We start from the raw sequence: 144179 nt of genomic DNA, 5'->3' as shown, positions 1-144179 counted from the left end.
TTACACATCCATCTGAACCACTTCTCCTATTACTCTAGACTTGAACTCCACAATGAAAGGTTATCAGCAGACCTTTACAGTGACCTCTACAGGAGTTATTTTTGCCCAAGCCCAAAATGTTGGGGTTACATAATACTTGAAGCAATCTGTCGCCCAGTCTTCTCTCCCCCTGCTTTACCTCCACAGCCTGTGTCCACCCTTCCATGTCAGAGAGAGAGAGAAAAAAAGCACACAACTAAATGGCAAAGGCTAAACAGAGGCTCAGGTGACATATTTCTCCGCACTCTGAACCATGAAGCCAATAGATGAGACTCGCAGATTTCTTTGACAGTATGGGGCGGGTGTTAGTGGGACCTTTCCCCGACCCTGATCGCAGAATGTCACTTGAGTATTTCTGCTAGTGTTCATAAGACAGTTTTGACCTGTTTGATTGCTAAATATGATTTTTTTTTCTCCTTTTCGAATTCACAATGCAGCGTGTGTACTACATCTCCCTCGAGTTCTACATGGGTCGCACTCTGCAGAACACCATGGTGAACCTCGGACTGGAGAATGCCTGTGACGAGGCCATGTACCAGGTGAGACAAACACGCTTATTTTAATCCTCTTTTAACTGTGAAATTGCTGCTTTCAAATACTGTAACAGAGAGGGAGCATCCCCGAGTCACTGGTTTGCTGTTGTATGCGTTTGTCTCCTTCAGTTGGGTCTGGAAATGGAGGAGCTGGAGGACATGGAGGAAGATGCAGGTTTGGGCAATGGTGGCCTGGGTCGCCTTGCAGGTGAGCATCTTTTCATGCTTTGTATTAAATAAATTCAAAAGGAATTTTTTTTTTTTTTTTATCCCTGTTGGATGACCAAAATACTGCATTTTTCTTTCTTTCTTTCTCTTTCTTTCTTTCCAAGAGCTGTGATATTATTGAACCTGTTATCATGTCCTGCCTTTGGTTTTCAGCCTGTTTCCTGGACTCCATGGCTTCACTGGGCCTGGCTGCCTATGGTTATGGTATCCGCTATGAATTTGGTATCTTCAATCAGAAAATTGTCAATGGCTGGCAGGTTAGAAGATTAAACTTCACATTCCTTTCAGTGAGAGAAAACAGCTGCTGTTGCTTTCCTTTTAAGTAACACCAGCTTTGTTTTTAAATCACCTGCTGGAGGAGTCTCCTTTTCATTATCATGACCTGACATCCCTTTATACCTGGCTCAGCTCAGAAGCCACCCGCTAATGAGCAGTTTTCTGCCTCAATACAAATGTGTGGCTTTACCCAGGTCGAGGAGGCCGATGACTGGCTGCGCTACGGCAACCCTTGGGAAAAAGCACGTCCTGAGTACATGCGCCCAGTTCACTTTTATGGCAGGACCGAGCATCACCCCGATGGCGTCAAATGGGTTGACACTCAGGTGAATGTGTGGAACAAAGCAAATTAAACTGAAAGATATTTCTTTGATGATCTACGGTTTTAAATAACTCGCTCTTCATGTTATGGTATTGACAGGTAGTGCTGGCTCTGCCTTATGACACCCCTATCCCAGGCTACAGAAACAACATTGTCAACACCATGAGGCTGTGGTCTGCAAAGGCACCGTGCGACTTTAACCTGAAAGACTGTATGTATCCTGGCAGAGAGCATGTATTTTCAAAAATACATCTGTCAAATAAGAATTAGCATCAACTTAAATAATTGCTTTTTCCTTATAGTTAATGTCGGTGGCTACATTCAGGCTGTTTTGGACAGAAACCTGGCTGAGAACATCTCCCGTGTTCTGTATCCCAATGATAATGTAAGAAAATGTGGCTCTATTACCATTTAATCCACCAGCACTGCACTCATAGCCCGAGCATACAGATATTAACTTGAATTAGAGGAACTAGAAGAATGTGAATATCAAAGGGATCTGTGTGTGACTGGTTAGACCTTATCTTAGGTCAGCTGGGAGATGGACTTCCATAATTTGGACCACACCTAATGTCCTTTGTGCTCAGCTAGAGCCGATGTGTATTCTCCCAGCTTCCTCTGAAGCTCGGTTTCAAATCTGACAAAAGATCTGACCAACATGTGCCGACTCCTCAAAGGCTCCAGCAGGAGGATTTAGGAGATAACCATCTAGCGTGAGTTATAGCTCACGCCAAGTGTGGTAATTTACGTCTTTGCATTTGAGAACAGAAAGTGTGGTGTAACTCATGATGTAGTGTTACACTGCTGTTCAATCAAGTTTGCTCTAGTAATATCGGGATATTATAATAGTAGGGTGATCATTTATTAAATTTAGTCAAAAATGAAAGCTGAGGTTGTTTCAAAACACTGAAAGCTAATGTTTCCAGTTTCTTCAGTATATGAAATTGCAAACTGAAGACTAAATTTTTGCTAGTTTTAATCCCTTTATATAATTCCTTAAGTTGCTTTAATCAGCCTTAAAATGTCTTTGCAAATCCTCTCTGTTTGGCAAATCAAAACAGCAAATACACAGTATTCTCTTAACTCTTCCAAAAACATATTCATAGCCTCCAACACATTGGCTTTTACCTCTACTTCTTATTTTTATTTTTATTTTTTTCTTGGCCTGTCCCGTTTGGCTCTTTTGACATCAGAATTGTTGTCTAAAGGCAAAGAAAGATGCCCAACGGATTTACTTTACCAAACTGACCATCCCAGCCTTGCCGTAATGGTCCATTTGATTCACCTTTTATTGTTTATTTTATTTTCACTTACTGAATACGGGACAGACTTGACTGGGGGAAAGAAGGGGAGAAAGAAAGAGGGAAAGAGAAACAGCTGAGAAGAGGGACGGGGGAGAAGGGCAAAAGACAAAAACCAACAGAACGGGCAGAGAAGAAAAAAATGCATATATCAATCACCTGGATCACCTGCTGAGAAAGAAAAAAGAAAGCAAGCAGAAGAGAACAAGAGTAATAGAATAAACAACATCACAATGATATATGGGAATATGACAGTAAATACTAAATGTTAAACATTATTGTGCAGCACATCAGATCAACAGAACACAGTGTGCTTTGAGGTAGGAGCCAAAAAGGGTGTAGTTTGTGGGTGTGATCACCCGTGTGTACACCTGTGAGCATGGACGCGCTTGTTTTTTGTTTTTTAAAAGGTTCCTTCATGTAATAATCTGCTAGAGGGTGTGGGGGGGCCACAGCCCCGTCCTCCAGGGCGTGAAGCAGGTGTGGAGGAGATCAAAACTCCAGACATCCAGAGGCCCCCAGAACACAAGAGACCAAGGAAGACCAACAGAGGGGCAGCTGCGCCACTGTCCCGGAAAGAGCTGAGGAGAGTCCCAGATGAGGGCTCACTCAGCAGCCGCGGAGCAGAAGCCAGGGGGAGTTGCAGTGACGCGCCCGTGAGCTCCGCCGGCAGCCAGCTGCGCCTGAGTGACCGAGCCCCAGGCCGAGAGGCCGGGGGCACCCCACCTCCGAAGTGGCCCGAGCGAGCCCCAGGCTCCAGGCCCCGATAAGCGGCCGCCAAGGAGTGAGCCGGTGTGTACCTGGACGCCTATCCCCGGACACAAAGAACCACCAACGCACCGATGTCTGAGGGGGTCCGCCACTGGCAGGGGAAGTGGTGGTAGGGGGAGATAGGCCTCCAAACCTTGAAGGGCCTGAGATGTCCCCAGAGAGGTGGCGCCTGACACCCAACCTGACATATAGACACAGAAATACAGGCACACACAGATACAAACATCCATTCCCACCCTCATGCTCTCATATGCACTTACTCCACACTCAACCAACGTGGAGACAGACATAAAGAGACGTTGTACACACGATCACACTCCCCAAGCGTACTCTACAAACCGGGTCTAGGTGCCCCCGCCCCTGGAGGGGGGAACTGCACCCAGACCCAGGTGGTGTTTCCCTTTTCCCTGCGGTGGGGGGAGGCAGACCGCCCCGACTCCGCAGCAGCAGGAAGGCTCCACACTCCAGACCGCAGTCGGACGGCCAACTCCTCCTCCTAGTCCTAGCCCCCCTGCTCCAGCAGGTCGCAGAGAACGGGGGTGAGAGAAGACTCCGAACCTCCCTCCACCCGCTCATTGTAATGTTGATGCATGTATGTTCTAAGGTGCATTTAAAACCCAGGAGGGCTTGGAGCTACCTGCCAGAGAGCAGCAGGTAAGCGCATGGTCCCTCCTGCTAGCCCTCAATGTCTACGTGTATTTAAAATTGAGAGGTGGGCAACGATGCCAGGGGTGGGGTGTACACCCTGATGGTACTTTGGACTCCGTGTATCGTGCCCACCCCCAAGATCCTATATGTATGTGTAATGAGAGTGTGAGTAATGTGAATGTCTAAGTTGTGGGATAAAATTGAGGCAGAGGCAGCCAGAAGGGGACAGAGGGGGGGGGGGGGGTAGCCTCCTCTGCACCCTGGTGACATACCCCTACTCCAAGGCCCTGCATGTGTGGGTGGTTGTGGTGGAGCGGGAAGAGGGAGGCAGCTGGAGATGGGGAGGGAAGGAAGGGAGGGGCAAGTGACCCCTCCCTGGGGCCAGCTCCCCCGCTGACCCCAGTAGGCACCCCCATACTCCGCGACCCGCCAGGGAAAGGGGGCCCAGGCCCATCCAGACCGGGCCCAGTGCAGCAGCGCCGCCCGGCCCCACAGAGCCCGGGACAGTCCACCCAACCCCACCACAGAGAAAACTGCACCCACCCCACCATCCACTCATCTTCCAGACTACATAAGACAATAAACACCCAGGCTGAGATCTTCCTCCACCTCTCCTGTATCTCCCCCTCCTGCAGAGGGCGCTCCTGAGGAGAGGAAAGCTCCTGCAAGATGTGACCATCCCCCCCACCAGTTGAAGAGCCCCCCAGGTGGCTCGACGCACCGGCGGCACCCTGCTCCAGGGCTGGGCCCCCATGCACCCACCCGCCCACAACCCCGGCAACACACCAACCAGGACCCAAGCCCCCGAGGCCCGGTCCGGGTCCCAGCCCAGAGACGGAGCGCCCCCAGAACCTCACGCCCATCCCGGACCCACCCAGGGGCAGCCAGGCTACCAGGTCAGTAACCCACGTCCGTCAGCACAGACCCTCCCCTAGCCCCGCTGAACGCAGCCGCGAGGAAACAGTCACCTGAGAGCCAACAGAGCCCCTAACCGGACATGACCGCTACCCCGGGTTGAGCCCCCCAAGGAAGATGCCTCCGGGGAACCCCCCGACGCCCTAAGCCTGTCCCTACCCCCACACCAATCACAACAGTGAAGGCGGGACCAAACTATGACCCCCCACCCCCACTAGGTGATGGAGCTGATCAAAGGAGCCCAGAGCAATTGATCTGATGTGGTGGCAGAGGCTGTATCAAGACTAATGTAATCTAATAGATAATTTCTATATTGGTTAGAATTAAGATTATTTTTATTTTTCCAGTTCATGAGGACTGTTTTCTTGGCAATGCATAGGGCAGTGAAAACCATATGGGCGATATTCTTTTCTGAAGTGACATTATCTAAGCTGCCCAACAAACACACTAAGGGGGAAGTTGGAATGTTACATTTCAGACACTTCGATAAGTCCTCACATATCTCGCGCCAAAACTTCTGAACTGGTGGACAGAACCAAAGAGCGTGGATATAATTGTCCGGTGAATTGGTTTGGCAGTGTGAGCAGTTGTTGGTAGACGTAAAGCCCATCTTGAACATCCGATGACCTGTATAGTGCACTCTATGTAATATTTTGTATTGAATTAATTGAAGACTGGGATTTCTAATTAGATGAAAGGTTTTTAAGCAAATCTGAGACCAGAAGTTTAGGTCTAAGTTAACTGATAAATCCGCTTCCCATTTTGCAATAGGAAGTGATATTGATTCATCTGTTTTAGAAAGCATTCTGTATATTTTGGATAGTAATTTGGGGGGTTTAAGAGTAAGAAATTGAACCACACTTGGTGGTGTTTGTAGTTCAACTTGACCCGGTTTAAATTTCTTTTTTACTATGGATTTAATTTGTTGATATTCTAAAAATCTTTTCTTGTTGATCCCATATTGTGTAACTAGTCCGTCAAATGAAATAAATTCTGTTCCTTCTAGTATATGTTCTAAATATTTGATTCCTTTATCACTCCAATCTGAAAAGTTTATCATATTATTGTTTTGTAATATGTCAGGGTTGTTCCAGATAGGTGTACGTTTGCATGGGATTAATGAAGACGCCGTCAATTTTAGAAACTCCCACCATGCTGTCAGAGAAGAGCTGATGTTGATGCTTTTAAAGCATTCATGTCGTTGGATGTTTGAGCTGATAAATGGTAGGTCTGAGATCTCTAGATTATTGCAGAGTGCTTGTTCTACATCTAGCCAAGGTTCATCTAAGAGGGTGTGTTTTAGCCATCCTGAGATAAACTGAAGCCTGTTGGCTAAGAAGTAGTGCTGAAAGTTAGGCAGTTCTAGTCCTCCTTTATCCTTGGTCTTCTGTAGTGTTTTTAAGCTTATACGTGGGGGTTTATTTTTCCAAAGGAATTTGGACATACATGAATCTAGAGATCTGAACCAATCTTGTGGCGGTTTAGTTGGGATCATTGAGAATAAATAATTTATTTTTGGTAAGACCATCATTTTTATAGCGGCATGAATTTGGTATCTTTGAGGGATGAAAAGTGTGAAATTTATGTCTTTTGCATATTCTGCACAGTGGACAAATGCAAATGCACGCTTATACACATGTAGTACACTTTGCCAGTATATTCTTAATGGGTGTTAGCATAATGTCTCTGCTTAAGAGATTAGACATAGATCTATTAAAGCTTCACTAAATCTTTTCTCACAAGTCTAATATGTAATTGTGATATTAAAATATTTTTGTGGTCCACGAAAAAAAGCAGCCGCTGATATACAAAAGGCTATGCTTAATGAATAATAAAAGAAAATTCATCTTTGACTGCAGAACAGAAAAAGACAAATGTGTGTCTTTACCCGCAGTTCTTTGAAGGAAAGGAGCTCCGTCTGAAGCAGGAATACTTTGTGGTGTCTGCCACCCTGCAAGACATCATCCGCCGTTTCAAGGTCTCTAAGTTTGGCTCCAGGGAGATTGCTCGCACAGACTTCAGCAAACTGCCTGACAAGGTGAAGTGAAAAACTCAACAAAATAGTTTCTGTCAAAAATGAAAAGATTTCCTCATGATGTTCTCCCTGGGTCTTCATTAAATTGCCTCTGTCAGTTTTTTGAACAGGTTGCAGGTGGGTTTTATTGTACCTTAGGAGAATAGTTGAAAAGAATAGTATCTACAAAGTGCTCTGTGACCCATTCAAACTCGGTTTTGACTTTCTTTAATGTTTTGCATATTCAGGTTGCCGTCCAGCTGAATGACACTCACCCAGCCATGGCTATTCCTGAGCTGATGAGGGTTCTTGTTGATGAAGAGAAGCTGAACTGGGAAACGGTGAGTAGCAGATTAATACGACCCCTAAAAGGGTCTTAAAAGGTTATGTGTGCTTTATGTTGATTTGCTGCTTTAAATGATCACAGTGAGGTCAGTTTGTTGCACAGTATAACAGTAACAGAATAATGACACATCTGGCTTTAAATTGGTGCGAACATTTCCCAGTAGGCCTCACTTTCTGTGTGCTACCAGGCTAAAGGTTTGAATGCACAACCAAAGCAAGCTGACCCGTTTGTTTTTGCCAGTAGTTTTCTCCAGGCAGTTGAAATGGTTGACACTAGTATAACTGGAGTAAATGTGGACACTCTACCAAGCAAAAGAAACAGAGTTCAGCTGCTGGAAGGGCGAACAAAACAAAAAGTGAACTACAGATGAGAGAGTTCAGAAGCAACTGCTGATCTATTAGGTCACAAAAAAGGAGAAGCGACCTGTTCTTTCAGCAAGAAGGTGGAGTTAAAAACTTACCTACTGTCACCGCAGTGTTTGACGCTTGATGTCTGTCATTACCTTGATGATGATGACAATGGAGGGATGCAGGGTGGATATCAGCTCAGAATTTATTTATTTTTCTGTTCACTAAACCTAATGTCCTGCTGCTGATGGTGAGGCCTGGGACATCTGTGTGAGAACCTGTGCCTACACCAATCACACGGTTCTCCCTGAAGCTCTGGAGCGCTGGCCAGTCGAACTGTTTGCTCATCTGCTGCCCCGTCATCTGGAAATAGTCTATGAGATCAACCGCCGCCACCTGGAGGTTAGTTCTGCACATTGCAGCATGTCATAATCTGGGGTGTGCTGGATGCATAGGCCCCTATGGCTCCTAATTACTATATATAGCACAGGAAGGACATATTGACGTTGTCCTGTGGCTCAATGTAAATATAGTTAATGTTATAATTAATGATTTTAAATAGGTAAGATAAGTTAAGAAAGATATTAACCTTCTAGCATAAATACAGCATGAAACTGAAAAACCTGAAAGGTAAAGAAGCAGAAAAAACAAAATACTTATTCTTACTTTTTTAATAATATTGTTCCATCGTGGATTTTAGATTGCTACTGTGGAACGAGACAACAGGAAACCTTATTAAAATGCAAGGACAGACTTCAAAGATTGGCAGGAGAACCAAAATGCTGTAATGTAAAAGTCAAAGGACAAAATGGTCCTGATGGGCTTTTAATTGCAACATCTGTCAGAATAGACTCCCACATTCTTCGTGAACAGAGAGAGACTTGTTTCTGACATAAAGTGGTGGGCAGGTTTTTATGAGCTGTTGCTCAACCAGATAACACACTGACTTTCATCTACTTAAATCCTGACTAAAACTGTCCTACTGGTGGTCTGGTATAATTTTAGAATAGCTGTATTGACCCTACAGTGACAAGTGTGACAAGTAAAATCATATTCAGCAAATGAAATAAAGAAATATAACCTCTGACTTAGTTTATTTTTGCTTCTCGTGCACCTTTGAATTTTGCAGAGAGTTGCTGCTAAGTACCCCGGCGATGTGGATCGCCTTCGCCGCATGTCCCTCATTGAAGAAGGCGGACAGAAGAGGATTAACATGGCCCATCTGTGCATTGTGGGCTCCCATGCCGTCAACGGCGTGGCTCAGATCCACTCGGACATCCTCAAAGCTACAGTGTACGTCTCTAAACAAAAACTGATCATCCTTTGTAGTGGTAAATCATAATCAACGTCGCACACAGATGCACGAGTGTGTGTAGTAAGTGTATTGCTATCTGTTTCATAAATCCCCATCCTCTGTCATTTCAAGGACTGCACATCATCTGTGTGTTCTGATATATGCTATGCTCTCCCGCAGCTTCAAGGACTTCTATGAAATGGAGCCACATAAGTTCCAAAACAAGACCAACGGCATTACTCCTCGCCGCTGGCTGGTTATGTGCAACCCCGGGCTTGCCGAGGTCATTGCCGAGGTTAGCAGTGTTTCAAATATACAAGGGACACAGTGCTTAAATTTAGGTTATACTTAACAAAGGACAATGATCAGTCAATTTATTTACTCATTTATTTTTTCACTTATCTTTTTCTCATTAGAGAATTGGGGAGGACTTCATTCGTGACCTTGACCAGCTTAGGAACCTCATCAAGTTTGTGAATGATGAGGCTTTCATTCGTGATATTGCCAAAGTGAAACAGGCAAGTAATGTGTTATTTTGTCTAATATGTATCCAGCATTATGCTCAAAAAGATACAAGAATGCTTGTGAATGTTTATAATTGTGTCTGAAGATGACAGGATGTCGAAGTCCTGCTGAGAAGCGGCACATATATTCAGGGGTGGAAGTAACGAATTACAAATACTCACGTTACTGTAATTAAGTACATTTTTTGGGTACTTGAAAAATTACTCGTAAAAGTGTGTAATTTTACTCATACTTGAGTACAACTTACACCATGTAATCTACTTCGCTACTTATAAAATCAAAAGTCACTACTGAGTACGCCCACAATTTGAATTAATATTCAAACCTTTCGTCTGCATTTTTGCAGCCAATAAGGCCGTGCAATCGCAACCGCGCCAATTTAAGACGTAAGCAAAGAATAAACTCCGCTGCAGCAGCAGGCACAGGTGTCTGGAGGTGCTAAATGGTGGAGTATAAACTACTTTATAGACGAAAGATTTGGAGACAAAGAAGCCAAAATGGAGACAGAGGACAACACTGTCAACCATGAAAACGACGTAGAAAAGACGGAGGACGCGTGCCCGTGGCTATACCTGGAGGAATTTTTCGTGTACAGAGGAAGAAAAGGAGACAGCGTCCAGATGCAGTGCAAACTTTGTTTGACCTCTACAGTCATTTCAGCTTACAAGACTTCAGCATCTAATCTAAAAAAACACATTGAGGTAAGAGGTTTTACAACTATACGTGTATGATATTGCTTTCTTATTTTTCATGTGTGTTAAGGTTACTAGTTTGGCTAAGATATTGTCACCGCCATTGGTTAGCCTGATATTAAAATAAGACGGAGCTAGCTAATGTGCGTGTGTGCATGCATAATTGAGCTACAATTCGTAGGAATGTTTTAGCTTATTATTTGGATAACCACCGTCATTACAATAAATTAAACTTGTAGTCATTTAAAACTCACAGGCCTACAATCAGCTGGCCTATTTAAAAAAACAAACAAACAAAAAAACAAACAAACTTGAACACAGTGCTGAGCTGCATCTCAAATTAATCTTCCAGCTCTCAGCTGACATGTACCAGAGCCCGATTGATGGATCAGTTGATCAGTATCATTGGCCTGATATAGGTCTATCATAGTGACGTGGCTCTTAATCAGTAGGGTTATATGTTTCCCAATATGATATCTTTTTTTAAAGAACATAATGTGGATTGGTTTTATTTGTTAGCTGTATGGGCAGCATTTTTGTGTATGTGATCCCTTTTCTTAAATTAGATTTGCTAGATACACATATTTTGCTCTCTTAGTATTTTTAGGACCTGACTAATACTGAAAACTTTAGGGTGATACTGATAAAAAGGAGTTAAAAATTTAGATACTGATACATTGGTCGATACTCTTTTTACAGATAGTATACATATTACAGAACTTAGAATGTATACAGAAATTCATGTTTTTTGCAATGATCGTTCAAAATTGGTTTACACTTGTGAATAAATACAGCAATATATCTGCAAAATTTGACCAATTCACCACTCTTTTATACTATGCTCAACAATCAAAGATTAGCTCAAGTCTAGTTGAATAATGTTTTAAAAATGTGTTTTCTTTTAGTGTTAATCACAGTGATGTTATGAAGTAATGTATGAACCTGACGTATGATAATATTTATCTCTACAGAGGAAACATCCATCGAAGACTGAGCAGTACAATATCACTGTGGCATCAACATCTCGACAGCGAAAGACCACAGCCACACCAAACAAGCTCTCAGCAAATACGCAAGCCAAGTTACCAGACCTGATGTTGAGAGCTGCAAACAAACATGTTCCACAAGCAACTGTTGACAAGCTTGTCATCAATTTCATATGTGAGGGTCTACAGCCATTTGCAGTGGTAGAACAGCCATCTTTCAAAGAATTGGTTACCACATTACAACCTCAAGCCAAAGTCATCTCCAGACCCACTGTCCGTGCCAGAATCTGTGAAGCTGCTGATCACATGAAGATGACTTTGGTTGCAGCATTGGATAAAGTCAAATTTGTTGCTACCACTACTGATTGTTGGTCAGCTCATCAGAAAAGTTACCTTGGAGTCACATGCCATTGGATAGAGGAAGCGTCCCTGGAAAGAAGATCTGCAGCACTAGCATGCAAAAGATTGAGAGGGTCTCACACATTTGACATGCTTGCTGGTGCGCTTGATGATATCCATTGCCAATACAAGATTAGAGGCAAAGTTGTAAGAACCACAACTGATAGTGGATCCAACTTTGTCAAGGCCTTCCACATGTTTTGGGCACAAAATGATGCAGATGAAGCTGAAGATGAAGCAGACCCAGAAATTATTGACCTGACTGACCATAGGGACTACCATGAGGCAAGTGCAATTCTTGATGAAGACTCTGGTTTGGAGTATCAACTTCCGCCTCATCAGCGATGTGCATGTCACCTGCTAAACCTTGTGGCAACAACTGATGCTGCCCTAGCAGAGAGCATGAATGAAACCTACAAGAGGCTCTCCCGTGCAACCTTTGCAAAATGCCAGGCCATTTGGAACAAAACTGGCCGATCTCATTTGGCTAATGAAGTGGTAGAGGACAAGTGTGAGCTACAGATCATTCGTCCCAATGCAACACGATGGAATTCAACCTACCTTGCCATTGAAAGGATAATACGCATCATTGATGAGAAGGGGGAAGATGCCATCAGGAGCATTTGTGAGGAGTTCAAGGTGAAAATGTGAGTAAAATTGGACACCTACCAATATGGTTTCAAATTTTGTGAATTTTCCTTAATGGATGGTTAAAAACGTGAGCAGACTCTTAATATTAAATCAGAAGATCCCTATTATAGTCATGGTGGGTTTTGTTGTTGTGTCTTACAGGTTGAGTCCTGCAGAAGTTGCATTCCTAAGGGAGTACTGTACCACCATGAAGCCACTGGTGAAAGCTTCAAACATCCTTCAGTCTGAGTCCACTTCCTTTATGGGATGGCTCCTGCCAGTAATCCAACAACTACTGTCCAAACTTAGCAGGCTGGAGACATCAAGCAAGACATGCGTGCCACTCATCAGAGCCCTGCAAAATGGCCTTCAAAAGCGTTTTGGAGCGATGATGGAGGATCCAGAGTTGGCTGCAGCTGCAGTCCTCTTACCCAAGTTCAAGACTTCCTGGACTGACAGAGCAGATGTAACAGAGGCTGGTAAGGATTCATGTGATCCCATTTTTGTGTATTTTTACATTTGAACACATGCTTAAGTGAGTATTTCACCTAATACATTGTAAGTTATTGATGGTCTGTCCTGAATACTAAACAATCCTTTTTGAGAATTTGCCGATTTTAAATTTGTGTTCAGGAATAATCACTGAAATTTAAATAACAAAATTGTGTTATCTACTTGCAATTACAGCCTTGACATACATCAAACAACATCTTGAAATGACAGAGCATGAGAGTGAGGATCAGCAAAGAGAGTCATCTGATGAAGATGAATTCTTCTCCAGACCAATCTCCAGAAGGCTGCAAAGTGCAGTTGAGCTTGATGGTTATCTTGCTTGTGCCACAGACACCATGGAGCTGCTGCACTCCTTCTCAGCCATCAAAAACCTCTCTCTTAAACTGAACACAGCTCTGCCTGCTTCTGCTGCGTGTGAACGACTTTTTAGCTGTGCTGGTCTACTCTTCACTGCCAAACGAAGTCGGATTGCCTCTGTTAATTTAGAAAACCAGCTCTTGCTGAAACTGAACAAAAGGTTCAGAAAGTAAAGTGTGAAAGAAATGCTAAGACTTTAAGACACTTACCTGCCTGTTGTTCAGTGTATGGGGAAAAGTTTAAATGGTTCTACGCATGTTCAGAAACATTTTTGTCATTGTTTTAACAAACAAAATTCCTCCTTTTATATCTACATTTATTTACAAAACAAGTTACCTTTCTATACCTTGTTCATCTGAAAAATGTGCTTTGAACATAAATATTTATACTGGTGAATCGAGTTGAATGCCTGCTATTGACAACAGAATAAAACATCAGTCTGTTAAAAAGTAATTAATACTCTGAGTAGTTTTTGAGAACAGTACTTTGTACTTTTACTCAAGTATTTTTTTAACACCAGTACTTTTACTTGTAATTGAGTACAATTTAACCAGTGTAACAGTACTTGTACTTGAGTACAAATTTTGAGTACTCTTTCCACCTCTGCATATATTTCACATTAAGCAACCTGTGCCTGTTTTCAGACTGCACACACAAACTGTTCTGTAAAATATCTGATGAAATATCGTTTTTTTTCCAGAGACCCAACCTGCTGACCTATTTGTTCCTCTAAGATCAGTGTCAAAGCCTGCATTAACAGTTAATAACTGCAGCATCTACACCGTAGCCAGCACATATTGTGGTTTACCACTTCAGTCTGGGAAAAATGCCATTTTATGAATACTTCGCAAGCCTAGATGGCTGTTGTCCTTGGGGCTTTCAGAGTACATTTCTGCACATGAACAGTAATAGCATCAGGATAGAGGTGGGCCCTGACTGTCAGTTGGGCATGAGTCAGTGGGCTTACCTCAAGGCCTTAGGCACATTGGTCCATGGCTTCTGACACATGCGATATTCAACATGTGACACTCGCCTTGTGTTTGAGCTCACAACACTGGACCACTGGACTGTGACCTTGGTTCATTTAGTTGCATAACAAAGACAATATTTTACAGCAAACAGTTACAGACAGAGGAAGGTGTTCTGGGAAGCAAGCACTGACTCGGTTAATGAAGAAATTCCAGAGATCCACCTCTCATCTCTGACACGTGACAGTCATGTAGCTCTTTTCTGTCTCTGCAACTGACAAGCAAATAAAATGAATACATTAGCCCTGAAACCTCCCCAAGGCAGACAGTAGTATACGCATATGGCCAAAAAGGCATTCCTGACAGTCACAATTGTGCTTTTCTTTTCTCATGTTCTTGGGTTACCATACTTTGACTATGACTTTTCTTTTTTTGGAGTAAAATAAATGTTTTGATCACGTAGGAAAACAAAATGAAATTCGCTGTGCACCTGGAAGAGCACTACAAGGTGAAGATCAACCCCAACTCCATGTTTGACATTCAAGTCAAGAGAATCCATGAATACAAGAGACAGCTGCTCAACTGCCTGCACATCATCACTTATTACAACCGTAAGGATGCATTTAAAAGCCTCTGCCATTTTCATTTGATTTGATATTTTCTCAAATCCAAATAACATGTTGCTCCAGATCTTTACCGACTGTGTGTCAGAGCCTACAAAAAGGATTTTGCTGCTCGCCTCAGTTTTGTCTCTTTATATCTCCACCAGGCATCAAGAAGGATCCCAACAAGCAGTGGACCCCAAGAACTATCATGATTGGAGGAAAGGTTTGTATTTTAATTTAACAGCTATTAGCTTTAAATTTATGTCACATTTCAGCACCATTCGATACGAAGTGTTAAGGCTATTTAATGTCGTGTCTCTAACTGTGGCTCTCTTGCAGGCTGCTCCTGGATACCACACTGCAAAAATGATTATCCGCCTGATCACGGCTATCGGTGAGGTGGTCAACAATGATCCTGTCGTTGGAGACCGTCTGAAAGTAATCTTTTTGGAGAACTACAGAGTAACACTGGCAGAAAAAGGTAATTACCAAATCACTGCAAATGTTTATTAATATTTATTCTAAAATTTCTCAAACCCCTACTTCTGCTCTTTCCCAGGCGTCCCTGCTGCTGACCTGTCAGAGCAGATCTCTACAGCTGGAACTGAGGCCTCTGGCACTGGCAACATGAAGTTCATGCTGAATGGCGCCCTGACCATTGGCACCATGGACGGGGCCAACGTGGAGATGGCAGAGGAGGCCGGTGAAGGAAACCTATTTATCTTCGGCATGAGGGTGGACGATGTCGAGGCCCTTGACAAGAGAGGGTAAGGAGAGAACATTTATTACTCCTAGCCTCATATTGTCTTTGTAATTTCGATAACTACTGTACGTAATATATTGCCATATCTGTCAGACAAACAAAAGATCAACTATCAAGATTTTCTGATATTAAAACGAGTGTACACATGCTCTGACAATCCAAACAGAGACTCAAATGTTATGTCCACACAAACTGAGATTTTCCACACGAAAAAGGTGTGGCCTTGGGCTCATATTTTTTATAGGCCCTATTTGCTTTTTCCTTGTGAATGATTCAGTTACTACGGCGACAACCTGGTCCTTCTGTGTTTCTGAATGTGTTTGTTATTTATTTTCTTTCCTGCTTAGATACCACGCCGAAGAGTACTACAACCGTCTGCCTGAGCTGAAACAGGCTATTGACCAGATTGCTGGAGGCTTCTTTAGCCCAAAGCAGCCTGACCTGTTTAAAGAAATTGTCAACATGCTGATGCATCATGACAGGTAGAGACACATCTGCCTGAGGCTCAGACCTGCATGCGCACATACAAATATTGTGTATGAACTTGCTGAACATCCTGGTGTTGCTGCATGCAAAGCAATATTCAGTGCACATGTTCATTCACACATATGCATTTATTCATATGCAACAGGTGAACTTTGTTATTAGCCTGTTATGTTATCATTTGGTTAATGGCATTATTCTCTGCATAGGTTTAAGGTCTTTGCTGACTATGAAGACTACATTAAATGCCAAGAGAAAGTCAATGCTCTTTATAAGGTAGGAATTAAATGCAAAAGCTGGGAAAAAATGCTTCTTATGTATTCATAGTATGATATAGATAGTTGTCTCATTCACAGTGTAAAAGTCAAGTTATTCTTGGCTTATCAATCATTTTTATTCTCCCCTAGAATCCCAAGGAATGGACCAAGAAGGTGATCTACAACATTGCTGGGTGTGGCAAGTTCTCCAGTGACCGCACCATTGCCCAGTATGCTCGTGAGATCTGGGGCGTGGAGCCCACGCTTGAGAAAATCCCCGCCCCCGATGACAAACACTAAAATGTCTACATGACAGCCAACATCGCAGTTTCCCTTGTTGGTTCAACTGTCTTCAGAACTCACACGGAAGATACTGTATGTCTTGCAAAAGTCCCCCACAAACCTTTGTCCACAGCCATTAATCAGTGTCACATATAAGCTCAAGTTTACATTTTTCATACCTGCATATTCGCAGCATCCAGGTTACAGGCTAGTGAAGTAAATCCATTGCAGCTGTCATCAGTGAAGCAGAAACTGCTGTTTAGCTGCTGGAAAAAGGACAAAAGAGATTTTTGTTGGGGCTTGTAGAATTAACCGTGGTATCTTTGTATTCCGAAATATAAAGTCTTGTATTTCCATTTCAGACCCATTCTGAATAAAAAACAAAAACTGTCTTAAAAGCCATAAATAAAATCTGACTTATTTATTTAGCTGTTTCAGGCATGATTCATAATTGTAAAATACAGAATAAACATGCACGTACATTTAGCCGCAAATTCAACTTAGAGTGAGTTGGTGGAAAAAAGGCATCTATGGACTTTACCTTGACCTGCACAAACAGTTATCGTCAGAATTGCGACTCGACAAAAATCCCAGAATCTGTGTTGATGGACAGTGAATGCACCAGCTGTACGCCGGAAAATAAAAACTTCAGCTCATCCGATCATAACAACAACATAAACAACAAAAAGGAAATGATGATATGCCTCCAGTCTATAGTCATGCCATCACTACAATTTTACAGCTTAAAGTGACAGCTGTGATTGTACACTTTGAGGTGCTAAAAGGAAAGGGAGTATAATTGTGTTTATGAGAGTGAATGGGGAGGAAAAAGTCTGATTAATAACAACGGCATCCACTGAAAAACACAAGGGACAGAAGTGTAATTAGATACTTGTGAATAATAGTGCACGCTCAATCTTCCACAAGGCCTACATGTCTAATATGTAATTTGAACACTGACGTGAGCGCAGATACGCACATCTATGTGTGTTGTTTGCTCTCTGGGTTTAGAGACTGCGCAAATTCAAGCCTCAAACAAACAACTCAGCACCATTTTCTTATGTAAAAGTAACGGAAGTTTTACTACTCATGTAAGTGTTGCACCAATTATTTGTAGTTTTTATTTTAGGCCGGGCGACCGTGGCTCAGGGGGTTGGGAAGCGTATCTGTAACCGGAAGGTCACCGGTTCGATCCCTGGGCTCTCTGTCCTGTTCGTTGTGTCCTTGGGGAAAGACACTTTACCCTACCGCCTACAGGTGTTGGCCAGAGGGGCAGCTGTGGCTACAACCGTAGCTTGCCTCCACCAGCGTGTGAATGCGAGAGTGAATGGTATTGTAAAGCGCTTTGGGTGCCTTGAAAAGCGCTATATAAATCCAATCCGTTTGAACTATTCAAATTCATGATGGGAGTGTGTTCGCAACGGCTCTGTTTACTGGATGGAGTCCAACAGGTTTCTTGTATGTAGGTTAAACCAACTAATGATAGCAATGTAGCACACAGATGCAATTAGACAAAAAAAAAAAGAGAGGGATCAGAGCGCCTGATAAGCCCAAGGTCCCGAGCCCCAGGCTAGACAATACCAGCACGAGACCCACAGGCACTATATCAGTGAGGACAGCACTCTGGTGATAGGATGCAGTTAGAGGCTGTAAATTATCAACGCAAGCTGTTATCATGCGCTTTTACTGACGATACTTGTTGTAGTGAATAAATCCATTCACAGCCTTTATTCCAAAACAATGAATCAAAGCATCATCATTAAAAATGGCAGCTCTTCAGCGACTGTTTCTGAGAAACCTTTGGCTGCTTTTTTAGATTATGTTAACAATTTCGCTGCACATAAACGCTGAGACTGCGTTAAAGTGTGAATGTCAGCTTGACATCCTGGCTGACAAACCTAGATCTATCAGCCAAGTGCATAAATAAAAGGGTAATACAGCATCTACCAAATGGCACAGGTGTTTAGGCACAGATGTCTTTCCAGGTGTGATGTTTTGGAATGAATTTTCCAAACCTGACAAGAAAAAAAGAAATTGGACCTTGAAAAACCCAAATCCTGCCTTCCTCAAATATGTCCAGTGAAACTGAGTGACTTCATTTTATTCTTATAGCACAAAGATACATGGACACGACAGAATGCAAAGATTCTGCAACTGTGCAGCATGTGTTTCTAATAAACTGACGCTGCTTTAAAATTATAGCTCTGACACAAAGACACCTCATTTTGTTAAATGCCGGTTGCCTCGCTTCTCAGGTCTCCTTACCTCTACTGCTTGCAGCTCAGGAAGCAAGATGTGAGTGGAGTATTCTGTTTGTGTGTGTGTGTGTTTTCAGGATGTGGCGTACACCTGCTGCCAATTCACTTGATTACATGAGACTAATCCACCAATCAAGCTCCTGCTCTTGACTCAGTTGTTCAGTTTGTCAATATGGTATCAACACTGCGTCCAAGTTGTAGTTCTATAATGTTGTCGCTTTGTTGTCTGACCTCCTAAGAGTCTTTGTTAGTTCCTGTGCATCAAATCCTTTGTCTGGTACCAGAGCTTCACATCATCAGCTACCACGCCTGCCTGTCCATCTCTCTTATTCACATCCACCAGCTGAATCCAAACACTGCCAGCTGCAACTCTGAGCAGTTAACTCCTACCCATTGTTATCACTGGAGTTCTACAATAAATCTGCTGTGACTGTTCATTCTGCCTGTTTTTGGGTTTGTTACATTCAGTCCCTCAGTTCTTAAAAATTTTACAGATACATCTCCAAATCTAATTTGTCTCATCACATACGGACATGCTACAGGGGTAGGCTTATCTTTCACTGAGCGATCAAGGTTACAAAAAGCAGAAATTAACATAAGACATTGTTATTGAACCAAGTGATATATAATACTCAAAAAAATTAAAAGAAAACTTTTTAATCAGAGTATAGCATCAGTCATTAAACTTCTAGGATGTTGGTCTGTTCAGGAAACAGGCAGAGGGAGTTGTTAATCAGTTTCAGCTGCTTTGTTATTATTTTTTTCAGTAGTTTTGCATTTGGCTAGGGTCAGTGCAACTGCTTGTAGCATGCGATGACACCTGGACCAGAGCATCAATATGTGCCATTGTCAGAAGGTTTACTGTATCTACCAGCACAAAATGAGGTGCATGGAGGAGATTCCAGGGAATAGACAGTTACTCTAGGAGAGCTGGACAGGGCCATAGAAGATCCTTAACCTATCAGCAGGACCGTATCTGATTGTTCGTGCAAGGAAGAACAGGATGAGCCAGAGCTGCGAAAGGACCTCCAGCAGGCCACTGATGTGAATGTCTCAGACCAAACAATCACAAACAGACTTTGTGAGGGTGGCCTGAGAGCACAAAATCCTCTATTGTGCCCTGTGCTCACTGCCCAACACCATGGAGCCCAACTGGCATTTGCCTTAATATACCACAATTGGCAGGTCCACCAATGACGACCTGTGCTTTTCACAGATGAGAGCAGGTTCATGTGGCGAGAATATGCACACATTGCCTGGGCAGCTGCATAGGCATGTTTTTCACTGGGTGAAATGCAGTTACCCCATAAAATTCAATCTGTTACAGTGAAGAATACAAACATAAATGGGCCTTGTGAACTCATTATAGTATTTATAAATGAAAAGAAAGAACAGCCCTCCCACCCCCAGTACTATCAGGGTTACTGTTGAGGTTGAGTTTTACTGTAATATGGTTTTATGGTGAGTATGGATGCTCTTTTCTTGGCGTACCTTGTAAAACTGATCTTATATGACATATACGTTAGCAGAACTATATCTACACTGATCAGCATGAAAAGAAATCTCTCTGCATTAAACAGCAAACATTGAATATTATCTCAACCAATCACTGGGTGGCCAGAAATGAACATGAAAAACTACAGCATAGGAGGCTAAAGCAACAAGAAGCTGGGTAAAACAAATTGTTGCAGAAAAAGTGTAGGAACCAGGCAAGAACAGCTTCTGATAGTAAAGACTAAAACTAAACTTCAGAAGTGGTCAGAGTGATTACTGCAGTTCATTAAAGATACACAGATTGTCAGTGGGAAAAGACAAAGACAGTTTGTGTAACTTATGTTCTATTTAATGTTGAAACGGTTGGTGGGGTCAGACTTCTGTTAAACTGTTTTTATAATCTTTGTACTGGTACTTAACTGAAAGTTAAAGTGTTACGTATCCACTTATGTTTAACAGGTTTTAACTGAGGAAGAGGTAAACATTGAGAAGATGCACATGTTTTGTCACATTTTACTGATGTAATAAATTTGATAAATCCCTAACCTTTAGAGCTTGTCTATCTTTTTAGCAAGTGCATATCATAAAATACACCATCTTCAGAAAACCACAAAAGAAACCTTTTCTTCACTGTTCAAATGGCAATTTCCTGTTTTTTCAGACTTTGTGGATTTAGTCCCCCGTGATCTGTAATTTGATGACACATCTGCAGTTTTTTTGCACGTTGTTAGCTTTCTACCTCTGATTACTTTTTGATTACTTTTACTACTTTATTTGATTGCATTTTTTAATCTGGCAATTAAAGAATTAAAACCTGCGATAGATGTTTCATTCAGGCTGTATCTGTCTCTCCAGGTGTGAGGTTTGAGCATTTCAATACTGAAAGTTTTTTCATTGCTTGTAAGTAAACCCTACAACTCGATTTTATCAGGATAAACTGAAATAAAGATGGTGTTGCTGTTGTATTTTTCTTTCTCTTGATTGCTGTATCCGTTGATGATGACTCCTTACTTTGTTTCTCCTCTGAACTGTCATGAAAATGTATGCATAGGTCTGTGTGCCACTTTAATTGCAATCATCAGGTTATCCCCTCATCTTCCATGAAGTGACCAGAGCAAATTTGTCATTTGTTCTCCGCTGCTGCAAATCGGGGTGTCATTTCTATTGGTCTAAAATTAGTTACTGCAGCTGTTATTTTTTATTATAATAATATATATATATATTTATTTATAGTTGTTATTTTTACAATTTATATTAAAAAGCTTACTATTATTATTACCTATAATGCACTTTGCCTATTTTCTGTCATAAATCCAGTGGATGAACTAAATGACTGCACCAAAACCCAGTGAAGGATAAATGGATCATTTATAAAGGATTATTTGGAGCTGTGAATCACGCAACGCTACTGTAGTAGAGTCCAAGAATAAAAATGCGGAGCTGGAAATGAGCATAATAGGTCCTCTTTAAGCTGGAATCCAGCTCCATTTGAAATTCCCAACGTTTTTGTGAACCTGAGCAGAGAAAGGTAAATATGGGTGACTGTATGCTGCAGAGGCTTTGAGGCTGACACGCACACCTCTCGAGTCTCAACATGTTATTGAGCTGACCTCTGTTTCAAAGTGTCCTTCCAGTTGGCAGGTCTGAAACCAAGATGAAAGTGAATTAATTAAACTGAGCCCTGCATTAAAGAACCAACTCAGCAAGTGACACTGATGTCACAGTGATCTCTGGGTCAGAGCCATAGTTGACAGTTTGGCATTCAGAGTGATATTTAGTTCATTTCCCTATGAATGCATATTAATATTGTTATCCATATTAATTTTTTCATTTGTTTTTCTAGGGTCGCATCTAGCTGACATTTGGCACACATGCATCCATGCTGCTTTAATGGATCCCCACATCTGTGTGTGGGCCATGAGACTGATATAGCTTGTGGGTTTGGAAGCGAATCCTTTGCAGAAGTGGCTTCAAATGATACATATATACATATATGTATTTGCAACCCCAATTGCAAAACATTTGGGACTCTATGTAAAATGTAAAACAAAAACAAGGATGTAGGGATTTGCAAATGTCGTAAATCTATACTGTATTCAGAGAGCATAGAAAAAAAGGACATAAAAATATTTAAATGTACACATTTTACTGTTTCATAAGAAATATTAGCTCATTTTGAATTTGATGGTGGTGACGTCTTAGAAAAGTTGTAACACGAGCAACAAAAGGCTGCAAAAATAAGTGAGGAAAAATAACAGATCAGTGACATTATTGGGTATAAAGTAGCATCTTAAAGAGACCAACTATTAGAGAAACAAAGATGGGCAGAGGTTCTGCAATCTGCATAAAATTGCATCTACAGTTGTGGAGCATGTTCCAAATAATGTTCCTATGTGTTTAATTATGTATGCTTTAAATATCTAAACATCTACAGTGAATAAAATAATCAAAAAAGTCAGGGAATTTGGAGAAATTTTGAAATCTGTGCGCAGTGGAGAAGTCTGAAAATGAATACTGGATCCTTGTGATCAGGCAGCACTGCACTAAAAGCAATAAAATCTAAGCATATGATAGGAATTCTTCTTCTTCTTCTGAAATGTTCCCGCTGCCTTTGTTTTGTCCATGACTGGCTGTTTAGTGAGCCATAAACTTAAGTAAAAGCATGCGATACCTAAGCCATCTCCCTAGACCTTCATTGATATTCTGAGTGTTTCCTTCAGTTTGGTTCCTTTCTGGTTACTCTGTTATCCGTCCACATGTCCAGAGCAGCTTTTGTTGATTGTTAATTTAAATCCAGACTGACAGAACAGCCTGTTTTTGTAAAACATTAAGCCTGGATGTAAAACAGCGCTTCACGTTCTCGAAATTTCACAGGTCATGCAGAGAGTGTTCAAGACGTCCTTTGAATCTTTTTCTCATTTTTATTTTCAGCTGCTGTGAAAAAACAAGACTTTTAAGGCTCAAACAGCAGATACATCAAATAAAAAGGAATCTAAGGACAAATCTTTTCCTGAACACACTCGCAGCTGAAAAAATGCAAAGTTTATTGTTTTGCTTTGGTGCACCTGCAGCTTCATTCGTCTTGACATCTCATGCTGATCCTTACACAAGAGCACACATTCCTCATAACTAATCACCAAGACACACACCAGGCAGTCTCAGATAGCAACATCTACTCCATAAGCGCAATACAAATATGAAAAACAAATAATTGGAAAAAGATTTTGTTTTTCTTTTGCCCTTTATGAATGGTTCTGTCTCATAGCCTTTCTTCTGCATTGCACGAATGGAAGGACACCTTACGATTGACTGATTGACTGCTAATTCTGTTGTGTAACAAAAGCTTGTTACAGATCTTTCAAATAGTTGAATATTTATCAGCATGATGCAACAAGTCAAACACATACTTGCTGTTTTTCAGTTGTTTAAAGGTGTCGTATACCTTTTTTGTACATATATTACCAGCAAACCGGCCCTTGCTTGATTTGCGAACAATTCAAGAAGAAAGAAAAGAATATTTCAAAAAACGAAAGAAAGAAAGAAAATGACAAAGAAAATCAAATTCAGCCGGCCTGACACGTATGAACACACACACACACACGTTTGTGCGCACACACTGCCCTTCGTGTTATGTAGTCACTAAAGGGCAGGGAGTGCATCTCAGAGCAGCGAGCTGAGCATAGTTATGTGCTCACTCTTGATGCTGAAGCTCACTTGCAGTGAAGGACTTGACGCTGCCACTATACAACAAAGAGTACTCTACCTCAGCTTTCGCAGAACAAGCTGGTAATACCTCAAGAATTCACAGTGTACTTCAGGTAATCCAAACTTCAGGAAAGCTTTTGGAATTTGTGAGCCGATTGCTCACTTTTCCATGGTGCAGCAACAAGACGACTTTAACTTTATTTAGCATTTATAGCTTTGTTTTTTAAGGACTGTCTGTGGACCACTTTGCTAGCATTCATTTGAGCTGCATTAATTGTTTTAATGGCGATGCTACAGTAACCAACATAGTCACTGTGCATTCTTTTTCCAGTTTATCTAATTAGAGAAGACTAACTTGGCAGGTAAGTCTGTTTAACTCTCTAATATTTAACACTATCACAACATTCAGTGGTTGTTTTTCACAACCAGTGTTTTTTTCAATGTTGTCACAGGTGCCGGAACCAAGTTCATTGGGAAACAACAGCATAATCTAGTGCCATTAACATTAAAGTCACCTTCTAGCGTTCTAGTTGTACAAAAGCATGGGGTTCAGCGAGCTCCTTGAGCAGGTGGGCAGCACAGGCCGCTTCCAAATCGTGCACGTAACCCTCCTCTCCACACCCATCCTTATGTTGGCCAGCCACAACCTGCTGCAAAACTTTGTGGCTGTGGTGCCTCCTCACTACTGTAGCGCTCACTCAAATCTCTCACAGTCCCAGCTGAGCCCAGAGGAAGCTTTGCGGATCACAGTACCACAGGACCACAGAGGAAAATTGCACAGGTGCCAGCGTTACGTTGTTCCACAGTGGCACCTCCTGGATAAAAATGGGACCTCCAATTTGAGAAATGAGGGAAACAGTGTGGATGATCTGGATGCTGACCTGCAAGGATGCATAGATGGCTGGACGTACAACATGGCTGACAGAAGCTCCACAATCATATCTGATGTAAAACTGCATTTTTATCACACTGTTTCAGTCAACTTGTCATCGCAGTGCAGATGTTCATATGTTGTAATGTGCATTTTTTGCTAGTGGCATTTAGTGTGTGACCAGCACTCTTTGAAGCAAATGGGACAAACCATCTACATGGGAGGCGTGCTTGTGGGAGCGTTTCTCTTCGGAAGCCTTGCAGACAAGTAACACCAATAATATACAATAAGCTGAATGTGTAATATTTTGACTCGTCTTTGAAAAGAAAAATCTTAATTGCCCAGTGGCATGAATAATAAACAGTTCAGCAAGTCAAATAATGTTTCACCGATGGCCCTCATGTCTTCTAGATATGGTCGACGTATCCTCCTGCTCATGTCTTACCTTCTGATGGCGGTCTCTGGAACATGTGCTGCATTTTCTCCTTCCTTCCCTCTGTTCTGCTTTTTCCGGTTTGGTTGTGGCATGGCTCTATCTGGCATAGCACTCAACAGCTTGTCCCTCAGTATGATTTTTAGTTCCTTTATTTTACTTGACTAAAGGGATGTTGATGACATGGGCTCCCAATCTTATGAAAATGTGTTTCATCTGTTTCAAGTTCTTGAGTGGATCCCCACTCGTGTGAGAACTGTGGTGGGCACGATGAGTGGCTACTGTTACACACTGGGCCAGCTGACCCTGGCATTGATGGCCTACTACATCCGGGACTGGAGGTGGTTAACCCTGGCTGTGTCTTTGCCTTTCTATGTGTTCTTCCTCTACGCATGGTGAGATGGCAATCATTGAACTGAAAAGTTTCAACTATAGTCACCAATGTAAGCTAAAACATTTTTAAAAAATGTAGCAAACCTAACCAATATTCCTTATAGGTGGTTTCATGAATCCGCAAGATGGTTGGCCTTAAAGAATAAGCCTGATCGGGCGATCAAGGGACTTAAAAGTGTGGCTAAGTTTAACGGACGGTGTGATGAGGGAGAAAAAATTGACATTAAGGTAAGGGAATATTTTTAAACTTTGGGATAAATCTGTGTTTCACATAAACAGACTGTATATTAACAATGTTTTCTCTTTGTGCACAGATGCTCCAGGAGTCCATGAAGAATGAGCTGTCCATGTCAAAGGGCTCCTACACTGCCTTGGATCTGTTCCGCACACCCTACTTGAGGATTAGCACAGTCTGTCTGGCAGCTGCCTGGTGTGTGTGTGCTGCTCTTGTAGAAACACTCAGTGACAGATTTACAGCACCTTCTGTGAAACTGCAATGACACCAAGTGTATTTTTATATTTAGGTTATCAACCAGCTTTGCCTACTACGGCCTTTCCATGGATCTGCAAAAGTTTGGAGTGGATATTTACCTGATACAAGTGATCTTTGGAGCTGTTGACATACCAGCTAAAATCATCATCGCTGTGACTATGAGTTATATAGGGCGCCGGCCGTCGCAGTCTGCTGTTCTCATCATCGCTGGGGTCACTATCTTGATCAACCTGCTGGTACCTTATGGTATGTCAGAACACAGACATGTGCACAAGATAAGGCTGAGGAGAAGCAAGTGAGTGACCTGATGGATGTTCCGCTTTTTTGCAGATCAACAAACTCTGCGGACCTCTCTGGCTGTTGTGGGTAAAGGTTGTCTTGCTGCATCTTTCTTCTGCTGTTACCTTTACACTGGAGAACTGTACCCAACCATTATTCGGTAAGTCTCATCTGGCAAAACCATAAAACTATCAGCAAGGAAACCTAGATGACTTTGGTTTAACAATGAAATCTAGGTTTCGCTGAAGAGCAACAACTAAGGATAATCGCTAATCCAGGGGTGGCTGCTTTTTTGTTTTTTATACAGTAGTAGATTTACAAATTCTGTGAACTGGAAAATCTATTGGTAACACTTTATAATATGAACTGCAAATTGCAGGCAAGTACGCTGTACTTATGTGCATTTTGTGGGCAACATGTCAGGTTTTTGCAAACAAGTGAAACAAGTACAGGGTACAAACAGTGTACTCGTTTGAACGTTTTTGCAAAAACCTAACTTGCCTGCAAATTATTCACAGGTCATGTTATAAAGTGCTACCAGACTTTTTATCTTTTCAAACTGAAGGACGGTCTAAGCCAGACCTTCCCAAAGTGTGGGGCCGGGGGGGGGGGGGGGGGGGGGGGGGGGCTTCAAATCACGGACAAACAGTATCCCACATTCTTGATTTTTAGTTCACACACACTTGTTGTAATGACTAACTACTCCTGACATTTTGGAGATGTTAGCTCTGTATACAGTAAAGTTACAGTGGGATACAAATAATATCAGGCTGATCCTGCCACGATTTGTTCCCCCTGTCTAAATCACGGACAAACAGTATCTCACACTTGTTTATGTTTTTCAACCCATTTTGCACAGCGAGGCATTTTTCGAAAATGAATTGATAGCAATGTTGAATATTATTACACGGGGGAATAACAACTACACGTAAAATAATCACACCGTGATGCCTCTGCCTTTCTAAATAGAGGGACAGTAACTGCGTGTGTATATGTAAGCCTGTAAAAACCGAAGATAGTCAGATTAACAGTATTTTGTCTCTATCTGCCATTCTGCAATTCATCTCCGGTAAACAATAACGTGGCGCAAAACGTTTTCAAAAATACTCGTGTAGGTGTGGACGTAGCATAAAAGAGTTAGTAGTTTATTTTCTTACTACCTGTAACTTATTGCAGTTTATTTGTATTTGCTTAATTGTTTACTAAATGTTTGAGGTGTGAAATAAACCGCAATGGAGCAAAATATGGGTGTGTGTGGTTGGAGGATGTGTTTGTGCACGCGCACACGCGAACATTTTTCTTGTAAAACAAAGGGGGGCCCAGCAAAAAAAGTTTGGGAACCACTGGTCTAAGCAATGAGTTCCAAATAATGTCTTTGTCACGTAGAAAACCTGAACTGTACCGTTGAAATTGTGCTGATTTTTCTTATATTAAGAAATCTAAGGTATTAAATGTGTAGACAAACTTCTTTACACTGATATAAAGAGGAGTTTGAGGAGTTTCACTGGTCTGGCCCACTTAAGTTCAACGTTGGCTGGATGTGGCCCATAATGACATCTCTGCTCTAATATATGGTTTGATGACATTTTAATAGTCTAAGACTGCACATGCACTTCTTTACTATCACTAAAATAATTTACATATTTACTGACCCTCTGTTGACACAATCTCTGACTTTACTAGTGTGTAGTTATGACTGTTTGCAGCTGTTTTATGGTTTTATGTCTTCTCTCTCAGTCAGAATGGCATGGGATTGGTGTCCAGTATGGCACGTGTAGGAGCTATGGTGGCCCCCATGGTGCGCCTCACGGGAGACTACATACCTTGGCTACCAGGTTTAATCTATGGAGGGGCGCCAATCCTCAGTGGGGTTGCTGTTATATTTCTTCCAGAAACGCTTGGCACACCCCTTCCCGACACAATACAAGATGTGGAGGAGAGGTAAGATTGAGTTCCAGGACGCAGCATGTGTTCCTTTTATTTTATCTCTGCATGTCCCAGAATCAAAACATTAATTTTAGAAACAGAACTCAGGAGGACTCGAGGGTAACGTATACAGCAAATAGCAAATCATCATGGTTTACTCAAGGCCAAAAAAAGCACATAAGACTAGAAGAGAGAAAGAGAAAGGGAGAGAAGGGAGAAAAAAAATAATGTATCCACATTTGCATTTTCTATTTTGCACACAGGGGATCTGGGAAACGCTCCAAAATGTCACCAAAAGAAACAATAATCTTGGAAGACACCGGGGCAAACCTCCTAAAGCCTGTTGCCTGAGTGTTTTTGTACTCCACATGTTAATGAAAGTAGAGTGAGTGCTACTTTTATCTCTTCTCTGTTTGATTTCCACAAATTTGGTTCACCTTATGATTGCTGGACGAATGTTTTTTCTTTCGTTTTGTGAACAAATGAGTTAAATCCGAAGCGAACGCCACCGTGAAAAGAACGCTGTGGACAATCAGACCTGTTTATCTGACAATCAGTAGATTTCAGGATCTTAATCTTACTTTGCACATGTCATTATTATTATTTTTTATTTGTATTTTGAATGTGTAGAGCGATTTCTTTATTTGAGCCTTTCACAGGTTAAAGACGGCATCCACTGGTATCTTTATTGTTCTATACACAAGCCCGTATTGGAAAACAATTGCCTTTTTGTCTTTTAAATCAAGACTTCTTATAATCCTTTTTAAATCTCAAAGTCTGTCTTTTTTATGGACGTCTGAACACAAATACTAGTAAAACCCCTTTCAGTCTACTTCATCTGGCATGAGTCACTTTGAGCTGAAGTAACTAAAACGAGACAGAACAAGAAATCAAGGATTTGGATTTAAATAAAAGCAGCAGATGAGCCACACAACAGAAGGCACAAAGTATAAAAACTAAATAAATAGATTCACAGCAGGAATCTGACATGCCGTTGCTTTTCACTGCCCCCCCACACACACAGTTTTGCTATAGCATTGTTGTTGTGAACACAAGAGTAAAGGCAGATTTCCCATGAATTATGTGAAATGAACCCCCACTCTTTAAAAATTGAACACCCTAGTTAATGTTTGAAGGGCAGATCAGTGTTTTGTTGCTGAAGCAGGTAGCTTGGATGGGTCAGAGGATTTTGTTTGTGTTTTTCATAAGACAGCCTCCGAGAAATGTAGTTTCTTAGATTTCAGTCCATTTAATTTATTCAACTACTTTTGTTCTCAGCACGCTGCACGCTCTGGATTTAACGCCGCTCTCTTGAGTTCTCACAGTTACCACCCGGAAAACGATCATCACGCAAGCAAAAATGTAATGCAGTAGTTATCAATGTAGTTATTAAACGGATGGTGGTCAGCGAAAAGAATGATAAGAGTGAATATTATGGAAACATTACTTGGTCTCGTCCCTTTCCTTGAATCGGTTCAGCGGATTTGCTGCTTTTCTCTCAGTTACTGCTGTTACACGGATGTGAGGGGGGGATGTTACTGGTAAAGGAGGAAACAGTGCTGATGCGGAGCACCACTCACGCCTACATAGGGTGAACTCTTGTGATTTGAAGACTTCCGCATCTTGCTGCTTGTGACACCATCTAGTGGTGCATATATGCCAATGCAGGAGCTGAACTTCCCATCACGGGAAGGTATCCATGTGAGGAAAAAAAAATTAAAGGTGGAAAACTAAATCTAAAATGAAATCTTGACCATATTGAGGTTTTGTCTTTCAGTGTTTAAATATTGGACTTGGATTTCACATATTGTAGCTACTCTCATTTATCAGAACAGTTGATATTTTGGCCATAGAGTCATCCATGATTAACAAAAAAGGCAGCGTCACAATACTAGTATGCTTTGGTTCGTGTTCCTTAAAAGATCCGTCTGGAGTGAAAAAACCCAAACAAACCAGGATTTACAATAAATAGATTCATACTTATAGCCTCATATCAACATGTATGTTTTCAATTTAAGGCTCGTACTTTCCTCTTTGAAATAGTTAAAGTTCGCCAGTGCTCTTGCTCTCACGCAACAAATGCATTGTTGTGTGTGTCTGGCACTAACTGTATGAAACTGCTATCTAAAACCTTTTGGTTGCAACATATAAACCCTCGATCACCGTATTAAATAGATTTTATTTCACTGTCAGGTTTTATGCGTGTTCTCCTGAGACACCTTGCGCACGCCAGACGAGTCCAACCCCAAGCCAAGAAAAAAAAAAGAAAGAGAGAGAGAGAGAGAGATGAATCAAAATACAGAGCAAGGCGGTCTACAGAAATGACTACAACGTAAAATGATATGAATAAAGATTTATTTTCTCATATGAACAGGTGGATTCATTTTTCATTGTATTTTACAATCTATGACAATCTCGCAAGTTTTTTCTTTTTTCTAGCATATTTCAGGAATGACATGGGGAAAGGTTCTTTTTTATTGCTGAATGTTAAATGAAATACACTTTCACTGACTGGAAAAGAATTGTCTGCTGCTTTTTTTTGTGTGATTTTTTTTTTAAATCTCTTTTTTTTAAACCATGCACCCATCTAACCTTGACCACAAGGACATGCAGAGGAGAGGTGTTCAAACATTTCAAGCGAGGGTGGGGTCGGGGGGGGTCATAAATTTCAACAGAAGAGGCTGATTGGACGTGCCCGGTAGCATCTCAAATGGGTGAGAGGACTGGCAGGGTGAAGGGGCTGTCACATTAAAACTGGAGGTGAAGTCTTCTTTTGCACTTTTCTGACATACAAAATTAGACCCAGAGGTGAGAAACTCAATGAAAACATCTGCATGTTGTGACCGATGTGTGACCATCCTCTATTGCCATGCCACTGTGCATTTACCATATACCAGTCAGAATTGCAGATCAGTGTTTAAAAGGCATTTCCCCCCCTAATTGCAGCATTCCATTATTTTTTAATAAGGAGGAGCAGAAATATACCGACAGAGACGAAACATCAGCTGTCCTTTCTGTGCGAGCCACACTGACGGCTGTGACTTTGAGATATCTTTCAAATATTTACTTCTCCCTCAGTGGAGGACAAAGGGCTTAAAATGAATTTATTCACTTTCAAAATCATCATTTACAGGCTAAATTTTAAATGACTCCATCAGTCAACAAGACAAAGCAGTACACATTACTATCAGAGGAGAAACTATTTGGATTCTATCGGCTATTACTGGGAAGTATGCACGTGAGGTGGAGGGATCTAAGCCGAGTGATAAAATAATTCACAGACACAGTCATTCAATGGACGTGACGTTAAGTGAACAAGAAAGGCTGAAAACATGATAGACGGCTGCATAATGGCTTTCAAAAAATAACTCGGGTAAATATGCATTTGTATCATGTTATTTCATTCTACACTATAGGCATCACATTTTTTTTCCACACAACACACTACAGTCACCTCTTAGAAAATGATGTAATCAAACAGCAAAATAGAAAGTTTGCATATTTTTGCATCATATGATCCTCCAAAGTTTCACAGCTATTTCGTTAATATTGTCTAGTATGCTCTGTACTGTGATCCACTGAGCTGCTTCCACCTGACTTTACTTTTCTCTGCATGGGAATGATCGGGGTACTAGTAACTGCGTGTTAACACGTAGGTCCTCAGCATCTGAGAACTTGAATCTTAGGTAGACCTAAACTTAAGGAAGAGGTTGAGCAGGGCTTGAGGTGGAGGCGGGGGGATGAATGTGGAAATCCTGAGACGCTGGTGGCCTTAAACGTAAGCCACGAAAACAGAATGGACACAGAAGGATGATTAGGCGTGGGATTCGAGTGAAAACAGACGCAATCTTTTTGTTTTTCCACTGCCTCTGACAGCAGGGGTCACCCTGTGGCAAGCGGCTCAGTGTTTGTTGGCCACATACCAGGCTGAAGCAAGGAAAACCTGTTGGGAAATAATCATTTTCAAAAAATTTTTTTTAAAAAAAGGACGTAAATGGGGCGGGCTGGGGAGGGGCAGAATAGCTGTAAACACATCAAGCAATGACCTGCATAACATACAACCCTACAGCAGCCTTGCCTGCTCACCTACACTGGGGTCACTGTTCTGATTAACCACTTTTCTGTGAACCTCCGAGACTCTTTACTCTCACTCTCCTGAGACACCAGTAGACCCACACATTTGATGTTACCACAACAAACAGTGAAGTTCATCTAACAGTCACAAACGCATGCAAGCAACACACACAGGTGCGCACGAGCGTGCACAAACACGCACACACACTCGCAGACATTTATGCACACGCAACACAATTTCTCACTCTCTGTGACTCTTTTTCTCTTGGTAGACATTAGTTAGCAGGCAAAAAAAAAAGAAAAAAAGAAAAGAATCTACATCGCATTTATGAGGCGTTCTAATAAATCCCAAATCATAAAAGAAAACCCTACAGGCGAATCATATTATCATATGTAAACATACACTTTATGCTGAAGTGGTTTATATCGCGTGATATGGAAGGGGTTAGACTTCTCGAAGAATGCAATTTGGAAAGAAAGTAAATAGGAAACCAGAGAGGAAAAACAAAAACATAAATGTGTATAAAAAAATGAGGCGTCCATATAAGAAAGGCTACAAAAACCTCCACTGGCCCTCTGGCATCGGCATACAGCAAAAGGCACCACAATATTACTCTATTTTTTAACATTGTGAAAAAACTGGCACATCTTTTTATGCTGTAAATCAAAATGTACATATAAATAGAGTTTTCCCTATAAAAAAGTCTTTGCTGTTAACTAGTAGACAACTTTTGCTAAAATGAAAATAAATATTTCATTTGTTTAGAATATCTGTCAGTTATATAAAATAAAAATATTTCTTATAGATGCAGGTCTATACTATATTGATTTTTGTCGGTTCATTATCACTCTTTAATGCGGTGTATTGTCCGGTTTGGAGCGTGACTGTGTGAGTCTCGTATGCGTGTTCCCATGCCCACTGTGTCGCCCTGACGAGTTAGAAGTCCGACTGTCCGCCGGCCTGTAGATGGTGGAAGGCTCGGCGTTCATGTTCTGCATACTGAGGAAGGGCGTGCTCTCGCCGTCCTCCTCTGACTCACTATCTGTTAGACAGCTTCGAGACCCATAGTCCCGAGATGCCTCGTATCCTCGTGGGGCCACGTGGCCATTCAGTCTGGATCTCCGCCAGCGCCGGCTTCCAGTTCCACTGGACCCACTTCTCTTTGGTTGCTCCCGAGAGGACAGATACTCCTGGGTGGTCTCATAGTCTTCATCCTCAGCCAGCCGGTAGGGGCTGGAGGGAAGGCTTCCCCTGCTGTCATTTAGATAGGTTCGACGCTGCTGCCGGTAAGGCTCCTGGCAATGAGCATCGTGTAGGGGCACCTGGTAGCGGCGCAGCAGAGGCTGGTCATCCTCCAGGGGGTACGGATTGTGAACAGCAGGAGGGAGCGACATGGCGTGGCTGGCATTGGGGGATGTGATCTGGAAGGTAGGCACCTGCGGGGGCAATGAGTAATGGAAATCCACTGGGGATAGGCGGGCTGGTGTTGTCAGGGCTGATACGTATCTGTGGTAAATACAGAGAGGAGGAGGAGGTCATAGTTAATTGGAGAAGAACAAAGAATTATGCTGACAAAGACAGCTGCACATACAGTAACCTAGCGTGAATGTTTTAAAGGTATTCTTTAAACTAATGAACATTATACCCTGAAGCTGCACGTACACTTAAATATTCAGTCAAAGTGATTGCTTTTCGATAGAGACGTTTAGCTTAGAGTTTCACCTGAGCAGCACCGCTCCCTGCTGTAGGTGGAGCACTGGGCGTTGGCTACAGGTTGCCCCAAAGTGTAGTTTACTTCCAGCAATCCTCTGCAGTCTAGATAACTATATTACTGTTATATTTGCTACTCGATTACTGCTCAGACTGCTTTTGCTTTTGTGTGCAGAGCTTAAACATCTCTAATGAGAAATATAATATATAATAATATCTCCACTTGTAACAGCACCATGGAGTCTCCTCTGTGATCTGCTCTGGATTGCATAACCCAACACAGGCACAATACTGCTTTATGTTCAAGACTGACAAAAGTAAAACCATCATTACTATGTTTATTAATGTTGGTACAGAAATCTTTCATAACAACATGGCTCAGGATTTAGTACACAGACATTCAATGTTTTTCCCCAGCAGAGCTTGAATAGCAAACATTTACATCAGTTTTCTGATGATCTACTATGAGCAGCCAGGTTTCAGTCCTGACGAGGAAGAAGGATGAGGACTTAACTCTCTTCTTTAATAACCGTGGATCAACCTGCCCAACAAGATCAACGAGTCAAATCTGTAGCTATACTTTACAAAACTCTTCAAAACAAACCCACGTTTAGCCATTCAATGAGTGTACTAACATCGTGCCTGATTGCTGAAGTTAATGTTGAGAATCTATATTTAGACATCGAAAGCGCATACGCTACAGATGCAGAGTTTTCCCATCATTTGTAATATTAAAATAAAAAAAATAAAAAAGCAACAACAATTCAAAACATTCCTGAAAGACAGGTTAGAATTTATGGATGGCTGACGGTGACTCACTTTGGACCTGTGTGTACAGAGCGTTTTATTTATTTACTTTTATTTCCTTTAGGAAACCTGCTATATTAGACACAAGCCTCAGATATCCCCGCAACACCACTCATTCAGCTGAGGCAGAAACTGCCACCATGATCAAAGACGTACGTGCAACCTGGAATGACTCTGAGGACATGTAATCTGTCGCTGCATCACAACCTAGCGGTCATGCACAGATGCTGCATGCGGGTATTGTCAGTTAAGTTAAGAACTCAAGCAGATAAAAGGCAGCACATGTCTTGTTCGGTTCGGTTTTCTTAGGTACTGATAGTTGGCTTGGATTCTGTATAGGAGCTCCAGCCTCCTTGATACATCCATTTCATACTTCCATTTTGGCTCAGTACTAAAGCCAAAGGTACAGAACAGAATGTTAGTACTGGTTAATATATTAATCAATTAAAATGTGATTATAATTTGGTCTGACTGTTATGCATTTTAAGTTTGGAAAGGTAAGAAAACCATGCTAAGGTAAATCTAATTGTGCCTTTCAATATAATGAATCCCACCGAGCAGACTGTTCTGCTGGATGCTTCTAGACTGTACCACTTTGTATGAAGCATTTCACTTAGGGGTTAAGTATATTCAACAAAGTGACTTTTGAGAAGTAGTCTTAAAAAAATAAACAGCTGCTTTTCCATTGGAATCTTATGTTTCCTTTAGGATCAGCTTGTCAGTTTGAGCTATCAATACACAGTACTGTTTTCCATCTGAAATGGATTAGGCGATGATAAGTGTTATCAAGCATGCATGAAGCAAGATACTAGAAGTGATGTAGATCCTGAAGACTAAATCTGCCTGATCAGTTCAGTTTCAGCTTGGCAGCACTCACAGTTGCTGTTGGTCACAGAAAATGCAATTCATACTGACAGGTCACAAATGATCTGCGGCAGCAAAACAATCTGTTGCTGTTTTAGTAAAACAGACAGACAATAATCGCCGCTGAAGAAATGATCTCTAAAACTCCTAATGGCTTACTGTAGAGCTGCTTTGTTGAACAACAATGTTTAGGAGCATTAAAGCTCACTGATACAATCTACACTATAGTAAAAGTCTGTTTTTACAGTAATGTGAAGCTGTAATGTAGCAGTAAGGGCTAGAACACATTCAGTTAGTACAGTATTTTTTTCCTGGGAATAATGCAGCTACCCTGTGCGTAACACTGTATAAATATTGCAATACCTTTACAGCAGACCATAGGCTCAAATCACCATTATGTTACAACACCGTTAATGACTTTCATTTGAATAAAAAAATGTTTGAGAGTGTGATGTTAAGCACCCTTTTATAGCAGGTCTTCATACTAAGAAATAATTTGTTTTAAAAAGAAGAAGAAGAAGAAGAAGAAGAAGAAGAAGAGAGAAACCTTAACCTTAGTGTCTTTAAAAATCTTTGTAGGAGTTGTGTTGAAGCAGTAGAAACAACCATGCCCCCAAATTCCCAAATTTCCTCTCTGCTCACTGCTAATCTAGGCTTGCTGAGCGATGGATTGTCAGCTGTGAACAGTGCTGGAATTCAAAATATCAGCAGAGACCGAGGAGGGCATTTGGGGATTTTAGGTACCACAATCAGGCAACAGAATAATGTAACGCTGACTACTATTGAATTGCAACACACATAAAGAGAAAGACCTAGATGCACACTATTTAGATCTAAGTTTAGGTCTGATCTGATTTGTCATGTGAGAACTTTAATTTCTCTGTGCCTCTGGTACAGACATATTTACATGAAGTACAGGAAATAAAAATGATACAGCTGTGGAGGTGATGAAAGTCGTATTTCTTCGTATCTGCCAGACTGTTTCTGAATCTCCTCTTTGTGCTAGCTTTCACTAAACCTGTCCTATTTCTGACTTAAGTGAGTTTAAATCTGACTGTGCAAAATGGCAGACAAGTGTATTTAACAAAATGTCACACCATCCCTTAAATAAAATAAAATAACATTAAAAGGGAACACTAGCCAATTAGAATTGCATACTGGCCAGGGAATACTCTTCCCATTGAAATGAGCACTGTTTCTCACTCTTGCCTACCTTAGCGTATTTCATCATCATGCCTGCTGTGTGTCAGTTTCCACTGAGTTTCTCAGAGTGCCCTGACTGGCCTCTCGAGGCTGAGAGAGAACCAGCAGAGAGAGGAAACTTCTCAAAATATTCATGACAAACCCAGTGCCATATCAGCCACACAGGTCTGGTCCCCACCTGTCGCTGTGCGGAGAGTCTCCCAGCGAGTCGAAGGAGTCCCCGTACTGCAGCCTCGGCCGATGGGGGTCAGAGTAACCACAGTGTGCAGCGCGCCGTGCTCGAGCCTCCATGCACGCAGGGCTGCTGCATTTACTGGTCCCCACGGATGATGACATCATTCCCGGCGAGTCAGAGAGGATACTGTCAGAATGTTCCAGGCTCCATGTCCGTTCCTCATGTCTGACAATAAAAAAAAGACAAAAAAAATAGGTGTTAACATGCACACACCCCACAATATGTCCAAGTTTCACTTTTTTGTCCTTTTTTTTTGAAAGAGTGCTTGATAACAAATCTGCGGCTGTCTCTGGAGGAAGAACATTTCCACAATTCAACTGCAATTCCATGATCCGTTAGCAAAAGTACCAAGATATTCAGCTCTTATCTCTTTTGATCCTGTTCCTCTCTAACCTGCATATGAAAACTTAGTCCCTCACAGCGACAGGTCAGTCATAAACCCTTTGATTAAGTTGCTTCTGAAGAGAAGTCCACAAGAGCTTTCCAATAGAAACAACAGAAGAAAACCAAATCTTCAGTAGTGCAGACTAATGCATTCAGCACTCGTTGGCCTCTGTGTCTTTGCAAATTCCCATGTGAGAAATCCTGGTAATACTTTCAGCTGTGACTCCTCTGCCAGCACTACTTTTTCCCATCTTAGATCACTTACAAATTTAAAATCGTGTCTGTTACAGATAACAAAGCTTGCCTTTTTCAGCAGAAATCAGACAGACTGTCTTACCTCACCAGCAATTGGCTCACTCTGCAGCAGCGAGACTCCTGGTGTGTGTTTTTTAACGATTCTATTCAGATACTCTGCACTGTTAACAATTTACTTACATCGGATTGTAATGATCAACTAAAACCGAGTGTGCCCTTTAAATATAGGAACTTGTCTCGATGAATCAAACTCTTCTATCACTTTGTGATTGATTCCCTATTTGCAAGAGGCAGTTATGATGACGCACGTGCTGGATGCTCACCTGTGAGTTGATGAATGAGCTCGTGTGGAAGAGTTGTGAGATCTGGAAGAGGCATGACTGGCAGGAAATGAGCCCTCTGTAGCAGGCCGTATAACACGTTCAGTCGCAGGGACATTCTTTGATATGTACTGCAGGTGGAGAGTGAAAAACAAAAACGATTGTAAAGAACAAAATCCATGTGGTGTAAATTAGTCTGTGTGTACTGCAATAATGTAAGGAATCCTCGGAAACATACATCTACCATAGGGATATCCTCCGGGCCGGGTCCTGGGTGATTGGGTCCATTAGCTAAGTTACGATTGGGATGTTCTGGACACATGTTTTGTCGCAGATGATTGTGCATCCTGTTTCTTTGTTTCCTGTTGAGAACATCTTGGTCATTCCCTTATTATTTAATCACCTTTTATTAAGTCTTTTTGATTTACTGTAACACCTACAGTAACTATTTAAACGTGCCTAATAAAGTAAGGGTGTATTTTAAGACATAATCTATCATTTCCACCTGCTGAATGTCACAAGGACTGGGAAGTACACGAATATTTACGGTTTTGTATATTTATTAAATTAAAGAGCAGGAGTACATCTTCAGAAATCATTCATCATCTGGACTTACTTGGTTTTACAGTAGGCAACCACACACACGATGCCCACGACCAAGAGAGCCACACAAATACCCGTGATTGTCAGGACTCTTTTCTGGTAGAGTTCCTCTGCCTCTGTCAACATCACACACACACACACACACACACACACGCACGCACACACACACACGCACGCACGCACACACACGCACACAGAAATGACAGAGGAAAAAAATTAGCTTCTTTTCTTTAAGGTGGTTATGGTGTCACATCTACACATCTATTTTTTTATTTTTTACTAAATCCTGAGCAGAATGAAGCATCATCCCCCCTTTCCCTTCACACTTAAACCTCTTCTTTTGCATAATCACAAATGCAGCAGATGCTGCTGCTGCTCCCTGCGCTGCAGTAAGGCGGCGTAGGTGGGGGAAGGGCATTGGACTGTTGGAGAGTTAGACTGTTCGATCAAACAACTCTAAAAACCAGCTATTTTAAATTGCACCATGCATGATAAAATGAAAAATATTCAATAACAAGTCTTAGTCTTGGTGTCTTTGGTGGTCTACTATCTCACTCACTCACTTACAGAAGCGATCATCTGCTCAGGCATTCAGTGAAACACAACGATGAGATCACAACAATTTTGCAAAAAAATTTGTCAAACAAGAGAAATTAGAAATGAAATGAAGATGAAATTTGATTGATGCTTTTGCTTTTCCAGAGAAGAGCTTGTAAAAGGTTGACGTAGATTCTTTGTTTCCCCTGGGGGGAAATAATGGAGGCAGTGTAGTCCCCAATTAATAATGTAATAAGAATGAATTGAATCTGTGCAACCATCTCAGGTTTCCTCCTTTCATTCACCAGTAGCCATTTTACATCAGCATACCAATTTGTGTCAACCTTCTGACGCCATAAATAAATCACTGAAGTCAGTTTATTTTTAGCTGCAAACTCAGTGATATTTCAACAATATTGCTTTTAGCCACTGATATTGAATTTGAAACAGAGGAAACGATACTTGTGTTAGTTTAATGACACTTATGGTCTACTACTAGAGTGCACTTGTGTAGTTGAAGCAGCGAGATCTACTATTAATTTTATACTCCCAACCACAAGAGGACTTTTCTGGAAAAGGTAGCAGGAAACAAAGGCTGACGATGAAAGAGGGCAGAAAGAGTGTCTGATAGAGGAGAAAGTGTAGGTTCTAAATATAGCATGGCATGCTCACATCACAGCATTTTACAGCATCCCTGAAGGATGATCCAAACCAGAAACGTGTCATGTTTTATACTCCGACATTACATTTCAGCTACACTAATGACGAAATGATGTAAGAGGCATGGTCAGGATCACACATAAAAAGAAAGACTGAGGTGGCATATCAAAGAAAAAAAAAAAGAGACGCTAGAAATGAGACCAAGAAGGTCGGAAAGATAGATCCTAATATTGAGCAAATCCTTGGGTATAGCTCCAAACATGACAGATCATGCTTGTTACAGATGGAATGAGGAACTAAAGTCCAAGGGGAAAATATGCTCTTGTAAGTGAGATGGAAACTGAGTTAATGGTATTTTTCCATTGCACGCGAATGAGAGGTGGAGGTGATTACATCCATGTTAATGATGTTTGATGAAGGATCAGTTGCATTGACTGAGGGTTCGTCGCCGTAATAAGTCATGGCATGATTGTTTGAGAGATCGACTTGTTAATCGGGGGACGATATGGTCACACCACAGACGGAACACGAGCAATGTCAAAATGAACGACATCTTAGTAGCTATGCTAGCACTGAGAATCAAAATGGATTGTTCCATACCCATAAATTCAATCCCAAGATGCTCTGCCATTGCAGAGAGTTGGAAGGTGGGTGGGAGAGGGGGGGGAGAGACACAAGAAACAAAAGACCAGATTAAGAGCGGCACCTTCTAATATAGAAGTGGAGCAAGTACAAATTGGCATTACACAACACTTGTTGGTCATTGTCAGCACGACACGGTCAGTACTATCTAAGACGAGACACAAGCATGCAACACACACTTCAAACCACACTACGTATCAGTATCACTACCACATATCACTACTACTAATTCTAATAAAGGGATTTTTGATTTCTTTTTACTACTTTTTAATACTCTTAATAAAACTACAATATTCTGCTCTTGCTTGAAAATTATATCCACTCTATATCTCAGCATACGGGGCCTCAACAAGATCATTTCCTTTTTTTGTAATTTTCTTTGAGTTAGCTGAAAAAGCTGACTAACAGTAAGTTTACAATAAGTAATAAGTTTTCGCTCTTTTTTTGATACATGTTACCAGTTGCTGTGTTGGTCCAATTCAGTAATAATGCAGTGCCAAGTAAAGGGAACGTTTCCAGATATGATCAAAGGAGAGATGACGTGGCCCTGTGTGAGTCGCTTAGTGTTTATTACTCCTATAAAAGGCTGATCCCTGACAGCAACCAGGTGCTAGTGGTGAGCACATCCTATAGATGCACCCACTGTGGTAGGTGTAGGGTTATTTAAGCCTGTTCTGCTTTCGTGGCGGATCTGTTACCAATAGTTGCGGCTCTCTAAAAACAAACAGGACGTACTCGTAATCTTAACAACCAAAGATTGCCTGGAGTCACTACCGCTGTCGGCTTTGTCATCCTCAGTCTCCATTTATAATCACACGTAGCGTCTCCGGCGGCACGTGAGGGGGCTGAATTAACCCCGCTTATTTTCTTTCCAAATGCAATGATGCAGAATTTTGCCCAAGCATGCAGCCACTTCTGAGGGACTGTATTTATCTTGCGCCACAGTTTTATGTTTTACAAGTAAGTCTTGAGGTTTATGTTTTATGGAGCGCCATATCATTGCATAACCAAACAAAATCCTAAAAGGGAATGGGATATTAGGTGCATAGCAACTGTTTGGGAAAATATGCGTCATCTACCGAGATTACCTGTGCTTTCAGTTTTCTGCTTTCTAAAAATGCAACACTGTCAATTCCAGGACACACCCATCACATGAACAGGCAAGTTAAAAGGAGTGTATGTGCACTGTGTTGGAATAATCATGAAGAATAAGAAGAATTATGGCTTGACTTTATATTGTATGGCAGATAGAGGCCACAGGGATGTCGTACCAGCTAGCAAGTCCATATTTCTGGCTCCTCACTTGCTTTACTTGGGCTAAAGCAATTCCCAGCTGTTCTTATGACAACATGCTCTTATTTAATCCAAGCACTTATGGCTGAGGAGAAAAAAAGCCATCCTCCTTCTCTTTTTTATCTCCTGGGGATGGGAGGTGCCCCTTTCGGGACGCAGGTTTTTAACTATGAAACGGATGTGCGTGAGCACAAGGGTCTGCCTTTTAAACTAAAATTTTAGCAGTTCTACTTGATTGTAAAGACTAAAAGCCAAGCTGTTCCCATGATAGTGTTGTAACGGAAAGAGGGTGCACGCTTTTTTTTCTCTCTCATTGTTTTACTATTTGTTTTTATCATCTTCTGTCTGTTTTTTGATTACTTGGTTGTATAACCATGCAAAGCAAATAATACAAGGCTGGTCTGTACTTGTGTAGCTGGATGAGAACAGGAAATAAACGCTGTCCTTGATGCACAGCTGCGCTGAAGTTAAACAGAATGTAGAAAAAGTGTGTGAGTGTACGGGGGAGGAAAAAAAAGCTCCCACACAACACTGTCTGCTCTGCCAGAAAAACAAGCAATTTCAGCACAGTGCATTACAACTTAATGTGAGATGAAATTACTTGTACTTAAGAAGGGGTTTTTTGGGGGTATTGTACTCTGTGCCAATATACAACAAACAGAATGTGTAAGCTTGAAAAGTCAGACTACAGGGATGAGCATTAGGAAACTCCAAACGCAGATGCAGTTTGTTATTTTCTGAATGCAATGTTACATTAAATCGCAACCATATGGGCTTGCAAAGGCATGATGCTGCCATTATCCAGCATAAATGACAGGCTTTGGATTTAATTATATATCATTTTTATACTTGAACCCTGTGCATGCAGTGCTTTCCCTAAAGAATCAAGTCCAGACTTTTTGAAATTTCAGTCGTTACGTTTCATTAATGTCACGTCTCTCACTGTACAAGTAATCACCAATCAAGTAATACTGACATTTAAACGCTCCACAAGAATCCCCACCATGTGGTTGGTTTTTAAAGCTAAAACCCTTAAGGGCAATATCAATCAGGCCATAGTTGTCCACAAAACGTCCTCTAATCTTAGTATAACAACGCAGTTGATAGATGTGTTTGCAGATGTTGCCGTGTGGGATGGTGCAGGGTTTAGTTCTCTAACCCCAGGCTACTAAAGCTGCTTGACATGGCACTCCAGTACAGTGTTTGGACTATCTGTCGTGCGAACACCATTTTGTTTCTTCTGGATCAGCGTGTTATAGCAGATGTAATTGGCTAAATGTTCTTGTGTGGACCTAACAAAGCTTAGTGTTTTCTACAGGCTGGCTGTGATTTAGGTCCTCCGCAAGTTATCCACTGGTCTCAAAGTTAAACAAATAGTGCTTCACATTTACCATCTTGGCTAATTTTGAACTAATGCGAGGCAGGTGCTGTAAAGTTTTGCGGTAAGTGGGCCTTTTCTTTTGGAATCCATGATTATCTCCGACATCAAATCAAATCAGTGTGATTTTGTTTTTTCATTTTCATATTTGATCTTTATATTGATGATAACGGTTACGCTTTCACACCTGTTTATCAATAGTTAATAAATCCTAGTAGAAAGAAATGCACCATCATTTCAGCTTCAGCTGGTTGCAGCCTCTCAAATAAGGGCTCTTTACAAGCTTGCTGTTATCAGTTAGTGCTCCACCTGATAGAGCCAGTCATTTGTCATGCTTGTTAGTTGCGACTAATTGTTTGGGCCTGGCTTTCCATACAAGCTCTACTTAGGGTCAAACGTGCTTGCATGTTTCAAGCTGATTGCGAGAACAGGCATCATTAGTAAGTGGGCTAAACAAAGTCCTTTTGTAATTATTTTGCCATTAGACTGTGTCGTTACATGCAACTTGCGATGTGCAAATCAACTTGCACAAAGCAAACTCACACCCTGACTCGCTGCTGTCGGCCTCGCTACGAACTCTTATTCTGCGAATGCGCATGCAACGCACTGCACTGAGTCAAAGGGCACACAATATTACATGCAGACCAAACACAGTAACAGACTCCACTAATCTATGCCAGCTTGTGAATGAGTCACCAGAGCAGACACAGACAAAACTATTAGGTAATAACAGGAAATTAATGCGGTCTCTACACCCAGCATGCACGCGTGACATGAGGACAGACTGACAGTGACAGAAGAGGAAATTGACATACGGTAGAAACTGGCCATAACGTAGGTTTGACAGCGATCACCAGTAAAGTCATTTGGACACCTGATGGAAAGAAACAAAGCCGAAGAAAGAGAGAAGGAGGAAGAGGGTGGTGAAAGAGTGAGAGAAAGGAAGAAAATAGAGGGGGAGAGAGTGGAGTGAAAAGGACAGTGTGAGTAAGAAAAAGTGAGAAAGAAGGGAAGGGGGGGAGAAGAGGGGGGAGAGAGGAAGAGAGACACAGAATTAGAACAACAGAACATCTACAGACAGCAGAAGCAGAGTGTTCCCTTTGGATGACACCATCGTGTGCATGGTGTAGTGCACAGCTCAATGCGTGTTGACCTGAGAAGGAGGAAGAGGAGGAGAAAGAGGAAGAGATCTGGTGGGGGGGGGGGGGGGGGGGGGGGGGGGAGTGGGGGGGATGAGGAGGGCAGCAAGAGTCCACAGAGGTAATCCAGTGACAACTGTGTCTCTGTTGTCAGCTGCTCATATCATTTGAACATACTTTTGAAAGGATTGGGCATGTACACCCGCAGTGGCTCAGTCTGTAAGCATCGAGGGCCGAAGTATCCATCCGGACATCTGGGAAGGAGCAGACAAGTGTTATGGAAAAGGAAAAAAAAACACACAGAGAGTGAGGTTGATTTCAGGGGCTTGAATCCCTTCACACACATTTCTGCAAAATGTCACAGCATGTTTAAACACACAACAAAACAAGTAACAGCAACAACAAAAAAACTGCTACCAAACTCACAGTAAAGTGCAAACAAAGCAAGGAGGGCATCCTCTGCTGATGAACGTGCCCAATTTCGCAGTTTTAAATTGATCTCAATCTGCACAAAAATGTAATGCTTAGCAGATGCTGCATCTCTCTGATAAGCTAGCAGCTCCCCCCCCCCTTACAGACACACTGACAAACAAAAAAGGGTAAAAATATACTTCAGCCTGGGCTCTCATCTTGGCAGAGGAATTAAAAAAGAAGAAGAAAAGAGAAAGAACCAAAAAAAAACATATATAATGACATATAATAATAATAATATGGGCTTTTATAAAAAGAGATAAATGTGATTCAGGATACTGACAGTCCCATGGCTTTCTGAACTCTGTCTATGGGATGAGAGAAGAGCAATTTTCACGAGTGTATGGAGAATAAGAATGTAGCTTGGGATAAACCAGGCAATGTTTTATAGGTAATCAATAAATCATTCCTTGGAAAGCAGTGAAACAGAGCTGAAAGTTGGGAAATGTTTCTCTTTCTCTTGGAGCCTGTTGGAATCCTTGTGGATGTATCCATAACCTGCAAACGTGACTGTTTTATAACTGATACCAGAGCACAGAGTGTTAAAGCAGTCAGATCAGGAAATAAGGAAATAAAATCCCAAATTTTAATTTCCAGCTTGGAAAGGAAAAAAAAATGAATATGTAAATGTTTCTTGGTAAACACGCGAGGATGTGTTCAGCTGTTCTTTGAAGTCAGCGTCAAGACCAAAGTTTCAAATGTGTGGCTGCGTTAGGTTTTTGTTACTGAGGACAGACTATCATCACCATCAGGAGCGTTGGGTTAAACCACATTTCCTCATTATAATCTCAATTTGGATGAGAAGTTGGTCTTTTCAGGGCCACCAACAATCTACCCAGAGCCACAACTAGACCACTGATCCAACAAATGTGATTTACTGGGTCCACACAGTGCCTCCTGGGAGCACCATAAATATTCGGCAATGAGTTACTCATCCTGAGTGATGGTGTTTAACTGGGTGGGGGTGGGGGCGGGGGGGGGAATTGCGCCACCTAGGTCGAGGAAACTTGGCTGAAAGATGAAGGAAATAAACTGTCACGGGGTGCAAATGACCACAGAGGTGCAGAAAATAAACATGTAACTTTCAGGAGGAAAACAAACACTTTGCAATGTTTATGAAAATGTTCTACAAACTGTAGATACACTGAACTTTCTCAACTCATTACCCTTCTAATAAGTTCCATAAAGAAGTGATAACTATCGTTCTCTTAGGAAGACACTTCTGTTCAACAACTTTCATTGTACTTGTATCATCATGTATAGAACTGAAACAGTCAATTTATTACATAATAGTAAAACTTCTAATCACTGTGTCTCTGATGGTTTGCTGCTTTTCCTTGTTTTGAATCATTATAAACGTAATTTTGTTGGATTTGGACCACTGGTCAGACAGTAGGAAGCAAACTGAAAGACAGAAAAAAAAAAATCAGGTATCTGTAACGAGCATTACCCAGGAGATCTGTGAGACCTGTGGAGTATACGCCCGATTTAAAACCATCTCAGTCAAATTTTGAGCACCTTTATTCGAGCCGTTTCAGCTGATTCAAAAATATAACAAGCACATAATTAGTTGAGGGAAGCCACAATGTCAAGATTGGCTTGCAATCCAAGCACATCAGAAGATCTCACTGCCAGCTTTTTTCACCTTATGCTTAAGCTGATATTCTTGCATGTTCAATCATCAAATTTCATATGAGGTACCTATTTAAGTTGCTTTCACCTTCCTTGTAAGCAACTAAAAGTGTAGAAAAGTCCCAGATTAGAGCCATACTAATAATCTTCTGCACGCCAGAGTCCTGCAGATGGAAATAATTATTTTCCCTTTTTGGCTGCAGTGGTCCTGACTGAATGTACACAACTAACAAATACAGTTCTTTTTTCTGCACATTATGCATGCTTTGCATGAAAATAACAGCAGGTTTCAACTTTCAACACTCTTCACATCATTTCACCTTATCACATCACCTTACCTCAACCTAAAAGTTTCTATCTGAAAGTGAAGGAGCTGGGAATAAAAGTAGGACTAGCTGTCTGCAGGACTTGTTTAGCCAGAGAGTAATACCCACTGAAGCCTGGCCTATATTGAATGAGATGGCTGTGGGGCAACAAATCCCTGCAGGCCTTCACCACTGCATTATCCAACTTTTCTGGACCCATGCCCCAGCCGTGAGTGAATTAGCTGCAGCAATTGAGTTATTGCTGCCTCCAATTTGTACACAGCGTATTGAACGGCTGTTGCAGCCATGTCCTGCTTGCTCGTCGAGCATTCTTCCTGCGGCCAACTGGGCACAGAAAGCCTTGCTAGTGTTTCAGCTCTATATCAAATCAGCCAAAAGGATTATGTTAGCATATGGTTGAAGAGAAAATACATCAGAATATCTGACAACAATGCAAGCAGATGTCATTTGTTTTGTAACTACACAATAAGGTTTAACTGATTTTTACAACTAAGGTAACCTATTTTTTTTCCTTTTGATTAACTAATACATACAGCTGTGCTCAAAGGTTTACATGCACTCACCAGTGGCAGTGGTAGATTACACAAAGTGAATGGAATAATATAGAAGTAGGACTGCTACCTTCACCTTAGATCAACAGCTAGACAGTTGAAACGTGTAGACAGTTGCATGTTCCAACAAGAAAATGATCCCACAGACACATCAAAAAGTGAAGTTAAAAGTTGGGCCTGTGCCAGGAAACCAACCACTTTAAACAAACTCTACCAATTCTGCCAAGAAGAGTGGTCAAATATCCAGACAGAATTAATCCAGGTTGTTAACTGCTACCAAAAGTGTCTGATTGAGGTGTAACTTTCTAATGTACATTTAACCAAATGTACGTAGGAAAGGTAGTGAAAATCTTACATAAATTTAAACTTGTGCACCAAATATTTGTTTTTAAAGTCATCAAAGATGTATGTTGTTCAACTAAATCATTAAAAGCCAAAATTACCATGACGTTCATGCCCATATTGAGTGTAAATAAAATTCTGAATACAACTGTATTTGGGTCCAATAAATGTAAGAAACTCTAAATAACAGTCACAGTTTCCAAAGGAACGGTTTTGAAATTGCTTGTTTTGTTTGATCTACAGCCCAAAATCAATGATTTTATTTTAAAATAGCAGCAGATAACCAGCCAACAGTCATTCCCAAATCTAAAACCAGTGAACATCTGGCTTTTATGACTAAAAATGAGTAATAGTTAATGCAAGTAGTTGCAGGGCGTTTTTCTGATTACTAAATGACTAATCAAGAAAGTGGTTGTTTCATCTCTTAAAATAAATTTTTAAAAAACAACAAAAACTGTTAGTCCTCTACAAAGAAAACCACTTGTTTAGCTTAACCTCTCGTGCACATGGTCCCAAATAATGTTGATTTCGAGGCTAACACAAACTCACATGTAAATGTCAAAGAAAAAAAAGGTTGTTTCCGTGATAATGTCAACCTGTTTTCCTCCTGAAAAGCTAAGATGCATGGTTCCTCCAACGCACTTTACACACAGGTCTTGATCCCCTTTGCCAAATGTAAGCAATGATTCTATTTACCTCATTGGGGGCCTCTAACAGGCATAAATATTTGCTCGCGACTAAACCAGTGACTCATGACATTTTGAAAAGCCTTTTAATGTGCGGCCCTCCTGTACACTAAACATGACTTAAAAGGATGAGTGTTAAAATACACAACAGGTGGGTAGTTAGACAAACTGGCAGCATATTCCTGTGATGCGTCGCTGCTGCTGCTGAAAGAAGGAAGGGGAATCGAGCTATACCACAAAAACAAAAAGCAAGGTAAAAACTTGTAGTTGATAATCATCTTCAGCTATCTAAAGTCAAGATGCCGTAAAAGAGCCTCTAATTTGGACTGTGGGACAAAACATCTGTCAAACAACAACGGCCAAGAAGAAAAATACTTGAAAAGAAAAGGATAGAAGAGATTACTCACTTGCAGGAAAGCTGATTTATACCATGGAAGAAGTAACAGTCGCCGCCATTCACACAGTAGGCTCTCTCTGTGTCGTTGCATTTTCTGGCATGGCCTGAGCCTGGAGATAGCGTTGTGGTCACTGAGAAAAAACACAGAGAAGAAAATGACAAATTACCTCCAGCTGACCCAGTGGATCCTTTATAACGTCAGCTTTATTTCCTTTATAGCCACAGCCAGATGAATAAACAATAATTTGCAGTCAAAACAAGGAAACGTCATGATAAATGAACATGAAGAGGATTTTCATTTAATAAAAATTTGTTAGTTTTTCTTGTATCTCTGCAAGACTAATATGACTTTTATGTGTGTATCTCTAGTTTTTCTTAAAGAGTTACTTAAATGCCACACTTGTAATTCCACAAGGACTCTTAGTCTTTCATGTACAAATGTAATTGTTTCTCAAAAGGAGTGTTGACATTATCTCAACAAGTTCTATGAGCAAAGATAAATATTTCCCTGAAGTAGCGTAGGAGGTGTTTATGCCTCGACTCAGGTCCTTGGAGTGGCCTGAAATGTCATGTATCTGCACTTAATCCCCCCCATTGAACAGATATCTGTTTGGGATGAAGTCTGCTCATCGGAATCAAAATAGGGATGTTTAGAGGAATGAGAGTGCTGAGAAAGGTTCACTGTGGCAGGATTGGGCTTGAGAAGGGTGGAGTGCACCTCACATGTCAGATACTGACATGTGATGGAAATTGTGTACCTGCTGTCAGACGATGTTAGTACCTTGGGAGAATGTGGCTGTTAGGCATAGAGAAGTCTTCGGCTGGTAAGAGTTTTACACTGACAATATATTGGCTTCAGCAGCCTGACACTCATTTTATCAAGCATAGCCACTGGGTTTACTGTAAGTAATGTCAGTCCTGTGAAAACTAAGCACACTCCCTGATTCAGAAGCTTGTAGAAACATCTTTAGCAGCAATACCTTGAATTAATTGCATCCTATACTTTTATACTTTTCATCCCAGCCTCTATCAGTCTCTCACGTCATTCTGCATCTCAATCGCGTGAAGGTCTGAACTTGGTCTGACTAGGTCACTGTAGCATCTTGATTCTTGTCCTTTTTTAGCCGTTCTGTTGCAGAATTGCTGCTGTGCTTGGGATTATTGTCTTATTGCAAAACCCACTTTCTGCCAAGCTTTAGCTGTCAGACAGATGGCTTCACATTTAGTCTAGAACACCGATACATAGAGGTGGTCATGGTCCACCAGTGACAGTGCGTATGAGGTGTGTGTGTGTGTGTGTGTGTGTGTGTGTGTGTGTGTGTGTATTGTACTGCCATGAACTTAACCAGTTAACATGCCAACTCAGGTTTGGAGTCTGAGATCTAGTTTTGGATTTTTTCCAATCTCTCTAAACATTGCACAGTCTGTTCTTCTGAAGTATTTGCTGGGACATTTGCTTCTAGGAAGATTATAGCTTACTGTTAACATTAGCAACTAGCAAACTTCCAAAACATCTGCTTTTATACAGGTGCTCACACATTAACTGAACATCAATTAATCATGTTCAATTGACTAGCAGCACCTGGCTGCTATATATCTTCTTAATGCTGAACAAAGCAATAGGGCGTACATAGTCTGATCAGGAGGGCTAGCTCTGTGGTCGGCATGAAGCTGGACACTCTGGTGACAGTGGCAGAGAAAAGGACATTAAAGAAACTGATGGACATTATGGACAATGCCAGGCATCCTCTGCACACGGCCATTAACAACCAGAAGAGTCTGTTCAGTGACAGGTTGCTTCTCCCCAAGACAAGAACTAACAGACTTAAAAACTCCTTTGTCCCACACGCCATCAGACTGTTTAACTCCTCTCTGGAGGGGAGAGGGAGGGGAAACAGGAGGACAAAGGAGGGGGGAACAACTAAGCTGTAGTGCCTCTTCACCTCACTGTGCAATACCTTTTGTGCAATACTTTTGTAAATAGTCAACAGTGCAATAGACCTCAATACTTGAAATGTGCAATTCACTTGTATTTTTATTTTTTATTTTTTTATTCCTATTTATTCTATTTATCCCCTTCGTATATTTTATTTATATTGTCTCTGTATTTATATATATGTGTGTGTGTGTGTGTGTGTGTGTGTGTGTGTGTGTGTGTGTGTGTGTGTGTGTGTGTGTGTGTATATATATATATATAATATTCTGTAACTCTGTAACTTCTGTCGGTGCTGTGCTTTTTTGGAAATCGAATTTCCCAGAGGAACCCACCCGAGGGATTAATAAAGTTCTATCTAATCTAATCTAATCTAATCTAATCTAGTACATAGAGTCCCGTGAAAACGTTCTTCTTCACATGCCAGATTGGCTGTTTTCCGTAAAGACATACTATACCCTCCGGCTGGAGAAGTGCGTTGCTTACTGCAGAAGCTCACCTCTGGTTTGGCTACTACATTAGAGGTTAATTCCCATGCTTATTAGGATAGAGAAGCAAACAAATGATATCAGTCTGTGCGTCATTGCCAGTATGAGTGAAGAGCACGAATAAATCAGAACACTATATAACCAAAAAATGTTTTGTTCTTTACACATGCAGTATACCAAAATATATCAAATAGCGTGTCATTGCTGGGCAAAAATTACTTTGTGAATAAAGTACAACATCCATCCATTCAATGAACAAACAAAGACATAAATCCACTTGGTTAAATCGCGATGAGATAAGTCGATAAAAGGTGTTATTTATACCTAGCATTTCATTTTAGAGGTAAAATTTTACTACGGTAAATTTACGATGTCACGCTGTTCTGCCAAAATTCCTTAAAAAAAAGTAATGCTCCCAAGACAACACCACACCTATTTATTATCATAGGTCCAAATATTCCTAAAATATTTCCAGGTTTACCCATTGATCAGAACCACTTCATCACCTGATGTCTCACTTGGAGGACTGGTTCGTAAAACACTTCATTAAAAAAAGAGGGGAAAAAAAATCAGAAAAAGCTGTCGGGCAAACCCTTTTTTAAAAAAACCAAAAAAACCTCCCACGCTCAAAATGGAAACTTCGTGCAGGATTCAAGTGCAAAACCTGTGCAGGAACATGTGGACAAACAAGCTGCACAAGGCTGCAACCTTTCCCAGAATGCACCAGTGGAAATCAGAGGAGCGTCGTAGACAGATCATCAGTCTCCACAGGACGGGTGGACGCCACGATACTCGTAGTCACAGATAATCTACGGTCCACCTGGCGTGCATGTGGGTGGACTGCGGGTGGAAAACAGATGACCCACACGGGGAGGTGGAGAACATGCAGACTTCACATAGGAAAGATCAAGGCCTATATCTGAACCGTGGACAAGTTCTGCTGTCAATGTTTATTTTGCTACTGGTCATACCAAATTAGTTCCACAGTAGTCACCTTTTTTCCCTCTTTGTCATCATTTTCAATGAAAAAGTGAAAAGCGAAAAAACAACTTCCTGCACTTAGTTGAGCTGTTTCACATAAAAAGAGTCAGATGCAAAATCTCAAAATTACACATATTTTTTGTCTAATAGGGCTGCTAGATACATTTTAACTAACTGAAACCTATATTTGTTAAGATCACATTATTTTTATACAGAAATAAATGACTTAAAAAAAACCCAAATAAACCAAAATAAGGTATACTGGTACGGGTAAAGGCGCTATTTTCTTAGCTGTACTCCTTGTTATAAAATGTTCAAAGTGAAGATCAGCCCTGTGTAAGCTAACTGGAATGAGGGCATTTAAACAATATATCCAAAATCCCTGTTTTGGATTAAACTTGATAAATAGCTACAGTTTGCGAAGAGGCTTTAAATCTGGACAGCTGTAGCATGGGGCTTATATTTTTATTGCCATACAGCTGAATGCTTGCAGGTGGAGACCACACATCTCCTCAGCCGACAAGGTTCATTTACCTAAACAACAAACACCACCTGCAATATTAAGGGGCTTCCTAGAGGAGCAGAAAAATTCCTGCAGACCACAATTTACACTCCATACAGTGAGAAGAACAGCAAATCCAACTGACTGAAGGAAATTACACGCTAATATCGCTGCAACGATTCATTAAATATATCAAAACAATGAAAGTGTTTAATGATGACTTAACAATTTGGCAAAAAAAATAATTCCTGGAGTTGATCCCACTTTCAGAAAACTATCTACTTCTATTTTACTGAATCTATTCTCTGCCAAATGTTTAAAATGAATTTAAATGAATCATATAAAAGTATTATTTGTATAACTTTAATAAATGATCTATATAAACATACTCCTACTGGCATGGAGGAATTGATGATTTCTTAAGAAAAAGGTCACTTTACATATTTTAGCAGGATTCAAGCACTGCTTTCAGTGGGCTTCAAAGATTGCAGTTATCCTAACATTAACATTACTATTGGTTTTCAGTCATCAACATCTATGATGTAGCACAGTGTCCCAGTTTTATCCTCCCCTACTCCTTTTCCCTGCTGTCCTCCCTTCTTTCCTTTGTGTCTTCCAGTTACTCCCACATAGCAGACCCTCTGCTTTAAGAAAAGTGAAGAAAAAGTTCCAGTTTTTGCACACTGTGTACAGAAAGCTTAGGAATTCTTACTAAAAAAGCATACACATATACACCGTCAGCAGAAGCGTATAATAAAACAGTTGTTGATGTTTACGGCATTCGAGATACAAAGTAAAATGATCATGTGTAAAATTACAAAAACCTCACTATCCGTATTATTTTCATAACAGTTATGGTTTAAGCTTGTGAGCAGGACGGCCTAAATAGGAAACATACAATTAATTTCAGAGGCAGACTAAAAACTTGAAAACACCAATAGGAGACTCAGTGTTTTAAATTGTGTCAGATTTAAAGGTTTACGGCAGTTAAAGGCCAACACACAGGACCTGAACTGATGCATCTATAAATCATAGGTTCGTGCACTTTAGGGTTTATGATAAACTTGTAAACTTGACAAAAGCATGTGTAAAAACCCTGCTGAGCTGCAGTAAAATATCTAAAAACCCTGAAATGCTGAAGGCTAGCTTTGCGCCCAGCAAGCTATAGTTTTTTTTTTTTTTTTTTGCAAAACCAAACTGTTTGGTTATTCCCATCATCATGCCTTCTGTCAATAAAATAGATATTTATATTTTAAGAGAAATTGAATGCACCTGGAGTAAAACATTTTATATAACATATGTCTGTGTAGGTTCTCAGTCATCCAGGCCATGGTAATCTAAGGAGCTTGGAAAAACAGCTACTGAACCTCTTTAAGTTTTTTGAAGATGCTTCACTTTCATCCGAGAAGCTTCTTCAGTTTTAAGACCAAATGGTCGAGAGTCACGGGTTTTAGTCCTTTAGGGTTGTTGACCCACTATTGATCATGTGTCTCATCACATGTGCCAAGGCATGACAACAACACCAATGAAGCCTTAAGATGAGACCCCCCAAGTAACTACAAAAAGAAAGTCATCAGTTGCCAAAACAACTTGAAAAAATGATAAAGCCATTGACCACTCTACCTAGGGCTGCACGATTTTGCATAAAATGAGAATCACGATTTTTTGGCTTAGAATTGAGATCACGATTCTCTCACGATTTTCTTTTCCAGTATAAATATTTATTGCACTTATTAACTGCACATCAACTTCGTAACAATTGAGACTGAACATAAAAACAATAAATAAACATAAAAACAACAAATGTCTCACGTTTTGTTGTTGCCGCAAAATGTTGTACTGCTTGAAATTCCGTCTCCACCGTTGCTCGACACTGCGTGTATAGAGCAGGTAGTGCAACAATAGAAAAATAGTTGCGGGACGGCACTGTGTAGCGTTTGTCTAGGGTGTTGATCATTTTCCTAAATCCCTCGTTTTGCACAGTGTTGATGGGAGCCATATCTTTGGTCAGGTGATAAGTGATAGCCTCCGTAATTTCTTTGTGCCTGCGGAAGTTCTTTTTTTTTTTTTAAATCGTTGTCATTTGGAAATGAGATTGCACATAAGTATGAATCGAGATCGCGATTTTCTAACGATTAATCGTGCAGCCCTACTACGTACCACTGTCTGTACCCAGGGATGCTATACCCTGTTATACCCTGGAGTCCCACCCAGCCACCTACAACATTTCCAAGCACCTCGTCACCATCCTCTTGTGGGGAACACACCCCATCACATCAAAAACTCCCCCTACTTTGCCAACAAGGTTCAGAAAAGTACACTGGATCCAGATGAAACCATTGTGTCCTTTGATGTGGTCTCTCTCTTCTCTTAAAAGATAGCGATCTCTGCCTTACCACCACATATTTTAAATACAAAGAGGGTTTCTACAGACAAAAACATGAGTGTTCCCCAGTGTCCCCAGCCTTTACATGGAGGAAGTGGGAAATAAAGCTCTTGGCTTTTTCAAAGGGACAGCACCTAGCCACTGGTACAGATACTTGGATGACACCTGGATCAAAATCGAAACCCAAAAAGTAGAATCCTTAATTCTTCACATCAAATCAGTGGATAAAAACATAAAGTTCAAAAGAGAAGATACAAAGGATAACAGCCATTTCTGGACTGTGCTGTGAGCATTGAGGAAAATGGAAACCTTAACACTGAGGTTTACCAGAAGCCCACACACATGGACCAGTACCTACTCTTTAACTCCAATCACCCTCTGGAACAAAAACTTGGAGTAATCAAGAAAAGGAACACACACATGTAAAGAAAACTCTTAAAACATGTAGTTATCCCAACTGGGCTTTCATCAAATTTGCAGAGATGCACAGTAAAGAAGGTCAGACACCAATTTGTCATCCTTTATGTAGCAGGTTTATCAGAGAAACAACCAGCCACAGCTCAGACAAAAACTGGTTCATCCCAAAGACATAACTCCCAAACACAAACTAAACAACATACTATATGCTGTGAAGTGCAGTGAGAAATGCTCAGACCTCTACGTTGGAGAAACCAAACAGCCACGTCATAAATGCATGGCACAACATAGAAGAGCCACCTCGACGGGACAAGACCCAGCTGTACACCTGCATCTAAAGGATAAAGGTCACTCTTTCGAGGATACTAATGTTTTGGACAGAGAAGACGGGCGGTTTGAAAGAGAAGTGAAAGAAGAACAGAGGTGGAGGTTTACAACACCATCTGCCGCTCACAATCCAGTTTTTAACACCCACTCACATCTTGTGTCAGTTGATCTCAGTAGGTAAGGCTCTCCATGGTTTCACCTCTGATGATAATGACCCACTCCCTTTTTCACACCTTGGCTCATGTGATGAGGAACATGAACAATAGTGGATAACGACCCTCTTAAGGGACAACTCCCACTAGGGCTTAAATACTTGGGACTCTCCAATATTTAGCTTTAGAACTGAAGAAGCCTTTTAGATGAGACGTGAAACGTCTTCAAGAAACTTAAAGAAGGCCAGGCACTTTTTCTTTCCAAGCTCCTTAGTTTATATAACATATATAAAATTGTATATATATTTATATTCCTGCAATATCTATATTCATATTCATAACATTTAAGGTATGGTACAGATGAAGGGTGAAGACTTAAATATGCTGTAGTTGAAATGTTTTTGACCTTCCTCCCAGAGTTGGAAACACATGATTTAAATGTTCCTATAACAAATAAAACTTTCGGCACTCTACTATGAAGAAACATTGCATTAATACAGTAAACGACCAGCCAGTCACACGCACGCGGGCGCACACACACGCCTTTGAAGCAGTCTCGTTGTCTGCTCCACCTCGATATGTTTACAAGAAAAGGCTCGGGTCACGTCACGCCAACGCCACAATTTCAGGAAGGACGTACATCAAGTGCAGCAGGGAAAATAAAATGAGGGGGGAAAAAAAATAAAAAGACTACCACAAAAATATTGCAGGTGATGGTTATCTGACTTAATGGGAAACCCATACAAGGAAATGGTACATGCAGACTCGGTTCCAGAGATGAAACAAGAGCAATGTTTTCTTTCTAAGATCTACTTCAGCCAATAGAGTGTTTACTCAGGCTGCACCACATGTTTACATGAGATTAAAACTCATGACAAGACCTAACAATTTATTGACTTGGTTAGAGATACACATTTAAACAACAGAGAACATCTCATTTAAGGGTGTGTGATGCAGATTAAAGAAAAAAAAGTGTTTGAAATCGCTGTACTACTGAAATATAGTTAGCATAAGTACAACGTTTTTGACTTTTTAGGAATACATTTCTGTAAATGAGAGGAGATAACTGGTCTGGTAACAGACTGAGTTATTCTTCAAAGAACTGCAATACAACTGCAAACGCTCCAAATGGTTTCCTTTGATATGAGAAGATAATCTTTTTCTTTTACTACTTAACAATATCACGCAGAAAAGCCTTTTTTTCCCCCCGAGTCAGTTGGGGCCAGCACAGTGGAGCAGTGGTCCTGGTTTGAATCCGAGTTTCCATGCTCTCCCTGTGCTCGCACGGTTTCTCTCCGCATACTCTGGCTTGCTCAAACAGTCCAAAGACATGCATGCAGTTAGGATGATTGGTGATTCCAATAGAGCATGCATCAAAACGTTAATTGGGGATTGCAGAATGGCTGCTGGTGTGAATCTGAATGTGAATTGCTGTCTGTCTCTATACGACAGCTCTGCAACAGACTGGCAACCCGTACAGGGTGTACCCCACCTCTCACCCTGCGACAGCTGGAATAGGCTCCAAACCCACTGTGACCCAGAATGGGATAAGCAGAAAAGATGAATGGACTGGATAACTGGTCAGACCACCAACTAGAAAGCAATAATTCAAAGCTTGATCTTTATGTTTATGGACTCATAACAGATTTAATTACTGTTGCATACTGTCATCCTGAGATAAGACGTATGGAGTACAGTCTTATCTCAGTCGCTGTATCTAAAAGGACTGAAATGCTTCATAATCCTCACTGGCTTTTGTTCTTCTCCTTTTTTTCTGAGGGTTTCATTGTTTAGTTGCAATAAATCACATCAGTTTTGCATCATTCATCTCTCTGACCTCTGAAGAGCGTTCTGTTTGTGTGGACTAAAAATGATCCTCACAATCTTGCACATATTCAGTGATAAAATAATTACATGGGTTCAGGTTACAGTTTTATGGTGTGCGAACAGCACCGAATGACAAAGGATGATCTGCGGTGGACTCACCTCTAATCATCGAGCGCGACTGCGGCGAACAAACCACTGCAATTTTTGTTGACATTTGGAATAATAACATGTGTCACGAAGGCTGTATGTGTTCATCACTGCCATGCAGCGCAGCTGTTCAGCTGGGTTAGAGTGCTAGTGCCTTTGCATGTGCTTATTAAAGAAAATTGACATCAGTAATATATTTTTGTATTTTTTTTTTTTATAGAAAGACACGGTGTTACTCAAGCAATCTGTTTCATTAACTACTAACAAAAATAATAAATAAATAAAAAGCCCCTCTGTTCCACAAGCTCCAGTTATTCCTGTCAACTGAAGGGTTGTTTTCTCCAGTGTCTGAAGTGATAATTAACAGAAGCACAACAGCGGGTAGCTCTATTAACAAAAATAGAGTCGTCTTATCCAGAAATGAACAGTTTTGTTATAACTCAGATTTTGTGATTTTATCTTATTTATTTTTTTTTGGCTTTTCTTGTTTCGAGCTGTCGTCCTTTTTTTCAGCTCGCCGCTTTCATCTGCATCTGTCAGGAGATAGTGATGAAGCTAAAAATGGTTTCTAAAAAGGCAAAAACTTTGTCTGATCACAGCAATCAGAAATCATTTTTAGCCTTCTTGTGCAGGATAAAGCACTGAATCGCTGAAATGCATTTGACTAAAAACAGAACAAAAGGGAACTCGGATAATTAATCTCTACAGAGAATCCATAAATACCAAAGTCCAAATGACTCAAAGTTCATGAGTTTGTTCTGCTGCATTTTCTTGCCTTTCGTGCCATATGGTGTTGTCTGTCTCCAGTCACGCTACGCAATCCCCCTCCCCGCCTCTCAAAGGGGACCAGAGTTCAGGTGTATTCATTAAGGCTGACTCCTTGCTGGACGCAATACAGATTCCTTTAACCTGAGGAGGACATCAGCTGCTCCGCTAAACAGAATTGGGGGCAGAGTTTGTTTATCTGCACTCGTGTAGCCAAGGTTTCGTTAAGCGTGCTTGGTTTTTAACCTTGGGTTTCAACTTTCCTCAGTACTGTAGCCCAGGGGCTGAATTTGACTTGAAGTAAGTTGAACAGAGGTTTCCTCTGGGTTAGTGAGAGCCACAGTGTTTAGCCATCAGCCCTTACCACTGACTTTGATTAATCCTTCATGGCTCAAGAACTGAAAAGAAAAGCTGGGGGTGCAAGGCGGACCATCTGGAAACCTTCATAAACATGCCTGTCTTTCCACGCTCTCCAAAGGATTCAAGGAAAATCGTAAAAATGAAAAGAGAGGTCCCTTTTGCACAGTTTTGTCCTCTCGAGGCACCCTGTGCATATGCAGCAAGCAGAAATGCGCTCATACTGAATCCTAGCCCTGCGCTGCACCTCACAGCCCGGCCCCAAAACACTGAATTGTGTAATGAAATACATTTTCAACAGGCCCGCGGTGAAGTTACACACACGTCCCTGCAATTTATGGCGAATGCTGATAATTTACTTCAGCTTAGCCTAATCTTTTTCACCTCAGCACTGTAGATGAACAGTAAGGCCTCTAAAAATGCGAGACAGAATCAGATTCAGTGCAGGGAAAAAGACAAGACCAGATCCATCTGGACTTGGTTATGAATTTCTTGTTTTCACTCTTAAAAAAAGTGTTTTCAAGATGAGCAGTATAAATTATCTAGCCTATTTGGAAATATGTCATTGAGCAAGAACAGGTGCGGAGATTCATCTCTGACATTTCTGCAGCAAAGCAACGCAAATAAAGGAGGTGAAGGTGCAAAAACCACTAATTTTCTGCAGCTTAACAACCATTACAATGGACGAGCGTGTTATCATTGCAAACGTAACAACCTAAATATAAATCCAAATAATGTAAATCTTCATCACAATCTAAAGAGGGAGGAAACCTTCGAGCCAGACCATAAAAATCAGAAGAGAGAGTGATAAATGCAAATGTACAGACCCTTCAGCAGAGACGTAAAGAGGGTGGTCTCTGCAATAGCTCTGCCACCCAGACAGGCTTTTCCACAACTCAGTTTTATGTACCAGAAAAAAAAAAGTACTGAGTGCCCCCTAACCTCCCAACTCTTGGTAGGGAATGCCTGACGTGTCTCCTGTTACAGCTAGAACCGAGATCTTTTATCTTAATACTCGAGACCTGTTCATTTTGTGAGCATTCTTGCTACACATGTGTACACTGCATTTTGTTCCTTTCTGCTCTTCTGCAAAGACGATCCCATCCAAAGAAAACGGATAAATAAGATAAACAGATAAGAAGAGGTACAAAGGAGCAAACTGGGAAGTGTGGCTTTGGTTAAATATAAAGCTGTTGACAGCCGTGTCTGATGTGGCAACAGAGAATGTCCAGTGAGGTTTAACAAAATGAATGAGGAGAAGAAGAAAAAATATTTGCAGAGTTTAGCTATTTATATTGTGGGCTGTACTGAATAGCAGCATTACACTTTTAAAGAAGGTGCGACCGGAGACAAATGAGCCTAGAAAGTAAGATAAATGTCTGGACCTCACAAATGCTACAATAAAGATCTGCTGCTTGAACAAAAATTTATAAAAGTTAGCAATTAAAAATAAAAAAAAGTGTCTATTTAAATAAAAAAAAAAAATGCATACAATACGTGTTTTCACGCTCAGCTTTGGAGCCACAACATATTTTGACAGGAGCTCAAGCCCAGACAAATGTAGGAGCAATGAAAGAAAACAAGAGACACATGAGAAGGACAAAGAGCGATGGATACAGAAGTAGTGCAGGGAAGATGAGAGCAGAGAACGAGAAAAGAGGGCTTGTTGACAGGATCATTAGGTGGAAAATATTTCAGCTTGCCAAAACCAACAAAAACCAAGCATGCTACTTCCACACATACAATATGGCCACACCCAGTCAGTGGCAATATCAAGCATCTGTGCCTTCCAGCATTTTGCACAAAGTATAAAATAAGCAAGAGATTTCATGTCAAAGGTCCAAAGAGGAATTAAATTACTATTTACTGTAGGTAAGACGCAAGAAAGAGCCCATTATGAATGGCGATGCACTTAAAGCTTTTTTTCAAAGGAAATTTATCCACAATTCAAACTCCTTCAGTACGAAACGGGAATGTTTAGAAATGAACAAAATGGAGCCTGCCAGGAACATTAATCTACCACCCACTCTCAGCAAGACTGCCACTGCCACAACCAGTGTGTCTTCTTTTATATTCTTGTCTCCTATTACCATTTTTCAGTCACATAGCTGATTTGCCTGGTCTTGCCTGCCTCAATCATCTCAGCGCTGAAGTCAAATCAAAGCGCGACATAGTATGTGATTGCACAACAGCTGCTCACGCACTGCGAGGGAGCGAAGAGCTCTTAGGAAAGACAGGGTATGGTGTGCGAATGGTGTACAAACGGGCGCTGTTATGGTCACTGGCGGGCACCAGTGTGTGTGCAGCTGGCAACAGGGCAGCACGAGGGGTTTTCCGCGCCGCGGTTAAGGACAAAGGTATTCTCTCATGGGCAGCTCAGATCAGAGTCAGGGTGGCGTTCGAGACACTTTCACAATCCAAGTGTGGGGATGCCAGTGGCTTTCACTTTTTCAACTCTGGGCTGAGAAGCTGTTGTTTACCACATCCTTGAGTTTTCCAGCCTGTAGCCATGGCTACAGTGGTCACAAATGAGCATCAAAAGGTGAGGAAGAGCAACGGGCTAACTCTTTAGAAAGCTTTCAGCGTCACTGTGAATTTACTGCAGCGAGGACTCGGTGGACAAAGATTCAAATCGGGGGGAAAAAACCTGTGGTAACAAAAAAACAAACAAACAAACAAACAAGAAAACACCACAGGGCTTTAGGGCACACTGCATCTCCACTTTAGAGTCACTGACATCTTTTATTTAAACCCGACAGGCAGCGACTCCGATAGCTAAGTTGGGGGAAAAAAGCAGATTTACAACTCGAAGCTAACATGTTAGAACAAAACAAATGAAATTATTTGTAATGAAGCGAGACTGATTTTGCTGTGAAGTGTTTATAAAGTTTTAAGTAGCGGATTGAAAGGCGCTCGATGAAAAATAATCACCGATCAAATCGATATACTTAAACGTGTTCCACAAACAGAAATTCCATCTAATATTTATTATGAGTCATAAATGCTGGAAGTGGCCACAATTTCAGATGATCAATCTGATGTCAACTATAAAAAATACATTATGTAAAGCTTTAAAAGGACAGAGTGTGAGATATCCATATGCTCCTTTGCCTTCACCTTCAACAGCTGGCCCTCTTTTCCAAGGTAGGCCTGCCTTTGCGACCTTGTACCAGATATAGAAGACATATACCACAGCTCCATATTTGGGTCTTGTACTCACAGCTACAGTAGTGGCCAGCTGTTAGGACTAAAGGTTTTCCCTCGGTTATTCCCCGAAAGCCTGAAAGCACACAGCAGCCCTCCTTCGGTCATAAACACACATGCACACACACCACCCACACCTGCTGTATGTCCTGAAAACAGGCAACGCAGCAAGTGTGTTTTGTTTTAGGCTGCCCTCTGTATACTAACGATGAGTTCACTGTGAGTGTGTCATTGACTAAAGAGAGGCATTTTCTGTTTACACCTACACACTTAGGAGGAAATGGCTTCAACGCTGATGACACTATTGCTGTACCCACTACTCATACAGAGTCCCCGGTAAAAGAACTTACTCACCCTGACACACACACGATGAATACAGTTGCCGAGTGTCCAACAAAAGGAAGCAGCACGATGGAGTAATGGGAGGTTTAAGATTAAAGACAGCTGTGGCAACTAAACTATAGTACTGTTACTCTGAGCTTTACGCAACGGAATGGTAAATATATGTTCCTCTTGTACTCAAAGAGAATTTTAAAGAGAACAGAAGACACCCCTGAATTAGTCTGACCCCATTCTGAAACATGCCAGGTAAGAGTAGGAGCAGGGACTTTGTTTTAATGCGAATGAACACATCTTAAGGCAACTTAATGTCATTACTCTGTCGGCACATCCAGGCCCTTATGATGAAATTCATCATTTTTAGACAATCGCTTCTCCTCCGAGGTGCTTCTTAGTGATTTGTCAAGAAAGAAGAAGACGGCGCCCAGTCACCCTGCACAGTTGGGGTCTCCATCAGGGGGAAAAAAGACCACCAGCACAGCTGAGGAGGGCTGAAAGAGATTCTTTTATTATGCTATCAAATTAAGGCTCAGATAGGTTTGGTCCCAGGGTACTGGAAGAGTTAACAAAGCCCTGCACACAGCGAAAACCTTGTGTCACCTGCTCACATCACTCAGCTTTTCAAGTGTAACAGCTGCTTCCTTCCTCACACATAGCAATATCCTCACTCATTCACACTAACGGCTTAACTGTCCCGCATAACACAGTGAGATTACCGGACATTCTCAGAAGTCTGATGTGTTTGGATTTTTTATAACTTAGTTGTTTTTTCAAAGATCTGAGTGAGGACGTCCACTTATCGTCCTGGATCGGAGGGGATTAAAGTGAAGTGACAGATCAAGCAAAATATAATAATCCATCGAGGGACTTTTAGAAAGTGTTTTCTTTAACATATTTGACTCATTTTTCACAGATTCTGATGTTAGGATCCAACAGCTGCCTCTTCTCCAGGACATTAGCACGTAGTACATATGAAAGCCAATAACTCACAGTCCCTGTCAAAAAGCAATGAATTACTGACAGATTAGGGAGCTGATTTATGTTTTAGGTGCGAAACGTAACTTGTCTTCTGTCAGATTAACTTCAGGAGAAGCCCCCAAACATTGGTTAAAATCGATATACTCTAAGATCTGAGGCAGTATTTACAGATGTGCCTCACAGTGGTTGCTGTGGTTGGGCTCAGGTATGCATGTTGTGCAGAAGGTGCCAAGAGATCAGCAAAAGAATGATGGCATCGTTTCCAAGAATTTTCTTGATAGTCATGATAAATTATTCTTTCCCTTTGATTTCTGCTTCATTTGGATGTTACTGGAAGCAGCGTTCGAGTCCTCCACTGCCGTACGTATGCACTCATCCATTCATAACACGAGCTGTGTTCTGATCACTAGATGATGCAGAGTGTGTTCATCCTCTCGCGACGTAAACGCTTCCGCTTAGTCTGGAACTTCTCACCACACCGGATGCTGTCCACTAATACAAAAAGTCTTTAACAATAAACAAAAACAAACCGCAGCGTAGATGAAATGATGATTCTGTGAGTGCAATAAGAAAACAAGTGACTCACTCGAGCTGTCATAAGTCAAGTCGTAATGTCAGACAGCAAAATAAACAATCTGGTTTCATTTGATAAAACAGGTTTCTTAACACGTGAAAGAGAGGAAATGCAGATCCCGATTCTTTTTATATGTCTGGATTAACGGCTTTTGTAAATTTGTAGACAATGGCAAGCACGACTTCAGAAAGTTTGTCGTTTTACTTCCAAATGGTCAAGATCAGGATCGTTTCCTTCCGTTTGTGTTCATCGAAGAAATCAAACATTCAGCAGCGTTTTAAAACCACAGCAGTCTTCTATAAGGCAATGTGTTTGCCGCTATATGTTAGATTACAACATGCTCTTTGCTGTACAGAGCCCTGGACCTGATCTTGATATTGTGGAGATTCTGGCACAATCAGATGGCCACCTCAGAGACACGCCTGTCCAGACCCCCGGACTCCTGGATAGTTTTAAAAAGTGGGTATGACTAATAGCCGAGCAGCTTGATCCACAGAACCTGACAAGCTGTTCTCCAGTGGCCTGTAAATACAGAGAGCTTGGCAGATGTGAAGGCCCGTTTCCTGCAGACATGGTTGTAGCTTTACCCGCAGCAATCAATACAATTGACCGACTTACAGATACTCCACATTCATCCGAGGCCACAACTAACATCCTTTAGCGTCACTAGAGATGAGTTTATCTTTTCGCTTGCGTAGTAGGATTGAGTAAGTTTTGCTTTTACTCAGTTGACCATCGAAAGACATGGAAGGAGTGAAGGAAGTTGTTGTTTATCCAGTGCAAAGAGGTACTTACTGTAATGATTCACTTACGTAGAACATATTAACTTACTGGAAGAAAACAGAAAAAGCTTTTTTTTCTCGGTTTCGTGTTTATTGCTTTGTGTTAATCATATCTTCTGTAACTTATAAAGTTGTTTTACAACTCAGGAAAATTTTGGCCTTCGGTTCCAAGGAATGGCTTTCTAAACGCATCGTAAACCTTTCTCTTTGATAGACTTTGATCAATGTTTTGTATCATCACCAAGCTTTAACACTGAATGTGAATAAGGGCTATCGGTTTATTTTCCATATTTGGTCTTGTTGTCCGTTTTAGCTAAGTTCAAATAACAACCAATCAGGAGCTTTTTCATATAATCACAACAAATCTATAATTTATATATTAGCATATTTTCTGCAGGTGAATTATGTGCAACAGCAAATGTGACGGAGTAAATGTAGCCTTCTGTACTGACTTGAGGTCAGATGCAGGATGACTGGGGTGTAATTGCTCGAGTTCTTGAGCCTTTAACAATGCAACAAATTGTAAATTAAGCTTAAGCTTAGTTCTCGTTTGCTTGCTCAATTGTTTAAGTTATTAAGAGTATTTGAGATTGCCAACAGCTTTTTTCCCCTCTTTTTGACAGCAGGAATGCAAGTATTTGATTTCAAAATGAGAAGCGAAAACACGCAAAACATTTACGCACATTTATATGTGTGTGGGGTTGAGGAAGGGGTAGGGGCTGAGGGGCATTGTGCATGCGTGCGTGCATGCGTGTGTGCGTGTGTGCGCAAAATTGTTGCTGGTGGGCCTCAGCAGGACTGTTGAGGTTGGAGGAATCGTACGTTCAGCTGTGATTTCCATCAACACATTCCTGGACGCTCACACACTCTCTCAGCGGAGCTGCGCACAGCACCCCCCAAGGATGTGACCTGCAGCCTGCAGACACAAATGGCTGTCTCACAAGCGCTTATCACAACACAGCAGCCTGTAGGATAATGGGACGCCTTAATCTGAAGCCACGTGGAGCTGAGCAAACTTTGACTAGTGTTGCTCCTTCATGCTGGCCCTATGGAAAACAGCGGATGATATACAACACTGTTCGGCAGTATGCCAGCAGGTTTCACCATGCCAAACTGATTACAGGGTAGAGGTCAGACCACATGGACAACAAATGGTCCCTGGCACTGGGGGTTGGGCATAAGGCGGAAAGCATCATGCTCAAAAAGACAGCAATTGTCACCGAGACTGTTTAAAGGATACATGATATTCCAAAGCACCAGGAAGTGCACAGTTGCTCATATGCTGCACACTGTTGTGCATTTTGTCAGAAAGCCAAAGTTGGCGCAAACACAAATAATAAAACATGTGGCCTCACAAAAGTATGCAAAAACTGGTCCGCAGATTAAACTAATGTTTCAAAATTCCCAGGAAGCTAAAACGGAGCCAAAGAGAAGGAGAAAGTATTAAATGGGACTTAAGACATTGATAACGAGCAACTTAAACACTCAACTCAGCAGAACCTCCGACCATCTGTGCTGAATAACTGTACAGTAACTGGCACTTAATCGGTGTGTGTTTCTCTTCTGCTGCCCTAACAAAAAGACATGACTAAAATCCCCACACAAGTCCAATCAATCAATGTTATTGGCAAACTGCAAGGCTGGCGTGAAGCCACAATGTGCTGCATGCCTCCAAATGCATAAAGGGGTTCAGTTTGAGGGAAGGTTCTGCTCACAGCAGTTTCTACGCCATGGTCCACATCTCGACTCGAGATTACACAGGTCTTATATTTGTCTTATATTGATATGGTTTGTGATGAGTCATGACCAGCTGTTCTGTGTAATATGGGAATATATACAGACTGCTTTTTCCTTCTATGGCAAGTGGAAGCGGTTCTCCTAAGAATAATTTGAACTGAACAGAACAATAGCTTTTAACTTTGGCGACACCTCAGGGGAATGCGTCATATCCTGGCACTCCTTCTGTACCTGCTACTTTGCATATCAAGTCAAACACTGTACCAATAAAGACGGGTTGAAAAAAATGTTTTGTTAAGTGTGGTACCGTAGCGTCTTCCGATTAAAACCTTTGTGGTGATCCACAAAAGCTTTTTGAAAACGTTTGAAAAGGTCCTTTCATTTACTTTAAAACATATTAATGTATAACACACAACTGGCAAAGAATAAGGTGCGGGAGTTACTGTGAGCCGCTGAGATAAAGATGGGTTGTGGTGGCCTGTGTTCACCATGTGGTGGAGCTGAGTGCTGGTTTCCCGAAGTGTCTGTTCACCAGAACAGACAAGCAGGCAGGCAAAGCCCGGCGCACACTGTATCCAAGTGCGAGCGCTCGAATGACGCTCTCGTGCTGAGCTGCTATTTGACTTTATTATCTATGCTCTACGGATTTCACTTTCTGTCTTCTCCTTAATAAGTTCAAGAAGTGTTGGCTTGTTTGCATGCCAGATACTGTTAGAGACACACCACAGGCAAGGAGGAAAGACACCCTGAATCTAGATGTCAGGTACAGTACGGAGGTGCTCAGGACAAAAGCTGGAGAGCAGTAACTGCATTCTAAAATGGGTGTGAAACCCTCCTCTGCAACAGAGCGGACTCATGTCTTCCTCTTCATACTTTTCTCTCCCTCACTGTCTGCCTCTCTTTTCCACTGGCTGTATCTCCCTCTTGCCCTCTACCCTAATGTCTTTGTCTGCTTTCTGTCATGCATTCCCTCATTTTGCTCCCCCTCCCCACAACCCGCCCTCCTTCCTTTATCCACGCTATCTTCTTCTTTAGCTCACTCTGTCCATCTACATCTGCACCCCCTCCCCTCGCTCTCCCTCCCTGGAAGGCACACATACACAGATAATACTGCGGCTACATGCTGCTTCTGCAACATACTGCAGCAGGCGAGCATACTCCACTGCAGCCCTTTAACACAATGGCCATTTCTCTTATGACCTCACAATGAAAACAGCTCTAGGTCTAAACAGATTGCATGTTCTCTGCATCTCAATCAAAATCACACAGTACATTTTTTGGGGAGGAGGGAAATACATTTCACAGAGACTCCCTGCAACATGCAATGCATCATTTTTTTTTATCTGCATCTGCTAATATCAGCCTTTCACAAGACCAGCATGTTAATCAAAGCAACATGCCCTGCTTGCTTCCAATTCCTTTTAATACCATATGTATTTTCAGTTAAGCACTCCCACTGCCTATGGACATATCACCCCTGATTCGCCCTGTCTTGCCTTCTCCCCCGAAGCATGACAGAACGAGACGTGCTGTTGTAACACAATGGGACTTTTTTTTTTTTTATTGAACCATGAACAAACACATTCACACAAACACACACTCCCAATCACACACAAAAACAAAACACACAGAGACAGACATCTAGTGATCGTGGCACATGAAAGGACATACAGTGATGCCATTGTTGGAATATCCAGGAGTGATTTAAGGAAATGACAAAGTGTCGACAGATAACAACACAAAGAGAACACAAAGATGCTTTTACACAAAGACAAAAGAGCGACAAAACTGTGAAAAGGATGACTTGAGATTCAATGAAGAAGTATGCTTTAACCTCAGCTTTGACACATGCAGATACTATCGTGCTTAGCTTTAAGTTGGAACTGTCGGGTGTTCGGTCATGTTTTATCCATTGTGGCTACTGTACATCTCAGCCCACATGTTCATTGCTTTGTGATATCATATTACCTTTGATATTGCTGCATTACCAGCTCTTTTCGTCTGCTAAGGTCATCATATACAGTTTCATGTGCCGCCAGTCACATGTTCGCAAGCTCGATCAAACAGGTGCTACCACCAGGGGTTCCTAGGGTCTCAAGCACGATCTGACCTTTCTTATTTACTTGCCATTAAACTGACTACTGTTTATCGAATTAATTTTTCATAAATGTTAGCGCAGTATGTATTGCATCACTGACCCTTTAAATATTAAATGCACATAAGTGCAAAGGAATATATCACTGCACTGGAGAAGAGCCAAATCTCATGACAAGCAATATAGTGAGAGTCACACAATCTGTCTGTGAATCTCAAATGAAGCCTTTTATATGCAATATTAAAGATACAATATTAAGCCCCATTTAAACACAATACGGAGGACTTCTTTTCGGCGCAATTGTTTGCTGGAAATCAAACTTGCATGCTGAAACCCCTGAGAATCTCCGTGTTTCCAAACACAATGGGTCCTTTCTTTATCTGAAAAGGCTCTAATAATGAAGCTCAGCTTAAGTCTGTTAACTGTAAACAATAGCTCTAAAAGGTGGCCTTGACAAATGCAAAACAAGAAGGTGGAGGTGATTATTGTGCCCTGAGTGCGCCCAAGGACAGGGTGTGATGGATAAACTCCAATCCCCCTCCTTTTCCCCACCATTTACACCTCCATCAGCGTGGGATGAGTACAGAAATCACCTAGTTGGAAGGTCAGCAATAACAAGAACATCTCCACTGGTGTGGCACGAGGAACCTTACTTTTTAAGTCACTCATTCTTCAAAAATAGTGAATATGTGGATGTTGTAAACTAGGAAATCTCTCACTCGGAATAGCGTGAATAAAAATATGCCGTCACGCACGAGAGGTTTGATTAAACAATCACTATCTGCGCTGACTCAAGCACATCCAACAGTTTCTGACTCTTGCATGCCAGACAACCATATAGATCTCTGACAGTCCAGCACCAGATAACATCAAGTCCTTTCTTGAAAGGATGCAGAGCAACATAAGGTCTTTAAAACTCTTTCTTTCTTTCTTTCTTTCTTTCTTTCTTTCTTTCTTATATTTTGATATATAAATGTATTCGATTCATCTACTCAAAAAACAAGCTCCCCACAGCAGCTAAAAATTCGCTACCCATACTGTGAGGAACAAACATAAGCTCACTAACCCACTGAATGGAAGCAGCTGTTATCAAAACTCTTTCATCTGATACAATACTTTGCAAAAACACACCACTACCACTACTAAACAAGCCTGTTAGATTCTATCACACACACTGAAGATACTTTTTACAACTCTCATATTCTGTCAAGCTATGTTTCAGATCTAAATCTGTAGTCTGCTGCTTTTGCTGCGTGTCGGTGACGGTCAAAGACACTGTGCAGAACAGTTTTGTGGGGTTTTGCATTGCAAGCGAAGAATGGTGAATGAAAGGAGATAACACACCATACATTGCATTTAAATTCCATTCACCCCAAAGTGCAATTCTGTTTCCACTGATTAATAGGCCAAAACCACATGTGTGGACAGTTGTTCTTCATGCGTGTTACTCTTCTTGCATGCCTGTTTGTAATGGCTCCTTTGGATCTCTCAATTGGCAGGAGAACAGTTATAACAACAACAACAATGCCAGTACATCTGTGCCGCTTTGCCTGTTGCTTAGGAGTCAGTACTCACTGCTTTGGACGTTAACAGTGCCAGTGGAGTTGTCCTTTCCCAGCAGGTTCTCCACCACACATGTGTAATTCCCAGAATCCTCCAGTTTTGCTCTGCTGATCTGGACTCTGGAGTTTTTCCTGTGGGTGACAACACTCACATAGCTGAGTCAGGGGAATCAGGGCAGGGAGGAAATAGCAAGTGAAGGCAACAAGTGGAAATACTGAGGGAGGGGTGCCGGTGCATGACAGGGCATGGCACCAGCTCTTCTGTAATAAGGATTCATGATTACTTGCTCTGGAGAGTGGGATGACTGTTTTTAATAAGAAACCGTGGAACAATATGTTAGAACTAGCTGCTGTGTTGTTTTGTAGCTTTGTTTCACGTCGATATTGTTATATCGTGGCCTCCTTAAGTTTTAACCTTTGCTCAACAGTAGCCACGGTGAGTAATTACTGGACAAGGACACAGAAAACTGTCATATTTCCTTTCTTTCCTTGGGTATTTCTTATTTTCTAATGATGTTTTAAATCAATTAAAAAGAAAACATAATTACAAAAGAACCCCAGACCATCAGGTATTTTTGATGTTAATTTACAACAAGGTAATAAAGCATCCTCCCCCACCCCCCACACTGCTGTTATGAAAGAGGCATTTGTAAAGCTTTCCACAGGGCGACCTGAACCCCAGAGCTAGTTTTAACTCTGAGTGTTCCACACCTTTGATCTGTTCAAAAGCTAATTTATGTGTGATCTCCAAAAATAGTCTAAAGGCTGGCAGTAACAAAACTGTGGCTACACAGCGTGCAAAAGAAAACCAGAAACAAAGAAAATTATAATTTGTAGGGTTTTCAAAAAAGATATATATATGAGGGGCACTATATCATACTCTTGTATTGCTAATAATAATAATATATTCTTTGAAGAGGGACGAAACAGAAAACAGCTACTGCAGACGTAGCTCACCCTCAGTTTTATCAGGTTTAGCTGGTTTAGCTGAGAATAAGTCAGCGACATCACCCTGTATGTTTCAGCTTTACATAAAACATTAGCCCCCGGTTGCACTCCTCCAAACCAACTTGACTAGTGCTAACTTGCACTTCTGCCACATTGAGTGCTTAGATATATGATCTATTGCTTTGAAATGCAACTTTTTATTTGAATGAGAAAGTTAAATAAAAGGAGGGATCAAACGCTAACTGAGTCATTACAGTGCACTTCAATGAAGGAATTATCCTTTATAATCCCAAATACTAGAAAAGAGGAGGAAAACTGCATCAGCCCTGCCTGCTGACAGTAACGTCACCCACGGAGAACCTTTTACCGTACCGCCTATGTTGGGTTTACAGTACTCGGTTTTTGATTTGTACTCACTTGCCGCTCCTTATTTTGACTTTTTTGCTTTTCTTCAGCTCGTTGCCATCTTTGAACCATCTGTAGGTAGGGGCAGGGTTTCCTGTGGCCTCGCACCTAACTGTGAGCTTGCTTCCCTCGTCCACTATCATTGGATTTTTCATCGGTTTTAACTTTGGAGCCGCAGCTAAAAATAGAGAAAGACAAAAAAAAACAAAAAACAACAAGTCAGTGATAATATATAGACATGGACTTGATTATGGTTTGGTTTGTGTGTAATTGTGTGTTTTAGGAGGAGACAAAGAGACTGCAACAGAGGCGGTGATTGTCTCTACGGACTGAGCCAACAGCTCTCTCATGTAACCTCCAGATGTTGTCACCAGAGACATGATCAGCTTTACCTCAGACTAATAAACAGGCTGATTTTCAATCTGGCATCGCTTTTATAAAAACACCTGAAGCAATATTTAGCAAACATCCATTGGCTGATCTAGAAAATCTGTAACCGCAAACTTTAAAGCCAATCTGTATGCAAGAAAAGCCAATAACATTATGACTGCATAACAACTAGTCTGTTGTGATGATGGGAACAACAAAAACAAAAAAAGGGATTTAATTATAGCTCTTCTGTTTGTTACAGTATTGTGCTTTGCAAGAGCACAAAACCCTTGTTTTGCCCAGAAATGTTAAACTTTGAGTGAATTTCTTGTGTGTTCATTTCTTTCTCTGTATGCTCATATCAATGATCAGTGCCTCGGCAGTATACTCTGTAAATTCTTGCAACTTTTCTTTCCCCTTTCTTTAGTCCCCAGAAGAGGAAAAGATTTTAATTGAAATATGAAAATGATCTGCATCCAAAGCACACACAAAACAGACAACACAGACACACTCACTCATTCACACAAACACTTGCCAGCTGACAGCTGCACACATGTTTAGGAGAAAACTCATCCAGGGCGGAGCAAGAGGAAAGAGGTGAACAAGGGTCAGCCAGGGCTGGCCGAGAGCCCCCTCCAAACCCTAATGCGCACACGCACGCACACACACACACACACACACACACACACACACACACACACACACACACACACACACACAATTTCCTGCTCCATGTGTAACATTTAAAATTTCATGCATTTGCTGAGTTGAGTGGTCCCACAAATTGCAGCTATTTGTGGTGCATCAAAGGATGACAGCTGAATGAAGACAAAGCATGACAAGCAAAATGAAGTACACACAGGTAATGACTTCAATTAAACACTGAAATAGCAGTGTACCGAAATTATCCCTTGTTGTCCTCTTTTTTTTAAAGAGACTGTCCCACTTCACTGACCTGGTTAAGCGACATGTCTGCACAGAGAGAAAAACTCTAATGATGCTGCAGTTTTTATGTTCTGTGTGTGTTTAAGTGGGCAGCGGGTGACAGTGGTGGGTTTTGATGCAGCTACAGGTATATCTGTAGATTGATTATATCTACATAACAGCATTTTCACATTTTAAAATGTGGCATTCCAAATGTATACCGTTGTTAAACAATAACCACAGGTTTGTGTGCTACTTTTGAAGGTATTGTTCCTTGTCAGTTCTGCAGAGGTCACTGTTGCTTATTACTGATCCTACCTCAATATACTCTATTATTCACAGGAACAGAAATGCAAGCACTTTCCGGTGCCATGTAAGCCAAGCAGATGTGACATTTAGGAACTCTGTTGCAGCCAAGCTTGTCAGTGTGTCCTACAACTGACAGTGTGTCCTCCACTCTACATCCTGACACAGACCTGTGCTCGATCTCCCGGGCCACTTGGCGCTAATTCTCCTGACAGGAGCCGGAGGTCAGTGCTCATGGTCCCAGTCATGGATCTCTCAGTAACGGACATGAAATGATTCCTCAGCTGAAGCAAAAGTATGATGTAGACAAATCATTCATTCTTGTAAATAGAATTTTGCTAAGAACACTAACGCATTATAATTATTATTTATAATTACACTATTTATATTATTACATAATTATTACTTACAATAATAATTATTATACAGTTATTACTTTATAATTAATTATTATACTTGCACTTCAAAAGGTTTTTCAGTTATCTGTTCACCTGGCAGTTAAAAAACCCCAACAACAACAACAACAACAACAAATACAAACGTCCCTTTTTCTTCCCCTGCACTCCTGATACAATCAGCTAAATTCAGTTTGCCTGCAGGAGGTGTACAACTTTTAAGGAGTAAAGATACGGACATTTTTTTATTTTTTTTGCACGAAAGGACAAGAATGCTGAAATACTGAAAACCGCCCCCAGGACAGAAATAGCTGCATTATACTTACATAACACAACTTGCAAGCATCTGCACAGATAGCATGCTAATGCAAAGCTAGCAAAGAGTGTATGCCGACTCCAGCCCAGCAGCCAGACCCTGAACTTGTTGCTCATATTTTGAGCATTGTAGCCTCCATTTCTACCTGTAAATGTTCCTACAGTAGAGTCACTGTGGCAACCGCATTAAGGTCTCTTTTGGCTAGCTATATCTTTACTTCATGTTCATATATAAATGCTAAAATGAAAGATCCTGTGTTGGTCCTCATTAGTATAGAGATGTGTGTTGGTCTGTGGGACTATATCCTCAGGTTTATAAGTTACCTGGTCATTATGAGACTATGCTTTTCAACTCATTTAACAGAGTAATGTGAAAGTAATCTAATAAGTAGTTTGACAAATTACTGAGTAATTGGTGAGTAATTAACTTACTGAATTTAACTGCGTTTGAGAAAAGTAACAAGCAGTGTATAATAAATTACTTTTTTGAGTAACCATTGTTACTCACGTTTTGCCAAAAACATTTCTGATATTTAGTGAAGTAATCTTAATTGCTGAAGGTTATTGTTAGATAGCTCGAGTTAGGCCTCAGAAACCAGTTTTAAACATAAAAGAATGTAAAAACCACGATTACTCTACAATAGTGAATACTATAATTAGAAAATTGTGCTTGTGTTGCACACACTGCTTTTTTCAGGGATCAAAGAGAGAAAAATGTCAGATTTAAAATAGATCCCAACCAACAGAGATCAATGGAAAAGCTGGTATTTTTAGTTCAATAGCTGGCATTTGATACTAAAATTACTGGAGAAAAACAAGGAACTTTTATCTGTGAACAACATCCTGCTGGAAAAGACTCCTACACAGTGGAGAGTCGCAGATGTGCCACTGTAAGGTGGCACGTACTAACTTTAATGAGCTTACGGTCTCAATATGGATTTGTGCGCTGCAACTGCTTGACACATTCGGTTCAGTTCAGTTCAATTTCATCCAGTTCAGTACAGTTATATTCACATAACTCCATCTCACAACCACAGTCATCTCAGGGCACTTAACACTGTAAAGTAAAGACCTTACGGTATTATAGAGAAAACCCAAAGATCCCCTTTGAGGAAGCACTTGGCGCGACAGTGGTTTGGGACAATAAAACCTTATTTATGCAGTAAGACATAAATGTGGCTTTGCAGAGAGTCATAACGTTATATAGGCTTCACATATTGTATATTACCATTCAAAATCAACTCTGCTAGTGGGGCTGGTTTATCGACAGCCTGCAGCAAGACCATATAGTGAGTGCAAGACTCCTGATGCTCCAGATGTACTTCATTAAGCATTTATTTATTAAATCTAATATATTACACAGGACTGGAAACTCAATGGAGATAAGACTTCACAATGTAGGCTCCTGGTACTCTTCACATTGCAGAGCTAATGGAAAATTACCAAAAATGAATCAGCTGTGCTGTAACTGCATTGTTGAATACAGTAAAATAGAGTACACATGTGTCATGTTTAATAAGCAGCTTACTCAGACACTCTCAAGGACTTTTATTTCAATTTAATTAGGATATTATTCTCTACTTTTCTATTTAGTGACATACAAAGCTTACAGAATTTACATGGGTCCCAATTCTACATAAATGAAAATACTGTGCATGATTTCCCTACACACTCAACTCTGCCAGACCCAGCACATTGCCTGGGGACAGCCTTGTCAGTCATAGCGCGGAGCGAGAATGAGGCTGAAACGTATAGAATGTTTAGTGCTTTGTCTGGACACAGGCCTGTCCTTGCCAAGCAAATTAAACAAGTTTCGTCCTTGACTGGAAAACTTCCAGGAAAACAGAGCTGCACTTTTCATCAAACAATAAGCCAGATGTGTGAGAGGGAGTACTCCAGTATACCGTGCTAATGAAGACGCAAGGAATCTTTGATATACATTTAATGGTAACTTTAAACCATGTATACATTAGCACAAAGAAGGATTTAAAATCCATGTACTTTGTGATGTAGTAGCTCAGTTCTGGAACGACACATGGAAAAAAAGCACTATTCAATCAACAGTTTAATGGACATTATTGTGCAGGCTGTGCAACAAAGTAAAGCCCAACATACATTTTTTTTAGAAAGCATGTTCATTTTACCAAGTGCAATTAATGTTTTCCAACAGGATAATAAAGATTCGTTATCCTTGAAAATAAAATAATTTCTTGGGGACAAGCAGTTGTCTCATTTTCCATTACAGCAGTGGAAAAAGTTTCAGGGAGTAATGATAAACCCTCGCCTCAACAACAGCCTGATTTTCTCAATTTGAAGCACAGGGGCAGCTGCAGATATGGACTATAAAAACCCAATTTGAGAATAGAAGCCTATCCGGTGTGTCAACGGCTCATGTCTTGGGTAACAGTTGGAAACCTCAGCCCAGAGAGTTGTTCAGAAACAAAGTTACTTGATGAATTAACAATACAGTGCTCTTATTGAGTGAACGATTCTGTTTTACTTCCAGGAGCTTAGACAAGGAATCTGAGGCATGCCTTTGTGTTTTCCTTTCTAGACAAAGTATCCCTGATTACTCTGGTGTTATGTCACTTCACTGCACGTTGTCAAAAGACAAATTACATGGTGAGACAGCCAGAGAAATGGGTTTTGCATGTGGGAATGGTCTTCAAGCACCTCACACTAGTCACTGTAACTCAACATCTGTTCAAAGAGATCATTTCAACAGCCTCCCAGCACATCTAGTGCACTTTCACCAAATAATTATCTGGGACATTGTTTATATGTGACCTCTCTCTTACCAACACTGCATGTCAGATTTTAATTGTGACTACTGTTCTGAATGATGAACGTTTGACAGAAGTGATAATGACTGCAATTCAAAACTCTTTTGAGTAAATGAATCCTGGGTTTAATCACTTCTCCTTTCTAGTAATTTTCCTATGAATTCAATGCTGACACTTGAGTTAAATATAGTAGTCAGTCAGTAGTCATCAAGACTCCAAAGCAGGGCACAAAAATAGACTAAACATTGAAGATGCAATTGTGAATTCAAAAGGTCTTATCTCACCCCATCTGTATTTTGGATTATCGCACTGGTTCACTTGGGACCAAAAGAGGTTCTTCCATTTAGATTTGCTTACAAGCAGCAGAACTGGCTTCTATTTACAGTTTGTTGAACACACAAAAGGTAAACTTTTACCAGTCCATGTTTCACAATGTTTCCTCCATGCTTGCCAGTGCAGTGCTTGCAAAACCATGTTTGTTTCAGAGTCCAAGTACTATAGAATTTTGTTTGCAACATTAAAATATATGTGTATATAAAAAAACTAAAATTTCTTCTATCATGTCTATAGCACGGTCCAGGATCATCGCTTCATTATGGTTCAGGTCTTGAATGGTTAAGAGTGCCACAGCCCACCTTAAAAACCAGGATATCCCATTGGGCATCCCTAATCTAATAAGAAAAAACTGATGTATGTTGTTAAAATTTATTCAAAAAACAAACCACAGAGGCTGTCAGCCAGAAATTGCTAATGCTACCTAGTCATGCGCAAAATGTTAAAGCCAATGTGTGACCCACCTGCCACTGGGACATTTTGCATTAATGTTTTATTGATTATTGCATTAATTGTTGTTTAGTTGTTTTGTACTGCTGAGGTTTTATACATTTCAGTTACCGCTAATTAAAGAGTAGTAAAGTAGTTTATTTATCATTCTTTTGTAAGCTAACGTCACAAAAGCTACAGTGGGTAGTGACGCAAGTGTGACTTGGCAAAGGTTTTACCCCAGGTGCCCTTCCTGACAGAGTCCCAAAGGCAATAGTGTTTCCTCCTGGGATCCTGGGAATCTTCCGCTTGTCATGTGTAAACCACTACACTATTAGCATATAAATTTGAAAAAAATAAATAAACAAAATTATAATTCCATGTTAGGGCCTTACCCTGTGCTTATTTAGCTGTAAGTGACATTTATGTTCAGGAAGTTTCCATTAATATAACCATAGTCGTTACTGTTATGTTCAATGCCCCAACTGTGCCACGATAAGCGCCATGCAAATGCTTTACACAAATCAGAATTCCTTGGTATTTGATTCCCAGAAGCTGCCGCCTTCTGTGTAATTTAAATATGACATGGCATAACAAATTTAAATAAGACATTTGTTTATTCTACCAAGAAGTATTTTTACATCGATATGGGAATGAATGCGAAAGGGATGCTCGCATCAACACCTCCCTACATGGCTCCACGAAGCTTTCGACTACTTCCGGCCCTCCATTCGACGGTTTAAACCAAGCTGGGTATTTTTGGTTCTTGAGTCTCTATCTATAGCGTTACCTGAAAGGGTGAGGAATTTTGTTTTGTTTTGTTTTTTTTAAAAAGGGGGAAAAACGGTCTGGGGGGTAACTGACGAAACCCAAACAGCAATAAAATGAAAGCAAGACAGAAGAAAGAAAAGCTTCTCGTGTGTTGGTAGATCAAACAAGGGCAGCAGCTGGAAAGAGATTCCAGCAGGATGCCCATGATACTCTGTTTCTGCTAGATGTGTAATACACTTTCAAATGGCTGTAGGGATTTGACTACAGCCATTACTACAGCTGCTGGTCTCCTAACCCCAGCCACTGAGATTGGTGAACAAACATTGTAAAGACAGAGAGGGACAGAAAGATGGGATGCAGAGGTCTACTTTTATGGGAAGACAGTTCTGATATCCCACAAACTTAAACTTTATCATAAGTTATTTTTAAGGTATTTTCTTTCAGACAACTTTTCCATAAGACGTTTGCAGAATGGCAGCGAACCTAACATAAACACAGGCACAGTTATTGAGGATTTATTGTATTCTATCATCTAGAATCAATGTCGTCTTACTTATTTTCTCAATCCTTTTCCTGTTTCCAGCAGGAGCTTGTAATAGCACATTAAAATAAATATATTGAGTAAGAGCTGTAAGAAGCAAGATCACACCTGAATCAGAAGTTGAGGCTGTCTGATCTTTCACCATTAACTCCTCTGACTATTGGTTGCCATAAATTAGATTACTTGATGTAAACTCTGGAATTCTTCAATTTAAAGGTGTGGTGGGTGTTAGCACATGGCAAAAAACACTTGGCACAAAAGGAAGGAATAAGCTCTTCACTTCCATAACTAATTATTACCACGCTCACTAGGTACGCAAGCCAAAAAAAAGAAAAAGAAAAAAAAGAGCATGCCTTGTTCTGTCTTGGTATTAGAAGTAGGAGGAAGTCTGTGAAAAATAAAATACTTTTCCAGTTTTCCCCTTGCTCTGGTGTCTTACTTGCCAGCGAGGACCAACGCTTTAGCAGAAATGTCTTTGTCGGGACCTGTAGAAGTTCTGCCTTTCCCACCCTAGACCTGCCTCATTAGAAAACTTGTGCAATTTTCTCCAAAGAGTGTCAACTTACAGACACAATAAACGTAGCCCTCAAAGGCAGAGATGTGAAAGGAAGTCATCATGTAACACTGTAGCAGGAGTATTCCCTAAAATCAACACTGAAATATTTTCTAGTCCAATTGCTGAAAAAAGTAATTATAGATGACAAGTACCTACTGTGAGATGATATGCTTAAAATAAAATGTAAAATTTCATTTTCAGGGAAGCTGAGGAACCCGGGAGAATTCTGTCTTATTTTTTTAACCCTGTAATGTCTGTGATTGATTGAGGACAGTCACACCAAGACCAGCCGTTATCCAGCAATACGTGACCATATTCCAGTGAGTGTATAGGCAGCAGATAGGTAATCTACAAGGCAGTCTTAGCGTTACATTACAAGTATGCTGCAAGTGCGCTGTAAGTTAGCAAGCTGGAATATCTGTATACTGTACTCTGTTTTGAACAAAACAAAGACAAATAAAGTAGAATAGATGACAACATACAGGTCTGATAATAAAATGGTTATTAAATGCTGGCAAAATTTCATAAGGAATCAGATCAGACTGAGGAAATTTATAGAAGCTGATTCTCTCCAAGTACAACAGAAAGGAGTGTGTTTTTCATTTTGGAGCCAAGGCTCATAAAACACGTCTGATGTTGTGCTAGTACCTTTAGTATGTATACAGTAATCGTCACCCACGTGAATGTATTCATTTGACCTACTTTGAAAGCTCAGTTTTAAAACAGGTGAACGCGTCACCTCACACAGATGAATCAAGTTTTTACCAAGAAAATGATGATTCAAAGATCAAATGATTGTGCTCTGGGGGACTCATACAAAACGGACATAAGACATGTATCAACACGTGACAGCTACAAAAAGACATTTACAGTAACATTAAATGCTTTGTGCAAAATACCACAACAGGCAAACACAGTTTGTTTCCATTCATTTTGTGACAAGCAGAAAAAATAAACTAGAAGATACACATTACATGCAGCTGTTTTCTGTGTGCACAGCAGCTGTGCGGCAAATTCTCTCACACACACACACACACAGATAATCTGCAAGTATTCCAAGTCCCCTTTCGTTTGGGGAGCTGTTTACCTGACATGTTTATAGATCATAATCACACTTGGAATGACGACTGGGAATTATTTATATGATCAGATCTGCATGTGTAATAGAACGATTATATAAAGTAAATAGGACAAAAAATAGCTACGATAGCATATTTAGGATGAAAGGAGTGCAATTTAAAGAATTAAGTGGTGTAAACACACTGTTTTGGGGTTGTTGGGGTTTTTTTGGAAATCATATGACTAGTCTTGATGGTTATCTGTTGGAAGCTGACAGAACTGAGATCAGTGGCATCAAAATGACTATAAAGATGAAGAGACCGAGCCTAAAATAGAGTATCTGATCAAACGGAAGACGACACATTGTGGCTATAGTAAAAAACAAAGTTTTGTTTTTGGATGCCACTAAAATAGGGATTGTGCTTCCCCATGACCTGAGGTCAACCTACAGTGACATGCTGCAGCTTGTAGGATCCTCTACTGAGCAAGCACGTCGCCACCTTAGTGACTCTGAAAGACAAACAGCTTCCATTTTATTCAAATTTCATAAGTGGCTTCGAGCAAAAATACGGAGACACTTTCACACTGAATGACTCACCACGGACTAAAATTCTGATGAGCACTGAAAACACGGCTAAACCCTTAAATTATTAACCCCGTTAAAGACTGTGTAATGAAACATGATTTACAGCTACACGCACTGCTTTTAAAAGTATAAAGCACTGTGATACAGCAACAGAACTGTGACCTAACACAAGCGTGTTGTAGCCAGTCACCAGTTTTCAGAGACCTTTTAATAAAACGACACTTTGGTCGTGTGAGGTGCAGGGATTAATTGAAAGCTTATTCTGTACACAAGTCCTTTCATTTGACTTCCATGCAATCCCGAAGTGCTGCCAAAACCAGATGTTTCTCTTTCAAGCTGACCACCTGAGAAGTCTTTTCCATGTGACAACCTAGCAGCAAGCTTTGACAAGCCGAGGGAATACTTACTTTCCCACACTTTTGTAATAAAGCTGCAGAACACAAACTTAATCTCACTTGTTCCCGTTCTCCAAATCTTTCTCTTTGTCACTCTCTCTCTCTGTCTCACACACACACAAAGCGGAACACACGTTACACAGAAATCATCTGCCATTTAATTTTACCTTTAGTGGGATCACCTTCTGTCTCCTTTTGTCCTTTCTTACCCACCCTCTTTCTCCCTTTTTTATCTTTCCTCTTTCCGTTCTCTGTCATGCTGTCAGATGTTAGTAAATCCTTAGGAAAAAAACCAGGTAGTCCTTTTTGGGAACGTGTGGTAAGTGGGCACCACCAGACTCTGAGCCTGTTAGAGCGTTTCTCCTCCTATATAAACTGGCTCCAATAAGAGGAGAGAGGAGGGAGAGAGAGGAGCAGGAAGGGGCAATACTGTAGAAGGAGGAGGGAAGAAAAAAGGTGGGGGAGGCAAAGAAAGCATTTCCCATTGCTTTAAGGCAATCAACTGTTGTCTTACTGGATCTATCAGATAAGTACAGCGTCTTCCAGGCCCAGAAGCCAAAGCTGAGGACAAAGTGAGAAATCGAGTGAGTACACGTGAAAATCTGAAGTCAGCCCATTCAAGCTCCATGGCTCTGTTTCTCCTGTCCCAGCAGCATCCTCTCATTTGTAATGAAGCGTGCAGAAAGTGAAGTGAGACAAGTTAAGCTGTCCACTTTGCACTGCTGACCTCAGCCACATAATTCAGGCGGAGACTTGCCCCTTACCAGGTTGATGTTTGGGGTCCCAAAACACTTCACATCTGTTAAACATTTGTTGAAAACAGATTCAGTGGATGCGTGTAAGAGAGCGGTGTGTGCGCGAGGTGCCAAAATGTCAGATCCCAATCGGCGACAGACTGCTTCTTGCAGAACTACACAGAAATCGGCTCTGCCGGTCTGCTCCCCTTCCTCTCCTCTCTCTGTCTGTTAGCACCTCTAAGTATTACAGGCAAGTTTGAGCTTGTCTCCGGATGTCTTTCTGCCTTTCACTGCCGCTGTTAGCCCGGTGTCATCAATGTCCACACAGCAATAAGTATTAGAATGCCAGCTTTTACAGTAAAAGTAAAATTTTATTCGCACAGCGCCTTTCAAGATAAAATATCACAAAGTGCGTCACCACAAAAATGCTAGAACGTCAAAATAAAATGTCTGATATTTCCTTATCTCTGAAAGTTGAATGTGCATTTCAGTTTTTCATGCCTCTGTTGCATTCTGTGTATTCAAAGAATTTAGGGATTCATAATTTAGAGGAATTTAGGAAAATGGAGAAAGTTGAAAGTCAGTAGAGGTACATGTGTGGCTCCAAAAGTGGCAGAAACTTAAATATTAAATAGGCAATCACCGTCCTGCCTGACTCTAATATAAAAAGGATATTTTTTCTCTTTATATTTGTGTGAAACAGCATTTAAAGCGAACATAACTACAACATCAGTTAATCTGTTATCTTTAGTTGACATAGCTCAAGATGTGACTATGTAAAAAAAAGAAAAAAAAAGAAAAATGTGCCTTCGAAACAAGAGCACAATGACTCAATGAAACTCATGTTTTAAAAAAGAAATCTGTAGATGAGTCACATGTGAGACCATCTCAGTCAAGCCCTCAGAGGATTCCTGACGCCGCTTGGGAGTAGGCGGCAGCAGCAGGGATTGAAAGGGGCAGCCGAAGGGTCATGTCTTAACAGGTCAGCTCACTCAGTGGCATAAGCTGTGGGCAAGGAACCTGGAGGGGTCGATTCAAGGCCAGTGTTTGACATGCCAGTAAGGTTCAAGGTGGAGATTTTTCTAGTTCAAAAACAACTGGCTCTTTCTGCTTTCCCTCTCTTGTTCTCAGTGACATAACAAATCAGCAGTTGAAGCTGTGTACTGTTAAGGGGATGCAGTATCACAGAAAACTGCCCCTTTACCACCTTTATCCCCCCCGCTGCCCCGCAGTCTCAAAACGCACTTCCTCCGCCTCTATCCTACAAGATGAGACTTGCTCAAAGTACTGCTTGAGTGTGGGTGGGATGGGATTGCGATTCATGCATCTGTCATGTACGCGAGGATTTGTGACGTCGGAACAAAAAAAAAAGAAAAGCGTGCCTTTTAGGATGACTTCATGCAGATTTGGGAGAAGATTAGTCTCTCAGGGCATCGCTCATCATGCTCTTCTAAGATCTCAAAATCTATTCAAACGGAGCCACGAGATGTAAATGACACAGGATGACATCACCTATGAGGGTGTACTGTATTTAGCTATAGGGGCATTTGTGTGATGTTGATCTTGAACAGCAACATGTACCTTTAGGTTCTGTAAACATTTCTTTTAACGCGTGCTAAAATCTGCAGCGTAGAGTGTGGATGCAAACGAATGAGCTTTACAATCGCCTGCTTGCCACAAGTGTCTCCCATTGGGACGGTTACATAAAATATGCAAGAACTGCATGAGCATGCACATGAAAGTGAGGGGAGGCGGACTTGTAGTAGACAACACACTGTGAGGAAATTAGGTTTTTAAGAACCTAAGCTCTGAACAAGGTCTAGCGTTTTGTATATGACCTTGTGGAGTACAATGGAAGTCTGAAATAAACTCACATTTTACACACCCAAACTCAAATATGGTCATGAACATGTAGATCATGAACATGTAGATCTCTTCTTTTTTCTTTTCTTTTTTTCTACACTACTCTGAAGCATCTGCTGTTTTTCAGCAGCCGTGGGCTGTCCTTGGATTAGGGTCTGTAGGTGGAGAGACACAATAGACCAGTGTGGGAGTGGCAAAACTTTAAGAAATCAAAGAAAAAAGGAGCCAACCTCTGTAACTTCATACATAGATCCTCCATAGATATATGCCCTACCCATAAATGCTTCATAGATCCCATCTCTGGTTGTCTCCTAACCCCTTCATTGCTTCTCCCAGAAAAGGGAAGATAGCTTCCCTGCATGATGGAGCTGAGCTCCAGCCTCCTAACAGCAACATACCTGCACATCATCATTCTGATACTCCTTAAAAAAGCCCTTTCATAAGCACAAGAGTTTATCTCTTTAGACATAATGGCTTTAAACAGCCATTAGGTTTTACTGTTTACATCTGTCAGCTATTTTTTTCCAGCAAAGTGTATACTCAGGACTTAAAGCAAGGTAAAGTGCCTGCTTTTAACAAACATCTATATTTTTGATTGACAGAGGTGAGGCAAAGGCAAGGGGGAGAAGAAAGAGGACCAAACCTTCTACGAGAAGCAGAAGTAAAAAAGAGCTAGAATAAATAGAAAGCATGGGAAAAAAACAGCAGTAATGGAGGAAGAGAAGGGAAGACAGGGTTAAAAAAAAAAAAGCATGAAAGAGGGAATTTGTGAGTGAAACTAATGTCCCTTTCAACAGATGACAGAAAACAGCCCCACCTGCTGCATTCACCTTTTTAACAAGGCATCTGTTCCTCAGCTGACCACACGCTGAGCTGTGCTGCTGGAATAAAAAACACATTGTGCCTGAAATAAAGACATGCTGTGTGGTAGTAACCAAAGAGTTTGCAGCAAACCCAGATTTGTCTGCATGAATTTGACAGCTGCTGTTTGCTCATGTGCATGTGCTACAAATGCCTGCACAAGCGGACAACGTGTGGCCAGCAACAGCCGAGGAGGGTCGAGACGCCATCGATTAATGTCACCTTGCGAGCTGCTGAGTGGAGTGGAGACGTGACACAAATCAATGTCGGTGACATCTGGAGTTCCCAGAAAGGGGCTGGTTTCTCAAGGTCAGCTGCGCCAAGGTCAACGGAGATTCCAAATCTGAGTGTTACTAATGAGTGTGCTCAGCAACAGCTGGGATCGGGATCACAGAAAAGAAGCCACAAGTTGCTTCTGCTGCCTCATTTACAGCATGGCAAAATGGTTGGATGCATTCAAATCAAGCGTGTCCGTCTGTTATTTAAGGGGAGCTGCCAGAAACCAGAGGGAAACGACAGCAAAGAACACAAGTGTTAAAACAAGGAAGTGATCCTGTGTGGATTCAGCTCTTTGACGTTTCTGCAGCACATAGCTGTCACCATGGCAACCGCAGTCTTAAAGGTAGCAACTAGAGTATGTGAGAGAGGGATGTGGAGGGGCGGAGAGAGGATGAGAGACCGGGAGAGCGAAAGCAGAGAGGATGCTAGTGAGAAAGTAGGAGATAATGTGCGAGAAATACAATGGGAGGAAGAGTGAGGGAGGCTGAACTGAAAGACAGGTAAGATAAGAGGGCGTGGGGGGACGGAGCAACACCGAGAAAAAAAAGAAACGCAGAGGGAAGCATCTTCCGAGCAGCTGCAGCCTGGCCACTGTATCGCTCTATAAGAGAGATGTCCATGAGTAAGCCTGTGCCAAGCCTGCTGGGAAGCACTGCAGTAGCATCTCAGAGAGGGAGAGATGACAAACATCAGCACTGAGCATGCTCCACTCTCAAGGCCACTGAGAAAATGAGATTTCAGCTCTTTAGCCTCCCAGTTTGTTCAGTTCTCCCGCTCTGTACCAGTCTCCATCCTTCACTAGCTCGCTCTGACAGACACGTGACATCACCAACACCTCTCACAGCTTTAGATGTGGCTCCACAGTGGACAAAATGTGACTGGTGTGTCTGATAACTGATTGATTTAATGGCAAGAGGCATCTTCCCCACTTACGGCCACGCTGACTCACACTGTGACAGGTTTGATTGCGGCTGAGAGGAACAAGAGACGAGCACAGCAACTCATCAGCCGGTGGGGCATGATACTGCAATAACAGTCCAACCCTGCCACCAGATTTGATCTCTGTGCCTCCCAACTCTAACCGACTGTCTTCCTAATCTGGACGGCTGCCAGAACGGAAGAGGAGAGAGAATGGCAGCCATACATTAGCGTCAGACCTACCATTAAGCAGATTTTGATTTATGTTACGTTTTGCTCTTAATGCCTGTACTGCAGGCAGACAAACACCTACTCACACAGATGTACTGTTGTGTGTGCTTTTCCTTTGTTTCACAACTGAAAGCTGATTCCTTTTTTTTTTTGGCCTTGCTCATGGTAATGTGATGAAGTGTGGGGTTATGTGTGCTTGAGAGCAAGAGAGAGACAAAAATTGTGCGTGCATTGAATGTGTTGCGTGTGTGTGCAGGAAACTGTACAGAAAGCTCTACAGGATGTCAATTGCCTCTCGACTTCCAGTGGGGCTAAACTGACAAACTCTGTAAAACAATTTTCTGCTCCCTGATGATGAAAATAAATATTAAATTCATTGAATTTCACGTTCGCTAGCCATATCCTTTCAGCTGGATAAGAATAGCTCATTGCTGAGATTAAAATAGAACAAACATTTTAAATGACAGATGCTGTCTGAGTAGCTGAGTATGACTTTGATCCTCTTAAACAAAAAAATCCGCTCTATCTTCTTAAGGTTGCCTGATTGAATCTCTCTCCTTCTCTCCTCCTCTTGTATTCATCCACCATTTAAACATATTTATTTTCTGAGTCTCTTTGTCTGTCTCGCGCTCTCTTTCTCTCTGCCCGTCTCCCTCCCTTCTGCCAAAGGAGACATAAAGAGGTTTGTGTGACGGAGCAGATTGACTTGAAGATAGAGGCTGGAAGCAGATCTGCTCTTCCACCTCCTCATTCTGCTCTATCTCTCCTGCTCTCACCCAGATGAATAGACAAACAGTCTCCCACATGCTCTCACAGTTTATCAAACACACACCCACATAGAACGAGGTCTTCACGCAAACACATATGTGCACTCTCGCCAGAGAGAACAACACACACTCAATCTAAGTGTCCTCAGGCTGACAAAGTATACACTGTCACACTCAAATACAAACAGACCCCCTCAAACACGCTCGTACGCATACGCATGCAAACACACAGGTGCATCCGCATGTAAATAAAAGATGCACGTGGGCCACTGATGCATTTCAAATTGACCTTTTTCCACTCGTAGTGTAGTAAATACAAACCACTTGCATGTAGTTTACTAAAACGGACCTTTAATTTGCCACATCTGAATCACAAGATAGTGGGGTTTTTCCATTGCGTACATTTTAGCTCTTAAACTGACAACAACAACAAAAATTCCCCATCTTACATAGAATTATGAAATACATATAGAGCTATTAATAGTATACCTGTTATATCTGTTTCTATAACCACACAATAATAACACCAATACCCCCAAATTTCCATGACTGACAAACATTTACATTGCGGATTTAAATAAATCATGTGTAAACATATCTGAACTTTTTTTTAAGTGAATCCACCAATGACGTTTTCATACATGGTTTAAAACCGAAACATAAATGTACACATGGGAAAACACGGGAAGGTTGTTTTCTTATCAGCACCCCCCCTTGAAAAACATACGCTCATCCGTTCTCTGCTTTGCATTCTTCACATCAAATCAAATTCCTTTTGTGCTCTGCACTTTTCTTTATCTCCAGAATGTGCTTTTAGAGAAGCACAAACATGTCACAATGAGGACACTGTGAAGTGTTTCACACACACTGAATGCAGCTCCTTGGTCAAGTCATTTGCGATTCTGTTTTTTGCCTCGTGGCTGAGCTTGGGCTTATCGAGACTCTGTCTTATCTCTTTGTTTGTTTTTCACCAATCTAGGCTTTTCCTGGAAAACAGGCCACTACGCATGTGTAAGCTTAGATCATGCTTTGGCGGCATGAGCCCAAACCAAGGTGGTCTCAAATTGAGTGAATTTGATAAGTGGGCAAGAGAGCTGGCCCAGCTGATGGTGCCTCACACTGAGCTCTGGCAAGCCAGATGTAGCTGACAGGAAGCCAAGGCTGTGGTTGGGTCATCTCGAAGCGACAAGATGACTGCAAAGGCACACACACACACACACACACACACAAACACACACACAGGAAAAAAAACCCTCTCTCTAACTCTCTACAAGCAGTTAAATCCAATGCCGAGCACAGCAGCGACTGACAACCCCGGCACTAAGAAGGAGGTCAAAGCTAGCTAAAGCTCAAGCTCAAGGCGAGCCACCACCAGCTTAGTGATGGAGGTGCGGTACCAAAGCTTTAGCTTAAATTCTAATAGTTGAATTTCAGCCAAGAGTATTTACTATTGCTCAAAAAGCCAAGTAATAATAATAATATCATGCTATACCAGGTTTAGATGGATAAAAATGAAATGCTAAGACACTGGAGACAGGGTCAGAGTTTCACTGACTGCAGTGCAAAACTAAGGTCAAATAATTACCCAGTATTTTAACCAGAATGACCTTTCACAGTTTTAACAGGGCAAACAGAGAAGTCATCTACTGGGATATTTTTCAAGGTACGTTTTATGTTGTTTTGTATTGCTGGCTTGCCTACAGTGGTTTCCTGGCCCATGGCCATTTGCAGTATGATAACTCCTCGCTTCTAAGCCTAATGTCATGAAGACAACAAGGGAAGGAAAAGAAACATGCCTAGACAATGTGTAGTAAAAGTACACATCCCAACAGATGTGATGGGGAAAAAGCAGAAACGAGGCTACGGGGCTCACACTGCAGGGACTTTCTGTAACACTGATCTTACTGGCTTTTACAAGTACAACAGACCACTGTGAGGAATGCTGCGTTCTCATTTAGGGTAAAACACCCTCAGAGTTAAGGGGTATCAGTATCACAAGGGAGATATTTCCTCTTTTGTCTACATTTGCTGCAGCGAGGTGATGGTAGTGTGCTGGTCTGTGGGCCAGCTGGGACACATCTCAGTTTCCTTCTGCACACACACACACACACTGAAGCTTGCTCTACGCTGCTCGCTATCTTTCAACAACAAGCTGAGCAACGACCAGACGGAAAGAGGTCCTATTTGTGCAGGAAGATAAATACACTTCTGCACCCAGTCCTGTCCCCTCCAGATTAGAGCAACACAATAATGAGCAGGAGCACTGGTGGAAGGTCAGAAGAAAGCAAGGCTAAAGGACAGAGGAACAGCCAACGACAAAAACACACGCCCTGGCATGCATCACACACGCAGGAGTAATCACAAACAGACATGCTTGCTTTTTACCTTTTTAGAATTTCAGAAATTTTTAATGATTGCCTAAATTTTCTGAAAAACCTTGGGGGTTGGGGCGGGGGGTGGGGTTACTATCCTACGTCATACTTCCCAAATCATTCCACTGGAAAATGTCCACAGTTTACAACTTGATGGCGTCACAGTTTGTAGACCAGTTCTCGGACGGCACACAAGGACTGCTTTGTGCATGGGCGTCAAGTATCTAGTCATCGTATGGTGTGATGAATGAAATATCCGTATATATATATTGTAAATACTGAGGAATACAATGGTTGAGTCGTCGACATGTTATTGCTGGTCGAGTCAGCAGCGTCATAATCTTCTATCAGCTCCTCCTCGGTATTACGTTCAGTCACAGAACACAGAATTAGGCAATTTATCTCCAATCTGCAAATGATGCATATTTTCGTTAGTTTTGTTGTAAAGTAAACATCTGTCCCAAGGTCGGAGACCCCTGTTGAGGGAGACAGGATTTTATCTTGGTCCACTTCCAAACACCGCTAACAAGCCATTCCATTCTGTGTAAAGTTATTTCATGTTAAGACACACATCAATCCACACCTACAACATACCTGAGGAAACAAACCTTCTCTCAGGATATGTACTGTGTGTGGGGGGTGAACATGGCCGGACACGTCCCTTAAACACACCGGGAGGCGCCCAGCAGGAGTGCCAGCAGCCCCTCTTTTCAACACTTCGGCACGCTGCACACAAACACCGTTGCCCTTCCCATGGTCCTTTTGTTCCCTATCATTTTGTTTGTTTATTTTTGGTTGAAGTTCCTGTCATGGACACCATCAGCTTTCTTTGCTAAAATGCATAATTGGCTGTCATATTACACAGTTTTCGGACAAATGTTTATTTCAGTCTATTAAATCTTACAGAGGCTGCATGTCAGTGTTCACGCTTGAATCACGGCGCAAATGCAGGCAAGGTTTGAAGCTAGCCATTCTACAACCAGCTGACGTAGGAAAGCATGCATATGCTTGCAGACTCAGAATTATAGCATATGTATTTAGAGAAATTCAGCCAATTATCCAAAAGGATAACACGCACAAGCACCGGCAAGCAACAACATCGAGCTGGGAATTTCTTTTTTCCTCGATCTGCATGCATTCCCCATAAAAACAAAACAAAAAAGTGTTCAGATTCAGATGAGGAAAGGATGAACTATTTCTGTATGTACCTTTTAAGAAGGTGGACTGAAATGTGAGATATCCAAATTAACAAAACAACTAAACTACTCTGAGAGTTATGTGCTCCACGTTCTAAGCAACACTCTGTTCCCAGTGACTGAACAAATTTTACTACCGTGACATGACCTAAAAAGAAGTACAAAACGCTGGTACGTCTGTCATCAAGTAGTGACTAAATAAAACCTGCCCGAATCTACTGATAAAACCAGCAGACTACAAGAAACTGATGCTTGATGAGAGTGAAGCAGTAGCCCGGGGCCTATAGTAATTGAAGGCCAAAGAGAGAGAGAGAGCCTCAGTGAAAGGTTATCATCCGTACTGTTCTTTATTGCCACGTTGTTTCCTGTGAAGCTACCGGACAATTTGTTGAGGTGATAGTGTAATGAAGAATCGCCCAGAGCTACAAATGGTTAACTGATGAGTAGGTTAAAAAAATGCTGCTGCAATAAGTCAAATTAAGGCTGTGAATACTAAATTACACAAATCACAAATGAAGTCATGTTTGCCACTCGTTAATGCAACCTGCTTCTTACTGTTGCCCAATAATAAGAAGCAATAATAAGCTGTACTATAATTCTTCCAAAGACTTGGCACTTTCTTGACATTTTACACTGTCAGTTGATACTGTTCCTCTCCTTTTCCAGCCAAAACAAGCTACACGGCTTTGGCTACATCGAGTCATAATTTCCAATGAAAGAGCGAGAGTTGCATTTGTGTTTTGATTATAGTGTTTGTGTTTTATTTTAGGGATTAAGTAAGACTGTGTTAACTCCCGTTCTCCACCACAGTGTCACTGACATTACAAACACAGTGCGCACGTATGTATACTTAAAAACTTGTGTGGTGCTCTACAGTAACCGAAGCTAGAGCCAAAGCTAAAGATGCCGCCGAAGACGTTAAGCTGTTTACACAAACCTTTTATACCTTGTGATTGAGGAGCTCTATTCTCACCTATAAACCAGTTTATGGAATGTTTATGGAATGTGTTTTCTTCCATGATACGCCTGCAGCTACGAAGATCGACAAGCGAAATGTGTGCCTGCCAGCTATGCCCTCCCTCTGTGGACTGAGCAATAGTAGACTACTTCTGCAACATGCCAAAACAGTGTTGATCTCAAGAGTAATTTGTGTGAGCACAATCATGACCACAGGCCTCCAGCTTTAAGCAATTATTCTGTTCATAAGAATTATCAACCAAAAGTGAATCTAGTGCTCTGTCGGGCTGCAGAAACAACAAGTATCAGACGCAGGGAAAAGAGTAACCAGTTTAGTATTGGGGCAAACCAAGAAGCTTCACGAGGCTTCCGATCAAAAAAAAAAAAAGGAGGTTACCTGAGTAGTTTGTGAGTTATGCCGTTCACATGTATTAATCCAAAGTGATATTAATTAATATGTGATGTGATTAACCTGTTGATCGATGTAAAGAATGCAAAATCTGTATATAACAAAGTTAATAGCCCAGAATTATTTCCCCCAATTTAGTTGGAATGATGGATAAACTGTATGCAGTGCAGATTTCCAACATTGATCTACACTCTATGCCATTAATACAGATGGGCCACATTGTTTTTTTTTTAGTGTCAATGAATAATTAACTTCTAATGTTCTGTTGTTCTTTGCTCCAAACAAAAAGACTAGTCTGCAGTCTAATCTTTTTCATACTGAAATACAGCGTAAGTTTAAAAAAAAAATCATGTTTGTTTTACATTTATGCATGTGCAAAAGTCTTTGCTCATTTGTCATTTCTCTATATTTAACTTCCAAGGAGCCAGACTTTCTTATTTGTCTTTAAAAGTGGTCTTGAGCAATAATTCTGAAGGTCTTTCAAAGTTTTTCTTTGTACATTGGCTGCTTTTTCACTCATTTTCAGTCCAGTCCTTGTACCTGACCATTTTCAGAGGAATGTTTATTGTTTGTTAAGCCACTTAACACGGACCTGTGACTCATTCAAGCATGCAAAAGGCACATAACTCAAGGGATGAACCAGTGTTGTGTTGACACGTAAGAGACAAGTTAGGCACTTTGTTACTAACAGCCTGTTTCAAAAACACATAATTTGTTCTCATTTCTTTACTTTAATCTATGAAACAATCCAAAAATAACGCAGTTTTAACAGGCATAAAACTGGATTTTTGCACTAACAAAGTGATTCCCAAAGAGCTATTAGCTGAAAACGTGCGTGTCCTTACAAGATTTGAGCAAAGTAGAGAACAAAAGAAGAAGTGGGAGGCCTAAAAAATGATACACAACAGATGACGAGTGTCTGAATGTAACGTGCTTAGGAAAGAAGGACACAGGACCTGAGAGACGCATCGGTCCCTTCAGCTGATCCATCTACTGTTCAATGATGTCTCATTAGAAATGGTCTCAGTGGAAGGGTAGCTGTCGAAGAAACAGTCTCAAGGAGAAATGGCTGATGTATGCCAAATTACACAACTGGACCAAAAATCTGGCAAGAGGTGTTAATCCATATTTGAAATTTGTGTTTCAAATCATCAATATGTACTGAGGAGGTCAGGAGGGAGCTAAAACAGTGAGTATCTACAGCCATCTATAAAACATGGTAGAGGCTCCATCATGGTTTGGAGCCAAAACACAGTGCCAGTTCAGTAAAAACTCATATCAGTCATGGATTGGCCCCCCAGATCCAGGATTTCAGCATTTTTGAAGCAGTGCAGGATCATCTTGACAGTGAACAGAAGAAAACTCCAAACCAGATAACATCCAATGAAGAGCTTTGCATGTCCTTCAAGAAGCCTGGAGAACTAGTCCTGAAGACTACATAAAGGAACTACAAGGAAACTTCCCTAAGGGGTGCAGGCTGTGTTGAAGAATAAATGTGGTCAAATACTCACATTCAGGCTTGTTAGAAATTCTGTTTTGCCTTATATGCTGCATTTCTGTGTGCGTTTGCATATGTTTCAATAAATTCTGCAACTATTTCACATTTTCTGAGAGAAACAAGGGGTGGTAACCCACAGAACTGTATATGTCTCATATTTAGACTTCACGTTTAAAAATAGGATCGTGTCTCTTTTTATTTACTGATTTCTTATTTAATGATAATACCAAAGGAGTTTAAGAGGTTATTTTTGGTGACAGCCTTTCATGGCGTGCACAATATAAAGAAAAAAAAACCAAGTTTTAAATATTTAAATACGTGCACTAGCTGCAGCCTGTGAAGGAAGCGTATTGCAGCCCAAGATAGCTGCAAATTACTGAATAATTCAAAAGGCTGAGTAAACTTGAACTGCCTTCACAAAGCAGGAGGATACAAGTCATAATGATCAGGCCAACGTAAACACACTAAATAGGGGTCTATGGTGTGGAAACATGCGCTGCAAACCAGGTATATGTGTGTTTTTCCATTTCATTGGCAATTTTGTGTTTTTTTCTTAGTCATTCATCTATAGTATTTTTCTTTTTCTTTTTAAATTTCAGTACATGCCTTATGTTATTCAGTGCTAGCTCTGAAGTATACCTGTAGTAATACTGTAGTATTTGAAAGAGTCGATTCTTTGTATTTTAGGAATGTCCACCCCAGGGCATTCAGGGGTGGACAGGAAAAACAGATTGCCTTTGTCATCAAAGTAAAATCCAAATGGCTGTGAGTTTCACAGTTGTTGTGCTGTTGATATCTTGCGGACTGTGCGGCGATTGTGGCCATTTGAGCGCTGCTGACACTGCTCCAGCTGTAGAGGCAAGGAGCCTAACAACTGCTGGGACATTCCCAACGGACTCATCCCTTTCAACTTTTTGGTGTTTCTCCCACTTCCTCGTCCTGATCCTGATCATATACTGCCTCATTGTGGTGAAGTCAACATTCTTCAGTGGGTTGAAAAACTCTAACTGCTAAAAAGTCCACTTGCAGGGTGTAAACTGTAGTTACAGAGGCCAAAGTCTAAGAACTACAATATTTCCAACATTTGTGTTAGACTAATGTTCTCTTTAGTGCCAGATGTTCTTTGATTTCTTCTTTTATTTATCTAAAATGTCCCTAGCAAGTGTTATATACACATTTTGTTACCAAACTTCTGGCCAGCAATTTTAGGTATTCAGCAAAAATAACTGAATTTATAAAACTGGTAAAATATGATAACACCTAAAGCCATTTACAGTTTCCCTATGCTTATAAAAGTTCCCCTCTTATACCATCTCTCAAGGTAGTCCAAAGAATAAGCCACTGGCCGTTTTATAAATATTGACCTACTTAATTTTTTCTAATGCATAGTCTTAATTTACACAAATCACAAACAAATACCAACCTACAAATTTTTAACTTGTCAGGTTTATTACTGACGATGTAGTCAGTAGATATATATTTTTTTAAATGCAGATCCTTTTATGTGGCTCTAAGAGCTTGAGGACATCTGTTTATGAATGAACTGACACATCCCAACAATATAAAAAAAAAAGGTTTCGAGCAGATTTTCATTGTGTTGTCGTCGTTTAAAGAAACTAAGCACATCTTCCCAGTTCCAAAACACACAGACAGAGAAAAGACACATACAGTGAAACAGGACACATGAGGAGAAACTGTAAATGAAAGTAAGGACTGAAAGTCACCGTCACACAAATATACAATAGAAATAACATATCAGTCCTGTGGTAGACTGTCCCGAAATGACCCTGAAAAGAATAAACAGTTAAGAGAATGGCTGGCTGTCTGGATGCTCAAGGAATGCTGTTCAAATCGTGCTATGTGCATTATTAGCAAAATTATTTTACAAGGTTGGATGATTAGTCTACACTGCATTATTTTCAGCTAAGAAACTGCTCAGCATCTGGTACTGAAGAGATCCATGGCTTTTATTCCATTTGTTTCTCTGGTGGGGTGGGATACGCATTCTCAATAAATGCCAAAGACAGTAATAATTAATCTGTTTATGACGCCATCACTTAAGGTGATTAAACATTAATGGGAAGCTTTAACAAAAGATTTAGTGAGAGAACAGTGAGGTTGAGATACACTGCTTAACCTTTGCTAAAAATTTTAGCTGTAGGCCCAGCTTTTAGTCTAATAAATAGTGCACTGAACACTGTGACTATTTAGTGGACATAGTCAAACATTGTGCTCTCCACTACCACTGCAGTACTACAGTACTTGTACAATAGGAAACAAGAAAGTAGTGACTGAAAATCACAGAAAAACACAGTAAAGACTACCATACAAAAATATAATAGGAATCATATATTAGCCCTGCGTTAGGGTGCCTTGAACTGACCCTGAATCGGATAAGCGGTTGTAAAGATGGATGGAGTGAGGATTGTTTGATTCCCTGTTTGGGTTGAAGGAGTCTCCAATAATGCCACAGACAATAATATTTAATCTGTTAATGACGCCATTGCTTAAGGTGATTAAATGGAAATGGGAAGCTTGAAGGAAAGATTTACAATAGTGTGGTCAAGATGACGTGCTTACTTTTTGAACCTGAATGAACAAAAAAAAAAAAGGGGGGGGGGGGCGCTTGGTGACTCACATTCTTCATTTAAAGGTGACCTTGGCCCTTTGCAAAAACAAAAACAAAACAAAACAAAACTGGAGGGGATCTTTGATGGCAGCGTCATTTAATAAAGAAATAAATTCTGTTGTTAAAACCAATTTCTTCCAGATGAGAGCCCTCGCGAAGATTAAGAACGTTCTCCCATCTGCTGACTTTGAGAAAGTAATTCATGCCTTCATTTCATCCGGGCTTGATTATTGCAATAGCCTTTATTTCGTAATCAGCCAGGCTCTGCTTTGTTGTCTACAACGAATGCAGCAGCTCGACTGCTGTCAGGCACACGTAAATGAGACCATATTTCCCCTGTTTTTGGCTTCTTTACACTGATGCCCGGTTACAGAATTGATTTTAAGATTTTATTGATTGTTTTTTTTAAATAAATGGTTTTAAACAGATTAGAATCCTTTTACATTTTTGAACTTTTAACTATGGATATTCCTGATATGTCTTTAAAGTCAGCTAATCAGATGCTTCTGGTAGAAGCAGATTAAAACACCTAAATGTGACTGAGTTATTGTTTGTCTTCCCAGCTCGGTTATACTGCTTTTAGTTGTACAGCACTTCGGTTATCCCTTGTCGTTTTTAAATGTGTTAAAGAATAAATAGGTTTGACTTCTATAAATGTTGGCAGTGGTTGGGGGGCTGTAAGCTAATCTAAAAGCCCAGCTCGGTCCACTACATAGTCACAGTCCAGCACTACACTGTAGTGTCTGAGACGTCAAGGCCCATGAGATTCTGCTGTACCGTAAAACAGGTAAAGAGAAGGAAATGGGGCATATTAGTGGAAGGTTCTTCGTATCAAAAAGCAATGCATCAGGTGCAGGAGGCTTCCATGCCATGTTACAATGCCTCACTGATACAGTGGGGCAAAAAAGTATTTAGTCAGCCACCGATTGTGCAAGTTCCCCCACTTAAAATGATGACAGAGGTCAGTAATTTGCACCAGAGGTACACTTCAACTGTGAGAGACAGAATGTGAAAAAAAAAATCCATGAATTCACATGGTAGGATTTGTAAAGAATTTATTCGTAAATCAGGGTGGAAAATAAGTATTTGGTCACCTCAAACAAGGAAAATCTCTGGCTCTCACAGACCTGTAACATCTTCTGTAAGAAGCTTTTCTGTCCCCCACTCGTTACCTGTATGAATGGCACCTGTTTGAACTCATCATCTGTATAAAAGACACCTGTCCACAGCCTCAAACAGTCAGACTCCAAACTCCGCCATGGCCAAGACCAAAGAGCTTTCGAAGGACACCAGGAAAAGTATTGTAGACCTGCACCAGACTGGGAAGAGTGAATCTACAATAGGCAAGCAGCTTGGTGTGAAAAAATCAACTGTGGGAGCAATCATCAGAAAATGGAAGGCATACAAGACCACTGATAATCTCCCTCGATCTGGGGCTCCACGCAAGATCTCATCCCGTGGGGTCAAAATGATCATGAGAATGGTGAGCAAAGATCCCAGAACCACACGGGGGGACCTGGTGAATGACCTGCAGAGAGCTGGGACCAAAGTAACAAAGGTCACCATCAGTAACACACTACAACGGCAGGGAATCAAATCCCGCAGTGCCAGACGTGTTCCGCTGCTGAAGCCAGTGCATGTCCAGGCCCGTCTGAAGTTTGCCAGAGAGCACATGGATGATACAGCAGAGGATTGGGAGAATGTCATGTGGTCAGATGAAACCAAAGTAGAACTTTTTGGTATAAACTCAACTTGTCGTGTTTGGAGGACGAAGAATACTGAGTTGCATCCCAAGAACACCATACCTACTGTGAAGCATGGGGGTGGAAACATCATGTTATGGGGCTGTTTTTCTGCCAAGGGGACAGGACGACTGATCCGTGTTAAGGACAGAATGAATGGGGCCATGTATCGTGAGATTTTGAGCCAAAACCTCCTTCCATCAGTGAGAACTTTGAAGATGAAACGAGGCTGGGTCTTCCAACATGACAATGATCCAAAACACACCGCCCGGGCAACAAAGGAGTGGCTCCGTAAGAAGCATTTGAAAGTCCTGGAGTGGCCTAGCCAGTCTCCAGACCTCAACCCCATAGAAAATCTGTGGCGGGAGTTGAAAGTCCGTGTTGCTCGGCGACAGCCCCAAAACATCACTGCTCTCGAGAAGATCTGCATGGAGGAATGGGCCAAAATACCAGCTACTGTGTGTGCAAACCTGGTAAAGACCTATAGTAAACGTTTGACCTCTGTTATTGCCAACAAAGGTTATGTTACAAAGTATTGAGTTGTATTTTTGTTATTGACCAAATACTTATTTTCCACCCTGATTTACGAATAAATTCTTTACAAATCCTACCATGTGGATTCATGGATTTTTTTTTCACATTCTGTCTCTCACAGTTGAAGTGTACCTCTGGTGCAAATTACTGACCTCTGTCATCATTTTAGGTGGGGGAACTTGCACAATCGGTGGCTGACTAAATACTTTTTTGCCCCACTGTAAAGTATAATTAAAGGTTCAACCATCCTTTAAAATGTCCTTTGGTGCTGACACTGTACATTAAATCCAGTGCTAGTGTTTTACAGGGAGGTTTATAAAAAATAATGGTGTCTTCCAGGGTGAATGAGCTGTTTAACTGAATAGCTGATAACATGGACGTGGATGTTTTCCTCTGAGGTATGCCATGAGATCTAATAAAGTTGAAGAATAAATTAAGTATTTAGACTGAACCTGGATCATTTTATCAGAACACACAAATCTGGGTTATGTGGAGGCAAGGTTGCCCTTTTTATTCTCCTTTTGATATTCTGATAGCGTTTTTATTATTATTTGTTTTTTAAATATTATTTTTATCTTTTTGTCTTCCTTCGGATCTTCCTGGCAGCAGCCAGCAGGCAAAATTGGGGCGATAGGGTTTGGGGTTATGCAAGATCCTTGTGTGATAGAGATGGGTTGAGTGAGAGCTGATTTAATGTGCTGGTCCACATTTTCCTGCAACTTCTAACCATATCCTCTTTTTTGTCCCTGTTGCTTTAGAAGGACCAGTAAACTTTTTTGTACCAATTCATTAGCACAGTTTTAAAATATAATAAAACTGTGACAGAACTGACACTGAATATTTCTGACTGTTAAGTATAAAAAACACAGGTGGAAACCCTTTCTGTGACAGGGTTTCCACCTGTCGCAGAAAGTATCAGACAGACTATCCTCGTGTTCTGCTCTAAATAGTTTTGCCATTTCAAACGCAGCCTTCATCCCAGTTTGTGAATTCAAGCAGGCTGGAGATTAATGGAGATTATTGTTTGCGAGATTAGGTTCCAACTGTAAGACTAATCTGCATTCACACCACTAACCAATCCAAATCTGCTTCTCTGTCTGATGGTAGATTTCAGCCAGCTGTTTGCAAGCTGCAGTGTTGCAGTATAACAGCCATGACACAAAGATCTGTGGCTTTACAGTTAAGGTAAATGCTCTGGATAAAACATGACTGTTTATCTAATTATACACAGAAAATATTGACCCGTTTGTCAGAGACTTGCGATGCAATGTTTGATAAAAGCTGGTGAAAAGGTGCAGTTTACCTGCAGCAGAAGGTGCATGCAGTATTGATCTATTAACAAAAAACCTTTTCCATAAAATTACAAATACATGAATACAAATAAAAGCAGACACAGCTATTAAATTACTGCAATTTTTTTTTAAATCCACATTTTTGCCAATGATATCACATGCATATTTTGCTTAATCATGTTTAAGCGAGAAACTGAACAAGCAGGCAGTCTATCATGTTTGTCTACTATCATATCTACCAATATGGCATCGTGCAGGCTGTTATTTCCCCAGTCTCGTGATCTTACGAAATACTTTTAAACTCTCACTTAAGCAGTTTGCACTTATGGAAGCAAATAATAAACCAGATATAAAATTGAAAGTTTTAAACTGCATGGCATTGCAGACTTGTTTTCATAGTTCTTATCCAGCTGAACTTAGAGTAAGCCCATTATTCTCCATGAGCCCAGACATAATTCTGTATTACATGGAAATTTATAATCGTCCAAAGCATTGCTTTAGTGTGTGTGTGAAATCTAAAGCTTATGTTAACAGACATTTAAACTATAGCAAGTATCTCTGATGCTGGATATGTTAAACTGCACATAAGTAAACTGTCAGCATTTTGTGGATCGGGAAGAATTAGGAAGTGATAACTCCATTTTGTGCTTTGTCCAGAGCTTTCCTTGCATCACAAATGGTGCTTAACCTTAATAACCGTAATACTGTATGAAATCCGTTAGGTACATGACATTCTCTAACATTTGTTGTCTAACCAGCAAGAACCATTAAGCAAGCTGAAAACCTGAATCTTATTTCTCAAATACCTGCTACCAATCGGTGCCCATCTTAAATTACTGATATGAATATAATTTGGAAATCAAATATTGTGTTTGCAGCTGATAGATAATTTTGGCCCGTTTTGTATCTTTCATATACCAAAATTGTCATATATTTATGTTTACTGTAGTCATATATATATATATATTGGCTGCTTTTTCACTCATTTTCAGTCCAGTCCTTGTACCTGACCATTTTCAGTGGAATGTTTATTGTTTGTTATGCCACTTAACACTGACCTGTAGACCTGCACATAACAGACGGCTTAGCAAAGAACCAACTTTAAATTGCACCTTTGCATTGCACTTTGTTACTACCATCCTGCTGCAAAAACACATTTTCATTTCTTTACGTAAATCTGTGAAAAATGCTCCAGTTGGTATACTTATACAAACGCAAGCTAGTATTTTTTCCACTAACAAGGTAATTTTCAAAGATCTATTAGTTGAAAACTTGGTATGGTATGCAGTGTGTCCTTAAACAAATTTGAGGAACCTGGACAAGTAGAGGACAATAAAAAGTGGCAGGTCTACAAACTAACCTTTCAGCATATTTCAATACTCTTTACTGGAGCCTCATCATTGGTCTCAGCGGAGGGGCGTTGTCAAGAAGCTATTCTTAAGGATGGGAAAACAAGGAGAAAAGACTAAGGTATGCCAAATTACACAAGAACTTGACCAAAAATCCATCAACGTGTACAGAGGAAGACTGGAGAGAGGTACAACAGTGAGTGTCTACAGCTGTAAAACACTGTGGTGGAGGCCCTGTTTGGTTTGGGACTGCGCTTCAGCCTGTGGTGTTGGAGAGCTTGCCAAAAAACAGAAAAGTATCATCAGATCCACCACGCAATATGGAAATATGCAATACGGAAAGCATCTAATTGGCAATAGCTTCAATTTTAGCATGTCAAACACCCCAAACACACTGTCAGTGCATTAAAAGCATACCTGCATAGAAAACCACACAGAAGAACACTATCAGTCATTGATTGGCCTCCTTCGAATCAGAAGCTCAACATTATTGAATAAGTGTGGGATCATCTTGAGAGAGCAGAACAAGAAGCAAACAGCATCCAAAGAAAAACTCTGAATATCCTTAAAGAAGCCTGGAGAACTAATCCTGAATAATCCTTAAAGAGAGTACAAGAAAGTTTGCCTAAGAGAGCTCATGCTGTGTTGAAGAATAAAGGTGGCCATACCAAATATTGACTTTCAAGCACCTTATAAATGTACATACTCTGTTTTTGCTTTATATACTGTATTTCCATGCGTGTTTGCACATATTTCAGAAAATCCCGGCACACATTTCCCATTTTCCCAGCAAAGTATAAAGCAATGATAGGTGGCTCAAGACTTCTGCACAGTATTGTACAGTAACCGTATTAATGTTCTAAATCATGGAAGGCAAGGAGTAACACAGTACATTTACATAATAACAGAAAGTTTTTAGGTGGTAGTAACTAAAGCTAATATGTTCCATCTTCATCCACTGTGATTTTGAGTATTTCAAATGACATTGCATATCTGGTGAATGCCACAACTAGAGCAGAAAGGAAATTGACATTCCTCATTGGTGAGATAATTGTGTAACTTTCACAAACATGCATCAGCGTTAAGAGCTTCACACTGTTTTAAACAATAAATGGATCAACTAACACTGTAGTTAAAGTACTGGCTTACTCAGTAACAGTAATAACCAAATATGTGCCTCACCTCCAAAAAAAGAATGAATTCTGCTCTAAATCATCATCTTTTTCTAACTCTTATTTCTGCTATGACTGTTCTTTCTTTTTTTCATATCATGGCTCTATAGAGCTCATTACGTAACGCAGAAGAGCAACAATTACAACACACGAGCTGGGAAGAATCTGATTTGAAATTTTAGGAGTGTAGAGGAAAGGCTCGAAGCACACCGCTTGCTCACTTGCAATAGCTCTGCTGTACAAACAGGTACAACCATGACCCAAATCAGAAAACCTCAACTGTGCCATGACAGCTGCTCTGTTACTGGGGCAGTGTGACTTATGGAGACGCAAAAGATAGATATCCTAAATGCTTACCCTGTCACAATAATAGCTTTTAAAAATCTGTCTCTAGAAACGTGGAGCACAAGTCTGAGTGATTGTGAGAAAGTACCTAATGGACAAGAAAATGGGCACCCAATTACTGAAAATGGTCATGCCTTTTTCCCCCACAGATCTTGTGACTATACATCAAGCAATCTTGTCACTGTAAAATAGCCAAGATGAGATTGAATGGGGCAGAAATTCTTCATAAATGACCACCATGTGAACATAGAAAACAATCCTCACACAATCGCATAATATAAAGTGTAATCTCAGTCACGTTCAGTTGGAAGGCCACAACACTGACCATCGAAAAACGCTTCAGTCATCACCTAAACAAGCACACATCCTTTGCATGGCAATAATTTTTGCTGGTGAAATACAGTAAATGAGCACCTTTGTCACAACTGTTTGCTAAATGGCCCCTGAGAGTGTCATTGGGGTGTAATGACCAACTTGTAGATGCATGCTGATTAATGCTGCCACAAGACTAAATTGTGGGGTAGAAGCAGAGCCCAGTAGCCATCAGCAGCTGTCATTCTTGTTCTATGTCTGGCTCTTCTAAGGACCTCTTCCAATTCACAGAAATTGCTTGCAGGCAAAATTCTGCCTGTCTACCACCTCAATGCAGCAGCTGTGACCTGCATACAGTTGGACTTTGCAGTGACAGATTAGTAACAGGGTGTGCATTCACTGCAACAGGTTTACATTGATCAAGCTCAAAAAAACTAAATGGCCAGAATGAGCACTTTAAAAATACACACAAGTGACAGTGATTTGCATGTTTGATGCATTTTGCAGTACAATGTACAGCTTTTAAAATGAGAGCTTTTTGTCATAGACATTGCACTGATTTGTACTTCATTTTACTCATACAGTGCTCCCACCAGCCTGAATACACCCACACACATGCACACGCAAAATACAGCTATGTAGGTCTCCTCAATGAGTCTGTGGATAGACAAAAAGCTGGGGGGGGGGGGGGGGGGGGGGGGGGCACCTACCACATTTGTTTCAGTCTGCACACTTTTGATTTAGGCTAAAATAAATAAATAAATACATAAAATAATGAAACAATCCTGAGATGTGATCTCTGAAAAAGGTTCTGAATAGACAAATGGATGACAATGTGTGTGTGTGTGTGTGTGTGTGTGTGTGTGTGTGTGTGTGTGTGTGTGTGTGTGTGTGTGTGTGTGTACAGAGCAGTCTGCCTCCTACTTCAGTACTTGTGCGCCAAGTCAACTGACATATGTTCAACAAGCTTAAAAAGAGATTTAAACACAAATTGTGTACTGAGGAGTAGGTCACTGGGCCTTATGGTGCACTAATACTGACTATGGTCCACTGTGTAGATTTCCTTATTCTGGAATACCAGTATATCTGACATGCTTGTGCCTGCTTTGTATAATAAGCGAACTTCCTTTTTAAAAGTGATAGCATCAACAGTGACCTGTTGCAGAGCAGCACTAAACTCCAAGGAAATACTGGCTGTCATGCAATGATACTGAAATGTATACTTGAGTGAGATGTTTATATGTCTGCTAGCTTACTGTATAACTTTTTTTATACACAGTAATGTCACAGATAATGCTACTGATTCAGCCAGACATGGACAACCAGTGTGAGGGCAGCATTTTCATAGCTAACATGAACCTGTGTTTGTGCATGCTTTCTGTAACCTGTAGCATAAGAAGTGTAATTGTTGCTGATTTCATCTCTGCTCTGACAGAAACCCAGAGCACCCAGCTGACTGAGTCCTGCAGCCAAAGTGCAGGTGTTAACAGGGAGTTACAGTGGGATTTTGCAGGTGAGGAAACGGGTGTAGCAGTGCAATGTGGGCATAAGAACCACTTTGAAATAAGCAATTATATTTTGCATTGTGAGATCCAGTAAAATTTTCCTTTGTGTATAGGCTGTGGTCTGGTGCTGCTGTGAGAGTCCCTGCTCTTTGTGGATTTTTGCCACTTAACTTTCAACAAGATAGACGCAGATGTTGTATGAGCTATCGTCCCTGATCTGAAACCACTAGATGATATAAAGTTCAGATAAAAGGTAAATTCCACTGAGTGAAGCTTATCGGCATCATCAGCTTACTTTTGCATTAAGATCTGCTACCCTTGATGTAAACTTACATTGACCATAAATACCACAATCTGCTCTGCACCTGTCCAACATAGCACATGACTGTACATTCACCACAGTACTGCCAGCTAACCAGCCTGTATGAAACTGTACTGAAGTACCTAGTATTTCATTGCAAACTTTGAATACAGCACCACAAAATTATGATGCTTTGATTTCCTTTGCAAGATGTTTCACAATATGAAAAAACACAACTACAGCATGTCATGCATGTCTGATTAAAATCTCCAAAGTTAAGGCATTACAAGTAAACTTTAAATTTCCAGTTTATCAAATATCTGCTCAGCAAATAACCGGTTAACTTTAACTAAAATTATGTTTCATCTTCCTCCTTTGCCTAACACATTTCTCTATTGTAAATAGGCAGCACATGTATATTTAGCCAGCATGACACACTGCAATATAAACTGCATATAAACAGCTTGTGTGTGATCATATTTGTTGAATTTATTAAGCTTGTTTCCACTTATTTTTAAGTGGGAAATCATTTCAAAACGTACAGAAGCTTGTTTTGCCACTGAAAAAAAATGACATCCATTAATCCAAAACTTCAAGTTAAATATCTCCGAATTTGGGGTTTCTTGAGATATAATAACTTTAAATTTTAAGATAATAACCTGAAGTTCTGATTTATCGATGGCAAAGAAATTTGCCTTTTTTGGTTTGGTTTTATTTTAGTGTTGTTATTTTTATTTGGTGGTACAGTGGTTAGCGTTGTTACCTCACAGCAAGACTTTCTGCATGGAGTTTCCATGTTCTCCTTATGTTTGCGTGGGTACTCTCCCATTCCTCTGGCTTCCTCCCACAATCCAAAGACATGTTAGTGGGGTTACGTTAATTGGCATTTCTAAATTGGCCTGAATGTGAGTGTGAATGGTTGTCTGTGTCAATGTGTTGGCCCTGTAATAGACTGGTGATCTGTCCAGCGTGTACCCTGCCTCTCGCCCTACAACAGCTGTCGCTGGCAACCCTAAAATTGGATAAGCAGAAGAGAATGGATGAATTGAAGGAAGCATTTTTTTCAGTGGCAGAAACAAGATTCTATACATTTAAAATTACTGCCCACCAAAAAATAATGTTTATGAGCAAAAGTATAAACAACATTTATGCTAACTCCTCTTTTGAAGAGGAGTGAGCTAGATGCTAAATTTCCACCACAGCAGCTTCATTTACATCTGCACCATTAACACTCAGTAGGGATGAGACGGACAAGGGGATGTGACACGAAATCCCACAATGAGGTTGTGGGATTTCATGCCATTATTTTCTTATTACTCCATCCTTTTGGCTATAAGCAAGTACAGGTAGAAAAAAAACATACTCAATAGTAATATGTATTATTCTGCCTATCAGATTTACTCTTTTACTAAAGGTGCTCAAGCTCACTTTAACACCTGTGTTAACTGCTGTAGGTAGCCTGAGTTTAAGGCAGCTCATAGGAAGTGGAAGTCACACAACCACATAATTTTGAGAGTTGCACAGTATATATGTTTAACACACTAGACAGCATCTGTACGGTGCCAAAAAGGGATTAAAGGCAAGTTTTGGGGAGGTCCTAAGAAGACCTGGAATCAGTCTCTGGGCCTAAACAAGATTTGTTAAGCCAAAAAAATATGAGCAAACATTAAGAGATAGTTAAATGCCTAAAACAGTCACCATAAAGTTGGTGATCTTTGGTTAGTGCTGAACAAAGAAAGGAACTGAAAGTATCACGAGGATATTGTTACTGTTTGCATGACAAGCCATAAATGGGGAGGAGAGGGGGGTCAGAAAAGAAACTCTGGGGAGATCTTAATATCCATGTATAACCACATACTTTGATGGGTTCTTTGAAGTAAATAAAAGGCCCAGGAACTGGGTGTGGTAACTCAAAGTGACACAATAGGTGGCTGTGCCAGTTTGATCACATCACTGACAAGCTTTGATAAGTGCCAGAAAAACTGACAAGGGCTGTTTGGGCTGTTCAGGGAATCCAAAAGGGAATAGGGTCCATTTTCTGTTACCTCTCTAACAAGATGATGAGTTTAAAAGCCACAGTGAGAGTGGCACAATCAAGAGGAGAGGGGAGAATTTGTGTCTCGTGAGTACAGACTAAGTGGATTTAAGACAGCAGCAGTACAGGACACGCATCACATTTTAGGCCGCAGTGCTTCAATGGAAGTGCAAATGTGTGTCCTAAACATTGTGGAAGAAGTGTGGAAGACAGGCAAGTAAGATTTTACAGCTGAGTAGCAAACACCATAGCCTAGACACAATGAAGGAACTATGTGGCCTTTAAGTTCACGTTACAGACACTTGCACTACTTTCTAATTAAAGTAGTAGGGGCTCATTTTAGCCTAGTAAAGGGCATTGAAAACAACATTGCTTATGCAAATCAAGTGAAAAAGCAAAAATCTGTGTCCATCTACATATGTACAATAATTCAGGATTTGAGTGCAGCCTGTTGCACCGCAGTTTCCTTTATTTTTTTGTACTCCGTAATTTCCACATCCTCAAGAAAATAATCTAACAAAAGAAGAAAAGAGCAAAGTTATTTTCCTTTGAAATATCTGCTGTCAATAAACCTGATTCTCTCAATGGCGATTAACAGGGTCATGATGCCTCACTGCAAACATAATGCCCTGGATATTGTTTTCACGTTACTCTCTAAGAACAACATCTACAGACCAAAGTTATTTCTTAAACTACTAACAAGAAAAGGAAAATGCTTGAGTGTGACGTGGGAAAGTTGTTAATTCGACATTTTCAATCACAGCATCACGTTTCAGGATTCAGCTACAGCACACTGCTAGCCCTTAGCATGTGAGCAGGTCTGTCTGCAAACAGACAGACCTGCTCTGCTGCTGCTACGACAAAGTGTGGCATTAAAGCATTAAAGCAGGGCGGTAGCCTAAATATAGCCTAGGAGCCAATTTGCCTAGGGCAGCGTGATTTTCAACACGTGATACCGGTGATACAGGCCGCTGTCCCTGGTCCTGAAATTGTGCTCGCTCCTTTAAATGTAAGCGTTTGACGTTTCATAAAAGAAGCCACGAGGATATTTGGAAAACTGCAATGATTGTATGACTAACGACAAGTAAAACGTGCACTGCAATGTGTCTGAAATGTCAAAGAATAAAGCAGCTTTCCTGGCTGCAGATAGTAAAGTACACATAAACTGCAATTCCTCACTAGCAACAGTGCGAGGCGCTTGTCTATTGCAGTTCAGGGAGAATGGGAGAGAGAAAGAGAGTTTGATTGATCATGTGGGCTATGGGAGCCTGCGAGAGTTGTCGAAAATTGCTGCATAGACGCCCCTTAGGCACCTATTTGGTACCCAGTGACTCCAAGCCATGCTGTGGCCACAATAACCACAATTCACCAGAGTGCCTGTTACCAAAAGCCCCAAGCCCGGGGCTGTTAACACAACGTTGATTCTTCCGGGTTGGACTTCACCGGTATTCCACATTAGGGCTACATTCACTTACCGCAGTCCTCACACAAGATCCTTCCAACATCCTTTTTTAGGTTCTTTCCACTGGTGTCAAGAGGCGCGAACGATGCCTTAAAAACCAAGGGCTCGTCAGTGGGGTCCATGAAAAAAATGTACTTGTGGTTTTTCTTCACTTTGGTGCACGGAGCCTCAGATCCAAATTCCCCCACGGTGACGAGCTGTTCTCGCTCCAGACCCCCGCTGTTTAGGGGCCAAACATCCAGCACTTTGACATTCACACGGTACGGCTCCGCAGAGACGTTCACAGGCGTAGACTGCACCTTGCCCTCGATCACCACGGCGGATTTGTAAGCCTGGTCCTGCAGGGAATTCAAACTCGGGGAGTAGCAGGCGAATGAGACCCCGATGACCAGCATGGATAAATGTACTGAATCAAGCCTCATGCCGCCTGCTTTGGCTCGGTGGTCGCTGGTCGCGTTGCGGCAGGGCTCTCTCGGCTGCGGGGCGATGGTGATGGAGCTGGGTTGAATGAAGAGACAGCAAGTAGGCTCCAGTAGCACGACAGCGCGGCAGACCTTGCATAAGTGTCCATGCCATCGGGATCCGCTGCTTTTTCGGGTGATTTTCAGTGGGTAAACAGTAGCTCTGGAACCGCGGGGTGACGCTGGGTTTCAAACCCAGTCACTGATTTCTACTAATAATAAGGCATCGTAGACATGCTAAGCAAGGAATCGGCGGTTTCACTCTCTCCAGAAGATGCTTCCTATGCTGCCATAGTAGCCTTAACTGCAAGACGACGCCACTCTTATCTTTGCCCAAAAATTGCAGTGGTGGGGTACCGCTATGATGGTTTTCTGTATCATCTGCAGCGGAGAGAAAAGACGCAAAATGCTGCAGTGAACCACAAGTTTGGTAGTCCGCTCGCAAAACAAAAGCCACGTTTCATTCCCCCCACCCCTTCAAAAAAGAAGAAAGAAAAGAAAAGAAAAGAAAAAAAATTAAATTAAAATAAAGCAATTATTTCTGCTCGGCAGCTATAGCGCTAATACGCCGCCTTCCACCGCGGCTCTCTCTCCGCCTCCCCTACGAGCCACAGACGGACAGAAAATAATGCCGATTGCCAAGAGGCTCCCTCAACAGAAAAAAAACGCAGAACTGGAGCTCTGACACGGGCAACCGACGCACCGAAGGGTCGTTCTCCTCACTCCCCAAACCCCGCTACTGTGTGCCGATCACTCCATGGTCTTTTATCGGTGTCGACCTCACGTTATAACGAAACAAACGAAATCCAAAATCCATGACTGTCCCTCCTCAAAATCGCATTTCACTGTAGCCAAGGCATCGCTCCAAAGACCGAAACAGGTTCACACGGAAACCCGCTGAGCCCAGAGAAATCATATGGCTGCGATGACTAAGGCTGCGAAAGCATTTCGGAGTCTTCAAGAGACTGTTTTGAATGAGTTTTGCGTCTCATCCCATTAAGTCATGCCCTGCATTCAGGTCACATTCACTGCTCTGCCTCTAAAAAAAAGAAGAAGAAGAAGAAAAAGAAAGAAAAAGAAGAAGAAGAAGAAAAAAAAAACGCTGTTGAAAGAAGACCGCATTAAATCTATAGAGCTGCAACACCGGGGTCCAAACCGCAGATGAACTATTTGTTAAAGTGTTGTTGTTTTTTAAATATATATTTAAACGTGTTCATTCAGGGTAGTTCTGACAGAGCACTTTGACAAACGTCACGTTACATAACTACACAAATTAACATAGGAATACTGATTATCGTCATACCAAATATAACTAAAGTTGAAATTTATAATGGTTTGGTTTTAGCCTGAATGCGGATACATGATGTTCAAGTAACTGCATCACAAAGAGCGACATCTGCTGACCAGAGAGTAGTTGAGAGACAGTAACATACCTCTAACTGCTGATGTTCATCAAACAAGCGACACAGCAGGGTGCTAGATTTGAATTTGGCTCAAATGAAAGGTGCACAAGATTAAGTGAAATAACCTTTAAAAGGTAAAAAGGTCAGGGTATAAATTCTATAATAAATCAATCTAAAACCAGGAAGCCAAAGACTCTCAAAACCATACTGTAACTTATAATAACACAATGGAGTTACTTGCGTGCACCACCTGCCAGCTTGAAACAGACCTGGCTGCTCTCCGTGGTGCTGAAATTTGAATTAGACCTATAGAGTGTTAATGTCAAACACGCTCACAATAGACAAGACATTACTGTGTGGACTAAAGTCCTCCTGTCAGCACCTATAATTGAGAATGCGATTTTTAAACAGCACTCTGCAGACCAGTGCGGGATAGATGCGATGATGTAGGAATTGGTGGAACAAGCATTTAAGGAGCAATCACATAATAGGTAATGGATTTCCCCTTTAAGATCAGAGCTACTTTATCAATTCTTGGCTGGGAATTACTATAAATAGTCACTTTAGTTTTTCAGTGGCTGCTCAAAGAGCCAGGACATAGGACTTTGTACAGGGGTCATATGTTTTTGAATATATTTTTGATAGGAAAACCAATAATTAGAGTGATTAAAAGTTTCTCCCACTGAAAACGCTGCGTCCAGATGAACAGAATCAACTTTTGGAGATCATTCATTCATTCATTTTGCCACTGGCAAAGTGGGACACACAAGTTCACAACATTAACGCAAAAACTACGCTCGGATTTCACTTCTTTAGACGCTACCCTGCATTACAGTTCCCAGAAATGTTGCCCTATACCTGTTACAGTCAAAAAGACAATACTGTAATTCCCCAGTGTCGCCGAGAAGTGGCGCCCTTGAACCGAGTTTCCAACATTTGCGTGTTGACATCATGCAACGTGCAGCGGCGTTGAATTGTGCGTGTGTCGCTCTTCGTGCCACGACTCTCGGTTTCTTGTCCATCTTGTGAAGCAAGCAGGAGCAGTCCGTGTCGCTGTCACGCAGGAGTCCGAGCGCATTCACATGTGTCTTTTGCCTCGTCTCGCCATCTGCGGCAGACCGTCGAGGTTTTAAGGCGCTGCGCCTGCAGACTGAGCGGGGTAAAGGTAGGTTATGGAGTCTCGCTCGGTGGAATGACGCTTTATTTACAAGTCATTCGCATTGTTGCTGTGCTGTAAGTGTCCTGACGTGCAGCCAAGCATATGACATTGCTTAGGAGAGTTTACAGAAGCATGAATACTTCACTGTACGACCGATCTGTCTACAAAAAACGAAAAATTAAAAAAAAAAAAAATGGAGCTGCATTTGGAGCGATGCCACCTATGCTGGGATGTAGGGAGAAACTTTGGGAGGTGATCACAGCGGCTGTCTTTTACCAACTGCGACAACACTTTCTGAGGCTGAAAACTGCGTTGGATGCGATCTCGGGATCCGAAAAAGACCTGCATGTATGATCCACGTCCATAATTTAAAATTGTCAGAAAGAAAATAGGCCAAGTACCGACTGGTGATGAATTTATTGCTTAACTGATAAGTTATTCATCTGTCTAGTGGGTCTTCATAAATCTGCGTATATAGAGGCGTATATAGTGTTTTAGGTGTAACTTTGTACAGACAAAGATGAGCTTGTCACAGTAAACGCTTTGATTAGAAAGTCTGATGAAATTCTAAATGAGTGGTTCCATTGCAATCTGAGGCCCAGAGAGGTAAGGCCATTTTAAATCCGACACATTATTCACAAACGAGGCCTGTAAGTTTGCAGTGCTGTTCCTTCATTCAGTGCAATAGGAATGACTTACCCATTTCGCGTGCATCCACAGCGGTGTTTATTGGACTCATCTATTTAGAAAAACTAACAATAAAAAGAAAGGGCACATCATTTAAAAAAAAAAAAAAAACAGCATAGAGTTGACTTCTCTTCAGCAGAAACACTTAATGAAAAGAATACAAGCTTGTACTCAGAGTTTCCTGGGGAGTGGCAATGAAATAATGAGAGAGGTTCACTGCGAGCAGGTGCGGACAAACTTAGTTGATTTTTTTTTGCATAGAAAACCAACAGGCCAACCTCACGCTGAACATCACAGTCATACACGTTACACGTTTAGACTCTAAAATTGTCATTGGTTTAATCCTCGCGCAGTTGTTAGGTTTTTAATCACAATTTATTCATTTATTTTTTAATCAAAGTGGGAATTACTGGGGAATGAATCACCCTTTGAGGCGCAGAATAGGTCATATTTGAATGTTTATGTGTATAAAAAATATAAAAGGTGGGTAAAGATTAAGAGAACGTTTAAAAGAAGGAGAAAATTAGTCAAGTGTATTGTTTCCTCTTAAGGCCCACATGCTTCTGTCTCCTCACCTGCAGCTCTGATTTACACTATTGATGGACAGAGTAGAAGAGCGACCTAAATTCTTCTTCAGGGAATTTTAGAGGGAATAATTTTCTTGAACGCGACTTCTCTCTTAGCATCGTCCGGATATTTCAGCGTCCTCCTGCTTCACATTTTATTATTCATTATTTGTTTAAATAAATTATAATTTTTAATATTTGTAACTTTTTAAATTACCCAATATTTTTTTCACAGCCCGGAATTTTCTTTTTTAAACAATAAGCATTTGAAATGATTACTATAAACATACAGAATGCATACAGCATTTTAAATGTAAAGCATTTCAAATTACTGCTTTAATATTTAACGCCTGAGAAATCAAGTAGTATCTATAAGTCAAGATGCATACATGTTTATTTTTATTTTATTTTACTTTATTTTTAAGTTTCTGCGTTGGGTTTGTTTGTATGACTGGCTTCAGTCAGGCCTAACAGTCTTGTGGAAAGGTAGAGAAGAAAGGTCAACTTTGAGAGGGAAATTAATCACGTATCTCAACGTTTTCATCAATGCAGTTGATATTTTCTATTCTAAATAAAAGTTTGAGGTTCAATTCTCGGTCTTGTTTGTGAAGTGAAGAACGAATAGTGCCTAAAGGATACCCACAGTTAAACATCTTACCATTTTCCCTTATTTGGACTCGGCAGCGACACATAAACGAGTCTGCAAGAATGAGCGGCGGGGGAAACAATTATGTTTTAAATTCTGGGCTTTCTGCAGTGTAATCATATAGACGAGGCCTAGGACAGCTGTCTCACAGTCACTGACTGAATACTAAATTTTATTTTCTTGTAATAATAGGCCTACTAACTCTTTGTAGTGCGCTTGAATAAAACTCTGGAATCACTATTTGAGCGATTTTTACATTTAAAACCTATTTGCGCTGTTTATCTTTGGTCGTAAAAATGATTTGGAGGCAATCTAAAGTAGTTTGAGGTAAATATGAAAAAGGAATTAGAAAAGGCGGAAGAAGGGCAGAAGATTTATGCTAAATAAAAAATACAGATACCCTATACAGGCTCATAGATGCCTCGAGTGAAAGGTCTTGGCACTCTTTTTTAAAAAACAAAATCGTTTTCCAGGTAAATCGGAAGTAAGACTAAAAAAAAGGTCCTTCGTGTAAAAAAAAAAAAAAAAAGTATCGCCAGCATTGATTATTGTATTTTATTTTTTGGGCAGAATTTAAGTTAAGATGGGTTTATTATTTATTTATTTGGGGCTTTATTACTACTTATTTTTATGCTCTAAGATCGTCATGGTCTAGTCAGTAATAATCTGTGTAGGCCCAGATGGGCATGCCTTGATCTTTTCCCATTATCAATCCATGCAGTGGCTTTACTTGAAATGCGCAAAATATTACCAGAGCAAATGAGCTGAACTATCATAGCCCAGGTCTGCCCATCAAATTTCACATTTGCGCAAGTAAAAAAAATAAAATGAAAGAAAGAGCTTTGACCCGGAGCAGACATTGCCGCCGCTGAATAGCTGAAGAGAAGGAGGCCCGAGTACTAATGAGGCAGGCCTGCGAGCTGCAGGGGGCTCCGCTGAGACAGCGTTCAGACCTTGCTCGGACACCTGGGTGACACAATTCTATCTTAAGGCGTGAATAAGTGGGTAAGATTACCTTAGAAATAGTCGCCACAAAGTCAGAGTTTAGAAACAGCACCTTTCTTTCATGAACGTAAGCTACAGGAGGGGTTGCTACACTTTCACGCCTTCTGTGTGTGTTAGCCTTGATGTTGGCAGCTGTTTTGCATGTCCCGTAGGCATACCGAGCACGCTCATTGGATGTTTTGCTACATAAAAAATGTAACCTTTGTAAAAAAAATTTGCACCTTTACAGATTTCAAACTGAGGAATGACTGGTGGTATTAAAGCTAGCCTAGTTGTTCCGTCTTTTATCTAAGCAGAGGTAAGTAGCCTCTAGGGTGGGGAAACTTAGCTGAGTTGCTGAAACAATGTTGTGTGAGACCCACCTCTGCTCATATTATTCCCACACAGTTAACATGGCAGCTCTCTCTCCCTTTCTGACATGATTTGGCGTTATAGAACAAAACTGCTCATTCATAAAATAAAACGGGAATCGGAAACTAAAAATTAATATATATAATTTTTTTTATTTGTATTATTAGCTATACATAGCATATATTTTAAACTAAACTTCCTTCCTTCCTTCCTTTCTAATTCTAATGCTGATATCAGTGTTTAGTATAGCCTAGAAATCCAATACAATGTATAAAAGGTAAGACGTATTATAAATTATGTAATAATTGACTGTCGCCTAGAGTGAAAACTAATTATTCGTTACAAGCTATTCGTTTTATTAGTCCTGCTATTATTTGTATTGCTGCTGATGTGGTCCTGTTAAATAATATGTATAGACCGATTTTCTTGTGACTTGTAAATCAAAAAAAAAAAAATTTAATTCTTCAACTCTTTGAGAGCAAACGGTGATCTGTAAACTCGTTAGCACATCCCACGTAAACAGATACACTTGTGATGTGAAGTCGGTGATGCATTAGAAGGCTATTTTCTTAGATAAAAACTTGAGGGCAAGCTTGGGTCTTTCCAGGTTGGAAAAGCACCTGGCTTTTCGGGAGTTGTACAGACGAAATGAAACTTAAGTGGGCTGGTAGACGCATTTCCTCCAACAACCGTAGGTTTCGCTTTCAATGTTAGTGACAGCTTATGACATTAGTCGTGCGGTGTGGCATAAAGGGCATTAAAACACATGGCAATCGCTCTGCGTTAAGCGCCCTTCTCGTTTTATTTTTTTATACTCTTGTGTAGATCTCGCGAGAGCTCCGGCTCGCTGTGGCTGTGCAGCAGACAGAGGGAGAAGGCAGGCAGGCAGCATCATGGCGGACAGAGACAGTGGAAGTGAGCAGGGAGGAGCAGCTACGGGCCCAGGCTTCGGTTCCATGCACCTAGCGACAGGAGGGGCGGGCTCGGCCTCCGGGCTCCAGCATGAGACCCAAGAGCTGGCATCGAAGAGGGTTGACATCCAAAACAAACGTTTCTATTTGGACGTTAAGCAGAACGCGAAAGGCCGCTTCTTAAAGATAGCAGAAGTCGGGGCCGGTGGAAACAAGAGCCGCCTCACTCTCTCCATGTCCGTGGCGGTTGAGTTCCGTGACTACTTGGGGGACTTCATCGAACATTATGCCCAGCTGGGTCCGAGCAACCCGGGGATGGTACAAGACGAGCCCAGGCGAGCCCTCAAAAGCGAGTTCTTGGTCCGAGAAAATCGGAAATACTATATGGATCTGAAAGAGAACCAGCGGGGACGGTTTCTGAGGATTCGACAGACCGTTAACCGGGGGCCCGGTTTGGGATTCACGCAAGGCCAGACGATTGCTCTGCCTGCCCAGGGACTTATTGAGTTTCGTGACGCTTTGGCTAAACTTATTGACGATTATGGTGTAGAGGACGAACCTGCAGAGTTGCCCGAAGGGTCATCGTTGACTGTGGACAACAAACGGTTTTTCTTCGACGTCGGATCCAATAAGTACGGTGTGTTTATGAGGGTAAGCGAGGTGAAGCCAACGTACCGCAACTCAATTACAGTGCCCTACAAAGTGTGGTCCAAATTTGGGAATACTTTCTGTAAATATGCCGAGGAGATGAAGAAGATCCAGGAGAAACAGCGGGAGAAAAGGGCATGTGAGCTGCAGCAACAAGAGGAGATGCAGCAGGACGATGGAGACGAGGATTGATATAGACAGCAAACAAAAAAAGAAAAAAAAGAGAGAGAGAGAGGAAAAACATGCCAGAGTAATGAAAATAACAAGAGAATTATAATTAAAAAGAAAACACTCTACTGTATAATGAAAGAAATCTAAAGATTTAACTGTATTGGTTTAACCAAGGGAGCATCACCCACAATATAAGAAACCTCCACGACCTGACAGTTATGACATGTTGTCACTCATCGCTGGATGTTACCCCACTTAACCACCATTAATACAGTAACAGGCTGCTAAACAAAGTAATAACATTATATTTGAACATTGTTTCCTACTTGACAAACGATATTGAACTGTTTATTTCCCTTATTAACAGAAAACTTTTGTACCAGTTAAAGCTATTGTAAAGAGGAGAGGAAAAAAAAGTGTTTGCAATGTTCAAATTGAATTATTGCCGAGTTCAAAGGAGAGACAAAAAAGTTTCCTTCTCATGTGAGTTAAATGACTTCAGCACAAATCAGATGTTTTAATTTTTTTGACCAAAATTCCAAAACTTTGTAAAAGGTTGTCACATGTACTTGCCATCCTATTTACCTTTACCTGTGAGTAGAGAGGTGTTTACACATAAATCATATGAGGGCTAGGCCTGCTTCGGAAACTGATAAGATTTCATGCAGTACATATATATATATATATATTAAAAACAAAACAAAACAAAGGAACGTGTAGGCATTTTCATGAAATGAAATAAGTGCTCTATTTATTGTGCAATATGCATTGCATATAAGGAACTGGTCATTGGATCTTGACATTTGCCAGAGGCATTCAAAGATATATTAATATTGTAACTTTTGTTTCAGTTGAAATTGTTGCCATGCAGATGGATATATAATAGACTACCTTTGTGTCTCGTTGTTAATGCAATGTGTTCAGTTTAAAGGTACTAAATGTGTATTTGATAGAGGAAATGCAGAGACAACATGTAGCAAATGGCCTGAACTGCAGATTATTTAACAAGGCAAAAGACCCTGAATATACTGTGTTGATTGGCATAGTAAAAACTGGAAGAGCGCAATCGGTTAGTACATATGAAACAAACTTTTTGTGATCTTGTTTAGTCATAAAAGTCTAAATGGTGCCAAGGAGTGCTGTTGCTGCATGTTTATCTGCACTACAATTTCGTTGGTCTCCCAAAATATTGGCTCAAAGACCCTTCCATACGTATCTTTATCTGCCTATGTTGTATGAATCTCAAGTTCGAGGACTGGGGGGGGGGGGATTACCATCCAAAAGGCTCGGTGTAGTTCTAGTGGAAGTTGTTTCAAAGCATGATTGTAAAAGCAGCGACCTTGTGAACAGTAATCGAAATGTCACCATCACACTATGAGGACGGCCACTGAGGCGCTTGCCTGGCTTAGCCGAGGTGAAGACGGCCTGGTTCACCTGTTGGTGAATGTCTGTTATGTCATTGGATGTGCACATTCCTTTCTTGCGTTTTAAGATCTGAGGGTGTGAAGTTCAGTGTGGGGCTACTTTGGATACATTCTCATAGCTCTGCTTTAGATTTGTAAGCCCAAATACCCACCTGGGGTGATGAGATTCTGTTCTGGTCTAATTGTAAATATTTGGGCTGCCACACGGAAAACAACTGGTTCTAATCCAGTTCAGTCGCATCTCATAGATGTGTGATAGCAGTTTTATAAACTCTGTCAGTAAACTCCAGAGAAACTGGCAACAATCAGATACTGTCAGATTTACCTCAGCATTGAATTAAATGATTGCTCCCATGTTTAGATTGACTGGAAACCAGCAAACTAGACTGTCCTTGACCACCTATTTTTGGAGCCTTTGGTATAGCCTAAATGATACCTGATTGGGAGCATCCTCTTCAGCATATAAACAACCTGGTGCCTTACACACTCCGCATGCTTACACGCTGGCCTGGTGCTTTGGATCGCAGTTATGGCTTCTTTTTGTTTTCTTCTTCTTCTTTTTTCAAAACTCCTTTTTCTTCTATTTCTTGTGTCTCAGCCCCCTTGTGTGCTAGCGCACGACTCGTGGTGCTAAAAGTGTCTGTTACAAACTCTTTAGAAAAATAGGAGCAGAATTCTTAACTTTTTTCTGCTACCTTTCAGCCCCCCCCCCCCCCCCCCCCCCCCCCCCCCGACTTTATTGCCATCCCCATTCCCTAGCCATCCAGGTATCGGCCTACATGTAAACATGGAAGGGGGTGGTCACCTAGATGCAAGACGATGCAGAAGAGATGGCTCTTCACCAGCCATATGCATTAGCAGGGAGAGCAGGGGCTGATTGGGAACATCAGTAGTGGCCTGAAATGGTATCCGTTGTTACGGGAAAGCCCCACCCCACCCCTTAAAATGCTTGTTTCATGGCTTGGGTTAGTTATGTGTAAGTTGTAAGTTGCTCAATTAATGGGGAGTAGCAAGCATGTCTTGTTTTGTTTTGTGGGGGTTTTTGTTTGTTTGTTTTTTGTTTGTTTTTATGTAGTTTTACCTTTTCAGCATTATTCCACATTATTTGTAATTTTGGAATGTTTTTGCCCACAAAAATATCGTTTTGTTTTTTTTTTCTTTCTGTGCAACATTTCATCACTGTGTGCAATATCATATGTGCCAATGGTGGCAATATATGTATATCAATTAAATATATGATTACTATTTGAAAGCATATGGCTGAATTCCATGTTTATTTCTCATGAAGGAATTGTATGCCTTTATTTGCACACAAAGCTCTATCCTGGAGGAAAATATAGTAAACCAAGGTCTTAGCAGCCTGTTGAGTCAAGCAGTTCACGTACTTACTTTAACTTGAAATCGAACATTGTCCCTGCAAGTATGCCCCTCTCAAGGAAAAGGGTAAACTTGGCTAATGGTTTGTTCAAGGTAGACTGTAAACATACAATGGAGGTTTTTTTTTTTTGTTTCTTTGTTTTGTTTTTTCTTTTGTTTTTTCTTTTGTTTTTTTGTGAAAAGGAAAATTTAAAAAGAAGAAAAAAAAATCCCTGGAATCTCCATTTTAGCTTTAAGCTAAGAAAAGGTGCTTCAGTCCAATCCTCATTAAGGTGTATGGTGAACTGTCTTCAGTGGTTGTTGTGTGTAGCACTTTGCTTTCCCAGGTTAATGAAATGCCTGACCAATACTTGTTTAAAAATGATCTCAACAAAGAATGTTGTTCTCTTTTCTGTTACCTCTTTTTATTTAAAAAAAAATGAGGTTATTTGATTTGCTCATTTGGTTTTTGATGCATTAAATATAATTTATGTACATTTGACAAATTATAAAAAAAAAAGAATAAATTTAATTTACCCATGAGGGTGAAAAAAATCTATATTCAAAATGTATGTGTTTTTCATGTTTCATTTCTTGTTGTGGGATGGGGGTGGGGGAAATCACTGAAAAGTCTGTTTAATTTTTATGTAGTGCTGTCTACAATGTCTGATTATACATTTGCAATGATACTAATTGCTAAAGCTTAATTTTACAGCCTATAAAATGCAAATTTTGCAATGGCGAGTACCTGATGACTCATGTCTTCTTAGAGATTTCTACAATAGTACTGTATGTGTAAAACCAGGCTGTAAAATAAAGCGTTACTTTGTTCTCTGACTATCCCGACTATGCAATTTCTGATCATCTGTATGCAACAATTGCTCTTCTGTGAGTTTTTCTGTTAATCTAAAACTAAAGAAATTAGACTTTATTGATCGTGACCCAACAGAACCTGCACATGTTTCAAGTTACATTTTTGTAATGATTGTTTTTCTTTCTTATTTTTTTTTCTTTTTTAATACGTTTGGTGTCAGAGTTAAGCTAAAAATCAAAGTTTAAAAAAGAGCTTAAAAAAGTTGCTTCCAGATGTTTTTAGGATGCGTCTCACTATCTTGAGTTTATAGCTATTTATAAGTAAAACTGATTCCCTGTAACAAGTTGAAGTCTTGGTTTAATTCTGTTAATAAAATGAAATGACATAGAAAATGTTAATTATCATTATGTAAATTCTGAAAATTGGCAAAGTGATAAAGCAGCACCATTTGGGTTGCTTCTAGGTTCTAAATCATGGAGCATAGAGGCAGATTTATTTCTGGGCCATCCACACGCGGTACCTTTGTATTGCTTCAACCATTCTCCTCCTATCAGAAGAACCCACATAAGAGTAAATACAGCATAACGAGCTGGGAGGTCCATTCTCTAGATATGCCCAAAGGTATTTCTCCAGGACATATATATGTTTGTGCTTTGTTGTTAGTTCATAGTCCCAGCCTGCCAGAGGGGGATGGAGGGTGAAAAAACTGAAGTGGATGTGCTATACCGAGATGGACTCCAGCCCAGATGCCAGCTTACACTCCGACTTTGCTCCTCATCCCAGAATCTACACAGAGAACTGGTCTCTGTCGTCACAGCATGATTAAAGCATCCAAAAAAAGGATAAACCCCATTTAATCAAACAAAAATTCTCTTATTAAACATAAAACACATTGTAATGTGTTCTGATGTGTTTAGTCTGATCCAAGGTGCCACACTTTGAATCTAGAGAACTTACATTTTATTAATTTTGAAGCATGACCATTATCACATGAGCACTTTGCCACCGCTGACTATAACAAATGGCTTGCTACAAAAGCATCCTGCCCCTCGTTACGTTTTAGGTGCAGGTGTCTGCATGCATTGTATATTTACGCTGTTTTGCAGTGGAAATTTATGGAGCCATGCGGTCAGTGTGCATAAGTGCTTATACACAGTTTTTATTCAGCTTTCGTTTAGTGCTGTAGTTTAAGGTAGTTGAGCACTGGCTTGGGTGGTGACGTAATCCATGGCAGGCTCCTTTTCTTTTTTTTAAATCACAGCAATTGCCTTAACCAGTAGAGGCCGCTCTTTACCTAAAAATGAGTGGCTCATAAGCAGAGGAGGACAGTTAGCTGAGAAAATTTCCTCTGGCTTGAATGTGCAAACTATCAGCAGACATGGTAAATTAAACAGCAAACAGTTACTTGCATAATGCTAGAAGGCACATCGGTTGTTTCACATAATGCTAGAGGCTGTGCTAAAGTTTTGGGTAATACTAAACGCGAACGTTAGCAAATAGCATTTCTTAATTAAAAGGCGTCATTAAAATGGAAGAAAATACAGGAGGAAGAGAGCTCATTTTTCTTTGCTGTATTTTTTTTTTTAATATTATTTGTGTAGAATTATATGTGTAAGCGAAAATGTGTGAAGATGTGGAAAATACGTGTGTTATGAACATGAACGCATGCCTTTCTTTCTAGCTTTTTAAAGTGTGAGTTCAACTTCCTGAGACCAACTCAGGAAGTTGAAATGTAGCCTTAAATGTAGCTTTAGTGTGTGTGTGTGTGTGTGTGTGTGAGAGAGAGAGAGAGAGAGAGAGGAAGGGAGAGGGAGGTAAAGAGATTATGGAATGCTGTGATGTCATCAGCTCAGTCATACACACAAAGACGAGGTGGACCCACAGGCGCTGTGACTCCCTCAGCTCAGTTAGCATACTCTGCTGTGGAGCGGCTGTCTACATCCCACTGTGAGTACTTCAGCAAATTCTAACCTTCTCCTACAACTCCCTTTTTGTTTTGTAGCACTCATTTTCTCCACTTCACCCCCTCCCCCCTGTTTTCTTTGGTTTCCTTCTCTGCACCCTGCGGTGTGTTTAGCAGACACCAATCTGTATTCCACCAGTGTGATAGTTTTCAGTCTGAGACGAGCTTTCTTTCCCTCCAAGTGCTGCCTATGTGGTAGCCATTGTTTAATTACCCACTGTGACTGGAGGAGTCCATTTCAATCCTCTTGTTAGACAACCTGGCTCTCGCTGTCCAGTGCTATGACCCAGATTTTTATCCCTCATTACAACCAGACACTGGCCATGTTTTTTTACAAAAGGAAAAAGAGGCGGGGGCCGCTATCTTGTGAGAGTTTTAGAGAGAAACGAACATGGTTTTGGGGAGAGGAAGGAGCAGGGTGGGACACTGATGTCAGATGCAGTCCCATTCCTTTGGAATCTCCTCCCATTCTGGGTAGCAGACTTTCTGTAAAGTGTTGAAATTGGCTTTGGGCTCTTCCGTATTCATGCACGGAAGGACAAGACAACTGCTTTAAACAGATATTTCTAGGAAATAAGAAAAAAAGTTTCTTAAGAAAATATTTAAGACACTGCAGCTTTGAAAATCATGCAAGATGATCTTCACTGTGTGTTTTGTTTTTCTCATAGATTGTGCCAAAGATGACCTCCAAAGAAATCTGACATCTTGATGGGGAAACTGAGCACATTATAGAAAGGAAGCAGGATTTGTGTGTGTGTGTGTGTGTGTGTGTGTGAGAAAGTGTGTGTATGAGAGAGAGAGAGAAAGACAGTCTGTATGAGTGAGATAGTACAGCTTGTACAAAAGCATGTGTAGAAAGAGCAAGAACCTTAATTCATGACTTCAAGAGTGACTTTAGAGACAAATAAGAAGCTACAAAAGTCCTCTGCTGACATGAGACCATAAATCATCCTTACACACTGTGCACTACGAGAAGCAAGCTTCAACTGCTTGCCAAGTGGTACCAGGTTAACGTACCAACCATTTGGCCGCCAACATGCTGCAGCAGATCTTAAAGGACATGTACATTGACCCTGAGGTGCTGGAAGCCCTCAACGAAGAGCAGAAAAAGACACTGTTCCTGAAAATGCGCCAAGAGCAGGTGCGGCGCTGGAAAGAGCGGGAGGAGAAACTGGAGAGAGAGGGGGGCGACGCAGAGTCCAAGAGAGCAAAGCCAAGAAAAGGTAACCACACTGAGTAAAGACTCTTCATCAACAACCACAGCCGCCACCTCACCTTTTTTAACCTTCTCTCTTCCTGTTTATCTCAAACCTGAAGCTGCAGGGTGCAGCTTCAGGTTTTTCAGGCACTCCGACTGTCACGTTTTCACAAAGGTTCCACAGAAAACCATCTGTTCTCTTCTGAGCAAGCGCTTTCAGAGTCCTTGGAGTTGAGATATTTGCGTAGTGTGCTGAGAATTACCCGATAGAGCGTTACAAAGCTTGATAAGGGAACCACTGAAGCATGTGTACGTTGGCTGTGACAGATATCCTAAGCTTCTGGAGTTTGCATGCTCCCAATTATCTGAACAGCTGTTTGTCAAAACATGAAGTGAGCATCAAAATAAGTTTTTTTGTTTTGTTTTGTTTTTTTGTTTTGTTTTTTTTTTTTGGGGGGGGGGGGGTTACAGCTTAGGTCCTAAACTATTGCAGATCTTTATTTAAAGATCTGTTATAATTGCACTTTTTATTAAATGCTTCACCCTCCACAAGGTGAAAATAGTTTGACCGTATGGTCTAATTTCCTTGTCTTCTGAGCCTCATTCACACAGACAGAAACTCTAAATTAGATCATTTTATTTCCAATTGAAACATTGCAATGTGAGGTCCCAGATGTTGCTCATATCTGGAATTCTGTGGTTGATGGCAAATAAATGTCAGAAGAAAACATCCACAGGACAGGAGGAGATGGCAAAATAACAGCCCTGTCGGGAAATTTACAAGTTAAACGAAGAGCACATGTGTTTATCAGAAGCTGACATAAGATATGATTACAAATACTGTCTTTTTCCTCATATTTGGTAAATTCTTTTGCTCAACCTAGGTGGTGAGAGTATGCATGGGAAAAACAAAACAAGCAGAAACTCAGGAAGCTGCAAGCCGGTCGTGAAACTGGTTTGGCAAAATCTTGCGTGTCTGCATTTTCTCTTGTACGTCTTTTGTATTAAGGACTTCTGGAAGAAGGGCGTTGCGTAACGACGCGAACATAACAAATTGTTCTATCACCTTAATCCAAACATCAGAGGCAAAGTTAATTTATTTGGATGAGTGCAGCAGTTACTTAAACTACAATGATATCACAGCATGACTTAAAGCCAGTTGATGATTGACACAGTGATGTGTTTTGTCTGGTCTTGGTTAATCAAAGCACTTTCTATCAACTGTGGTACAGAGCGAGAGAACAATGCACTGTGTCTTAATGACCAGTGCAGTCATCTCTAGGAGGCTGTAGGTTGAGAACACATGGTTACAACTCTTCTCCACAAACACGGCTTTTTTTTTCTTTTTCTGTCTTGCGTGTAGAGGAAATGGTGGATAATTGATGTAAAAATAGGACATGAGTCAAGACTCAGGCCTTTAAACAATTAGCAGAGTCTGAAATGGGAAGTTAGCAGGAAATGTATGTGTTTGAAAAAGAAATGGAGACTTTGATTTTTATCTGGATGGTCTTGTGGGAGAGCTGAAATGCCAAATGGGTTTTTAGCCACAAAATGAAGCTCATATCCCACTCAGCAGTTGCTCCTGCACTTTTGTGTTTTCCATTAGTTTTTGTTTTTCTTTAGTTTTCCGGTTTTGCCTGTCGATTCAGGTTAGTTTTGGTTAGTTTTCCAGTGCAGGATGTGCTTGTTTTGATTTTGTTGTTGTCGCAGGTCTAATTCGGTTTGGTGGCACTTTTGAAATGTCTTATTGTGACAAGGAGCGCACTTGTCAGACTGGAGGATTAAAGAAGCTCACAGAAGTACATTAACACAATACAACAATACAAACACATGACTCACAGTCACATATAAATCCTAGTCCAAAATAATACACACGCAGCAGTGCCTTATTGTGCTGTTTGTTCTGACGTCAGACTGAGAGAGACTAAAACTAAAGACATTGCTATTTTTTTTACTTTTCTAAGTACAATTTTGTTTCTGGAAGTACTTTTTTGGTTACCACAAGGTTGTCCTCGTGGTAATGAGTGTTTATGTGCTGACTTTGACTTTATGCTGCCCTGTTTCTGTGCCTTTGTTTATGTTGTTCTTAGACTGCTGACATTTACACGAGGCGGAAAAAACTGATTAGAATCAATGATCTTGTTCTTCAGCAACAGATTGTTATTTCAAATACAGATATATTCTGTTTATAAGAAAGTGCAACACATTCTTGGTGAGGACAGTGGAAATGCCTCTTGTACATTCTGTCCATAAAATGTAGCATCCTTGTACTCAGATGACAGGGTTCATGTCATGTGCGTCTGACAATTGTTTTGTGGCTTTTGCTGTCAGTTTTTTGTTGGAAATGTGTTTAGAGGTATGTTCTGACGGTTGCGTCATGCTGGTATGCCTCGCAGGAATGTGATCCACAGGGTTGGCTGGCAAAACCAGTTCACTATGAAAGTAACTTCTCAGTGCTCCAAACATAGTTACAAGGATGTGACATATGGACCGATGACAAATTAAAGGAAAAACCCAACTCTTGACGTGTACTTAAATCCAGTGTCTTTGTTTTCTTGGTTGGCTCACTGTGGGTCCATGTTTTCCCCTTACACAGATGGGTGACTGCAAATCAATACAAAGTTGTTTTGAGTGGTCACATTTAGCCTGTGACGAATATCATTTATATTCTGATAGCAGTCTCGACCCCAGGATAACAAGACAGCCCCAGGGCATAAAGGATCAGTGAGTGGGTTGATGAGTGTGAGAATAATGTGCGTTTCAGTTCAGCTTTAGTTATATAACACCAGTTCACAAACAAGTCTTGTATTGTCATTTAGACAATATTAGAGGGAAAGAGAGGGCCTAAAATGAGACTATCCACTATGAACTATGGTGGGGAAGAAGAACCATCTTAACAGGAAGAGACCTCCAGCAGAACCAGGCTCTATGAACTATGAGGTCTTTAAGAAGGCAACCTGAATTTTATAATGTTGCCTAAAGAGCTCATGTACAGGATGAAAAGCATCAGTTCTAAAACAAGTGTAAGTGTTTGCAGCTTAATAACCTTTTATCGTGTGAGAAAGACTTGTCATTTACACACACACACACACACACACACACACACACACACACACACACACAGACAAATATGTATCTCCATCTAAGTAAGCGCTACAAGTCTGTTAAATGTTGTGATCACTGCAATAACAGAGAGCTGCAGTAAAATCAGTGAAGACAAAGCGATAAGTCAGAAGCCGCGAGATAATCACAGGTAACTTTTACTAGTGATCTTTTAAGTGAGCCGCGTTACCATACAACACAATCACATATATTTAGACTTTTTTTTTTTTTTCAGGCGTATATTATATTTGGCTGGAAGCCGCGGACCCCATCTAGAAAGCAAAACAGCAGAGTGAATATAATAAATGAATAAATAAATGAATAAATCATCATTTATAAATCTATAAATTATTCTCCTTGTGGCCTTAGACCACAAGGAGAATCACCAAGACTGGACTGTGATTTAGAATGTCTTTAACCAGCACTACAAGTTGTTATGTGAGGGTCAAAGTATGCTTATGTTGATCACTAGTTATCAATGTTAATAAAACATTTCAGAGTAATCGTTTGAAAAATCAGGGGTGGGCCTTCTAAATAGTCTATTCAATATTTCATCATTTATTCTGTTGTGTTGTTTTGATATAGCCTTATAAGATTTGTAGGCATATCCCACATTTTCTTTTTTTTTCTTTTTTTTTTGACAGGTTCACTGAGGGAAATTCAAAAGCACTTTCAGTTTTGTTTCAGTAGCTAGTTGACTTGTAATGTTTAAGTGTGTTCGTGTTTTTAACAGCCAACAATAAGAGTGTCAGCTGGCAGCTCGGCCGGGATGGGGACGTGGCGGTTGTTGTGATTGGGGAGGTGGATGAGCTGAGCTCCAAATTCATCTGCTCAGGATTTGGAGAGAAGAAGACTCCAAGCCTGCAGAACAACACGAGGTAATACACATTTGTAATACAAAACAGACAGTGATGTTTTTTTTTTTTTTTTTTTTAAATAATTAAGATTAAAGGCAGAGAACAACGTGTAACAGAAGAATCAGTGTTTCAGTTTTTTGTTTTTCTTTTTTTGTGTGCATGTGTTGCTAACAGACTGTCATTTAAGGAGATTTGGTTGGGTTTTATACGTGACACATTCTGTTTATGTTTTCCAGCCATCAAACTATACTGAAGGACAGAAAAAACACGGAACCTGTCAAGACTGAGAGAGAGAACCTCCTTTCTAAAACGCAACCCGACGTCTCCCTGAATCTAAAGGTGTGTGTAGCTCTCTGTGATCCTTAAAAATCAAATCATTTTGGTTGGAGAAAAAAAAAGTCATAATTATTTTTTAATATTAAACACTGCTATCGCCTCTTGATTTAAATAAAAACATACACCTAATAAATATGTTAAAGTTGATCAAAACATCGTGTATAATAAAAATGACTGAGATGGAGTGGGCTTTCAGATCGACATAAAATAAAGTTTCACGGTGCTCTTTATCTTTTATCCATTCAACTCAATATTTCCATCTCAATCTCAACACTGTGGTGGAGTCATTTTCACTTCTCATACCCGCAGAGCAGTTTGTGGAAACTTTCCATTAGGTTCTTGAGCATAGCTGGTGAAAATCAATCGCTGCCCTGTTTCTGTGTCAAAATAATGTGCTGATGATTTCTGACCTGGTGATATTTTAGGTGTGTGTGTATGTGCACAGCAGTGTATTAGTTTGGTGTGTGTGTGTGTGTGTGTGTGTGTGTGTGTGTGTGTGTGTGTGTGTGTGTGTGTTGGGGGTGCTGGTGGGTGCCTCCTTTTTTTTTTTTTTTTTTTTCCTTTTTCCATGCTATCTCAAAAAGAGATTTGCTGTGTTGTCATGGCAACCATGCACACACTGAGCCACAGCGAGCCAGCGTACACAGTCTCATCTGGCCTGACCATGATGTTTCTCTAAAGCTAAAGCTGCTTGCTGCTCATTCAGTGGAAATAAGAGCCCATCATTGTTTTTCCTGCAGAAACAAAACCACCGCACAGATGTTTTTTTTCTTAAAAGCAACTTTTAATTTGAAATATATTCACACAATTAAGTATTTTATCTCATCTCTATTTCTTAAACTCCTTTAAGTATAGATTTAAGAGCTTATTCCAAGCACTGAGCTCTAAAAGTTGAGGAAGATGACGAGTCGCCATCAGCACTAACTGTGTCTCTTTCTCTCCCAGCAGGGGAAAAGTGAGGAGGCGAGCACTTTACTCCCTCTGCCGGTGAGTTGGAGTAACTGCCTGCACTAACAGAGCTGTGTGCTCTCACACTGCATCATGGCCTAGATCACTCATGTAATGTCTTTGTTAAACCCACAGGTGTCAGTGAGCGAGCATTCACCGCCTACAGCAACTGCAAAGGTATCTGTGAATTAAAGTCATTGCAGGTGTTTTGATCTCATTCTAGCTTTTTGAAATATTTTTAAGAAAGGAAATGTTTGCATACCTGTGCAGAAAAACACTTTAAAAGACATGTTTCAGCAAGGTGCTGTATACGATGTGCAGTAAAATCTCTAGCTCTTTGAAGCACAACCACCACAGAGTGCCTATATGACTTTTTGTGGCAGTCCTACCCTCTGAGTCACAGGAAATGGTGGTTGGGGCCAGCTGTCCCCTCGCTCCCAGCCTCTCTGCAGATCATCTTTCTCCCAGCATTCTCCTTCTCTGTGCTCCCGCTTGTCTAAGCTGCCGCACCCCTCACAGTTCTCTCTCCGGGGAACAGCTGAACTGTCCTGTACTCCCACTAGCTCCATCGCCGCTCCAGCCTTGTGTCGTCTGGGGAGTAGGCTTGCTATATCCCCTTGCTTTCTTCTGCGTTTATGTGCATACAAGTGTGTGTGTGTGTGTGTGTGTGTGTGTGTGTGTGTGTGCGCGTGTGCGTGTGTGTGCAGGTGACACGCTTTGCAAGAACAGCTGAATCACAGAGACAAGGCAGGATTTCTGGACTGCCCTAGAACAGATGGTTGATGAACTTGATCAGGGAATTAAAACGCCAGAGATAGAGAATGCGTCAGTCGCAGATGGATGGGATTGTGGGATAGTCTCCTGAGGTTTGGGCGCGTGAGCTCTCCTCTGTTCCATTTTTTTTCTTCTTCTTTTTTCCCCTCCTCTTTGCCACAGACAGAAATTTCTCTCCCTCACATCTTATATCCATACCAGCCTCTCTCCATTACAGGCCCCAGCACATCTTTGGCCCACCCCATGTGCACATGGCAAGAAAGCATTCACACCTTAGGAGGTTTGGCAAGTGTGACAGCCAAGAATTCACAGCATAAGCCTTTCTTTATAGGATTCATAATTTGGTTGAATGCCTTGTTTATAGATTGAATGATTTGTTCCTGGAGGAGAAAGGAAACGGGGGCGCTTTGGTGATGTGGCTGTTGCTAACGCCGCTGCAGCTTTTCTCCAGTTGATTTAGAGAGCGAAGGAGTCATCGTGAGGGAGGAGGAGAGAGTGAGATTGTTGATTAAGAAGGCGTAAGATCAGGAGGCAAGATTAGCAAGGCTGCTTGATTTTCAAGTCACCTTATAATTTTCTCTCCAAACATCCTTAAACTCTTAATCAGTGGTCATAGTTCTGCGTGTTTCATTCCAGCACCATGTCACTGGAGGATTCTAATTTAGTGAATCATTTATCCAATGATTTAATCAAACATGACAGTAATTCCACTGTATGTGAATTAGCTGTCAACACCGATCGCACTCCCCGCTTCTCTTTTGTCACTCCTCACTCTGCAGCTCGAGTTGAAGTCAGCCAATGCAACCGAGGAGAAGTCAGTTCCCCAGCCCTCCATCTGCTCCAGGCCTCCCACGAGAGCTAACGCTGTCAAGACGAGACCGGCTTCTGCAAATGCAGCACCAGACTATGTCAACATGAGACCTGGCCTCACAAATCTGAGGCTGGCTACCGCCGTGCCATACTCTTCTCCCGGCAGCGCTGTCAAAATAGACTCTGGCATGACGTCATCAACCAAAGGGAGCCTGCAGTCAAAAGAACCCCAGAAGCCACAGGAGTCACCGGGTGGTAAAGGTGAGTGAATTTAACTCAGAGTTAAAAGTACATGACACATCTAAGGTTGGAGTGAATTGATGACATGGTATTGTTTTAACCCCTGTGATGTACTGGGAAAACTGTATGGTGTGCCATCCATCTTTCACAGTATCAGGTGGGAGGGGCTTGTACCCCTTCTACCTTTTTATTTTCTCGGTTTTCCTGTAATCCAATAAGCAAAAGCAACCATACTGATTATGATCAGTGTCACCGTGGATAAACTAATCTAGATTCGTGGGAAGTCCATGATTCTTATTTCTGGCTAAGTTTCATTTGTTGCGGAAAGCCTGGACTCCAGTTTTAAACATATGGGTTTAAAATTGAGTTCACAACATGGTTACTGCCTTACGTGACAATCACCACCGCTCTCTGAGCCAGCCGCAGCTTTTTCTCTAAGAGTAATAATAGCTTTGGAGAGCTGAGCAGAACCAGTCTGAACAAAGTTCATACTAGATAAATTTCTCTGTGCTGCAGCAAGGAAGAAGGATTTATTTCCTGAAACCCAATGTGCTCGCCAAATAGTGCCTCAGCCCCCTGGAATCTTTATGGACTGGCAGAGTAAAAGAGGCCTGCCTAGAGGGGAAAAAAAGCAGGGGAAAACGTACGCGACTGGGATTTGTCCCCTTGTAACATGTTGCTCGTGCACACCTGCTCTTTTGATAGCTTCTCTATTGTGATCAGTTTCTGTCAACAATTAATTTGTCAACAGCCGTGGCAATGCAGTCGACATTTGGTGGGACCAAATCTGCTGGATTTGAGGGTCCAATTCCCCCTCCTCCTCTCCCCCCCCCCCCCCCAAAAAAAAAAAAAAAAAATCTAAATGTGAAAACCAATTTCCTGATGGAAATTGGTGGCCAGCAGGGGTGTTTGCTCTGCTCTTCTCTCCTCTCATTTTTTTGCCTCTCATTCCATCCTCTCCCCAGCCCTTTCTCTCCAGATCCTTTATTCTCCAGTCTTTTCTTCAGAGCGTCGTGCTAAGTTTGTGAGCAAATACAAAAAAGAAGAAAAAAATTTTTTTTTTGACCTTGATGAAAAATATCATGAAGTCAAGGAAAAATGTGAAGGAGAATTATCTGCCAGCAGTAAAACTAAAATATTAGTTCCCTAGAATGACTACTTAAAACTCAACTTGTTCTTCTGTGTTATTTCATGGAGGCAACATAAATGTGGATAAAAGTGTAAACATATGCCTTTGTTAAGTGGTAATTTAGTAATAACAAAGGATACCAGTCAAAAAATTAAAACAAAAGGTTTTGTAAATAATGCCCTATCTATCTTTCTGTGTCAATCTTGGCAAAGGTTGTTCTTCAAAGCTGCATTACTGTGCAAAAGTCTCGAGTCACTCGTCATTTCTTTATATTTTTCTAGGAAAAAGGGAAATGGGTTCAGCAAATTATTAAAATTCATCATTCAAATAAAAGCCTTGAAAGACCTCCAGAAAGCATGGAGAAGTCTGGCTTGTTGCAACCAAAATGGAGCAAAATAAGGTGTGAAACGAGACTTTTGTACAGTATTGTGTATATTATATTAATTTTGTTTCAATTTGGGCTGAGATGAGGTCTTCCTGTTAGGGTAATGTATCAGTGTTTTTGTTTCTCTTTTAGTCTTTTATGGGTCTGCTCCTCCTTTCCTTTTGTGCCAGTGTTAAATAAAATGGGGAGTTTTTTTATGTTGTAGAGATGAACCAACTTCTTGTTTGAATCTTTCTCGAGTTATCGTTGTAATATCCAGAGGTGTGGACTCGAGTCACATGACTTGGACTCGAGTCAGACTCGAGTCATTAATTTTATGACTTTAGACTTGACTTGAAAAAATGTTCTAAGACTTGTGACTTGACTTGGACTTTTACACCAATGACTTGGGACTTGAATTGGACTTGAACCGGTTTACTTGAAAAGACTTGATATTTTACCCCAAATATAAAATTTAACATGCATATTATATAGAGATTGAAAATGTGACGTCATTCACGGGTAGAACCGCAAAGGATTCTGGGAACTCGTGGCAATCGGTACTAGCGCACGCAGGCTTTCAATTAAAATCAGTTATACAGCGATAAAAAGAAACACAAAAATGTCAAGAAGCTGTTGTATTATTAACTGCAATAGCCGGTCGCATGACAGCCACGGGAAGCCGACGGGTAAAGAGATCGGTTGTTATCGGATTATGTCGTTGAAGAGAAATTGTTCGAGCCATGTTTCCGAAGTAACAAAGACGCGACGGATGGCCTGGATCGCAGCCATTCAAAGACCAAATATAACGTCCCAGAACACTCCAGCTCACAGGTTAGTCTGCTCCAAGCATTTACACGAAGGTCAGTGTTTTTTAGTAGTTAATACGTCATTTTCATAACATAATTAGTGATATAGGTTACAAGCAAGTCTGGCGCTGAACAGAAATGGTCGCGCTATGCTCCTTTGTTTATTGTGCATAAATAGTGAATTGTCCTGACACAATATTGCGTTTCGCTTCTGTTATTATGGTACATTGACAAAAACATATACTTTTATTCACAGGATAAAACAGGTTTTTTGTATCACTAATTGCCCAGTACGATTACAGCATACAATATTGTTGTTACTGCTACATTTCTGTGATGCTACCAGAAATTATTTCCACTACTAATTAATTACCGTTGAGCTCAAAGGTCCTATTAATAAACGGTTAAGGAATGTGTATTTATGAAGACGATTTGTGAGACTGGTAAACTTATGATACGTACGATGGTCTTTCGTTCTACACGGTGCATTTCAAGGTCCTGCACCCATCCGTCGGTAAACTGTACCTGGGCTTGTTGCAGTGACCGGAAGTTACTAAACTTCATGAGTGTATGCACTCACTCCAAGAACCGTATGATTATAAATATGCATATAAATATGCTAAGATGAGATAGCTGACTTCATCTAACTAGCAAATGTTGTCCAGGCTACGTTGGTGATACAGTTTTTTTTAATGTGTATGATATTTTTGTCATGCGATTTTAAAGCCGGTCCTACAACCGCATCCAAGAATAACATGCAGCTTATCTCAGAACTGTCGGTGAAAATTATTCTTGGAGCTAAGTTTAATTGAGCTGCATTTTATAGAGGTGCAATTTCACAATTTGTGTATATTTTCTAAGTTCACTATTTTGTCATGTGTTGAGAAAAACACAGATTTTAAAATTACATGGTCTAATATTTACATTTAGCATAACTGCAACATTATTTTTTCGTTTTGTTTTTTTTAAAGACTCGAAAGGACTTGAAATTCAAAGTTTCAGACTTGTGACTTGACTCGGACTTTTACACCAGTGACTTGAGACTCGACTCTGACTTGCCTGACATTACTTGAGACTTGACTTGAGACTTGAGGATAAAGACTTGAGACTTACTTGAGACTTGCAAAACAATGACTTGGTCCCACCTCTGGTAATATCTAATATACCTGTTGGAAGCTCATGTACCACACAGTGACCCAGTTAAGTATAAAAATGGTCATTGTAAGGGTGAAGTTAGCACCATCCAGTGGAAATCAGTGATACTGTAGGGAAAGAAAAGTCCAGTTGAGCAGAAAATCTCATCTCCATAAAGGTCCCTCTGCTGGAAATATGCTCTCCCTACACCACACGCTCACTGCAACATGAACTTGAAGGCTGGCTTCCTCCAGAACCATTTTTTTTTTAATTTGGAAGAAACAAAGAAACCTAAATAAAATCACATTTTTCCTTTCAACGGTGATTGCAGCAGTTTTATTGGGTCAACTTAAGTTTATACCAGGCAGATGTCGACAGAGTCAGTTTCCTTTAGAAAGCCATACAACAAAACCAAGTTCCTAGCACCTTAACAGGAACTTCCTCATAGCTGTGTGACTGTCTATTGGTTTAGCCACATGTTTTTAGCATTTTATATAAAATGGGTGGGGGGAACAATCCTGAAAATATTTCCTGCCCCCCGCCCCTTTTTTTTCTGATTATTGTAAACATTCAAGATCATTACAGATTTTTGGCGGTCAAACCCACACACTCGTGAGAATGTCGCAAAAAGACAAAGTGTGTTGTTGTTTTGTTTTTTGTTTTTCTTGTTTGTTTTTAGTTAAATGTGGATCTGGCTGCAAAGATGTATTGTAGAAGTTTGGTGGCATGTGTGTCTTCACCCACTTTGGTGGTTAGATTAGTGGCTACATCTATGCTCCCTGGGCGCTAGCACGACAGTGAATAAGAGCAAAATGTAGAGGGAAGAAAGGGAAAGGAAACCCAAAAGAACAGCTGGTGTGGTGGGAGTTGAGGTGGGTTGAACACAGTGCTGAATAAATGTGTTCGACTCCGGAGCAAAAATACTGACACAGTGTCTGTCCTTGACAATGGCAGGAAGCTTGTTCCAACAGGAGGAGGAGGCCAACAAAGATGAGGCTCATGCCTCAGCTGTTTTAATTTGAATGCGGGTAATGACAAGGGTTCATGCATCCTGAGCAGTTACCGTGGCTCACGCCTCGCTTTCCCAAAGAATAACTAACTTTGTATTAGTGACAGTATAAATTTGGATTTACAGCTACAACGAGGAACATAAAACTCTGAAATCTAACACTGGAGCATTCATGCTGTAAATGTTTTACACAGGTAGACTGGATGTCATGACAAGCCAGTATGGTTTAGGCTAACCCAGGAGGATAAGACGAAATCCAATTTAAAAGTCTCAGGTTCTGGATATTGACAGGATGCCGTTATCCCATCTTTGATAAATTTTAAATGGCTTAAAAAGATTAAAGGTTTTACATTCGTCAGGTAAGAGGTTGGGTAAGAACAAGAGTATCCAAGTCCGTGTATCTCGACAAAAGCAAAAGAAAGTCTTGCTATACATGGATCGAGTTCCTGAATCCAAGAGGATATGAACGCAGATCAGTTTGTGATATTTTCTTGAAAACAATAAGACATTAACCCCCCCCCCATATTTCAATTAAATACCTATCTGTGAAGATGTGGCATGAAATTTTGGGCCAAGTCCCACCTCTGCTAAAATGTTTGAGTAATCCTCCTAATAAACAGAGAAACAATGAAACCAAACCAACCACAAAACCTTCTTGGCAGAAATTGTGAGTGAACAAATAAAATGGCAATTAAACCCTGGTATTTTTCACAGTGTTGATGTATTTATAACAAATAATCTGGTAATTAATGTTGGTGAGAAAAATCCATATTTCTCACCAGTTTTCTCTTCAGTTTCTTTTGGCAGGAAACAGACTTTTTTGGAAACAAACAGGTGTAACATCTGCGTGGAGAAAAACAAAATCAGTTCATGCTTGAAAACGTAAACACTGAAAGCCTGTAAATCTGAAAATGAGTCTTACTGTTAACTGGGACTCTGCACAAAAAGTGAAACCTGTGTTGCCTCACAGAAAGAGGTTCCTGGGTTTGGACCTGTCCTTCTGTGTGGAGCTTCACCCTGTGATCGCGTGGGTTTTCTCCTCTTTTGGCAGCAAAAATAAATCCTGAATCTTGAGATTTTTATTTCTTAGTTAAAGTTATAGAAACTGTTAACATTCCAGATAATGAAGGTAGGATGGCAGAGCCGGTGCAAGAAATAAACCTATATATGTTGAGACAGTCCATATGATTTGAGGATGGTTTCAAGAACATCAAAGTCTTCTGCAGCTAATACATGCACGCGTGTTTTTGTGTTTATAACTCTTCCCTGTGTCTCCGTCCGCTCTCCTCTGGCTTCACCTTCAGAGGGAAGGACACACATTCCAGCGCTGCTTTCCGACTCTAGCCCTGGGCGACGCTCAGCCAGAGCTGATAAGTGACAGGGGCCCCAGCCCCCATGCAGGAGCTTGCCCCAACGCTTACACACACGTCACACACACACACACACACACACACACACACACACACACACACACACACACACACACACACAACAAGCGCACCTACACCTCTCCTCCTCCCCACGCTTCAGTCCACAGACGTGCTGCTGGGGAATTCTGCCCTCTGCCCCACTTCTGCCCCCCACCTCCCACCCAAGTCCTCCACCCTCGCACCCCTCCTCTTTCTCTGCGAGACATGTGGACGTCTTTAAAGAGATAGATTAGTCTTTAATTTTTGTGCTAGCCTGATCATTGACACTTCTTCCCGCCCCTCTTCTTTGTCCTCTTTGTACATTTACGAGCTGCCCCGGGACGTGATGGGTGGCATCTTGAATGCTCGATTGGGAGATTAATCAATCTCAACAAGCAATTCGTTGCAGAGGTTCTCTTTAATTTAAATAGGTGTTTTCGCAGGTAGCTTTAATGACTTGTTTCGGCGGACGGACAGAGCTCGGGGTGCAGCTGCTGAGGAGAGTTTCATTTAGTCCCTGCCCATACACCAATCCTCCCTCTCCTGCTCTTTCTATCTCTCTGTCTCTATTAAGCATTCCACTCCAGACCTGCAGGAAGGCTCTGAGCTCAAAAAACTCTCTGGCCATGAGTGTGTGTGCGTGCCCGCGTCTGTGTCTGTGTGCATCTGTGTGTGTTCGGTGCGTGCCTGAATGTGTGTCAGCCTCAATTGCTGGAGCCTATCCAAGGTTTCCGTGGTGACCACACAACACAACGAGACAATCAGAGGCAAGCCCACGAAACGCAGCGAGAGGACATTAACACAGGAACTATGGGTCAGGGGGCAGAGGAAGGCAGAGCAAAAGGAAGGTAGAGGGGAGGTGTTGGAGCCACGGGGAGAGGTGCACGAGAGAATGAGAAAGAGAAGCGAAAGCAGAGTAAACAGCAATAAACAATAACACAACCTTAAAGGCTACTTTAGGTCTCTCCCTTTCATGCCTGCAAGACATCAAGAGCTTTAAAGGTTTCCCGGCCTCAGGAGTGCCCATGTGGTTTTGGCTGTACCTCACCTCTTTGTGTGTGACTGTGCGTGTGTGCACACTATGCCGTGGCGTTAGTCAGCGTTGGCTGCATGCGTGACTGAATCCATGTGCAGTGGGTGGGGGGGTCTGAATCCGTGTTTATGTGTGCGAGAGCATGCACGGACCCGAACGTAACGTGAGAATGTGCATGTCTTTTGAAATTCAGCTGTTAGAAACTCTGTACACGCCTGTGTGTGTTTTCACTCTATTTTCTGCGTGTGCGCACGTTTGTGTGTGTGTGTGTCTGTAGTCACGCACACGGGTGCTCTCACATATCTCTGTCCCCCGGGGATGACGCTAAAAATATGTGGCTCCTCAAGCCTTCTGGTGTCTGAGCAGCGTCTGTCTGCTCTCCATTCCCGTCCCTGCGGCCCTCCCTCCCCTTCGTTCGTTACTCCTGTTCCCTCCATTCCTCCCTCAATTACACCCTCTTCCAAACACAGTACCTCGGCAACACACACGCACGCACACAAAAGCACAAACTACACCCAGCTGTGTCCCTACTACACTTCCACTGAGGATGACCTCTGCTCAGCCGTAGCGGGATAAAAGAAAGCGAATGAAAGGGAGAAAAAAAGGCAGAAAAGGGTGAAGAGCAAGCTAACATGGCATTGCGGGAAGGGTAGTGGTTAATTCCTGCTTGCCCAACAGCTACTGAACATAAAATCCTAAATAAGTGATTTGCAAAGCATTTAAGCTCCTATATCTAATTGAAAACTGAAGACGCACACAAACATCCCTATATATATATATATATATATATATATATATATATATATATATATATATATATATATATATATATATATATATATATATATATATAAATATAAATAAATAATTTTATTTTTTTCCATTCTAAACTTGATACCTGGAACATGTGACATGTTTACCACCATGTTGCATCATCTCTCCTTTAACAAAGCTTTGTAAGCATTAGGGAACTAAAGAGATCGTGTTGCTGTGGTTTTAAAGGCAAAACGTAAACTGTTGTGTGTTGTTTTCTTTTTCTTCCAGATATCCGCGAATCAGAAAAGCTTCAAAAGGCTAGCTCAGAGGAGCCTTGGACGTCAGGGAGTGCACCAGTCTGCGCAGGGCGTGGCCGCGTGGCTCAGCTGATGAAAACCTTCAGTGTCGATCGCGCTACAAACCCTGCACAGACCCCTTCCCGTGGGATTAAGCCACCCCTTCCCACAAAACCTAGCCACTTGCGTCAAACGAGCACACCTACTGTCAGGTAATCCGTACACTGGTGAACAGGCACCCACCCAAGCTTCATGCATCTCTGTGATTCAGATCACCTACTGTGATGCCTCATTCAGAGGCTTAATGGGATGGACTCCAAAGGTGGTTTAGAAGTGGTAACGTTTGCATTGTTGCTGTCACTCTGAATGCACAGTGATGGAAATGCTTGAATGTAATGGTTTTCTTTTATTGTTATTATTATTTTTGATGCTGCAGTACTGTAAACACTCTTTAAGTCAAAAGAATTCCAAAGAAGTGGATTGCATTTGAAAGTTTTTAAACATTTTTGCCAGGAAAATGATGGCGCACATATTTTCAAATGAATTTACTTGTTACTGATGCTTTTCACTTCATACAAGCATGAAAAAATGTGCTATTTTTCTAAAACACAGTTTTTACCCTAATTCACAAAGTCCGCGCACACGATATTTACTGACACGTTGCCTTTTCTTTTGATTGCTTATAAGACAGTTTACATTCGCTGGTGTGCACACATGCCTGGTTCTGTTTTTCCTCCTTATTTCTGTCTTCTTGAACAAAAGAATGGGCATGGGGGGGCATGAGGGTGTGAAAGAAGGCACAGTAGAGGCCTCCTTTATCTTGCTGTCTCCTCCCTGGGAATAGTGTAGAGTTGTTTATTTGTCATAATGCAATGTATGTCTCCCTCTGCCACCTGGCAGGAGGCTCACTGCGACCTGTTGTGGACCAATGACAGTGCCAAATGCACTCATCTGTCACTCCCAGTGGATCAAATCCTGGCAAGTTAGACAGTTGCTGCCAAATAATCCAGCGTTTCTTGTTTTTGAGCTGTGTGACTGTACTTTTTGCTTATTGTTTTTTTGGTTTGTTTTTTAAATTTTTCTATAATGAGGAGTGAGATTTTGTGATGGGATATTTAACATTACAGCAATGTTCACTTATAAAATGAGGGACATTTTTTTTTTCTCTTTTTTGATGTCAAGGTTTTGTGGTACAGTCAATGAAACAATAAAACTGCATAACTTGTATACCCGAGTCTTTTAAAGTTTGTGTGTGTGTGTGCTTACTCTCTTAAAAAAACCCTCTCACTCTGTCTCTATTTATTCTGTCTGGCAATCCTTCAGCTAATTTGCTGACTTAGCCTCTGAGAGCAACAGCCAATTTTTCGGGGTTCTGATGTAGCCACCAGATATTCAAGCCAAGAATGTTGTCCATTAGTCACTGTTTGCAAAGATTAAAAAAAAAAAAAACAACAACCACTTTTAATGAAAGTTTGTGTTCAGTCTCTTTTTGATGTAAGCTTTTCTTTTTAAATCTGCTCCAATGTGATTGGTCAGTTGAACTTGAACTAGAAACTAGCTACAACAGGTAACCAGTCAGCTCAAGAAGCAAATAATCTTGTCCCTTTCCTACCAATTCTGAAATACCGGATAATTCTGTTCATAGAATTTATAGTTTAGCTAACTTTCATCACTGTAATCCCAATAAAAAAGAAATTAAAAAAATTTTTATGTGGCGTTCAGAGGGCAAAACATTTGAAATAATTTGATTATTTACTGTAAAAAAAAAAAAATTAAAAAAAATTCTGTAACATGTAGGTTGCAGCTGGTGAACTGAGAATATCTGCCTCTTTTAGATGTCCAGCCTCAGCAAATATACTTGCATGCTTCACCAGGGTCAGTGTAAAATTTTAATTTCAGCAGCACAACAGATACACCCACACGCTTGGTATCGCTGTGCTCAGACATTTCTTGCTTAATTTCCAGTAATGCTCTCCAAGCCTGCAGATGAAATTCAAATCTTTGCAAAAATTGAGGCATATTTTCACATTTGTACCTGCGATTTCCATTGCAGATTGCAGTTGCCTTGGCTAATGTTTGGCACCTGGCTAATCTGTTTAAAGAACATCCCCTGTAACAAATCAGCCAACTGGGGGTGAGTAACAGCAACACTCCAGCACCTTTAAAGTTAATGCACCACTCACTTATTAATGGTGAGTTGCAAATGGCCCTCTGATGCCCTACAGTGCCATAATTAACAACATTTAGACAGGAAGTGGTCTTTGTCTGTGTTTTGTCCAGCAGAAAAAAGTCTGGTACTGGATTTTAAGGCAGGAGTCACAGGAGCACATGAGATGGAAGTAAAATGGCACGCAAGTTTGGGGTGACAGAATGGATGTTTTTGTAATGTCTGGATAGGCAGCAACATGCATGCACAGGTCTACAAAGCAGAGCCCATGACTCAGCGCTAGCTCTATACTCTACAAAAGACACAGTGTAAGAGTGTCATGACGCTGCTGATTGATCGAGACTCCTTTCAAACACAAGCACACACTGGCACCATTTTAACAAGTTTCATTACAAGCTATTGTATTAATTACACTGAATACGTCAGAGTTTTTCACCTGGAACCAGATGTGCCTCAGATCCATGAACACCTTGGAGAGACCAGCTTCTGCCTTAATGATTGTGATGACTTCAGATAGTAGGTGTGTGTGTATGCTGTGGGTTTTATTAACTTGAATTTAAAACCGTTACAAAAATGGATAATGTAGGAAGACTGCATTCACTCTGCCGTAAACACTGCTTGGTCTTTTAATCACTTAATCTAAGAACAGCAATACAGTAATCGACAGAAGATAAGAAAATGTTGGTGTAGAGAATGATTTCATTAGATAAGCATAGGTAATTAAGATAGTATGAAAAAGTGACAATATTAAAGTAAAAAAATATTCTTTATATGTATTTAAAGAATATTTGATTTACCTTGTCTTGGTCACCCATTGGCAAATGCATTTCATGTCATTGTGTTTGTAGAATGATTTTTGCATCCGTCTGGGATATTTTAGGAGATGAGCATGAATTCCTGAATGGAAATCTTTTGGAAAACTCTGCGACAGCAAAGATGGCCCACCCCTCAAAAAGCATGCAACAGCTGAACCAATAAACATGCAAGCCCCCTGTGTTGTTGCGCTGACACATGCACACAGCAGAGGTTAATGACAGTTTCAGCTAAGCAGTGGCAAGCATATCTGCTTGTTTCTGTAGTGAAGAAGTAGCTAAGTTTCCTTCTCATTTTTCTTTGCAGATACGTAGTAAGACAAAATCGCCTTTTAATCCTTATTATGGGGCAAAATAAGGAAACTTCTGAAACTCATTTTTCCTTCGGATGATCATTCTGTACATAGTCTTTATGCCTGATGACTACTGAAATTTAAGTTGTGGCTCTCATCTCATTTATTCAGATAAGGGCTAATATTTATTAGAACATGACTATTTTGTAAAACCAGATAAAATATAGCCTTAGGCCTTTGCTTATGCATCTGTTCTCACCTGATGTCTTTTGAACCAAACAATTTTTTTCTCCTGATTATGACTGTAAGATAATTTTCATATGATATGATGAGCTACTCTAATATTCCCATCTGGCACTGCAAAGTCATTGCAAACAAAACACTGCTGTCTAGACTGGTGTGGATCTTGTATCTGCGTAGGCCCACACAGAGGGCAACAGTGTTCTCTCCTGCAGGAAAGTGCTTTATAACTTGACAAACGACCTGCGAGTCCACATCCAAATGTACTCCTCAATCAGGTCTCATCACCGAGGTCGTCTTTTAGGATTTACAGCACAACACGTCATGTAGCATGCATAGTAGGTTCTATTGTTCACGCTCTAGGTACTTGTGCAACACAGTGAAAGTGCTGAAGCACGCAACTGTGCAATGCCGCCTATAGATCTCCGTCCCTCAATGAGCCTAACAATGGCTGTGGCTGTTCTCTGATGCGCAGAGACATCGTCAAGCAGTTTCCAGGAGATATCTGTGGCGAGTCCCTTGGTATGCCCCCCACCCCCCTTGGCCCCACAGACACACACACACACGCACACACACTTTTCTCTTCATCCACCGAGCGCGGCCACTGCTGTCGTCAGGGCCCTCCGATGGGAGATAAAAAAGAAGCTGTTGTTGTCTCCTTGCAGGAGAGATGGACGCCTGTTTCTCTCTCTCTTTTCTCTTTTTTTTTTCTCTGCCTCACTCGTTTTGCGCTCACACAAGGGGAAGTGAAGAGAGGAGAGGAAAGAGAGGGGAAAAAAACGAACAATGTGGAGGAAAAAAAGAAAGCTATACTGCGTGCTGTGGCGTTCCACCACACCACCAATAACTCCCCCTCTCCTCCAGCACCAGCCCCATCCACAGCAACCCTAGTAGTGAGAGAGAGAGAGAGAGTGAGAGAAGAGAGGGGGGCCAGGGCCATGTGATATGGAGAGCATGCGGGCACAGCTTCACCCCCAGGCAGAATGAACGGGGGCCTGCTGTGTCTCTCCTGCATGATTAATCTGGCTGAGGGGCAGGAGGACTGCCACAGCCCTGCCTGCATTAACTCCCTACTCTCCAGGTCTGCACGAACACACACACACACACAAACTCACACACCAGCTTTAGAACCATGGCAGGGATACAGGTTGCTAACCACACAATGCAGTGTATATGCATGCATGTGTGTGTGTGTGTGTGTGTGTGTGTGTGTGTGTGTGTGTGTGTGTGTGTGAAGAATAGTGAGTGGCAGTGAAGTTGATTCCCTTTGAGGTATCTGATTCTGAAAGTTGAACTGTATATTTGTCGGTGGCCAAGGGGCAGCGTCTCACATGTTATTCATGCACTGACACGACACTAAACCTTCTGCATGTTGCCAAACTGTAAAGACCACCATGATGCAAGGGTCATTGGTTTCTAGGTAGTTCTGGGTTTCGGTGAGTCATAGTCTCATGTGACCTCTGTCTCCCAGGCAACATTGTGGATGTTTCCTGGTCTTGTCTTTTTGTGTAATTCACATGAAGCAGATGGTCCAAGAAATGCGGCTTGCTCTTTAAAATTCTCCCTAAGAGTATCTGGCGTGTAAGTGGTCAAATTTTCAAATAGCCGTGACAGCTACTTCAATGCAGTACAGCAGGTCTGTGTTGTCTCTCAGTACCACGCTTTCGGCTAATGTAGACACCGTAACTGTCCTTCCCGAGGTACGCAGCACTTTCTTTCATAGGAATGTTCAAGCCCTGGGCTGCTGTAAAGCAGGAAGTGTTGGGGAGGACCGGGTATTGTGCAACAGTGGAGACCAAGTACCAAAAGGCAGGCAGAGGGTTAACATCCTGCAGTACGCTCCACATTAACTGGAAAGGAATGAAGTGTCAAGCATGTTTTCACCACAGCGAGACGGTCAAAACCCTACCCCCTCCTCCTCCCACCAACCAGTCACCCCTCAAACCTTCTCCTCCACATCACCCGCATCCCTCCCACTCCCAACAGCCTCCCACAGCCATGACCAAATTATTTTCCAGCCTCCCGAGATTCGCCTTGCCAGACAAAAATCTGCAGCGCAGTCCTGAATCGGTGCGGAGCACACTCAGCCTCCCTTGTCTCTTGTTGCCTCTCTGCCACCACGAAGAAAATAGGTCTTCCTTTTGCCAACTTGGTCTGTGCATGTGTTTACTTGCCAGATGTAAACAGCTACCAGCCAAATGAGTAGCCTGCCTGCGCTTTTACTTTGAACAATGACACGTTTAAAGTGCTGAAGTGTTTTGCAAAGGATTCATTGAATACAGGTATGAAAGTGCTGAATGAGCCGCAGAGACACAGAGAGGGAGGAAGCGCAAGACAGAGAGAAAGGACAGGCGCTCGGTGATTGAGAGAGTAAGTGAAAGGGGGGAGTAGAATGAGAGAGAAGAGAGACAGAACGAGGGAGGGAGAGAGAAAATAAGCCCCACCAGTGAGCAGGCCACACAGCCCTGCCAAACTGCTTGAAAAAAAAGCCCCCTCTGTTTTATTTATAGTGCACTGTATCCATGGCAACCAGAGAGGTCAGGCAAGCTGGGCCTGCGCTTCACCCTGCTCTGGGGATTAGGATTTCACAGAGGTTCTCAGATGTGAG

At 41.1% G+C, this 144179-nt stretch overlaps 6 protein-coding genes and 1 long non-coding RNA gene across 12 annotated transcripts in view; 6 read left to right on the top strand and 1 right to left on the bottom strand.

Annotated features, from left to right (window-relative positions):
• Positions 1 to 16925, top strand: part of pygma (phosphorylase, glycogen, muscle A) — an 18877-nt gene extending 1952 nt beyond the window's left edge. Inside the window, exons 2-20 of the mRNA XM_080866280.1 lie at positions 477 to 578; positions 702 to 780; positions 954 to 1057; positions 1271 to 1402; positions 1498 to 1609; positions 1701 to 1783; positions 6928 to 7071; positions 7296 to 7388; positions 7996 to 8142; positions 8870 to 9033; positions 9215 to 9329; positions 9451 to 9552; positions 14568 to 14715; positions 14874 to 14932; positions 15049 to 15190; positions 15269 to 15476; positions 15820 to 15954; positions 16165 to 16231; positions 16363 to 16925. Coding sequence (XP_080722406.1) covers positions 477 to 578; positions 702 to 780; positions 954 to 1057; positions 1271 to 1402; positions 1498 to 1609; positions 1701 to 1783; positions 6928 to 7071; positions 7296 to 7388; positions 7996 to 8142; positions 8870 to 9033; positions 9215 to 9329; positions 9451 to 9552; positions 14568 to 14715; positions 14874 to 14932; positions 15049 to 15190; positions 15269 to 15476; positions 15820 to 15954; positions 16165 to 16231; positions 16363 to 16512 — 2286 coding nt within the window. The 3' untranslated portion in view covers positions 16513 to 16925. The remainder of the gene's footprint in view (positions 1 to 476; positions 579 to 701; positions 781 to 953; positions 1058 to 1270; positions 1403 to 1497; positions 1610 to 1700; positions 1784 to 6927; positions 7072 to 7295; positions 7389 to 7995; positions 8143 to 8869; positions 9034 to 9214; positions 9330 to 9450; positions 9553 to 14567; positions 14716 to 14873; positions 14933 to 15048; positions 15191 to 15268; positions 15477 to 15819; positions 15955 to 16164; positions 16232 to 16362) is intronic.
• On the top strand, positions 11324 to 13309 carry LOC308386639 (zinc finger BED domain-containing protein 4-like; the record flags this gene model as incomplete). The annotated part of the gene is made up of 3 exons (XM_080866320.1): positions 11324 to 12283; positions 12429 to 12745; positions 12954 to 13309. The coding sequence occupies exons 1-3, from the start codon at positions 11346 to 11348 to the stop codon at positions 13307 to 13309; spliced, it is 1611 nt and encodes a 536-aa protein (XP_080722446.1). The 5' UTR covers positions 11324 to 11345.
• A 7030-nt stretch (positions 16926 to 23955) lies between the features above and the next one.
• slc22a6l (solute carrier family 22 member 6, like) lies at positions 23956 to 32249 on the top strand. The gene is made up of 12 exons (XM_080866823.1): positions 23956 to 24064; positions 24283 to 24313; positions 24404 to 24898; positions 24986 to 25089; positions 25234 to 25388; positions 25482 to 25650; positions 25753 to 25876; positions 25963 to 26078; positions 26173 to 26387; positions 26472 to 26580; positions 28158 to 28361; positions 28610 to 32249. Exons 3-12 carry the CDS (start codon positions 24494 to 24496, stop codon positions 28695 to 28697), a joined length of 1689 nt encoding a protein of 562 aa, XP_080722949.1. The 5' UTR covers positions 23956 to 24064; positions 24283 to 24313; positions 24404 to 24493; the 3' UTR covers positions 28698 to 32249.
• Positions 32250 to 32391: 142 nt separating this feature from the next.
• nrg2a (neuregulin 2a) lies at positions 32392 to 108905 on the bottom strand. 5 transcript variants are annotated; one of them, XM_080866817.1, is made up of 11 exons: positions 108304 to 108905; positions 71775 to 71940; positions 70423 to 70541; positions 48867 to 48987; positions 44128 to 44186; positions 40600 to 40623; positions 38816 to 38918; positions 38438 to 38561; positions 38203 to 38330; positions 37184 to 37405; positions 32392 to 33927 (listed from the first exon to the last, which is right to left on the bottom strand). In XM_080866817.1, the coding sequence occupies exons 1-11, from the start codon at positions 108710 to 108712 to the stop codon at positions 33273 to 33275; spliced, it is 2130 nt and encodes a 709-aa protein (XP_080722943.1). In that variant the 5' UTR covers positions 108713 to 108905; the 3' UTR covers positions 32392 to 33272. The 5 variants fall into 5 exon arrangements, with proteins under 5 accessions (XP_080722943.1, XP_080722947.1, XP_080722945.1 ...); XM_080866821.1 differs by lacking the exon at positions 108304 to 108905 and adding an exon at positions 82039 to 82059; XM_080866819.1 differs by lacking the exon at positions 108304 to 108905 and adding an exon at positions 81692 to 81943.
• Positions 108906 to 115419: 6514 nt separating this feature from the next.
• puraa (purine-rich element binding protein Aa) lies at positions 115420 to 120192 on the top strand. Its single transcript, XM_080867466.1, has one exon. The coding sequence runs from the start codon at positions 115462 to 115464 to the stop codon at positions 116317 to 116319; it is 858 nt and encodes a 285-aa protein (XP_080723592.1). The 5' UTR covers positions 115420 to 115461; the 3' UTR covers positions 116320 to 120192.
• Positions 120193 to 121697: 1505 nt separating this feature from the next.
• Positions 121698 to 139286, top strand: LOC308387347 (uncharacterized protein). Of its 2 annotated transcripts, none has more exons than XM_080867314.1 (8): positions 121698 to 121839; positions 122524 to 123078; positions 126889 to 127033; positions 127249 to 127351; positions 128297 to 128335; positions 128432 to 128473; positions 129850 to 130141; positions 138052 to 139286. In XM_080867314.1, the coding sequence occupies exons 2-8, from the start codon at positions 122892 to 122894 to the stop codon at positions 138273 to 138275; spliced, it is 1032 nt and encodes a 343-aa protein (XP_080723440.1). In that variant the 5' UTR covers positions 121698 to 121839; positions 122524 to 122891; the 3' UTR covers positions 138276 to 139286. The 2 variants fall into 2 exon arrangements, with proteins under 2 accessions (XP_080723440.1, XP_080723439.1); XM_080867313.1 differs by having other exon boundaries at positions 128294 to 128335.
• A 3204-nt stretch (positions 139287 to 142490) lies between these two features.
• Positions 142491 to 144179, top strand: part of LOC308386848 — a 17290-nt gene continuing 15601 nt past the window's right edge. The window contains exon 1 of the long non-coding RNA XR_013969858.1: positions 142491 to 142652. This is a non-coding gene — a long non-coding RNA (uncharacterized lncRNA). The remainder of the gene's footprint in view (positions 142653 to 144179) is intronic.

Source organism: Rhamphochromis sp. 'chilingali', assembly GCF_963969265.1.
Source record: "Rhamphochromis sp. 'chilingali' genome assembly, chromosome: 19".
Taxonomy (NCBI): Eukaryota; Metazoa; Chordata; class Actinopteri; order Cichliformes; family Cichlidae; genus Rhamphochromis; species Rhamphochromis sp. 'chilingali'.
The sequence above is the reverse complement of the archived record's forward strand: the minus strand, read 5'-3'. Positions and strand labels throughout refer to the sequence as shown.

Coding starts and splice junctions, on each gene's coding strand:
- slc22a6l (XM_080866823.1), top strand. CDS start 24,494: ATGGGGTTCAGCGAGCTCCTTGAGCAGGTGGGCAGCACAGGCCGCTTC. Junction 25,877..25,962: donor GAGAAAAAATTGACATTAAG/GTAAGGGAATAT, acceptor CTTTGTGCACAG/ATGCTCCAGGAGTCCATGAA. Junction 28,362..28,609: donor ATACAAGATGTGGAGGAGAG/GTAAGATTGAGT, acceptor TTTTGCACACAG/GGGATCTGGGAAACGCTCCA.
- nrg2a (XM_080866817.1), bottom strand. CDS start 108,712: ATGAGGCTTGATTCAGTACATTTATCCATGCTGGTCATCGGGGTCTCA. Junction 70,542..71,774: donor GTCAAAATAAGGAGCGGCAA/GTGAGTACAAAT, acceptor TGTCACCCACAG/GAAAAACTCCAGAGTCCAGA. Junction 33,928..37,183: donor GACTCTCCGCACAGCGACAG/GTGGGGACCAGA, acceptor TATTTACCACAG/ATACGTATCAGCCCTGACAA.
- puraa (XM_080867466.1), top strand. CDS start 115,462: ATGGCGGACAGAGACAGTGGAAGTGAGCAGGGAGGAGCAGCTACGGGC.
- LOC308387347 (XM_080867313.1), top strand. CDS start 122,892: ATGCTGCAGCAGATCTTAAAGGACATGTACATTGACCCTGAGGTGCTG. Junction 127,034..127,248: donor AGCCTGCAGAACAACACGAG/GTAATACACATT, acceptor TATGTTTTCCAG/CCATCAAACTATACTGAAGG. Junction 127,352..128,293: donor ACGTCTCCCTGAATCTAAAG/GTGTGTGTAGCT, acceptor TTTCTCTCCCAG/CAGGGGAAAAGTGAGGAGGC.